Source organism: Oryctolagus cuniculus, chromosome 15 (genome assembly GCF_051225735.1).
Source record: "Oryctolagus cuniculus isolate XC-2025 breed Fujian yellow rabbit chromosome 15, ASM5122573v1, whole genome shotgun sequence".
NCBI lineage: Eukaryota > Metazoa > Chordata > Mammalia > Lagomorpha > Leporidae > Oryctolagus > Oryctolagus cuniculus.
In genome coordinates, this window is record NC_142881.1 from 34,903,945 (window position 1) to 35,048,123 (window position 144,179).

Below are 144,179 nucleotides of genomic sequence, written 5' to 3' on the forward strand. Positions count from 1 at the left end.
TTTATAAATACATATATATATATATATATAAATATACACATGTAGAATAAAAACACTAAAATATTTGAAAACTAGTCCAAACATCCCACACAAGGATCAAGATACAGGAGAAAATGCAACTTCTCAAAAGCAGCATTAACTAAAAATAAGGAAATGCCTTAAACATTGTAAGATAAATAGTTTACAAGTTAGAAACCTATAACCAGCCAACTTGTAATTAAATAAATAGCCTCAACTTTGCAACTAAATAATGATCAGGAAATGAGAAAAATTACCTCTGCTGCAATTTTGTCAGAAATAAGATTGTGTTTTCTGTCCAACAAGAGAGTACAAGAAGTAAAAGGAAAAGCTGGATCCAGAAATGGAGGGTCAACTATGAGAGTCCAAGGGAAAACCACAGATGACAGTGAAATCTTCCAAGGAGAATCAAACTCAAGGAATGAAGAACAACCAGAGAAAATGAAAATAGTGAGAAGGTTTGAAGAACTTTCCTCAAGAGGATAAAATGTGCAGAATATGTCATGTATTTCATTGTATTGTTGATTTTCACAACTCAAAGAGGATTTAGAGTGGAATCAATGAAAAGTATGTAGACTCTTCTAAAAACTAAGCTCAGTGGTGAATAGATGCTATCACATCAAGAGGAAACAAAAATATTATAAAAGATAAGGACGAGAAATCATAATCTACATGGTGTTTTAGTCCTAGCAACATGAGCACTGAATATGGCTCCAACAACTGCTGTGTGATGGCTCTCCTGGGAGGATTTTGGAATTTTGGAGGGGAGAGGAACATGCCGAGTTTCTGTGGTGAAGCACTAAGATGAAGTAAGACAGTGACTAGGAAAGCACTCTAGTAAATTGCCTGGTTTCCTCTGGCTGGTATAGCCCTCACTCCTCTCTTGCTCTAAATTTTGACCTGGCAAGATATTTAAGACTTTGTCCTGGAAGAGGCTACTCATGCAGACATCACATCAGGATACCAACACCTGCACAGCAATAGTCAAGCAGCCCCCAACAATCTTTGGAAACATGAAGTGTCCTGGACCTGGGATCATATTTCAGGACAGTTGATGGAAGGTCAAAGTGTCCTCTCCCTACACAGTATAGTGAATTCATCAGCAGGAGGAGCACCCCCTGGAGGTGGCCTGTGGGTTCTACATCAATCTCCAACCCTTACTCACTGGAAATCCACGAAGGGAGGTAATATTTTGCTTCTGAGAAATGGAATCCTCTTCTTCCTAAACATATTTCTCTGTTCCTTGAGTCTCTGTCTCACTCTTTCCACTCTGAGGTATGGATTTCTATAAAATACTCATTTAATCTCTGTCCCTCTTATGCTCATGGTCAAGTTCTCTATTTTATAATGGTTGCACATTGATTTTTAACTTGCCACACACTAGCAGTGGCCTCTCTCTTGACACATGCTGGATTTTCTATAAAAGGGTAAAAGCTAAGCAAGGGCCATGAAAATAGCAAATAGACCATAGCTTAATGTAGTGATGACTCCCAGAAATTGGGATTAAAATGAGCCTAACCACACCATGTACATAGACACACACACACACACATACACACACAAACTCACAAGTTTAATGACACACACTCTTGTGCACACATATGTACACACTTCTCATAATTACATCATCATATTTATATTCATGCATGAACATTCTTGCATGAAACCACATGTGTTTCTTCATCCACTCATACTGATGTTCAATCTTCATGGCACTGGAGGAATCCTCCCAAAGAAATTCTACTCTGTTGGGGGAGACCAGGCAACCTTGAATCAGGAGAGACTGATGTGATTGGAGTAAGCCCAGGGACAGGAATTCCATCTATGAACCTTGTTAGTAGAGAAGTCAGAAGCTTGTAAGCTCTCTTGGCTGGGGTGATGTGAGCTGGTGGAGAGGAGGTCAGGGATAGAGTTATCCTTTGTGAGGATCTGCAGTGCTGAGGTATTTCTATTGTAAATTTTCTCAATGAAAGCAATGCTCTAAATCAGTTTGTAAGGGCCTAATTGTAGGTATTTCCCCAGCAATTCATATGTTAATGTGGTAACTCCAAGGAGATGATATTAGAAGATGAATTATTTGGGTCGGAACTGTGGCTCACTAGGCTAATCCTCCACCTGTGGCACCGGTACTCCAGGCTCTAGTCCTGGTTGGGGCGTCGGTTCTGTCCTGGTTTCTCCTCTTCCAGTCCAGCTCTCTGCTGTGGCCCGGGAAGGCAGTGGAGGATGGCCCACGTGTTTGGGCCCTGCACCTGCATGGGAGACTAGGAGGAAGCACCTGGCTCCTGGCTGTAGCAGCGATTTAGAGGTGAACCAATGGAAGGAAGACCTTTCTCTCTGTCTATCTCTCTCACTGTCTAACTCTGACTGCAAAAAAAAAAAAAAAAAAAAAAAAAAAAAAAAAAAAAAAAAAAAAAAAAGAGAGAGATGGATTATTTGGCTCATGAGGTGGGTGCCCACGTAATTGAAATTTCTGACTTCTATAAGAGACCCCAGAGAATCCCTTTATCCATTCTGACATATGAAGACACAGCTAGAAGATGCCATCTACAAACCAGGAAGATTCACACCAGATAACAAATGTGCTGGAGCCTTAATCTTAGACTTCCCAGCTTACAGATGTATGAGAACTAAATTTCTGTTCTATATAAGCCACCAAGTCTATGACATTTTATACATTCCTCTGAACAGACTGAGATTAAATTCCATATGAGTGTACTTAAAGAAATTCTCATGCTGAAAAATGGTCTATCATTTAAAAGGATTCCATCTAAATTCAAATTTACTGATTGATAGACAATCTATACTGGTCGTGGGAAGATAAGTGTGCTGATCTGACTAATAAAATTAATAAAATTTCAAGTTAAAGGTGATGTTTCCTGCTCATATCATCCATATTTATATTCATCTGTTTTGTCTACACAGGATCAGGAGAACCTCATTCCTACAGATGCAACTGACAAATGACCTCAGTGTCTCTTCAAGCTCCACTGTAATCATAGACTTCTCTTGAGGTTCTAGATCCATAATTCCAAAACCTGAAGCCTATAACTCACTTCTCCTGCCTTTCTCCTCCCCTGAAAAGCTTTAGGGGGTAGGGGCAGAGACTATGGACCTGTAGGCTCAACAGTGATCTGAATTCCAGGACTGCTGAACTTCAGAAGCTGATACTGCTCAGAGAGAGGTGTGTCCTCTGCACAGCTCATTTCAAACCTGGAACCAAAGAGCCTCAAGCCTGCAGAAGCCCTAAAGAGAGGACAGCTCAAGGAAGATAGGTGGAGACAAGAACATTCATAATGAAGGTGTTCTTCCTCTTTGCCCAACCTTGACATACTGTCTTTTGCTGGTGGGTATGAAATGTTGCTGACCTGTAATAACTGATGTGCCTCTTTTCAGTAATGTGTGGTCATAAGTGCCAAGAATGTGATTCTTTTGGCGCCGCGGCTCATTACGTTAATCCTCCACCTGCAGCGCTGGTATCCCGGGTTCTAGTCCCAGTCGGGTGCCGGATTCTGACCCAGTATCTCCTCTTCCAGTCCAGCTCTCTGCTGTGGCCCAGGAATGCAGTGGAGGATGGCCCAAGTGCTTGGACCCTGCACCCTCATGGGAGACCAGGAGAAAGCACCTGGCTCCTGGCTTTGGATTGGTGCAACACGCCTGCGATAGCGGCCATTTGGGGGTGAACCAAAGGAAAGACCTTTCTCTCTGCCTCTCTCTTTCACTAACTCTGCCTGTCAAAAAAAAAAAAAAAAGAAAGAAAGAAAGAAAAAAAGAATGAAAGAAAGTGATTCTTCCTGTTGGATTTGCCGCAATCTGACCTGTACAAGGCTGTTTCATGTCTCACCATAGGGAAGCTGGAACTGAGATAAGGTGGATTTGAAGAACCTCCAGTCTGTACAATGTTTACTAATTATAATAATAGGATTTGAATCTGTGCTCACAACAAGCCCCTGTGTACACCCAATGGTCAATTTATCAGTGAACATTTGTGAAGAGAAAGGAAAAATGGTGGGTGAGTGAAAGGAAGATTAAAGAAAAGATGAAACATTAAAACACAGGGAGATTCTGAGGGCAATGGAACAAATGGAGAGACAGACAGGTGGTCAAAGCACACAAGTCAGAAATAGGAGATAGTATCTTAGTGAAAACAGGAATGCAAGCTGTGTAGCTCCTGTCCATGGCCTTAGGCCATGAGGACAAATTCCACAACCAGCCAGTACTTGTATTACTATATTTAAAGTAATGAAAATCTGAGTAGAGGCCAAGGTCAGTGTCTGAGAAGTCTGAGAAGACTAAAAAGTGGCTTTTTCCAGTTGTCTTTCTAGGTTTTGAGTTATTTTCCATGGAATTTGGAATTTTCCATGGCATTTGGCTTTGCAAACACACTGCTTCTAGAGTTGGTTTCAGACAGTCCTGTCTCTTGCCTCTAGTGAAAGTCTGCCTAGCCAGAAAGTGCCTACAACTTTCCCCTTCTGCTTTTCATGAAAATGTCATTTTATTTCCTCCACCCTCAAGTTGTTCCTAAGACTGGACATCTTTATAATGACCAGTAGGCTTTTTCTCCTGTTCTTCAGTGCATGTCACTGTGAGATGTGTTCTTGTACACTGGAATGTCTAAATGCAGACTAGACTCTGTGCCCTTCCCTGAGTGGTCAACATTCTCTGCATCTCTTGCTTCCACCACGTTTCCTGCATTCTCTTCTAGGTCTTTGAGTTTGAGCCACATCCTGAAGAGAAGTGGCCTGACTCTGCACACAGGTCCCACAGCTCACTGTGGAAATCCTGTCTTTTATCAGTTGCCCTTAATAAATTCTATTGTGTTTTGACTTCTGTGTTTTCATGAAGTGGTTTTATATTTTTATATTTACTGTCCACTCTTCCTTTCAAAAAATGATAAATAAAAGACAAATTATTCTAGAAACTGTTCAAACCTGTAGGGAAATATTGAGAGGATCAGCTAAAGTGAAGATGAACATTAAGTTTTACAATTTATGTTACATTTTTGGTCGTAATATTCTCTTTCCATTGATAAAAAAACAAATGGAAAAAGCCATAATGCTATAACTAGTACTGAAACAGTATTTTACATTTTGTTTTTCTGTGTGGGTGCAAACTGATGAAATCTTTACTTAATATATACTAAATCGATCTTCTGTATATAAAGATAATTGAAAATGAATCTTGATGTGAATGGAATGGGAGAGGGAGCGGGAGATGGGAGGGGTGTGAGTGGGAGGGAAGCTATCGGGGGGGAAAGACATTGTAATCCATAAACTGTACTTTGGAAATTTATATTTGCTAAATAAAAAAAGAAAAAGAAAAAATAATTTTTTTCAACTAAAGAAAAATAAAACTTGGAGAGCAAGCACTGTGGAGTAGCAGGTAAAGCTGCCGCCTGCAGTGCCAGCATCCCATGTGGACGCTGGTTCAAGACCTGGCTGTTTTACATATGATCTAGCTCTCTGCTACGGCCTGGGAAAGCAGTGAATGATGGCCCAAGTCCTTGCACCACTGCATCTGTGTGGGAGACCGAGAAAAGCTCCAGGCTCTTGGCTTTTATTGGTGCAGCTGCAGCCACTGTGGCCATTGGGGAGTGAACCAGCAGATGGAAGTCCTCTCTCTCTGCCTTTCCTTCTCTCTCTGTGGAACTCTGACTTTCAAATAAATAAATAAATCTTTAAAAAATAAAATTTGGAACTTCCCCTATATCTACATCTTCCCTCATCAGAAAACAAAAAATAGCAATTACCATTACTCTGCTGTTGGCCATAGGCATATTTTCTGTTACTTAATCCTTCCAGTAAATCTAGGAGACAAATAATGTTTGTGCTAGTTCCCATTACTACTATTACAAGTTACCATGAGTTGAGTGACTTAAAACAATGCAGATGATTATCTTACAGTTCCAGAGTTCCAAGTTTCAATACCAGCATCATTGAATTAGTATCAAGGTGTCAGCTGAGCTGGATCCTGAAGAAGAATTTAACAGATAATCCATTTCTCTTACTCTGCATATGTTTATATATCTGTAGTCTGCCATCACTTTTGGCCTTCAGGAGAGGTAAAATCTCCATTGATAGCCAATAGGACATATCCCTGAGTGTCATTTTTACCAATCCTTGAAAAAGTGTCTATTGCATTTACAACAAAAAACACTTGAGAGCATCTGGGGATTTGCTTGGGATGAGACATAATCAGGAGTGCATTCCTCCTCTTACCTTTACACCACTGCTTTCAGTCCCCTCCTGATCTGTTATAAAAGACCATGGTGCCCACCTTTAAGAGGTCGTCTAGATTACCCTCACGTCCTACTACAAGTCCCTGGAGTTTATCCTAATGTCTGAAACAGACTGGGTTAGGAAACTGCCTTTTAAAATCACTTGTTGGTGCTGGTACTGTGGCTTAGCAGATAAGGCTACCTTCTGCAGTCTGGCATCCCAAATGGGTGCCGGTTTGAGTCCCTGCTACTCTACTTCCAATCGAGCTCTCTGCTATGACCTAGGAAAGCAGTAGAAGCTGGTCCAAGTGCTGGGGCCCCTTACCCATGTGGGAGTCCTGGAAGAAGCTCCTGGTTCCTGGATTTGGGTCAGCACAGTTCTGGAGTGAACCAGCAGATAGAAGATATATATCTTTCTCTCTCTCTCTCTCTCTCCATGTGTGTGTAACTCTTTAAAATGAATAAATAATGAATCTTTAAAAAAATAAAATCACCTAAGCATCTACAGAGTCGGGATCTAATGGACTATATTTCTTTATAGTCTCCCTCAAACGTTCTAAGAAGGCAGGGAAATTTTTCTGTGGCTTGTGATCGATCAGGGAGAGTTTTGCACAAAGCAAGCTTGGGCGTAAAAGACCCCAACTCATTTAGGTAAAATTTTTCCTTCCTCTAGCTTGTGGTGCATCTTTTCTTTATGTTCTGGGGATTAAAGGAATCCCAATGGTATAGGAGGCATAATGCCTACTGTAGATGTTTTGTTTCCTAGTCGGAATGAGAGGATAAAGAAAGAAGTACCACCCCATCAAGAGGAAATATTGACAATTTGATGCAAGAGGATACAGATAACTAATTCAATGGAATTTAGAATATAACATGTGGCATGATTGAGAAATTCAGCAAGGAGATAGAGAATGTAAAAAAATCATTTCTTGGATTCGAATAATTCAATGCATTTCCCTTTCATGAAGACCAGTGTGATTACAGGAGGCCCACCTAGTCAAATCAGTATTATCTAACCCTGTTATGATCCCTCATACAATCACATTTGCAATGCCCCTCTTAGCATTTAAACAACATATTTAGAAGTTCATAGCTTCAAAGAATTAGGACATGAGCACCTTTGCTCAGGAGATGAGCTCTTTATTCAGATTATCCTGCTATCAATATATCCATTTAGCAGCATACCCTAAGATGATGCTTTCTATTAAATTATTCATTCAAGTTCACTCAGCTTTCAACAGGATGAGGAAGTGGTTGCAGGCCAATCTGACAGGAAAGCAGAGTTGCTAACCACTTACTGTTAACTCCTATAATGTTTAATCATTTTATTTAGTTTCCTCCAATTCAATCCATGATGAATCATCAGCCCTCATGGTTGGTGCAGGTTTGTTTATAGGTGGGGCTCAGCTCAGTAACCTCCATGGTGTGGTGTGATGCAACTAGCCATTGTGTCACATGGGTCTCTGCACCAGACTGGGACATGATGCATGGACTTCATCCTGTTGAGGATCTGCACTTGTGGGAAGGGCAGCAAATGCTGAAGACATTCAATGCAGATTCACTGGTGATAAGGGAGCATTTCTCACTGCTTCAACCATGTCCATGGTTGAAATGGAGGGTGCTGTCATGATTCAAGTATTCACCTCTCTCTGCATTAAGGCAGCATTTTTTTAGAGTGGTCATCACAGCAAGACAAAAACCTGGCATTAGCATATCAACATTAGCTGCAACATAATTGAAACCCACAATCAGTTTTCTTCAAGTTTGCAAGAAAATGAATATTCGGAAGTGTCTGCTTACATGGACAGGTCCACACCCCTGATACATCGGGTTATATGCAAGGTAGCAAAAAATCCTGGGAAAAATTCTCACTATTCAGAAAACAACAATTTGTTTCAACTTCTGCAAGAAAGATCAGGGCTCTGGATATGAAACCAGTTCCAGCAAAACACAGAAGTCAAAACACAATAGAAACTACTAAGGGCAACTGATGAAAAGCTCAGGATTTCCACAGCGAGCTGAGGGACTAGTGTGCAGAATCAGACCACTTGTCTGCAGGACAGTGGCTCAAATTCAAAGACCTAGAAGCTCCCTTGGGGGAACAGAATGCAGGAAATGTGGAAACAAGAGATGTAGAGAATGTTGACCACCCAGGGAAGGGCACAGAGCCGAGTGCACAGTTAGACATTCCAAAGTAAAAGAACAACCCAGTTGTTGGGATGCTCTTACTGCTTTGGGAGATTCCTCTGCTTGCCATCTCTTTAATCTCATGTAATTCTCATTATCAGCATGTTGGCACTCAGCGCTTTATTCCAGCTCCTTCCAGAGACAACCTCTCCAGTGAGCTCTCGGTAAACACTGTTTACCATCCAGCAGTTTGGAAGGCAGATGGATGATTTTGAGGTGCACTGACTGAAGGGGGTTTCCCACAAGAATCATGAATATTTGAAAGATCTTCATCCAAAGTAAAGGACGCCACAGTTCTTCCTTGATTCTTGGCAATCCACAGTTTCTCAGCTTCATCTCTTTCAGGTACTTGAGTCCATTGAGGTGAAAAATTTTTAGAAACCTTGACCAGACACACTCCAGTGTACTGTTTGGCTCCAGTCACATAGAATTCCCTGTGGTTGGCCCTGAGTCTATTGGAGGTGGAAGTGAGTGAACTGGAGCAGCGGCCTCAGGTTCTTGGGTGCTGTGGGGCAAGTCTCCTGAGCAAAATGTAGCCAGGGTAGAAGGTGGACTGCAAGGAGGCAGTGCTGATCACTGGCCAGGGTACTAGGAAACCTGGAAGTGAGGAATTCAGGAGGTTATGATATTAAAATATGAATTGTGTGGTCAAGGATGGTAGTGTGGAGGAATCACCATGTTCATAAATTTGTATGTATGAAATGCAGGAAATTAGTATTCCTTATATTAAAATAAGTGCTGGGAATCAATGACTTTGAACAGTCCTTGTCTTGACGGTTGAGGAGCAGTTTTTTGTTTTCCTTCATAGTATTTTGTTGAACACTTTATTCAACATAGAGTTAATCATATTTGTATAGTGTAAATTGAAAATGATATTAGTAAAATCAAGAGTTTGAATTAGAAAAAGAGGAGGAGAGCCTAGGGAGATTACTGACACCATAAACAAGAGTGTCAAATTGTTAAGTCAACAACAGGAGTCACTGTTTACGTACTCCTCATGTAGGATCTCTGGCCTTAATGTGTTGTTCAATGTGAATTAACACTATAACTAGTACTTAAACAATATTTTACACTTAATGCTCTGTGTGGGTGCAAACTGATAAAATATTAATATATACTAAATTGATCTGTATATAAAGAGAATTGAAAATGAATCTTGATGTAAATGGAATGGGAGAGGGAGCGAGAGATGGGAGGTTTGCAGGTGGGAGGGTAGTTATGGGGGGGGAAAGCCATTGTAATCCATAAACTGTACTTAAGAAATTTAGATTTGCTAAATAAAAGTTTTTTGTTTTTTTTTTTTTAAAAAAAAAGAGGAGGAAGAAGGGTGGGAGTATGGGTGGGTGGGTCAGCATTGTGGGAATATTAACTGTTGTACCTGTGAAATGCATAGTTTGCAACTGTAAAATTGTATAGTTCTGCATATATTTGCAAAAATTTACATCTAACGGTACAGTTTACAAACTTACCAGGGGATACCAAATCCCTTTAAACTCAGTGGTAAAAAAAGCATTTTAAGTGTTAAAGTCAGTATTTGATAGGATTAATTTTGTTAAACTGATCATATAGATTGGATTAAGTTTTTGGTAATACAAATGGAATTAAAAAGGAGTGAATATTCCAACATGGGAAGCAATCCACACAGCAGACTCACAGAATGGAGCATCTGGGACTTGATTTGGAGCCAATAACGATGCTGAACTGCAGGTGGTGGCTTTACGCATTATGCCACAGCACCAGTCTGGAACACTGGGATTCTAAGACAATCACTTTTACTAATGTACTGATGACACTATATATCACTGAGGTAAGAATTGCTCATTTCTGAACATCAAAATAAATTTGGGGCTGGTGCCGTGGCTCAACAGGCTAATCCTCCGCCTAGCGGCGCCGGCACCCCAGGTTCTAGTCCCAGTCAGGGCGCCAGATTCTGTCCCGGTTGCCCCTCTTCCAGGCCAGCTCTCTGCTATGGCCCGGGATTGCAGAGGAGGATGGCCCAAGTGCTTGGGCCCTGCACCCCATGGGAGACCAGGAGAAGCACCTGGCTCCTGCCTTCGGATCAGCGCGATGCGCCGGCAGCAGCGCGCCAGCCGCGGCGGCCATTGGAGGGTGAACCCACGGCAAAAACGAAAACCTTTCTCTCTGTCTCTCTCTCTCACACTGTCCAGTCTGCCTGTCAAAAGTAAATATTCCTTAAATAAAAGTTTGAAAGAAAAAAACACTAAAAAAATAAAAATAAATAAATAAATAAATAAATAAATAAATAAATTTGGAATAGTTGATCTCAGAGATCATTTTATCTTTCGATTTTATATGATCGTGGGACTAGTGTTTGGTGTAGCACTTAATGTGCCATTTGGGACTCCTGCATTCCCTAGCAGGGCCTGAGTTTCAGTCTCAGTGCTGCTCTCCATTCCATCGTCCTGAGAATGCACACACTGAGAGGAAGCAGGCTTGACTCATGTTCTTGGGGCCATGCTACCTATGTGGTTAACTTGTGTCGAGTTCTTGGCTATCAGTTTTAGTCTAACACATCAACAGATACTATGGACATTAGAGGAGTATCCCGCAGATGGGAGGTTGCTCTTTCTCATCTTTCTTTCCCAGTACATCTCTCTACTTTTCAAAAAAGATTATCCATGATTTTTATAAACAGTATGTGCATATAAACAGTCCAGGCAAGACGTCAACTCATGGGAAAGGAGGAGAAACAGAGCAGGGTCACTTATCTTCAAGGAGTAATGTGTTTGCTGTACAGAGAGTGACAGAGCTCAGAGAACACAAAATAATTGGTGTGGTTCTGTTAAGAGTTTAGAACTATGTGAATTAGGCAGAAAATTTCTTCTCTTTCTCCTGAATGTTGCATGAATCATAAGTGGAACTGTTCAAGTTCTAAACTGTATTGAACCCGATTTTGATCAATTATTGTGCTAATCATTCACTAAATTCATGTTAATTTTGAAAGTCACAGGTTAGAGTGAATCACACAATAGTGAATCAAAGCACACTCTGAAAATGTTGGTGAACCCAGTTGAACTGAATGCCTTTTTCAAAGAAGAGAACAACACATGGAACACATGGAATCAGTTCAGAAGTCGAACATCAGCAGTTTGTGTGTCTTTGATCTTGGGACTGAATCTCCAGGCCAAGTTTCTCATCCCTCAAATGGAATCATTTTACCTTTTTTAGGCAAAGTTAACAGAATCCAAATAATGTGTAGGGTGTGAAACTCTTTGTTAATTGTCAGAATCTCTCTATTCATGACCAGCAAAACATTCTCTAAGGTGTTTCAAGACAAAACTTTATTTTTGCGAATAATTTTAGAAATAATAGCACTAGCCAATTTACAGAAACATCTGATAATACTGTAAAAACATGCCTTTGTATAAGCATAGTCGTTGGTGATCTAGTAACGTTTATCTTTCAGTGAGGTTTAGATTCTCATGAACACAGTGTCACCTCCTGCTCAGGTCAACAAGTTGTGGTTCTTTGAGCTGTGGGTCCACTGAATGATTTCCCTTCCTCTTCTCCTCTATTACATCTGCAAGAGCATTCTTTCTAGTATTTCCCTGAATTGCTGCATTATTTCACTTTTCATTTCAGACCATGACAGGCCCAAACCAACAGAATCATTCTTGGCTAGAGTTGAACTTGAGGTGAGGGTAGTTTTAGTTTCCAGCAAATTCTCTGAGATTGTCTCTTCTCTTGTTGGCACCAACCAAGCTTTCCTCAACAGTGATTTAAAGTGAAGAATCCTGTCTTTTTCTATTCGTGTGAGCACATGTGATTTTTATCCTTGGAGTCAATTAAAGGAGCTCCTATTGAGTGTAAGGTCCGTTTCATTATGAACATAGTTTGTTGTTTATTGAGAGTAAATATTAGTTTACGTTTCATTTATTTGTTGAAGTTGTTCTGGAGGCTGCCTTTGTGTAGGACACAGTACACAAGATGGGCGTCAGAACTCATAGAAATCCCCCGGAATAGACACTGTGGCATAGTAGTGCAGCTGCTGCTTTTGACACAGGCATTCAATGTCAGAAACTTAGGTTTGATTCCTGGCTTCACTGTTTGAGCTGGTTTATGCTAGTGCTATACCTGCTATACCTGTGGTCAGCATATGATTTCTCAGCTCCTGGGGCCCTTGCACCCATGGGGTAAACCTGGATTGGCTTCTGGGTTTCTGATTTGACCTGTCTCAGCCTTTGCTGTCACTGGAATTTGGGGGAGTAAACAAAGATACAGGAAATGATACTCTAAGTCTGTTTACTCTTTCTCTTTTTCTCTCTATCTCTCTTTCTGCCTTCCAATAAAGAAAAATAAAGTTTTAAAAGTTATATTAAAATGTATTTAAAGCAACTATCCAGACCAAATTGAACACAAAATCTCAAATTCTCTTCTGTGATTTGTGAGCTCTTTGACCCTGGCCAAGTCCTCTGTTGTCTATGAGTCTTTATTCATTTGAAAAACAAAAATTAATATTCTCTGCTTTCTCGAGTTTTCCTTTTAAAATTTAATCATGGAAATCATGCCACTTGATTTACCTAGTGACTTGGTAATTGCTTTTGTTCAATATGTATGGTTTATGGTTACTTTCTCATGTTTAGTTATCTATAATATTAGTAGAGTATTTAAATATTTGAAGAGCTGCCATCATTGAGTACTAAGTGTTTAATTTTTGACATAGCTATAAGACACATTAACATATATATTGTATATGCATATATAATACATTGATATGCAAGTCCTAGCATACTGTGATTTCTTTAGTCATAAATTCTCCACTGGTCATTATAACACAGACATAGAATTTGGCATGATTTTGTTGTATGATAATTAATTCTGTATCATGACTGCACATTGAAACCCTTGTTTGTTTGTTTTTTTTCAATTACCAATACATTTGCACAACCTAATATAATGAAATTACAATTTCCCGAGTGGGCACAGGAAACAAATTGATGGGACTAAATAATATGTTGTTTTCATCTCTGTCATGGAGGCAAAGTCCACTCAGAAGAGAGGATAAAGTGCATCGTTGCTTGACCCATCAGAGAAGCATATTAGCAACAGTGGTATAAAAGCCTGTGTTTTCCAGCTCACAGGATCCCAGGAAGAAGAGAATGGATCCAGTTGTGGCCCTGGTGTTGGGGCTCTGCTGTTTACTTCTCCTTTCACTCTGCAAGCAGAATTCCGGGAGGCGGAAGGTCCCTCCTGGCCCCACTCCTTTCCCCATCATTGGAAATACTCTCCAGATAGATGCTAAGGACATCAGCAAATCCCTAACTAAGGTAAGTATTCATTATGCTCCCCCTGTGGCATGCTAAGGGTAAACAGATAGACTCTTTTTAAAATAAAATCTATTCTTGGATGCACAATCTTAAAATAGATGATTACATATCAAAATGCTCCCTGTAAGCTTTGATGCTTCTTCTAACAATTTCAGGAGTTGAGTAAAGAAATATTTAGGTCCTGCAGGTAGAATCAAAATAACTAAGTGACAAAAATCAGGAGTATGCTCACCTTCTTTGATTTCAGCCATTTGCCTGAACATCAGTGATAAGTGAAGAGCTTCTGATAGAAATTTCATTCAGGAAATCATCTATTGTATTATACATGTGGTTTCTTTTTTCAGAATATCCATGAATCTTAAACTTCTCGGCAGATTCAATAAAAACTGGTATCACTATGGATTCTGGAGTAGTCTAGGTGAATGAAAGAAAGAAGTAAACTTTCAGTGGCCAACTGGTGGCATCATAATTCTTTTAGATTCTGAGAAACCCTGCTGTGTGGCCCAGAATGCACAGGATGGAAGAAACTGCTCCTCCCTGCGATGCTGCATGCCATGTCCTGGTCCTTCCTCTGGTGCTGCTGTTGCTTCTTCTTCTTCCTCTTCTTCTTCTTCTTTTCCTTCTCCTTCTCTTCTTTCTCCTCCTCCTCCTGATGCTCCTCCTACTTTTCACACCACCATTTCCCTTGTCACCCCTCCCTCCTCCTCCTCCTCCTCCTCCTCCTTTTCTTCCATTTCCTCTTCTTCTCCTCCTCTGTCGTGTTCTATTCTCCTCCTCATTCTTATTCTACTTCTTCAAGATTTATTTGATTTACTCAAAAGACAGAGTGACAGAAACATTGGACAGCAAAGCAAGAGATCTGGCCAGCGTTGCAGCAAAGCCACTTGAGCCTCCTATTGTGATGCCAGCTTCTTTATTTATAAAGTAGTGCAAATAAACTTGTTCAGTGTATTATTTGAGAATTAAATTTAAACTGCATACCAACTACCTCTGCCAGTGTATGGTGCAATATAGGTCATTCAGGAGTGGAGGCATAATAGTCACTATCATATTTAGTTATAAATAAAAATATTTGAATCCAAGTCAGAATAAAGAGATTACATAGACAATGCTAATTTCCATCTGAATCAGACACACTCTGTGGCTGAAATGTACTTTCTTTGGTGATATTTGTTTCCCTTCCATTTCTCAAAACTCTATGGCCCCATGTTCACTGTGTATCTGGGCATGAAGCCCACTGTGGTGCTACATGGATATGAGGCAGTGAAGGAGACCCTGGTTGATCTTGGAGAGGAGTTTGCTGGAAGAGGCAGTGTGCCTATACTTGATAAAGTTAATAAGGGACTTGGTAAGTGTGTGTGTGCGTGTGTGTGTGTGTGAGTGTGTGTGTAACAGTGGTAATAGGGTGGAAAGGATGGAAAACAGAGACTTAAAAAGCTCCACAGAACAGCTTGGCCATCTGTGTGGCTGCCTCATGTCAGCTTCTTCCTACTTGCTGGGATCTCCCTCCCTCCTAGTTTCTATTTCTCATTCTGGCAGGAATCGTTTTCAGCAATGCAAAAACATGGAAGGAGATGTGACGCTTCTCGCTCATGACCCTGCGGAATTTCGGGATGGGGAAGAGGAGCATTGAGGACCGAGTTCAAGAGGAGGCCCGCTGCCTGGTGGAGGAGCTGAGAAAAACCAATGGTGGGTGACCCTTACCCCACATCACTGACCTCACACTGCACCCTTAATATGCTGCCCTGGGAAACCTTGCAAGGTGGGTATAGCCTTCATCCTGAGGCCTGGTTGCTGCTCCCATGGTGGGAGGGGAGGTTTGGAGCAGAGAAGTGGGGAGTTTGTGCGGATCTGTGTTGTGTGTTCAGCATGGTTCTGAGTCTATTGTGGTTAGAAAAATAAACTTAATACTCTTCTGTCCCAAGCGGTTTCTATAATTTTTTTAAAAATTTTTTGACAGCAGAGTTAGACAGAGAGAGAGAGACAGAAAGTTCTTCCCTTTCTGTTGGTTCACCCCCCAAATTGCTGCCACAGCTGGCATGCTGCACAACTCTGAAGCCAGGAGCCAGGTGCTTCCTTTGGTCTCCCATGAGGGTTTATGGCCCAAACACTTGGACCATCATCTAGTGCCTTCCTGAGCCACAGCAGAGAGCTGGACTGGAAGAGCAGCAACCGGTACAGAATACAATGCCCCAACTGGGACTAGAACCCAGGGTGCTGGTGCCACAGGCAGAGGATTAGCCTAGTGAGCTGCAGTGCCAGCCAGTTTCTATAATTTGCAATCAGAAATCATGACTATAGTTTTTGAATGCAATTTCTGAAAGTATTGAAGAGCAATATTTTCCCCATAGACTGAATGCTGCTACCTATCGCAGAACATTTCATGGTGGAAACTTGGCAAATGCATATGGTGGCAATGACCCATCAGCCTCTTAAGGGACAAGAACCGCCCCTCGTGGGCGTTCACATCTGCATGCTCAGCTTCAGTGACATGTCTGAGGTTCCCCAGGCCCGTGCTTAGTGCTGGACACCAGTGGTGCTACGTGTAGATTGTCTCCCCAGGCAATACCTAACAAAGTTCTTGTCACTTACTATGCTCTGCCATCCATATTTTTCTAAATTGCTGCCCCTTGTTGTGTCTACTTCCTTTATTGATTTAAATTTTGAGTAAATATATCCTGTAACATAATACACGTACACTCTACCATAAAATGATTTATTTAACAAGATTTCCACAGTTAAAATAGCTCTTAATTTCATTTTCCAAAGTAGAGAGTGTTTCTTTTCTACTTTGCTTTTCTCCTTCTGTTCTTTAGGATTTGAGTCAGAAATTGCGATTATAATTTTTCTACCACCACAAAGTCTACTACTCCATGATGTGTTGTTCACAATGTGCCTGATTATGAGCTCAGATAAAAATTGCCTTGTCTTATAATGCTCACTTCTAAGCAAAGTAAAAAATTAAAATTAGGTGTTTTATAAATAACACATACGTACACACACAAATACCCAGGTCTCAAGGTTTTCCAAATGATCCTCTACCTCACTGAGGTAAAATAAAATTTCATCTAAAAACTTAGATTTCTGTACACGTTAAAAAGTTTTAAAAAGTGTGATATAGAAACAACTAAATCAGGTCTCCTAATGTCCTATACTCCACCATGTATTGTGAATACCTCAATTCCAGACACACTTATTGGGGCGTACAGAGTGTATATAGCTATTTATTTGGGAGAAATTTTCATATAATGCTTGTTGATAACTTGATTATAACATTTGCATTGTACAGATCTCCCAGCTAAAATGAACACCTCTCTTGTGTTTTCATTTCTTTACCTGTAAAATAATGGCTTAACTTATGGGTAAATTTTAAATTTTATTAAAAAATCTTTTTTTATTTGTTAGCATTGTATGGAACAAAATGTTAGAATCTACTAAAAGGCAGCTTTGTTCAAGTATGTTAAATATGGAAAGCAATTAGAGATATTGGTTATTCCTTTCTTAAGAATTGATTTGTTGTTTTTCTTTAATGTTGAAACTCATTTTAAAAAGACTCCAATTTTTTTTATTTTTGGCTTCCTTTTTCTGAGACGTATGCTTGAAATAAAAAAAAAATTAAAATTGTCACTTTACTCCTTTGAGTAAACAAATCCAACTGAAACTTATTTTTCCTTATTTATTTTTCAAAGTTTTCCTTTAAAGTTAAAGTCAAACATATAGATAAACACACAGAAAGAGCTCAGAGAGAGAGAGAGAGAGAGAGATATCTCTCATCTACTAGTTCACTCCCCAGATTCCCACATAGCCAGGCCTTTAATGGAGCCAGAAGTGGGGTACTCAATTAGATCTCCCACTTGAGTGGCATGAACTCAGCTATTTGAACCATCACTTAATCTTTCCAAGAGTCTGAATTGTCAGGAAGTAGAGTTAGGAGTGGGGCCTAGTATTGAACCCAGCACTCTATCTGGAATGCATTTCGTCTTCAATTGTATCATAAGCATTAGACCAATAGCTTGCTTCTACTGTTCATTTTTTAGTTTTTTTTCTCATAGTATATGTATGCTTTGACATTTTTTCTTTAAAATACATGAATTTACCCATAAGCTATCTCTTAATTTCTTCCCTACTGGTTCAACACATCATTTTTCATTATTTGTGACTATTCATTATTTTATCTTTAAGAAGTTTCCTGACCCACACTATTTTCTGTGTACTATTTCAGTGCCTATTGTCTACAGACATTGCATAGGTAACTGATTCTAGTTTGAAAACTTGAATTATTAATTTTAAACAGTTTTCATTTTCCTTCTCAAATAGCAGATCTCTTGTGATAAAAATGTGAACATAAAAACATTAAATGTGAATTGAGTATTAGAGAAATATCATTATTTAGCCAGCTGGGATGTAATGGTCAACTTAGGCTTACAGTAAAGCGATGTTTGATTTTATGTGTGCCATTTTTTTTTCTGTCACCGGAATTTGTAGGCAATTTGTAGGACAAAAATAATGTGCTTTATTTGTATATTTTAATGGTGTTTTAAAATTGTTTTCAATCCTTCAGCCTCACCCTGTGATCCCACCTTTATCCTGGGCTGTGCTCCCTGCAATGTGATCTGCTCCATTATTTTCCATAATCGCTTTGATTATAAAGATGAGAAGTTTCTTAAACTGATGGAAAAATTAAATAAAAATGCTAGGCTTCTGAGCTCTCCATGGTTGCAGGTGAGAATGAGATCTTTTGTTCCTGAGAAACCATTTATGTTCCTTTATCTGACAGGTGGAAAGATCTACATGAACCAAGATGTGAAGAGAAAGTTCATAGTGCACAATCCCAGTAGAGCTGATGTCACAGAACACTGTGAAAGATGATGGAAACTTTTGGCCAGCGCTGTGGCTCAATAGGCTAATCCTCCACCTTACGGCACTGGCACATGGGGTTCTAGTCTGGGTCGGGGCCCGGATTCTGTCCCGTTGCCCCTCTTCCTGTCCAGCTCTCTGCTATGGCCCGGGAGTGCAGTGGAGGATGGCCCAAGTGCTTGGACCCTGCACCCCATGGGAGACCAGGAAAAGCACCTGGCTCCTGCCTTTGATCGGCACAGTGTGCCGGTCGCAGTGTGCTGGCGGCAGCGGCCATTGGAGGATGAACCAACTGCAAAAGGAAGAACTTTCTCTCTGTCTCTCTCTCTCACTGTCACAAGAAAATGAGTGTCCAAATACTGGGCTAGTGTTTGTGTTCATTATCTTCTTGTCCAGTGATTTTTCCACTAAACTCCAAGCCCTATTTCTATAAAGGCGCTTTGATGACTGGACAAAGAATGTCTTTGTCAATGAATGTATATCCACGCCCTTTTATTCTTAAAATATTTATTTATTTGAAAGTCAGGATCAAAGAAAAAGTGAGTAAGAGAAAGAGAGAGAGAGAGAGAGAGAGAGAGAGAGAAGATCTTCCATCTGCTGGTTCACCTTCTGAATGCCCAAAAAACCAGGGTTAGGCAAGGCAGCTGCGAGGAACCAGGAATATAAGTGCTTGAGCCATCACAGATTGCCGCTCAGGCCCAGTGGCAGGAAGTGGAGTAGTTAAGAATTAACGGAGTTGGCTGGCGCCACGGCTCAATAGGCTAGTCCTCCACCTAGTGGCACCGGCACACCGGGTTATAATCCCGGTCGGGGCGCTGGATTCTGTCCCGGTTGCCTCTGTTCCAGGCCAGCTCTCTGCTGTGGCCAGGGGGTGCAGTGGAGGATGGCCCAGGTGCTTGGGCCCTGCACCCCATGGGAGACCAGGAGAAGCACCTGGCTCCTGCCTTCCAATCAGCAGGCAGCCGCGGCGGCCCTTGGAGGGTGAACCGACGGCAAAAGGAAGACCTTTCTCTCTGTCTCTCTCTCTCACTATCCACTCTGCCTGTCAAAAAAAAAAAAAAAAAAAAAGGAAGTGAACCAAGAATTAACGGAGCACACAATGTGGGATGCTGGCATTCACTGCAGTGGGTTTACCTGCTGGATGACAATGCTCTGATTTCCTATTATATTTCAATTTTGTAGCAAAGCATTTATGTAAAAAAATAAAATTCATATAAAGAAGATTTTACACTATAAAAATTATATAGGAGTCTGGGAAATGACTTTCATCTTTAATTTTCTTGTCAGACTACTCTCCTTCAATATGTCTATAAGCATACAGAACTACCACACATTTACAGTAGAAGTTTTCCCATGATGATGGACACCATATTTTTATTTATTTATATATTTATTTTCTTTTTTTGATAGGCAGAGTGGACAGTGAGAGAGAGAGACAGAAAGAAAGGTCTTCCTTTGCCGTTGGTTCACCCTCCAATGGCCGCCGCGGCCGGCGCGCTGCGGCCGGCGCACTGCGCTGATCCGATGGCAGGAGCCAGGAGCCAGGTGCTTTTCCTGGTCTCCCATGGGGTGCAGGGCCCAAGCACCTGGGCCATCCTCCACTGCGCTCCCTGGCCACAGCAGAGGGCTGGCCTGGAAGAGGGGCAACCGGGACAGAATCCGGCGCCCCGACCGGGACTAGAACCCGGTGTGCCGGCGCCGCTACGCGGAGGATTAGCCTAGTGAGCCGCGGCACCGGCCGATGGACACCATATTTTGTTCATATTTATAACTATAACTCCTAAATAGGGTATATATGTATGTATAATTCAACAAATTATTGTTTTCTGTTTTAGGTCTGCAATAATTTTCCTGCTCTTATGGATTACTTCCCAGGAATTCATAAGACATTTTTAAAGAATATTGATTATACAAAAAATTTTATTATGGAGAAAGTGAAAGAACACCAAAAATCCCTGGATGTTAACAGTCCTCAGGACTTTATTGATTGTTTCTTGATCAAAATGGAGCAGGTAAATTGTTCACAGCAGTTCATTATTTTATTTCTTGTACATTTTGAGGTTCATTGAATAATTTTGTATCTACAAAGGATGTTAACATGGTCAGACTAGTTTGACAAGCACTTTACAAACCACATAAATTAACTGCAAATAGCATAAAAATATTAGAGTATTCATATAAAGTTTGTGAAAATAAAGAATTAAAAGGTAAGTTTATTTTGGTCTAAAAATGGAAGCTTGTGATTTTTTAAAATAATGTACATTTCCATAAATGTTTTGAAGACACATAATGTAAAATTAAATTGTTAAATGGTTAGAATATCTGGGACTTGCTCTTTAGATGAAAAGAATCTACCAAGGAGGAACATAATGCACATCTCAGGTGACTTGAAAACAATTACAAATAAAATCACTGACTATCATGCTGTAATATGAAGTGACATCATCACTGAGCAAGTGTAAGGGAGAGGGGCACATAGCTTAGCTTGGGAGGGTTTTGCATATCTTGCACATTGAAGGAGGTTTTAGAAATCTGCAGTGTAGGACAGGAGAGGGAATTTCAGGTGGAGTGAGTGGTGTGTGTGGCGGTGTTCAGTGTGCAGTGGGAAAGAGTAGGTGGAAGGAAGACAAAGACTTAGTTCACTGTAACACAGTAAGTTGTGCAGAGGTGGAGAGAGAGGTTGGTGTCTAGGAGGCAACTTGCAGGTGTGGGTCACGTCATCACTGCACTGTTTGTGTACAAGGCTATTTATTCCCTGTTGCATTACCTTGGCACCCTGTCCAAAGGTCAGTTGGAAATAAATCTAAGTTGGTTTATAGGCTGTCATTTCCACTACATTAACCAATTTCATTGATGAACATAGATGCAAAAATCCTCAATAAAATTCTAACCAATAGAATTCAACAATAAGCTAGAAATTTCATCTAACCAGACCAAGTAGGATTTATCCCTGGTATGCAGGGATGGTTCAGCATTCACAAATCAGTCAATGTGATACACCACATTAACAAATTGCAGAAGAAAATCTGTATGATTATTTAAATAGATGCAGAGAAAGCATTGGATAAAATACAACATGCTTTCATAATGCATCTTTTTCGCGTTAGGAATTAAGAATATACTGGCTTCGTAGGAAGGATTTGGGAGGATTCCCTCTTTTCAATTGTTTTCAATAGCTTGAGAATAATTGGCGTTAGTTCTTTTTTAAATGCCTGGTAGAATTCAGCAGTGAATCCATCGGGTCCTGGGCTTTTCTTTGTTGGGAGGGCCTTTATTACTGATTCAATTTCTGTCTCAGTTATGGGTATGAGTTTGTTAATGTGGTGTATCACATTGATTGATTTGTGAACATTGAACCATCCCTGCATACCAGGGATAAATCCCACTTGGTCTGGGTGGATGATCTTTCTGATGTGTTGTTGCATTCTATTGACCAGAATTTTATTGAGGATATTTGCTTCTATGTTCATCAGGGAAATTGGTCTGTAATTCTCTTTCAATGCTGCATCTTTTTCAGGCTTAGGGGTTAAGGTGATGCTGGCTTCATAGAAAGAATTTGGAAGGATTCCCTCTCTTTAGTTTGTTTAGAATAGCTTGAGAAGAATTGGAGTTAGTTCTTCTTTAAATGTCTGGTAGAATTCAGCAGTGAATCCATCGGGTCCTGGGCTTTTCTTTGTTGGGAGGGCCTTAATTATTGATTCAATTTCTGAGTTGGTTGTGGGTCTGTTTAGGTTATCTATGTCTTCATGGTTCAATTTAGGTAGGTTGCATGTGTCCAGGGATCTATCTAATACTGCTAGATTTCTGAAGTTGTTGGCATACAGCTCTTTGTAGTAATTTCTGATGACTCTTTTTATTTCTGTGGTGTCTGTTGTTACATAGCCTTTTTCATCTCTAATTTTATTGATTTTGTTCTTCTCTCTTCTTTTTTTGGTTGGTTGGCCAATGGTGTGTCAATTTTGTTTGTTTTTTCAAAAAACCAGCTCTTTGTTTTGAAGATCTTTCGTAATTTTTTTTTGGATTCAATTCTGTTGATTTCTTCTCTAATTTTAACTATTTCTCTTCTCCTACTAGTTTTGGATCTGGTTTGCTGTAGTTTTTATAGATCCCTGAGATGCATTGATAGCTCATTTATTTGGTGGCTTTCCAATTTCTTGATGTAGGCACCTATTGCTATAAACTTTCCTCTTAACACTGCTTTTGCTGTATCCCATAAGTTTTGATATGGTGTGTTGTTATCTTCATTTGCTTCCAGATTATTTTTGATTTCTCTTTTGATTTCTTCTGTGACCCAGTGTTCATTCATGTGCAAGTTGTTCAGTGTCCATGTGTTTGCATATGCTCTAGAGATTCCTGAGTTGCTAATTTGCAGCTTCATTCCATTGTGGTCCAAGAAGATGCATGGTATGATTTCTATTCTTTTGAATTTGCTGAGATTGCTTTATGGCCTATTATGTGTTCATAGAGTAGGCTCCATGTACTGCTGAGAAATATGTGTATTCTTCAAGTGTAGGATGAAAAGTTCTGTAGATGTAAGTTAGATCTCTTTGGGCTATAGTGTCGATTAAATTTGCTGTTTCCTTGTTGATCTTCTGTCTGGTTGATTTGTCTCTATCTAAAAATGGAATATTTAAGTCCCCCAGTACTACTGTACTGCAGTCCATGTCTCCCTTTAAGTTCCTTAACATATCTTTTAAATAACCCGGTTCCCTGTAGTTAGGTATATACGTTTATAATAGTTACATCTTCCTGTTGAATGATCCTTTAATCATTATATAGTGCCCCTCTTTATCTCTCTTAACATTTTTTGTGTTAAAGTTTATTTTGTCTGATATTAAGATGGCTATGCCAGCTCTTTTTTGGTTTCTGTGTCATAGAATATCTTTTTTCAACCTTTCACTTTCAGTCTGCATGCATCTTTGTTGGAAAGATTTGTTTCTTGTAAACAGCAAATAGATGTGTTTTGTTTTTTAATCCATTCAGCCACTCTGGGTCTTTTAACTGGACAGTTGAGGCCATTTACATTCAATGTGACTATTGATAAGTAGTGACTTTGCCCTGCCATTTTCCAAAGATATTTCTACTTTGAAGAAGATATTCATACTTTGAACTTCCTGTGATCTTTTTTTAAAAGACTTTATTCATTTTTATTTGAGAGGTAGATTTATAGACAGTGAGAGGGAGAGACAGAGAGAAAGGTCTTGCATCCATTGGTGCATTCACCAAATGGCCGCAATGGCCAGAGCTACACCCATCTGAAGCCAGGACTTCAGGACTGCCACCTCCCAGTCTCCCATGTGGGTGCAAGGACCTAAGGACATGGACCATCCTCTACTGCTTTCCCAGCCGTAGCAGAGACTGGATGGGTAGAGCATCAACCTTGACTAGAATCAGTGCCCATATGGGATCCTGGCTCTGCAGTTGGAGGATTAACCTAGTGCGCCACGGTGCCAGCTCCACTTCCTGTAATCTTTTACTGAGAGATTTTCTTCCTTTACCTTCTTTGTATTGATGGCCGTGTTTCTGTGTTTCTGTGTGTAACACATCTTTAAGCACCTTTTGCAGGACTGGATGAGTGGTGACAAATTCTTTCAATTTCTGTTTGCTATGAAAGGTCTTTGTTTCACCTTAATTCACAAATGAGAGCTTTGCAGGATATAATATTCTCGGATGACAGTTTTTTTCTCTTAGGACTTGGGCTATATCTCGCCATCCTTTTATAGACTGCAGGGTTTCTGAGAGAAGTCTGCTGTGAGTCTAATTGGAGATCCTCTGAGAGTAATCTGGCATTTCTTTCTTCCACATCTTAGAATCTTTTCTTTATGTTTCACTGCGGTGAGTTTGATTGCAATGTGTTGTGGCAAGGATCTTTTCTGGTCATGTCTATTGGGAGCTCTGTGTGCTCCCTGTACTTGGACATCTCTCTCCAAATCCAAAAATCTGCTAGTATTTCACTAAAAAGGCCTTCTAATCCTTTCTCTCTCTCCATGCCTTCAGGAACTCCCAGAATCCAAATGGTGGGTTTTATTATAGTATCCTGTATATTCCCAACAATGTTTTATAGATTTCTAATTTCCTCTTCTTGTCTTTGATTTGACTGTATACTTTCCTGTGCTCTGTCACCTTCAAATAGAAGTAATCATACTTCCTTTTTATTTTAATGTATTTATTTCTTTTTCATGTGTAATTTTTCTGGCTAGACCTTCTAGGGCTATGTTGAAAGGCAGTTGTGAAAGTACAGTTCCTTGGTGGATTTTTTCCTCCATTATTTCATAGAACAAGATTTTAAGCTTTAAGAAATTATTAAGATTCAGTTTTGTAATTTTTAATATGTCATATCAATATAAGAAAGCTTCCTTCTATTTGTAATTTTCAGAGATTTTTTTATCATGCACAGCATTTAAATTTTCAAGTCCTTTTTTAAGATTTATTTATTTATTTGAAATAGTTACAGAGAGAGAGAAGGAGAGGCAGAGAGGGAGAGAGAGAAGTCTTCCATCCACTGGTTCACTCCCCAATTGGCTGCAATGGCCAGTGCTGTGCCAATACGTAGCCAGGAACCAGGAGCCTCCTTGGGGTCTCCCACATGGATGCAGGGGCCCAAAGACTTGGTCCATCTTCTACTGCTTTCCCTGGCCATAACAGAGAGCTGAATTGGAAGTGGAGCCTGCGGGTCTAGAACTGGCACCCATATGGGATGCCGGCAGTGTAGGCTAGGGCTTTAACACACTGTGCCACAGAGCCAACCCCTCAAGGACTTTTTAAAAAAGCTGTTGAGATAATTTTTTCTCATTCTAAAAATTTTGTTTTTATATTTATTGCTTTTCTTTAAACCATCCATGCATATCTTCGGTAAATTCCACTTGATCAGGACATGTAATCCACAAAGATATTTAAATTGCACCAAAATATGCATAACAGAAAAGTTGTATTGATTATTTTTAATGTAATGTCAGCTGGCATTAAGCACATTCACTTTGTTTTGTAACTGTCACCACCATTCATGCCAGAATTATTTTATACTACAAAACAGAAACTTCATATCCATTACATAGTAATTACTTACACCCCAATCCTTGCCAACCTATCATTCTATCTCTGTCTCCTGGAATTTGGCTATTTTAGTGACTGGCTTTTCCTACTTGGCATAGTGTTATTGTTATTATACACTGTATCTTTTTATATTATATCTAGTAACACATTTGTGATTCTGCTATCATAATTTTTATTTAAAGTCACATAGAAACAAAGCACTTATATTAAAAATTTAATAATATTAGTTTTACCATTACCTGTATAGTTACTCTTACTAGGAATATTTATCTCTTAATAAGACTTTTACTTGTTGTCCTGTGTCCATTTATTTCAATGTGAAAGCTGAATCCCCGTAATATTTCTTGCATGAAATATTTACTGTGAAGAGATCCCTATAACATTGCTTTAATCTGGAAAGTCTTAATTTCTGCTTTGCTATGGAAGGTTATATCTTTCCCAAGAAATAGGATTCTTGTTTGACACTGTTTTTGTGTCAGCACCTTAAATAGATCATATCACCAATTTCTTTTTCTTAAAAAAATATTTATTGATTGATTTGAAAGACAGAGGCACAGACAGGAGAGGAAGGAGCAAAGAGAGAGAAATCCTTCATCTGTAGGTTCACTCCTAACATGGTGCAAGGCCCGAGCTGAGCCAGGCAGAAGCCAGGAGACAAGAGCTTCATCTAGGTCTCCCACGTGGGTGCAGGAGCCCAAGTACTCATGCCATCTTCCACTGCTTTCCTGGGCACATTAGCAGTGGAGCACTCACAGTGTGTGAGAACTCCATGTAATTAGACATTTAGCTCTGGCATCAGCACTACTCCTGTTCTCTCCTTCATCTGTGGGCACAGTGAACGTCTCAGGTCTGTCTTCATGACCACAGCCTCTCTTCACCTCGTACCTCCTGATTCATTCCTGTGCCTGTCCCAGTCCATCTTGCCGGTTGCCTCCCTTCTGGACACAGTGGTGCTGACCTCATCTTTTCTTGAGGAACCCATTATCATTCTAGGTTTTGCTGCCATATCTGCTTTGCACGATTTTGATTTCTTAATGAATCTGCAAGTAACATTTATTCCATATCAATTTTTGACAGGAGAAGAGAATTACAGACTCTTATTTTGGGCTTATACTACATTTCATGATGCTCCTAACATATTAATAGATTTATTCTTGAGACTGTGCTTGTGTACAATTAAGAGATAATTTCTTTTTTTTTTAACTTTTATTTAATGAATATAAATTTCCAAAGTACATCTTATGGATTACAATGGCTTCCTCCCCCATAACTTCCCTCCCACCCGCAACCCACCCCCTTCCCTCTCCCTCTCCCCTTCCATTCACATCAAGATTCATTTTCAATGTTTAATAATGGCTTAAACCACAGATTGAGTCCATTTATCTCAAATGCAAATTGTCTCAAGTTGAGCAGGCATGGCAATACTAGAATATTTTGTACATAGACTCTTATACTATTAATTAAATCTTCCTCTCCCAAGATGATGTCTGTTTCTTCTCAAAAGTGTTTTCATCACAAAGGAGAAAACAGGCTTCTGTTTGCCTTCTTTTGTGAATTATTCATGACATACCTCACTGAAGCATCTCATAATGGGATTTTTATGCAAGAACTAAGTAAGCGGGTAGTCAATGAGTTTGATGTCACCTTTTCTGTAGTCTACCATATCCAACAGCATGTCGTCTTAATATGGCACTTTCAGTTTTCCCTGTTATCTTTCTTCTTTTTTAAAAAATAATGTGAGTTATTTTGGATTTAGTGTAATAAAAATGCTGGCAAATAATTTGTTAAATTGCACCAAATCACTCTTAGGAAACCCATTTGGAGTTCACTCTGGAAAGCTTGGTAATCGCTGTGTCTGATTTGTTTGGAGCTGGGACTGAGACAACGAGCACAACGCTGAGATACTCCCTCCTGCTCCTGCTGAAGCACCCCGAAGTCGCAGGTACAACTCAGAGAGGAGCAAACTGCATTCAGGAGAGAAGCTGGGGAGCTGAGGCTACTCTCCTCCCCCTGGTTTGTGCTAGAGGAGTCTCACTGCTTAAAAACTTCTCTGCCAACAACTGTACTCTGGGCAGTGTAGTAATCAGAATAAAACAGGCCAACGTGGTACAGTGCGGGAAGAGATCAGAGAGAAGTGCAGACAGCATGGCTGGAGGAAGAGCAGTGATGTTCGGGGGCTGTGCTGGATCTCATGGGAGTGATGTGTGGTAGGCACCGCATGGCATTTTCTTTTCATAACAAAAAGACTCCATTGAGGAGTAGGTATAGTCTTGCTGCTGCCTTTCCTCATTCTGACAATTCGGTGCTCTATTGCAGGGAAAAGGACAAGGAAGCTTTTCTTACTGAAAACCAACTTGAAATTCAGTGAGACTTCCTTAGGTAACTCCAGTCTGAGTAGCTTTCTGAAAGTTTAGATGCATAATACAGTTAGAAGATGCACCCAAAATAATTGGAATAGGAGAGATCATTAATTTGAAACATCTATCTCAGCATGAGAAATAAATCTAACCATGATATAGAAAATTGTGAATTGAAAAATGGTGTTAAATTGAATCCAAGAAGGTAATAACATCCAAACACATAGAATTTTCTCACCAGGAAACTATATGTGCTCAGAATGATGAAAAAAAAAATGAATACTGATATAACCAAAATTTGTGGTCTACATATATCCTGCTAAGTGGAGTGACTACTGTGTGCCTGTCATGATGGGCATGTGTGTATATGGGATAGAGATGTAGATGAAAATTCTCATATGTCTTACGAGGAAATAATTAACTATATGTTAGAATCAGTAATAAAGAAATAGACATTTTTAAGAAACATGATGATGAATTGCAGGAATGCTCAAAATGGCTACATTTGTGAAGTAGGAGGATGATAAGAGTATCCTTCCAAATTAACACACATTCCAAAATATGCAAATACATATACACACTCCAAAAGCTAAAAATAATATGTTTTAACACACATACACAGACACACAAACACCGGATGTAATTCAATTAAAGCCCCATTGATTTTCAAAATTAGATTTGATTTTTTTTTCCCTTTTGCAAAGGCAGTGTTTTCTTGATTTAATTATATTCTGAATTTTTTGGGGGTAGCACTTAATTACTTCTATTTATGTCAGTTTCATGTGTGCCGTTTATATGGCCCTCTGTGTATTAATATATCATAATAGTAGTTTTTAGGAGGGTGCACTGTATATTTTCATATAGTAACTCATATTTCCAGGTGTATTTCTGGGCTTGTAGCTTATAATTCTTTCCACATACCTTCATTAAGATTCATGAAAGCCTAAATTGTTATGACAACTGTGCCACTTTTCTCATTTTCCCCGTTATTTCTTACTTGTGTCTTATCAGCTAAAGTGCAGGAGGAGATTGAGCGTGTGATTGGCAGACACCGGAGCCCCTGCATGCAGGACAGGAGCCACATGCCCTACACAGACGCTGTGATACATGAGATCCAGAGATTCATCGACCTCCTCCCCAATAACGTGCCCCATGCAGTGACTCGAGACATTAAATTCAGAAACTACTTTATCCCCAAGGTAATCTTGTTTCTTTTACATTGACCCTCAGTGCTCTTAAACTTCTCCCCCGCAGTGTGGTTCCAGTCCCCTGCCAACATCATGTGATTTTCTTATTCTGATGATCTTATACCCAGCACTATTCATTGTTAGCAATTTATCTGTATATTATCCTGCTATCTGGGTTAATGGTTTTTATGTGTTATTTTCCAATTCTTGTGTCTTTAACTTTTCTTAAAAAAGTATTTATTTGAAATCAGAGTGACAGAGAATGAGGGAGTGACAGAGATTTTTCCATCCATTGGAAAAATTGTACCCATCCCCAAATGGGTACAACAGCTAGATCTGGTACCAGCAACTCCAACCTGGTCTCCCATGTGGTTGGCAAGTGTCCAAGTACTTAGGCCACCTTTTGTTATCTCTTCAAGTGCATTAGCAAGAAGTTGGATTTGGAAGCTTAGGACAGCCAGGATTTGACTGACATTATGATATGGGATGCCAGGGTCACAAGTGGTGACTTAAACTGCTGAGCCACTGTCAGTCGCCTCAACTTCTCATCATTGTATTATTGCACTGGCTAGGATTCCAGAATAGCATTTATCAGAATTGTTGATAGCAGAAAACCTTGATTCATCCCAGATTTTTAGGAAAGGGTGGAGTTTTAATACCTTAGTATTGAGAATGATGTTTTAATTAGATTTTAGTAGATAATATTTATAAGATTAGAAAAGCTTGCCCTTTTCTTATTTATATAAATTTTTCTCAAGAACTAATCTATAATTATACCAAATTCAAAATGTATAATTGGCTTCATTTTCCTCATCTAATGCCTGTATTATAAGTAAATATCTGTATTATAATTGGATTTGAATTACTATACATTGTTTTGGACTACAGTATTTATATTCATAACAGACCTTGTTCTGTCATTACCTCCTTTAGAATTTTCAGATATTTTTTATAACAACATAATGGTAGCCTCATAAAATTTATGTGAGAAATATCCTTAACATGGTTCTGTTTTATTAATTTTTAAAATTTTAATTATTTTTAACAGATTCAACGTGATTTGTAGATATATTTCTTAGAACATAATGATACCCCTTCCTCCCTCTATCCCTCCTTCATGGCTTTTCCTCCCTCTCTCCTTCCTTTTCCCCTTCCTTCCTTCCTTCCTTCCTTCCTTCCTTCCTTCCTTCCTTCCTTTCTTTCTTTCTTTTGAAATAACACACTTTAAATTTACATTACAATAAAAGGCTTAATACTTTACCAAGTAAGTTTAACTAGTAAAAAGTGAAAAGACCCTGATTCAGTGGGAATAGACAATGGTTATAAAAAAATTGAAAGGGAACATGACCATTTTACCCATATAGTGTAAATTTTAGAGTCATCACAGATCATAAAACTATTGTAGTATAATAATATTGCCGCACATACCTTCCCCCGCCCCCACCTCAGCCTGCCCCAATCTTCTTGTTCTGGCCACTTAATTGTACCTTTGTAATAACAAAGTTCTGGTGGAATCAGATCTGCCTTCATCCAGAAAGAATTCTTCTCTCTAATGGTAGAGTTAGAAACATACCAGGGGACTCCAATTTAATCCCATCAAGGTAGCATGTACCAATGCCATCTCACCAGTCCAAGTGATCAATTTCAGGTCACAATTGATCATAATGAAAGGACTAAGAGTCAAAGGAAGCACATAAACAAGTCTAGTACCTACTAATACTAACTGATAGAATAAATAAAGGGGAGAGTGATCCAACATGGGAAGCGAGATACTCAGCAGACTCATAGAATGGCAGATGTCCTAAACAGCACTCTGGCCTCAGAATCAGCCCTAAAGGCATTCCGATCTGGCTGAAAAGCCCATGAAAGTATTTCAGGCATGGAAAGCCAAGACACTCTGGAAAAAAAAAAAAAACCCTAATGAAAGATCTGTGTGAGTGAGATCCCAGTGGAAAGAACAGCTCTTCAAAGAAGGAGGTACCTTTCTCTGAAGGGAGGAGAGAACCTCCACTTTAAATATGACCTTGTCTAAACAAGATAAGAGTCGGTGAACTCAAAAGGCTTCCATAGCCTTGGAAACTCGTGACTGGTGCATAGGGAGATTACTGATGCCATAAACAAGAGTGTCAATTTGTAAAGTCAACAACAGGAGTCACGGTGCACTTACTCCTCATGTAGGATCTCTGTCCTTAATGTGCTGTACATTGAGACTTAATGCTATAATGAGTACTCAAACAGTACATTTCGCTTTGTGTTTCTATGGGGGTGAAAACTGTTGAAAGCTTTACTTAATGTATACTAAGCTGATCTTCTGTATAAAAAAAAAAAAGAAGAAGAAGAAGAAATTATCAATTCCCAACTTGACTCTCACTGGGATTAAACATGACAATAGGTGATCTGATTTCATCATCATTTAAAAAATCATCTATTATTTTTCACTTTATGTTTGTGTGGGAGCAAACTGTTGAAATCTTTACTTAATGTATGCTAAACTGATCTTCTGTATATAAAGAGAATCGAAAATGAATCCTCATGTGAATGGAAGGGGAGAGGAATTGGGAAAGGGGAGGGATGCGGGTGGGAGAGACGATATGGGGGGGAAGCCATTGTAATCCATAAGCCGTACTTTGGAAATTTATATTCATTAAATAAAAGTTAAAAAAAAAAAGAATTCTTCTCTCTACTACTAGGTGGTGTGAAGGATGTAACTAACACTTCCTGCACTGATTCATAGGCCCTAAGGATATATGAACACAGTTGCAGATTGATGGTAGGTGTTAGCTGATCTTTCTATGGTTCACATATTTCTGGAATCTTGAGAGTGATTTTCATCTTAACACCTTTACAATGGCTTCTGACACCTTTTTATTTTTTGGTATATTTTTAGGCTTTGTAGCTACTATGTTACAAGCTACTCTACTTGAATTCAGCATATATAATTGTTAAAATAAAAATTTATGTAACTAAAGTTGTATTTTCATGGGGAAAATGGATGGATAAGCATGCAATTATTAATGTCATCCTGTGGAAAAGATGGAATTTCTGACTTTAGCAGGAGGTGATATGGCTTGTCATGCTGATGACAGATTTAGTATAAGGGTTAGGATTTCAGTCCACTCTGTTTCAGCAAAGGATACAGTGAAAAAAAGACTTTTGTTTCTTGCTATTGGAGGCTGAGGATAATATCATTGTGACTTGTTTCTTTCTCTTTAATGAACAAAATGGAAAGCAGAGGGAGGAATGTGTTAGGGGACCTGGTGGAGTGGATTGTTGTACTGGCTGAAAGATATCCATTCCTCAGGCTTACCCTGTGCCTGATGTCTTTAGAAGGTTTAATGCTCCAAGGGTGCTCCAAGCCCCTCATTCCCTCTGCACAGGGCACTGTGGTGTAGAAATCTGCAACACACATGGATGAGTCTAATCTCTCACAAATCAGTGCAGTGATTTATTCCACCATGGGCTAGGGCCACTGATCTCAGTGGAGGTAATGGTCTAGGATAGGAGTTAGCAAACTTCTTTTGTGATTGCCCAGATAGCAAACATGCTCTATTTTCCATGCTGTGGGGGTTCTTTGATTGCCTTTATAGAATAGTAGTCTTTGCTAGTTTAATTTCCTTTGGTAAATTCCAAGGAGTGGGATGGCTGGGTTGTATGGTAGGGTTATATTCAGGTATCTGAGGAATCTCCAGAATGACTTCCATAGTGGCTTGACCAGTTTGCATTCCCACCAACAGTGGGTAAGTGTCCCTTTTTCCACACATCCTCTCCAGCATCTGTTATTGGTAGATTTGTGAATGTGAGCCATTCTAACCGGGGTGAGGTAAAACCTCATTGTGGTTTTGATTTGCATTTCCCTGATTGCTAGTGAACTTGAACATTTTTTCATGTGTCAGTTGGCCATTTGGATTTCCTCTTTTGAAAAATGTCTATTGTGGTCCTTGGCCCATCTCTTAAGTGGGTTGTTTGATTTGATGTGTTATAGTTTCTTGATCTCTTTGTACTTTCTGGGTATTAACCCTTTAAGTGTTGCATAGTTTGCGAATATTTTTTCCCATTCTGTCGGTTGCCTCTTCACTTTCCTGACTGTTTCTTTTGAAGTACAGAAACTTCTCAATTTGATGCAATCCCAAATGTTAATTTTGGCTTTGATGCCTGTGCTTCTGGGGTCTTTTCCAAGAAGTCTTTGCCAGTACCTATATCTTGCAGGGTTTCACAAAAAAGCTGTCTGAACCTTAATGTTTATTGCAGCTCAATTCACAATAGCTAAGACCTAGAATCAACCCAAATGCCCATCAACAGTAGACTGGATAAAAAAAATTATGGGGCATGTACTCTATAGAATACTATATAGCAGTAAAAAAACATTGAAACCCAGTCATTTGCAACAAAATGAGGAATCTGGAACACATCATGCTGTGTGAAATCAGCCAGTCCAAGAGGGACAAATATCATATGTTCTCCCTTATCGGTGACAACTAACAGAGCACCAAAAATGAAACCTGGTGAAATAAAATGGACACTATGAGAAACAGTGACTTGATCGGCCCTTGTCCTGACTGTTGATGTACAACTTAATACTTTATCCCTTTTAGTATTTTTTTTTTTGCCCTAGTTAATACTATTGGTTGAACTCTGTAATTAACACAAAATTATTCTTAGGTGTTTAAATTTAACTGAAAAGTGATCCCTGTTAAATATAAGGGTGGGACAAAGAGAGGGAGGAGATGTACAATTTGGGACATGCTCAAGCTGACTTGCTCCAAATGGTGGAGATAGAATTGTGCCAGGGGATTCCAATACAATCCCTTCAAGGTGGCATGTACCAATCCCATCTCACTAGTCCAAGTGATCAATTTCAGTTCACACTTGATCATACTGATAGGTCTAAGGGTCAAAGGGATCACATAAACAAGACTAGTGTCTGCTAATACTAACTGATAGAATCAAAAAGGGAGAGAATGATCCAACATGGGAAGCGGGATACACAGGAGATTCATAGAATGGCAGATGTCCTAACAGCACTCTGGCCTTGGAATCAGCCCTTAAGGCATTTGGCTCTGGCTGAAGAGCCCATGAGAATATTTTAGGCATGGAAAACCAAGGCACTAAGGAAAAACAAACAAACTAACAAAACAACAACAACAACAACAGCAAAAACAAAATTAAATGAAAGATCTCTGTGAGTAAGTTCCCAGTAGAAAGAACAGGCCATCAAAGAAGGAAGTACCTTTCTCGGAAGGGAGGAGTGAACCTCCACTTTGACTATGACCTTGTCTAAATAAGATAGAAGTGGGCAAACTCAAAAGGCTTCCACAGCTTTGGCAACTCATGACTAGAGCCTAGGGAGATTTCTGACTCCATAAACAAGAGTGTCATTTTGTTAAGTCAACAAGAGGAGTCACTGTGCACTTACTCCTCGTGTAGGATCTCTGTCCTTAATATGTTGTTCAATGTGAATTAATGCTTAACTAGTACTCACACAGTATTTTACACTTTATGTTCTATGTGGGTGCAAGCTGTTGAAATCTTTACTTAATATATACTAAATTGATCTTTTGTATATAAAGATAATTGAAAATGAATCTTGATGTGAATGGAATGGGAGAGGGAGCAGGAGTTGGGAGGGTTGCCGGCAGGAGGGAAGTTAAGGAGGGGGAAAAGCCATTGAAATCCATAAGCTATACTTTGGAAATTTATATTTGCTAAATAAAGTTTAAAAAAAAAGAATAGTTGTCTTCGACAATGTGTAAATGAATGAGGATACTTTTTTCAATTTTTATAGAAACTGAAATTTATGTATCTTGTAGTTTTCTTGCATCAAAAGTATTATTTTGCCTCTTTTCAATTTAAACAGTCTTGGCTCTCAGACCATGGAAAAACAGGGGGAGAGACTGGACTTGGGAATGTTGTTTAGTGATGACATTACTCTCCAGTAAAACTATCTGTAGTAATGTGTGGTCTATTTGGGGATTTGCGTCCTTCTGAACAAAGTCTGCCTGTACAAGGTGTCAAAAATTTCCCCTTACCTTTCTCTAGAAGTTTTATTGCTTTAGCTCTTATGTTTAGACAAGTGGCTCCTTTCAAATTGATTCATATTTATGGTATAATGATTATGCTTCATTTTTTACTTTATAAATGTCCAATTATTTGAGTAATGTTTGTTGAAATATATTTATATTTTCATTTTTTATTTTATAAACTGTAATATATACATATATGTATGTATGTGTGTGTATATATATACATATATATATATACTTCAAAAAGTTTGTGGAAAAAGAAAGCAAAAGATAATGTACATTTTCCATGAACTTTTTGAAGACACTTGTACCTTCATCTATGACATGTTAACTTAGGACTGGTTATGACAATTCAACTTCCTAAATATCCCCCCAACAATGTTAGCTATGATTGATAATCCTTGCCTGAAATGATAATCCTGCACTGAATTGCTCCAAAATTTTGATGTTTCTAATTTCATCATCCTGAGTTAGGATTAAACTATAGTAAAGATCTCCCTCATTCTTAAATGAAGACAAACAAACTGCTCTACAATGATCAGTAGTCATGAGTTTCTACTTGCTACTGCACTTTCTTTTATTAAAGAATTGGTGATTTTTAAGCAGGTCAGATGTTTATTTACATATGTCCTCTGAACAGGTTTCTGGACCTTTCACAAACCAACCAACTTCTGTCTGAAACCACACATGTGAGATGTGTGAAAACTGGACTGAAGGACAGCAGCATGTGGCAGTAGGAACCAGAGTCCAAGCTTGATGAGGAGCACAGTCACAGGTTTTGGCACCCACCCACTCACACACTCACATCTTCAAATGCTGTCACAGGGCATTTAGCAAAATCACTGCCACTGCCATGAACTAATCTCTGCTCTTTACTTGGTCTGTGTGGCTGGGGATGTCACTGCTCTTCCTGGGACTTGAGCTTTCTCTTCTATTAATCAAAAACTCAATAGAGTAATAGTCTGGAAGATGCCACGGCTCACTAGGCTAATCCTCTGCATGCAGCGCTGGTACTCCGAGTTCTAGTCCTGGTTGGGGCACTGGATCTGATCCGGTTGCTCCTCTTCAAGTCCAGCTCTCTGCTGTGGCCCGGGAAGGCAGTGGAGGATGGCCAAGGTCCTTGGGCCCTACACCCGCATGGGAGAACAGGAGGAAGCACCGGGCTCCTGGTTTCAGATTGGCGCAGCGCGCTGCCGGCAGTGGCCAATTGTGGGGTGAACCAATGGAAGGAAGACCTTTCTCTCTCTATCTCAATCTCACTGTCCAACTCTGCCAGTCAAAAAAAAAAAAAAAAAAGATTTTCCTAAATGATTCTCACTGTTTTTTCACCCAACACAGTGACTTCTTTATACTTCGATTATTTGTGTCTGTTTTATTCAGGGCACAAACATCATAACATCACTGACATCCATGTTACATGATCAAAAAGAATTTCCTAACCCAAAGGTATTTGACCCTGGACACTTTCTGAATGAGAGTGGCAACTTTAAGAAGAGTGACTACTTCATGCCTTTCTCAGCAGGTAATAAAATTCATTTCCACGCAACTTCAGAGGAGAAGATAACTTTTTTGATTCAAACTTTTTGGCTCATATAAGTTGAACAAATTTCATGTATTCCATATGTACAGCTTTAACAGCAGAATGATACTACTCACCCTATACTCTGTCCCTCCCATACTCTCACCCTCCCTCCTCCTTCCTTGTCTTTGCATTTAATTTTTATGATGATATACTTTCAGTTTATTTCATGTTCACAAGATTAACCCTCAAGTGAACAATGAATTTAACCAGTAGTAAGTAGAAAAACCACTTTCCTCAACAGTGTTGATAAGGACCATAAACAGTAATCAAATCTCATAATGTGATTTCTGTTCATATACATTACATATTTTTTGTACTTTTTGTACACTGTTAACACAAATCAGGGAAAACATATATTTGTGTCTCTGGAATTGGCTCATTTCACTAAGCATAATGGTTTCCAGTTGCATGTATTTTGCTGCAAGTGACAGGATTTCAAGCTTTGTTATTACAGGTTGAGTAGTATTCCACAGTGTACATATATTTCATTTCCTTTATCCAGTCATTAATTGATGGAAATCTGAGTTCCGCGGAGTTTCCCCTATGTTCTCTAGTAATTTTATGGTATCAGGTCACAGATTTATGTTCTTGGCACATTTTGAGTGGATTTTTGTGTAAGGTATAACATAGGGGTCTTGTTTCATACTTCTGCATGTGGAGATCCAATGTTCTCAGGACCATTTGTTGGAGAGACTGTCTGCTCCAGGGATTGATTTTAGTGCCTTTGTCAAAGATAAGTTGGTTGCAGATTCAGGGACTTATTTTTGGAGTTTCTATTCTGTTCCATTGCTCTACGTGCCTGTTTTTGTTTTTTGTTTATTTGCTTGTTTTTGTTTTGCATTTAGCAGGCTGTTTTTTATTATAACTGCCCTGTAATATTTAATAATCTTTGAAATCTGGTATTGTGATGCCTCCAGCTTTGTTTTTTGTTGTTGTTGTTGTTTTGTGTTTTTTTTAACTCTTATTTCGTAAATATAAATTTCCAAAGTACAGTTTATGGATTACAATGGCTTCCCCCCCCATATTTTCCCTCCCACCCACAACCCTCCCATCTCCCACTCCCTCTCCCATTCCATTCACATCAAGATTCATTTTCAATTATCTTTATATACAGAAGATCAATTTAGTATATATTAAGTAAAGATTTCAACAGCTTGCACCCACACCGAACATAAAGTGTAAAATACTGTTTCAGTACTGGTTATAGCATTAATTCACATTGAACAACACATCAAGGACAGAGATCCTACATGAGGAGTAAGTACACAGTGACGCCTCTTGTTGACTTAACAAAATGACACTCTTGTTTATGGCATCAGAAATCTTCCTAGGCTTTAGTCATAAGTTGCCAAAGCTATGGAAGCCTTTTGCGTTCGCCAACTTCTATCTTTTTTTTTTTTTTTGAACAGCCAGAGTAGACAGAGAGAGAGAGAGAGACAGAGAGAAAGGTCTTCCTTTGCTGTTTGTTCACCCTCCAATGGCCACTGTGGCCCGCGTGCTGCGGCCGGCATATGGCGCTGATCTGAAGCCAGGAGCCAGCTGGTTCTCCTGGTCTCCCATGCAGGTGCAGGGCCCAAGCACTTGGACCATCTTCCACTGCACTCCCAGGCCATAGCAGAGAGCTGGCCTGGAAGAAGGGCAACTTGGACAGAATCCGGCGCCCCGACTGGGACTAGAACCTGGTGCCACAATGCCTTCCCCAAGAACTTGATAGCTATTTGGTATCAGCTGGAACTACATACTTCCTCCACTGGAGCTGATATATTTCCTCTTTGAACACAATATGGAACACCACTCCCAATGTCCAGGAACTTTCCCTGCTCATAATACATCCTCATTATTGACAAGGTTACTGGGGCTCTGGGTTGTTAACACATTTCTTTCACACTGAGAAATCTAAGTTATAGGTTGACTGATTTCTCCCTCTAGATGCATACTGGTGGCACCTAAGAGTTCTTCCTAGAAGCTAAAACTGGTTAAGAATTTCCTCACACACCATGATAGATATTTAACTCCACAACTTTATTGAAATTCTTCTATGTGGTGTCCTTCACTGTGCAGTGTCATGCATGGAGATAATAGTATAAGCAAGCACAGAACAGACTCAAAGATCTCACAGCAAATTGCAACAAGCTGAGTAAAGATAAACGGAATGCGTTATTTTTAATGCTGTGAGAGAAGGATGCATAGTCTGCAGAGGGTAGATAGGAAGTATGTGGAGAGAAAATATCTGGTTCTGGCTTTCTCAGACCCAATTGTGAGGCATGAAATGGAGTACCCAACAATCTAATAGTAAAAGTGAAATTTCATCTGCCCCAAAAGAAACAGACATAATGGACATAAGAGAATGGCAGCACAGTATTAAGGAGAATGAATAAAAGAATCAGAATTGTCACTCTAGCTGAAGGATGTTAAAACATCTGCTAAATAGCCATTGCTTTGTGGAACCAGTGGAAATTCATCATGATACTCTGAGATGATTCCAGAGCACCCTTCTAGTTTTCCAGTAATTGTCGCATGTCTTGGATGTTGGATGTATGCAACTTCAATATATGTGTTTTCTTGGCCAAGGACTCACTTTCCTTTATTCTTATGACTGTTGAGGTCTACTTTGTATATGTCACTGTAGATACCATGTTGGCAGGATACACTTTTTCAAGACTCACATGTCAGGCCAAATCAAAATGTGGCAAATTATGGTTCCTGGTGATACATACTTTAATGAAATTAAGAATATTAAGTTATGAGTCCACATAGCACAAATTTTTATCTTTAGTCATTTAAAGTGTGCAAAGTACAAAGGGAACCTGACTTTGATCCTGAATGTAATAGAAACATTTTTTTTTTTAATTTGAAAGAGCAGTATGATGCAAAACTTGAAACTTGATTATGCTTTGGAGATTGTTGAAGAATGTACATAGCTAGAACTAAGAAGAGACAGTGGAAAGGAAAGATAATGGAACATCAGATCGAGAATAGGAAAGCAAATGATGTAGTTGTCTCTAAAGAAAACTACATGGGGGTGGGGGTGGCTATCGCTATGGCACAGTGGGTTAACATCCTTGCTTGAGGTGCAGGCATCCCATGTGTGTGCTGGTTCTGGACCTTGCTGTCTTACTTCTGATCCAGCTCTCTGCTATGGCCTGGTAAAGCAGTAGAAGATGGTTCAAGTGCTTGGGCCCCTGTATTCATGTGGGAGACCCAGAAGAAGCTCCTGGCTCCTGGCTTGTGATCGTACAGTTCCAGCCATTTCGGCCAATTGGGGAATGAAATATCAGATGGGAGACCTGTCTCTCTCTCTCTCACACACACGCATCCTCTCCTTCTTTTTTCGACAGGCAGAGTTAGTGAGAGAGAGAGAAAGAGAAAAAGATCTTCCCTCCATTGGTTCAACCCCAGATGGTCGCTACAGCCGGCGCGCTGCACGGATCTGAAGCCAGAAGCCCGGTGTTTCCTCCTGGTCTCCCATGCGATTGCAAGGCCCAAGCACTTGGGCCATCATCCACTGCCTTCCTGGGCCACAGCAGAGAATTGGACTGTAAGAGGAGCAATCAGGACAGAATCCAGTGCCCCAACCTGGACTAGAACCCGGAGTACCGGTGCGCAGGCGGAGGATTAGCTTAGTAAGCCACAGCACCGGACTCTCTGCGTAACTCTGACTTTCAAATAAGTGAAAAGAATCTTTTAAAAAAAAACTTCATGGAACAGTTATAATGTGGTACTAATCAATGAAGTTGTTCTCATGGAGATGCTGCTTAATAAATATTTGTTAACGGAAATAGTTGTTAAGATCACATGTCGGTTGTGTAGCAAGTGTGTCCAACTTTTGTTCATCTTTCTGGACAATCAATTTTAATTCATCTATCCATCCATCCATTACTGTACATTCTCTTTGTACAGTTAAAAATACTGTATTTGTTACATTCACAGTTACACACTGGAAGTGATTACCCTCTCTGTTTGTTATTTTCAGGAAAACGGATATGTGTGGGAGAGGGCCTGGCCCGCATGGAGCTGTTTTTGTTCCTGACCTCCATTTTGCAGAACTTTAAACTGCAATCTCTGGTTGAGTCAAAAGACCTGGACATCACTGCAGTTGTCAATGGATTCGCTTCTGTGCCACCTTCGTTCCAGCTCTGCTTCATTCCTATTTGAAAAGGGGCAGACTGGCTTCTGCTGCACCATCATCTTCAAAGGCATTGTCCATCACCTTGCTGCATTTGAGACGTCTTCTTTAACTTTTCTCACATCTTACTGTTCCCTTAAGATCTAGTGAAAACCTAATTTCTGTGGGTGATCCCCTGAGACTGCCTGCCCTGACCATGCAGGAGGTAGAGAGGACATGGTAGTGCCATGCCTCCTGGGAGGGACCCCACAGCCTGGCTGCTGGCAGGTGGCGGGAGCCCCAGGCACATTATCCTCCACTCCTGCCGGTCAGGTAAACTGCTCCCAGGTTGGTCCAAGCCCATCAGGAAAGCTACTGTAGCCTATGTGACCTTCAAGATGATTGGAGAAGCACAGTGGTGCCAATATGGCCTCTATCCTATAGAATTGGTGCTGCCCTGAACTGGTTACACCCCTTCTGCCTGCCCTTTAGAAAGTGTGCATGCTCACTAATAAAGTGGATGTCTTTACCGAAATTTGTCTCAAGTGCTTTTTGTCGCAGAGCACCACCTCCCCATCCATGCCGACAGCATACAGGCCTTCTGAGATGAACCCTTAAACCTCCATTAAAGTAGTTTCATAGGGTCATTTTGTAAGAATATCTACTGTTACTATATTTGCAATATTTAGACTGATTCTCACATGACCCTACTATATCAATGCCAATTTACCATACGTTAATCAATATAAAACAGAAAAAAATGGTAAGAGTAGACCCATTCTCCCCTCTGCATCTTCTAAATAAAAACATTACTACTTGCAGGGTCAGTTCTCTGGATTCTCTTCTTTAATTCAGGAAGTGAAAAAGAAATGAAAGAATATGGAATCCCAAGAGGCCACACACCTCTTCATTACAAGTAGAGAGAGGGATGAAAGGGAAGAAAGCAGAAAGGATTCTTGTCCAGGTGTCACCTAGAGTTATTGGAGGTATTGCTTGAAAGACAATTATTCTGGCCAACGCTGCGGCTCAATAGGGTAATCCTCCACCTGCGGCGGCGGCACTCAGGTTCTAGTCCTGGTCAGGGTGCCGGATTCTGTCCGATTGTCCCACTTCCAGTCTGGTTCTCTGCTGTGGCCCAGGAGTGCAGTAGAGGATGGCCCAGGTCCTTGGGCCCTGCACCCGCATGGGAGACCAGGAGAGGCACCTGACTTCTGGCTTCGGATCAGTGCGGTGCGCCGGCCGCAGTGGCCATTGCGGGGTGAATCAACGGAAAAGGAAGACCTTTCTCTCTGTCTGTCACTCTCTCTCACTGTCCACTCTTCCTTTCAAAAAATAAATAAATAAAAGACAAACAATTCTAGAAACTGTTCAAACCTATAGGGAAATATTGGGAGGATCAGCTAAAGTGAAGATGAACATTAAGTTTTACAATTTATGTTACATGTTTGGTTTAATATCCTCTTCCCATTAATAAAAAAAAATATAAAAAGCTATAATGCTATAACTAGTACTGAAACCGTATTCTACACTTTGTGTTTCTGTGTGGGTGCAAACTGATGAAATCTTTACTTAATATATACTAAATCGATCTTCTATATATAAAGATAATTGAAAATGAATCTTGATGTGAATGGAATGGGAGAGAGAGCGGGAGATGGGAGGGGTGTGAGTGGGAGGGAAGCTATCGGGGGGGAAAGACATTGTAATCCATAAACTGTACTTTGGAAATTTATATTTACGAAATTAAAAAAAAGAAAAAGCAAAAATATTTTTTTTTCAACTACAGAAAAATAAAACTTGCAGAGCAAGCACTGTGGAGTAGCAGGTAAAGCTGTTGCCTGCAGTGCCAGCATCCCATGTGGACGCTGGTTCAAGGCCTGGCTGCTTTACATATGATCTAGCTCTCTGGTACAGCCTGGGAAAGCAGTGAATGATGGCCCAAGTCCTTGCACCACTGCATCTGTGTGGGAGACCGAGAAAAGCTCCAGGCTCCTGGCTTTTGATTGGTGCAGCTGCAGCCATTGTGGCCAATTGGGGAGTGAACCAGCAGATGGAAGTCCTCTCTCTCTGCCTTTCCTTCTCTCTCTGTGGAACTCTGACTTTCAAATAAATAAATAAATCTTTAAAAAAATAAAATTTGGAACCTCCCCTACATCTGCATCTTCCCTCATCAGAAAACAAAAAATAGCAATTACCTTTACTTTGCTGTTGGCCATAGGCATATTTTCTGTTACTTAATTCTTCTAATAAATCTAGGAGACAAATAATGTTTGTGTTAGTTACCATTACTACTATTATAAGTTACCATGAGTTGAGTGACTTAAAACAATGCAGATGATTATCTTACAGTTCCAGAGTTCCAAGTTCCAATACCAGCATCATTGAATTAGTATCAAGGTGTCAGCTGAGCTGGTTCCTGAAGAAGAATTTAACAGATAATCCATTTCTCTTACTCTGCATATGTATATCCATGTGTAGTCTGCCATCACTTTTGGCCTTCAGGAGAGGTAAAATCTCCATTGATAGCCAATAGGACATATCCCTGAGTGTCATTTTTACCAATCCTTGGTAAAGTGTCTATTACATTTACAGCAAAAAGACTTGGGAATGTCTGGGGGTTTGCTTGGGCTGAGACATAATCAGGAGTGTTCTCCTTCGCTTACCTTTACACCACTGCTGTTCAGTCCCCTCCTGATCTGTTATAAAAGACCATGGTGCCCACCTCTAAGAGCTTGTCTAGATTACCCTCACGTTCTACTACAAGTCCCTGGAGTTTATCCTAATGTCTGAAACAGACTGGGTTAGGAAACTGCCTTTTTAAATCACTTATCGGAGCTGGTGCTGTGGCTTAGCAGATAAGGCTGCCAACTGCAGTCTGGCATCCCAAATGGGTACCGGTTTGAGTCCCGGCTACTCCACTCCCAATCCAGCTCTCTGCTATGGCCTAGGAAAGCAGTAGAAGCTGGTCCAAGTGCTGGGGCCCCTTACCCATGTGGGAGTCCTGGAAGAAGTTCCTGGTTCCTGGATTTGGGTTGGCACAGTTCTGGAGTGAAGTAGCCGATAGAAGATACATCTCTCGCTCTCTCTCTCTCTCCATGTGTGTGTAACTCTTTCAAATAAATAAATAATGAATCTTTAAAAAAATAAAATCACCTATGCCTCTACAGAGCAGGATCTAATGGACTATATGTCTTTAAAGTCTCCCTCAAACGTTCTAAGAAGGCAGGGAAATTTTTCTGTGGCTTGTGATCGATCAGGGAGAGTTTTGCACAAAGCAAGCTTGGGCGTAAAAGACCCCAACTCATTTAGGTAAAATTTTTCCTTCCTCTAGCTTGGTGGTGCATCTTTTCTTTATGTTCTGGGGATTAAAGGAATCACAACGGTATAGGAGGCATAAAATGCCTACTGTAGATGGTTTGTTTCCTAGTCGGAATGAGAGGATAAAGAAGGAAGTCTCACTCCATCAAGAGGAAATATTGACAATTTGATGCAAGAGGATATAGATAGCCAATTCAATGGAATTTAGAATATAACATGTGGCATGATTGAGAAATTCAGCAAGGAGATAGAGAATGTAAATCATTACTTGAATTTGAATAATTCAATGAATTTCCCTTTCATGAAGACCAGTGTGATCTCAGGAGGCCCACCTAGTCAAATCAGTATTATCTAACCCTGTTATGATCCCTCATACAATCACATTTGCAATGCCCCTCTCAGCATTTAAAACGATATATTTAGAAGTTCATAGCTTCAAAGAATTAGGACATGAGCACCTTTGCTCAGGAGACGAGATCATTGTTCATATTATCCTGCTATTATTATATCCATTTAGCAGCATACCCTAAGATGATGCTTTCTATTAAATTATTCATTCAAGTTCACTCAGCTTTCAACAGGAGGAGGAAGTGGTTGCAGGCCAATCTGACAGGAAAGCAGAGTTGCTAACCACTTACTGTTAACTCCTATAATGTTTAATCATTTTATTTAGTTTCCCCCACTTCAATCCATGTTGCATGATCAGTCCTCATGGTTGGTTCAGGTTTACTTACAGGTGGGGCTCAGCTCAGTAACCTCCATGGTGTGGTGTGATGCAACTAGCCATTGTGTCACATGGGTCTCTGCACCAGACTGGGACATGATGCATGGACTTCATCCTGTTGAGGATCTGCACTTGTGGGAATGGCAGCAAATGCTGAAGACATTCAATGCAGATTCACTGGTGATAAGGGAGCATTTCTCACTGCTTCAACCATGTCCATGGTTGAAATGGAGGGTGCTGTCATGATTCAAGTATTCACCTCTCTCTGCATTAAGGCAGCATTTTTTAGAGTGGTCATCACAGCAAGACAAAAACCTGGCATTAGCATATCAACATTAGCTGCAACATAATTGAAACCCACAATCAGTTTTCTTCAAGTTTGCAAGAAAATGAATATTTAGAAGTGTCTGCTTACATGGACAGGTCCACACCCCTGATACATCGGGTTATATGCAAGGTAGCAAAAAATCCTGGGAAAAATTCTCACTATTCAGAAAACAACAATTTGTTTCAACTTCTGCAAGAAAGATCAGGGCTCTGGAATATGAAACCACTTCCAGCAAAACACAGAAGTCAAAACACAATAGAAACTACTAAGGGCAACTGATGAAAAGCTCAGGATTTCCACAGCGAGCTGAGGGACTAGTGTGCAGAATCAGTCCACTTCTCTGCTGGATCAAAGTGGAGCTACTGGGATGTGAACCGGCACCCCTATGGGACGCAGGCACTTCAGGAGGAAAGTTTTCGTGCGATGCCACACCACTGGCTGTGCTATCTGGTTTTTATGTCTAATCTTTTCTTTCCACCTCCTTCACTCAACCAACATTTTTCATTTCTCTTCACAAATGTTCACTGAAAAACAATTGACCAAGAGAAACAAAAGTACCAGTCATGTTACTGCTACAGACACAGGCGCTCAAGTGTTCAGAATCAAGGCTGAGGCTCAGTGTCACCCTGCAGGGGGCCCACCAGCCAGATCCCCAGGCACTGGCTTAATCTTTTCTTTTTTCCTCTTATACTATCCATATTCTAGCCTCAGCTCCCACATATTTTTGTGGATCCCTTTTACATTCTGAATACCAACTTCTCTCAAGGTTTCCTTCAGGTAACCCACAGGCTGTTTTGTGATGTCCACCAGGTCCCTCAGGTTGGACTACCAGTGCTTCTCAAAGGCTGAAAACAGCCTGGCTAAAACTTGCTGTCGTCAGCTCGGGCTCGTTTTCCATCTTGTTTCTCCTTTCATAGTCAATGTTGTATTGATGATTAGCAACAGGTTTGTAACTGGTTGTTACAAGTATACCCAGTTGTTGGGATGGTCTTACTGCTTTGGGAGATTCCTCTGTTTGCCATCTCTTCAATCTCATGTAATTCTCACTGGCCACATGTTGGCACTCAGCTCTTTATTCCAGCTCCTTCCTGAGACAGCCTCTCCAAGGAGCTCTCAGTAAATACCGTTTACCATCCAGCAGTTTGCCAGACACATGGATGATCTTGAGGAGCACTGACTACATCTGGTTTCGCATCAGAATCGTGAATATTTGAGAGATCTTCATCTAAAGAAAAGGACACCACAGTCCTTCCTTGATTCTTGGCAATCTGCAGTTTCTCAACTTCTCCTCTTCCAGGTGCTTTATCCCGTTGCTGTGGCAAATATTTAGAAACCTTGACCAGACACACTCCAGTGTACTGTTTGCACCAGTCACATCGAGTTCCCCATACTTGGCCATGAGTCTGTTGGGGGTGGAAGTGAGTGAACTGGAGCAGCAGCCTCAGGACCTTGGGTGCTGTGGAGCAATTATCCTGAGCAAAAGGCTAGCGCGGTGGAAGCTGGACTGCAAGGAGACAGTGCTGATCACCTGCCAAGATTATAGGAAACCTGGAACTGAGGAACACTGGAGGTTTCCATATTAAAATATGAATTTTTGGGAAAAGGAAGGTGGTGTGGAGGAATCACTATGTTCGTAAATTTGTATGTATGAAATGCATGAAGTTTGTGTTCCTTATATTAAAAAAAAAAGTGCCAGAGAAGCAATGACTTTGAACAGCCTTTGTCTTGAAGGTTGAGGAACAGTTTTTTTTTTCCTTCATACTATTTTGAACACTCTCCTCAACATAGAGATAATCATATGTGTATAAATTTAATTGAACATAGATCTTAGTAAAAATAAGAGTGGGAATAAGAGAGAGAAGAAAAAGAAGGGTGGGAGGATCAGCATGTGGGAAGAACTCACTGTTGTAACTATGAAATGTATGGAATTTATAACTGTAAATCTGTATACTTCTTCATACATTTGTATAAAGTTAATTCTAAGGGTAAAGTTTAAAAACTTGACATGGGTTTCCAAATACCTATAAGCTCAGTGGTAAAAATAGCATTTTAAGAGATAAAGTGAGCATTTGGATAGGGTTAAGTATTAAAGTGATCATATAAGTTGAATTAGCTGTTTCACAATAAAACCAGATAGAATTAAAAAGAGTAAATACTCCAACACTGGAAGCAGTCCACATGGCAAACTCACAGAATGAACAGCAGGACTTGAACCAAAGCCAATATGGATGCCCTAGTGGAGGTGGCAGCTTTACCCCCTAAGCCACAGCACTGGCCCTGGAAAACTGGGATTCTAAGACAATCTCTCTTACTGATGTATTTGTGACACTGTATGTCACTGAGGTAAGAATTGCTCATTCCTGAACATCAAAATAAATTTGGACTAGTTGATCTCAGAGATCACTTTTATTTGAATTATATATGATCATGGGACTAGTGTTTTATGTAGCACTTAATGTGCCATTTGGGACTTCTGACATTCTGAGTTTCAGTCTCAGTGCTGCTCTCCATTCCAACTTCCTGATAATGCAAACTCTTGGAGGCAGCAGGCAATGACTCACATTCTTAGGCCATGCTACCTATGTGGTTGACTTGCATTGAGTTCTCAGCTCTCAATTTTAGTTTGACAGAGCAACAGTCACTGCAGGCATTAGAGGAGTAACCAGCAGATGGGAAGTCTCTGTATCTTCTTTCCTTCTCAGTCCATCAATCTACTTTTCAAAAAAGATTATCCATGATTTTTATAAACACTATGTGTATATAAACAGTCCAGGCAGGACGTCAACTCATGGGAAAGGAGGAGAAGCAGAGTAGGGTCACTTATCTTCAAGGAGTAATGTGTTTCCTGTACAGAGAGCGACAGAGCTCATTGTACACAAAACAAATTGGTGTGGATCTGTTAAGGGTTTAGAACTATGTGAATTAGGCAGAACATTTCCTCTCTTTCTCCTGAAGATTGCATGAATCAAGAAGTGGAACTGTTCAAGTTCTAAACTGCATTGAACCCGATTTTGATCAATTATTTTGGTAATTATTCACCAAATTCATATTGACTTTGAAAGCCACAGGTTAGCGTGAATCACGCAATAGTGAATCAAAGTATACTCTAAAAATGCTGGTGAACCCAGGTAAACTGAAGGCCTTGTTTCGAGGAAGACAGCAAGACATGGGACACTCGACGTCAGTTCAGAAGTCTAACATCAGCAGTTTGTGTGCCTTCAGATATGGAACAGAATCTCCAGGACAAGTTTCCTCATCCCTCAAATTGAATGATTTTACCTTAGGAAAAGGTAACAGAATCTGAAGAATGTGTAAGGTGTGAAACTCTTTGTGAATTGTCAGAATCTCTCTATTTGTGGCCAATAAAACATTCTCTAAGTTGTTCTCGACAAGACTTAATTTTTACAAATACAGTTCAGAAATAATAGCACTAGCCAATTTACAGAAACATCTGATGATACTGTAAAAATATGCCTTTGTATAGCATAGTCATTGGTGATGTAGTAACGTTTATCTTTCATTGAGGTTTACCTTCTTGTGAACACAGTGTCTCCTCCTGTTCAGGTCAACAAGTTGTGGTTCTTTGAGCTGTGGGTCCATTGAATGATTTCCCTTCCTCTCCTCCTCTGTTTCATCTGCAAGTGCATTCTTTCTATTATTTCCCAGAATTGCTGCATTATTTCACTTTTCATTTCAGACCATGACAGACCCAAACCAACAGAATCATCCTTAGCTGGAGTTGAACATGAGGTGAGGATAATTTCACTTTCCCAAGAGTTTCCCTCACATTCTCTGGGATTCTCTCTTTCCTTAGTTTCAATGACTAAATTTTACCTCTATAGTGAATCAACAGGAAGAACTCTGTCTTTTTCTGTTCATGTGAGCACATGTGAGTTCTTTATCCTTGGAGTCAATTAAAGGAGTTCCTATTGGGTGCAATGTCTGCTTTATTATGAACATAGTGTGTTGTTTATTGAGAGTCACTAATATTTTAGGTTCCCTTTGTTTGTTGAAGTAACTCTGGAGGCTGCCTGTGTGTAGGGCATAGTACACAAGATGGGAATCAGAAGATCTCATAGAAATCCCCCAGAACAGACACTGTGGCGTAGTCATTCAGCTGCTGCTTTTGACACAGGCTTTCAATGTCAGAAACTTGGATTTGATTCCTGGTTTCAATTTTTGTGCTGGTTTATGCTAATTCTATACGGGGGGGGGTATGGGGTGGGGGCACAAGAAGATTTCTTAGCTCTTGGGCCCCTTTCACCCATGTGATAAACCTGGATTGACTTCTGGGTTTCTGATTTGACCTGTCTCAGCCTTTGCTGTCCGTGGAATTTGGGGGAGTGAAGCAAGATACAGGAAATGGTTCTCTAACCCTGTCTAATCTCTCGCTCTCTCACTCTCTCACTCTCTGCCTTCCAATAAAGACAAATAAAGTTTTCAAACCTAAATTAAATTGTATTTAAAACAACTCTCCAAAATAAATTGAACATAAAAACAGAAATTCCTTTCTGTGACTTGTGAGCCTGTGATCCTGGCCATGTCCTCTGTTTCCTATGAATATCTATTCATTTGAAAATTAAAATTAATATTCTCTGCTTTCTCAAGTTTTCCTTTTAAAATTTAATGTCAAAAATCATGCCCATTGATTTAGCTAGTGATTTGGTCATTTCTCTTCATTCAATATTTACGGTTTACGGTTACTTTCTAATGTTTAGTTATTTATAATATTAGTAGAGCGCATTCAATGTTTGAATTCTGCCATCATTGAGTACAGAGTGTCTCACTTTTTGATATAGCTTCAAGACACACTCACATATATATTGTATATGCCTGTATAATAAGTTGTAAAAGTCATAGCATACTGTGATTTCTTTTAGTCATAAATTCTCAACTGGAAATTATAACACAGACATAGAATTTGGCATGATTATGTTGTATCATAATTAATTCTCTATCATGACTGCACATGGAAAACATCTGTTTTTTTTTTTTAATCCAATTACCAATACAAGGGCACAAACCAGTACAATGAAATTTCCATTTCCCAAGTGAGCACAGGAAAGAATGCAATGCGACTAAAGAATATCTTGTTTTCATCTATGTCATGGAGGCAAAGTTCACTCAGGAGAGGGATAAAGTGCATCGTTGTTTGACCCATCAGAGAAGCATATTAGCAAGAGTGGTGTAAAGCCTGTGCTTCCCAGCTCACAGGGATCCCAGGAAGTAGAGAATGGATCCAATTGTGGTCCTGGTGTTGGAACTCTGCTGTTTACTTCTCCTTTCACTCTGGAAGCAGAATTCTGGGAGGGGGAAGCTCCCTCCTGGCCCCACTCCTTTCCCCATCATTGGAAATATTCTCCAGATAGATGCTAAGAACATCAGCAAATCCCTAACTAAGGTAAGTATTCATTAGATTGACTCTTTTTAAAATAAAATCTACTTCTGGATGCAGATTCTTATGACAGATGATTATAAATCAAAATGCTCTCTGTAAGCTTTGATGCTTCTTCTACCAATTTCAGGAGTTGAGTAGAGAAATATTTAGGTCCTGCAGATAGAATCAAAATAACTAAGTGACAAAAATCAGGAGTACTGCTGAACTTCTTTGAATTCAGCCATTTGCCTGAACATCAGTGATAGTGAAGAGCTTCTGATACAAATTTCATTCAAGAAATCCTCTATTGTATTATACATGTGGTTACTTTTTTCAGAATATCCATGAAAATTGAACGTCTCTGCAGAATCAATAAAAACTGGTATCACTATGGATTCTGGAATGGTCTAGGTGAATGAAAGAAAGAAGTAAACATTCAGTGGCCACCTGCTGGCATCAGAATTCTTTTAGATTCTGTGAAACCCTGCTGTGTGGCCCAGAATGCTACAGGATGGAAGAAGCTGCTCCTCCCTGGGATGTTGCTTGCAATGTCCTGGCCCTTCTCTGGTGCTGCTGCTTCTTGTTCTTCCTCTTCTTCTTCTACTCCTACTCCTACTGCTCCTCCTCCTTCTCACCCCCTCCTCTTCCTTCATCCCCCTCCCTCCTTCTTCTCCTCCTTTTCTTCTTCTTCCTCTTCTCCTCCTCCATCTTCTTCTCCTCCTCCTCCTCCTTCTTCTTCTTTTTGAAGATTTATTTGATTTACTCAAAAGACAAAGTGAGAGAAACTAAGGACAGACAAAGCAAGAGATCTCCTGGCCAGCACTGCAGCAAAGCACCTGGAGCCTCCTCTTGTGATCCCGGCATCTATACGGGCACCTTTTTAAGACCAGGCTGCTTCTTATCTGATCCTGCTATCTGCTAATTATCTTGGGACAGCATCAGAACATAGTGCAATTTCTTGGGACCCTGCACCCAGGTGGGAAACTACAAGAAGCTCCTGGATTCTGGAATCAGCATGGCCTATCCCTAGCGCTATGGCAATTTGGGTAGTGAAATAGCAGATTGAAGATCTCTCTCTCTCTCTCTCTCTCTCTCTCTCTTCCCCCCCCCCCCACCATCTCTCCTCCCCTTTCTGTAACTCTGCTTTAAAAAAAAAAAAACATAAAAAAGATACCCCAGGCTGGGGCTGTGGCATAGCAGGTAAAGCCACCGCCTCCAGTGCTAGCATCCCAAATGGTCTGCTATGACTTCGGAAAGCAATAGAAGATGGCCAACGTACTTGGGCCCCTTCACTGGTATGGGAGACCCAAAACAAGCTCCTGGCTTCAGAGTGGCCCAGATCCAGCCATTGCGGCCATTTGAAAAGTGAATCATTGAATGGAAGACCTCTGTCACTCTCTCTCGCTCTGCCTCTTTGACTCCTTCAAATAAATAATTAAATCTTTAAGAAGAGAGATATCCCATTTGCTGTTTGACTGCACCAAGGGCTGGAGTGATCAGGGCTGAGAAAGGTCAGAGCCTGGGTCAGAGCAAGGAGCTCTTCCTGGGTCTCCCACATGGGTGGCACATTTTTTTTACAAGATTTTTTTACGTATTTGAAAGGCAAAGTGTCAGAAAGAGACACACAGAAAAAGACATCTTGTTTGTTCTCTTTCTGTCTTTTAAATGCCAGTAGATTTCACACTGGGCTGGACATTAGACTTAGTTGTGGTGACATTTAAGGACATACAACACTAGTGACATCGGAACCTGACTGAGTCAGGATCCTCATGAGAAGGGCTTGCCATGTGATCCTGAGTAAGCTGGGTAGTGATTTCAAGCGACAGAGTTTGAATAGGCAGCAAATAGCCTCTAATTCCTGGCTGCAGGAAACTGGAGATTAATTTAGAATTCCAGTCCAGGTTTCTTTATTTATAAAATAGTGGAATTAACCTTGTTGAGTGTATTATTTGAGAATTACATGCAAACCTCATACCAACTACCTGGGCCATTTATGGCACATCATAGGTCATTCATGAGTAGCAACCATAATAATCACTATCATATTTAGTTATAAATAGAAATACTTAAATCCATGGAATTTTAAAAATATAACATCGACAATGCTAATTTCCGTCTGAATCAGACACACTATGTGACCTTCATATACTTTCTTTGGTGATATTTGTTTCTCTTCCCAGTTCTCAGAACGCTATGGCCCCGTGTTCACTGTGTATCTGGGCATGAGGCCCACTGTGGTGCTGCATGGATACGAGGCAGTGAAGGAGGCCCTGGTTGATCTTGGAGAGGAGTTTGCTGGAAGAGGCAGTTTTCCTATGGCTGAAAAAGTTAATAAAGGACTCGGTAAGTGTGTGTGTGTGTGTGTGTGTGTGTGTGTGTAACAGTGGTTATGAGATGGAGTGTTTAGAAAACAGAGACTTGAAAAGCTCCTCAGACAGAACTGGGCCATCTGTGTGGCTGCCTCATGTCAGCGTCTTCCTACTTGCTGGGATCTCCCTCCTTCCTAGTTTCTGTTTCTCATTCTGGCAGGAATCACTTTCAGCAATGCAAACACATGGAAGGAGATGCGATGCTTATCGCTCATGACCCTGCGGAATTTCGGGATGGAGAGGAGGGGCATTGAGGACCGAGTTCAAGAGGAGGCCCGCTGCCTGGTGGAGGAGCTGAGAAAAACCAATGGTGGGTGACCCTTACCCCACATCACTGACCTCCCACTGCACCCTCAATATGCTGCCCTGGGAAACCTTGCAGGGTGAGCGGAGCCTTCATCCTCAGGCATGGCTGCCTCTCCCATTGAGGGAAAAGGTGGTTTGGAGCAAGGAGTGGGGAGTTTGTGCACATCAGTGCTGTGTTTGCAGCCTCGTTCTGTGTGGTGTGGGTGTGGAAGTTCATTTAGTACCCTCCTGTCCCAAATCAGTTTCCTTTATTTTAAATCAGAAATCATGAAAGTAAGTTTTGAGTGTTATTTTTATGAAAGAAGGTTTTCCCCATAGCCTGAATGCTATTACCTATTGTAGAATGATTCATGGTGGAAACTTGGCAAAGCATATCGTGGCAATGACCCATCGCAACTTATGGGGCATAAAACGACCCTCGTGGGCGTTCACATCTGCATGCTCAGCTTCACTGACATGTCTGAGGTTCTCCAGGCCTGTGCCTAGTGCTAGACACCAGTGGTGCTGTGTGCAGTTTTGTCATCCTAGGCATATCCCAACAATGTTCCTTTCACTTACTATTCTCTGTAATCACTCTGTTTATAAAAATTGCTCTCCCTTGTTGAGTCTACTTCCTCTATGGATTTATTTGGTTTGAGTAAATACAGCCAGTAACATAATTCTGCACATACACAAACATGAAGTGATTTGTTTAACAAAATTTCAACTGTTGATAATAGCTGTTTATATTGACTTTCCTTAGCAGAATGTGGCTTTGTTTCTGCTTTGTTTTCTCTCTGTGTTTATTAGATTTTGTTTGAGAAATTGTGACATATTTTCCTCCACAACCAGGTCTACTGCTCTGAGATGTGTTGTTCACAATGTGTCTGATTATCAGTTCATTTTCCAAATTACCCTGTTTTATAATTCTCTCTTCTAAGCAAAATGAAAGATTGAAAATCAGGTTTTCTGTAGGTAACACATACATACACAGAAATACACAGTTCCCAAGGCTTTCCAAATTCTCCTCTACCTTGTTGGTGTAAAAAAAAAGTTTGTCTAAATATGTAGAGTACTATAAATGTTTAGAAAGCCTGACACAGAAGCAAGTAACTCAGGTATCCTAATGTCCTGTTCTCTACTATGTATCTGACCACTTTTAATCAAGATGTCCTTTTAGAGGGGGCTATGAGGTGTCTATAGCTATGAATTTGGGAGCTCTTTACCTATTAAGTTTATTGATCATTTGATGGTAACATTTGCACTGTACAAATCTGCCATCTAAAATGAAAACCTCTCCTGCATTTTCATTTGTTTATCTGTAAGATGAGAAACTTGACTTAACTTATGGGTAAGTTTTAAATTTTATTAAAACACATTTTGCTATTTGGTATAATTGTACAGAAGAATATGTTAGAATCAACTAAAAGACAGCTTTGCTCAAGTATGTTAAATATAGAAAGCAATTCGAAATATTGGCTGGTCATGTCTCAAGAAAGGAAATTTTTTTTTACATTGAAATTCTTTTTTTTTTTTTTTTTTTTTTTTTTTTTTTTTTGACAGGCAGAGTGGACAGTGAGAGAGAGAGACAGAGAGAGAAAGGTCTTCCTTTTGCCGTTGGTTCACCCTCCAATGGCCGCCGCTGCAGCCGGCGCACCGCGCTGATCCTGGCAGGAGCCAGGAGCCAGGTGCTTTTCCTGGTCTCCCATGGGGTGCAGGGCCCAAGCACCTGGGCCATCCTCCACTGCACTCCCTGGCCATAGCAGAGAGCTGGCCTGGAAGAGGGGCAACCGGGACAGAATCCGGCGCCCCAACCGGGACTAGAACCCGGTGTGCCGGCGCCGCAAGGTGGAGGATTAGCCTATTGAGCCACGGCGCCGGCTACATTGAAATTCTTGATAAAGAAGACTCCAATTACTTTTTGGCTTCCCCAATCTAGGATGCATGCTTGAAATAAATAAACTAAAATTCTCACTTTGTTCCATTAAGAAAACAGATCCAGAGATCCATGTTTTGTTTTTTCTTTTTGTTGTTGGTTTTTTTTTTTTTTTTTGGACAGGCAGAGTGGACAGTGAGAGAGAGAGACAGAGAGACAGGTCTTCCTTTGCCATTGGTTCACCCTCCAATGGCCGCTGGGGCCAGCGCACCGCACTGATCCAAAGGCAGGAGCCAGGTGCTTATCCTGGTCTTCAATGCAGTGCAGGGCTTCAGTATTTGGGCCATCCTCCACTACACTCCCTGGCCATAGCAGAGAGCTGGCCTGGAAGAGGGCAACTGGGACAGAATCCGGCGCCCCGACTGGGACTAGAACCGGTGTGCCGGCGCTGCAAGGCGGAGGATTAGCCTAGTGAGCCGCTGCGCTGGCACAGATCCTTCTTAAACTTATGCTTTCCTTCTTATTTTTCTAAAATTTTTCTTTAAAGGGAAAGTCAACCGTTTTGATAGACACACCACACACTCATACACACACACACACACACACACAAAGAGGTAGGGAGGGAGGCAGGGTGGGAGAGAGAGACAGAGATCTCATCTACTAGTTTACTCCCCAGATTCCCACATAGCCAGGCCTATAATTAAGCCAGAAGTGGGTACTCGATTAGGTCTCCCACTTGAGTGGCATAAACTCAGCTACTTGAACCATCACCTGTTGCTTCCAATAGTCTGAACTCTCAGGAAAATGGAGTTAGGAGTGGGGCCTAGTGTTGAACCCAGCACTCTATCTGGAATGCAAATCATCTTAGATGGTATCATAAGCTTCATAATTTAGTTTTTGGTTTTTCTCATATTATATGCATGCCTTCGGCTTTGACAATTTTTCTCATTTAAGTATGTGAATTTTCTCACAATTTGTCTCTTTTTCCCTCTCTACTGGTTCAACACTTCATTTTTCATTATTTGTGACTATTCGTTATTTTATCTATAAGACGTTTCCTGGCCCACACTATTTTCCGCCTTCCATTTCAGTGCTTTATATCTACAGACATTGTGCACATGCATGATTCTGGTTTGAAAATTGAATTATTAAAACTGTTTTCATTATCCTTCCCAAATAGCAGATCTCTTGTGATAAAAGGGTGCATAGAAAAGCAATAAATGTGATTGAGTATTCGAAATTTCATTATTTAGGCAAATTTCATTATTTAGCTATTATTTAGTCAAATCAGGCTTACAGTAAAGTGATGCTTGTTTGATTTCATTTGTGTCACTATTTTTTTACTGTCACAGGAATTTGTAGGCAAGACATTTCTTACCATTTCTAAATTAACATGGACAAAAATAACATGCTTTATATATATATTTTAATGGTGTTTTAAAATTGCTTTCAATCCTTCAGCCTCACCCTGTGATCCCACCTTTATCCTGGGCTGTGCTCCCTGCAATGTGATCTTCTCCATTATTTTCCATAATTGCTTTGATTATAAAGATGAGGATTTTCTTAAATTGATGGAAAGATTAAATGAAACTGTTAGGATTCTGAGCTCTCCATGGTTGCAGGTGAGAGCGAGATCTTTTGTTGCTGGGAAGCCATTTATGTTCCTTTATCTGACAGGTGCTAAATGCTACATGGACCAAGCTATGAAGAGAATGTTTAGACAGCACAGTCCCAGCAGAGCTGATGTCATTGAACACTGTGAAAGGTGATGGAAATTTTTTATTTACACACAGCAAAATGAGTGTCCAAATACTGGTCTAATGTTTGTGTCCATTATCTTCTGTCCAGTGATTTTTCACTAAACTCCAAGCCCTATTTCTATGAAGCCACTTCAATGACTGAACACAGAATGTCTTTGTCAATCAATGGACATCCAGGCTGTTATTTTTAAAAGATATTTATGAATATGATGGCAGGATCAGAGAGAGAGGAAGAAACAAAGGGGAGATGAGGAAGAGGAGAAGGAGAAGGAGGAGAACAAAAGAGAGAGATGCCTTCTATCTGCTGCTCATTTTCTGAACACCCACAACAAACATGGCTAGGATTCAAACCTGCACACATATGAGATGCAGACTTCACAAGTGGTAGCTTTACCTGCTGCACCACAATGCAGTCATTTCCTATTATATTTTAAGTTTATAGCAAATGATTTATGAAACAAAATGAGAATCATATAAAGAGGAGTTTATACAATAGAACAGGACAGTGCCACGGTTTGCTAGACTAATCCTCTGCCTGCAGCGCCAGTACCCTGAGTTCTAGTCCTGGTTGGGGCACTAGATCTGATCCGGTTGCTCCTCTTCCAGTCTAGCTCTCTGCTGTGGCCCGGTAGTTCAGTGGAGGATGGCCCAAGTGCTTGGGCTCTGCACCCGCAAGGGAGACCAGGAGGAAGCACCTGGCTCCTGGCTTGGGATCAGCGCAGTGTGTGGGCAGCAGCGGCCGTTGAGGGATGAACCAATGGAAAAGGAAGACCTTTCTCTCTGTCTCTCTCTCCCTGTCCATTCTGCCTGTCAAAAAAAATTATGTGTGAGTCTAGGAAATTAAATTTACCTTTGATAACCTGGTCAGACCTCTCATGCTCAAATATTTCTATAAGCATATAGAAATACCACATATTTACAGTAAAAGCATTCTTTTTAAGATGGACACTATTTTATTCCTATTAATATCTATAATTCATATTTATGGCAGGGTTTGCATGTATATATATATACATACATGCATTATCAGGTATGTATTATTGTACTCTCTTTTAGGTTTGCAATAATTTCCCCGCTCTCACTGACTATATCCCGGGGATTCATAACACCTTCGTAAAAATATTGCTTATACAAAAAATTTTGTTATGGAGAAAGTTAAAGAACACCAAAAATCTCTGGATGTTAACAACACTAGGGACTTTACTGATTGTTTTTTGATCAAAATGGAGCAGGTAAGATGTTCACAACAGCTTGTTATTTGTTTTCTTGTGTATTTTTAGATTCATTGAATAATTCTGTATATACAATGGATATTTAAATGATCAGGCTGGTTTGACAAGCAATTTACATATCTACAGAATGAGTGAACCCCCAGTATTATGAAAAATATTAGGGTACTTTATATAAATTTTGTGGAAATAAAAAATTAAAAGATGAGTTATTTCGGTGTAAGAAAACGAAAGCCAATATATATTTCCCATAATGTACATTACCATAAACATGTTGAAGACACATACTATAAAATTAAGTTGTTAAATGATTAGAATACCTCCTGCTTGTTTTTAGATAAAAATAATCCTGCAAAGGAGAAACATGGAGTGCATCTCCTGTGCAAATAAATAATTACAAACAATTAAAAAATCACAAAGTGTCATGGTGTAATGTGAAGATGACATCATCATTGCACAAGTGTGAGGGAGAGGGCAACATAGCTTAATTTGCATATCCTACACATTGAAGGAGGTCTTTATAAATTTTCAGTGCAGGACAGGAGAGGGAATTTCAGATGGAGTGTGTGGTGTGTGTGGAGGTGTTCAGTTGTATAATGGGAAAGAATAGGTAGAAGAGAGAAATGAATTTTGCTGAGTGTAACACAATAACTTGTACAGACCCACAGAGGTTGGTGTCTTGAAGGCAACCTGGGAGCATGGATCATGTCATCACTGCACTCTGTTGAAAAGGTTATTTGCTTCCCATTGAATACACTGGCACCCTGGTCATAAGTGAAATGAACATAAATATAAGTTTGTTTGTAGGCTGTCAGTTCCATTCCATTGATCTATGTGTTTGTTATCGTGCCAGCTGTACCATCTTGAAGTCTTAACGACTGTACTTTTCAGGTAGAGAAGTGTGAGATTTTTAACATTGGTTGTTCTTTCTCAAGACCATTTTGGCTATAATAGTTTCCTTGAATTTCAATAAAAATTTTAGGACAAGCTTATAAATTTCCACAAAGACACTTGTGAATATTTAGAGGGATTGCATTAAATCCATAGTTCTTTTCATTGTTGTCACGTAAAAAAATGAGGAGAAACTTACATAACATGAAATGAACCATTTTAAAGTCCACACTGGTGTTATTTAGTGTAGTCTCAATGTTGTCCAAACACCAACTCTCTACTTTCAAAACCTTTACATCACTGCACAGAAACCTATCCTCTCCATTAAATGATAACTTCCCAAACCCCTACCCTGTCAGGAAGTGAGCTTTAATCTGCGTTTTGTCTCTGTGGATTTGCATATTATAGATACATCCAGTAAAAGCATGGTATTCCATGTTATATGTACACATACCAGAATTTGTTTATCTTCTGTTGATGGATGTTTGTGTTATTTCTTCTTTTGGCTCTTGGACATAATGATTCTATGAACATCTACATGTAGGTTTCTTCATGGACACACTTTCATTTTTCTAGCGTATACCTAAATGTGAAATTTCTGGGTCATATGATAATTTATTTTCTTTATAAGTACATGGGAATGCTGTTAACATTCTAAGTCTGTAACAGTCTATTTTGAATTGATATTAACTTCAAATTGTATTCATTTATTCTTTCCCTATCTAGCTCCATGACCCTCTTTCTTTGTTATTTGTGGGTTGTATGAAAAAAAATTTATTCATGTCATCTTTAGATATAAATACATACTTCTTTTCTATGTGAATACATTTATTTCTTTTTCATATCTAATTTCTCTGGCTAGACCTTCTACAGCTATGCTGAATAGCAGTGGTGAAAGTACACATTGATTGTATTATTTTCCTCCTTTTTATTTCAGAGAATAAGATTTAGGCTTTAAAAATGTAATAAGATTCAGTTTTGTAATTTTTCAAAACCTTCTGTATAATGATAAGGAAGTTTATTTGTATTTTCTGAGTCCCTTTTTATCTTGCAAGCATTATATTATTCAAACTTCTTTGTTTCAAAATTTTATTAAGGCATTTCTTATATACAGATTTAGGAACATAGTCATTTTTCCCAACCTATCCTTCCTCCCACTTGCATTCCTAACTTCTTTTTCTCCCCCCTCCCCCTCCTCTTCCCATTCTTATTTTTTGCAAACATCTATTTTCAGTTAACTTTATTACCCTACACTAGGCTAAGAGTTCAACAAATAGTATGAGGAAAAAGAAAAAAGCTCTTCAATGGTTGAGACAAGAGCTATTCAAAACCATCACATCTAAAAGTGTCAATTACATGCCTACAGATCTTTAAGTAAGCTATTAGTTGGCACAGATCAGAAAGAATATATAGTATTTATATTTTCTGGACTGGCTTATTCCACTAAAGATAATGGTTTCCAGCTGCATCCATTTTGTTTGAAAAGACAGGATTACTGGTTTTTTAACTGATCTATAATGTTCTATAATGTGTATATATCATAATTTCTTTTTCAGGCTTCTGTTGATGGGCATCTGGGTTAATACCATACCTAAGTTATTGTGAAATTTGCTGAAATAAACAAAGGGGCACATATACTTCTTTCATATGCTGATTTCCTTTTATTTGGGTAAATTCCTAGGAGTGGAATGACTGGGTCTTATGGTAGGACTGTATTCAAATTTCTGATGTACGTCTATACTGCTCAACACAGTGACTGCACAAGTTTACATTCTCATCTACAGTGGATTATGGTGCCTTTTCCACCATATTCTCATCAGTATTTGTCGTTTGTTGAATTCTGTATGAGAACCATTCTAACTGGTGTGAGGTTAAAATTTTGTTTTTTGTTTTTTTTTTTTTTTCTTGTGAACTTTTATTTAATGAATATAAATTTCCAAAGTACAGCTTATGGATTACAATGTCTTCCCCCCCATAACGTCCCTCCCACCCGCAACCCTCCCCTTTCCCACTCCCTCTTCCTTTCCATTCACATCAAGATTCATTTTCAATTCTCTTTATATACAGAAGATCAGTTTAGCATACATTAAGTAAAGTTTGCTCCCACACAGAAACATAAAGTGAAAAATACTGTTTGAGTACTAGATATAGCAATAAATCTCAATGTACAGCACACTAAGGACAAAGATCCTACATGAGGAGTAAGTGCACAGTGACTCCTATTGTTGACTTAACAAATTGACACTCTTGTTTATGGCCTCAGTAATCACCCTAGGCTCTTGTCATGAACTGCCAAGGCTATGGAAGCCCCCTGAGTTCACTGACTCTGATCATATTTAGACAAGGCCATGGTCAAAGTGGAAGTTCTTTCCTCCCTTCAGAGAAAGGTACCTCCTTCTTTGCTGACCTGTTCTTTCCACTGGGATCTCACTAGCAGAGATCTTTCATTTAGGTTTTTTTTTCCCCCAAAGTGTCTTGGCTTTCCATGCCTGAAATAGTCTCATGGGCTTTTTAGCTGGATCCGCATGCCTTAAGGGCTGATTCTGAGGCCACAGTGCTGTTTAGGACATCTGCCATTCTATGGGTCTGCTGTGTATCTCACTTCCCATGTTGGATCGTTCTCTCCGCTTTTTATTCTATCAGCTAGTATTTGCAGACAGTATTTTTTTATGTGATCCCTTTAGTTCTTAGTCCTATCATTATGATCAATTGTGAACAGAAATTGATCACTGGGACTAGTGAGATGGCATTGGTACATGCCACCTTGATGGGATTGAATTGGAATCCCCTGGTATGTTTCTAACTCTACCATTTGAGGTAAGTCAGCTTGAGCATGCCCCGAATTGCACATCTCTTCCTTCTCTTATTCCCACTCTTACATTTAACAGTGATCACTTTTCAGTTAAGTTTCAGCAGTTAAGAAGAATTGTGTATTGATTACAGTATTCAACCAAAATATTAAGTAGAACAAACAAAAAAATACTAAGAGGGATAACATTAAGTTGCTCATCAACAGTCAGGGTGAGGGCTGATCAAGTCACTGTTTCTCATAGTGTTCATTTCACTTTAACAGGTTTCCTTTTTGGTGCTCAGTTAGTTGTCACCTGTCAAGGAGAACAAGTGGTATTTGTCCCTTTGGGATTGGCTTATTTCACTCAGCATGATGGTTTCCAAATTCCTAAAAGGGATCACTTTTCAGTTAAAATTTAAACACCTAAGAATAATTGTGTGTTAATTACAGAGTTCAACAAATGGTACTAGAACAAAAAAAAATACTAAAACAGATAAAGCATTACATTGTACATCAACAGTCAGGACAAGAGCTGATCAAGTCACTGTTTCTCATAGTGTTCATTTCACTTCATCAAATTTCCCCCTTGGTGCTCAGTTAGTAGTCGCCGATCAGGGAGAACATATGGTATTTGTCCCTTTGGGACTGGCTCAATTCACTCAGCATGATGTTTTCCAGATTCCTCCATCTTGTTGCAAATGACTGGGTTTCATTGTTTTTGACTGTTGTATAGTATTCTATAGAGTACATGTCCCATAATTTCTTTATCCAGTCTACTGTTGATGGGCATTTGGGTTGGTTCCAGGTCTTAGCTATTTTGAATTGAGCTGCAATAAACCTTAAGGTGCAGACAGGTTTTTGTTGCCAATTTAATTTCCTTTGGGTAAATTCCAAGGAGTGGGATGGCTGGGTTGAATGGTAGGGTTATCTTCAGGTTTCTGAGGAATCTCCAGACTGACTTCCATAGTGGCTTAACCAAGTTGCATTCCCACCAACAGTGGATTAGTGTCCCTTTTTCTCCACATCCTCTCCAGCATCTATTGTTGATAGATTTCTGAATGTGAGCCATTCTAACCGGGGTGAGGTGAAACCTCATTGTGGTTTTGATTTGCATTTCCCTGATTGCTAATGACCTTGAACATTTTTTCATGTGCCTGTTGGCCATTTGGATTTCCTCTTTTGAAAAATGTCTATTGAGGTCCTTGGCCCATCTCTTAATTGGGTTGTTGGTTTTGTTTTTGTGGAGTTTCTTGATCTTTTTGTAGATTCTTTTTATTAACCCTTTATCTGTTGCATAGTTTGCAAATATTTTTTCCCATTCTGTCGGTTGTCTCTTCACTCTCCTGACTGTTTCTTTTGCAGTACAGAAACTTTTCAATTTGATGCAATCCTAATAGTTGATTTTGGCTTTGACTGCCTGTGCTTCTGGGGTCTTTTCCAAGAAGTCTTTGCAGGGTTTTTCCAATGCTCTCTAATAATTTGAAGGTGTCAGGTCGTAGATTTAAGTCTTTAATCCATGTTGAGTGGATTTTTGTGTAAGGTGAATGGTAGGTGTCTTGTTTCATGATTCTGCATGCAGAAATCCAATTTTCCCAGCACCATTTATTGAATAGACTGTCTTTACTCCAGGGATTGGTTTTGGAACCTTCATCAAATATGAGTTGGCTGTAGATGTTTTGATTGGTTTCTGGTGTTTCAATTTTGTTCCATTGGTCTATCCATCTGTTTCTGTACCAGTACCATGCTGTTTTGATTACAACTGCCCTGTAGTATTTCCTGAAATCTGGTATTGTGATGCCTTCAGCTTTGTTTTTGTTGTACAAGATTGCTTTAGCTATTCAAGGTCTCCTGTGTGTCCATATGAATTTCAGCATCATTTTTTCCAGATCTGAGAAGAAGGTCTTCGGTATCTTGATTGGTATTGCATTGAATCTATAGATTGCTTTTGGGAGAATGGACATTTTGATGATATTGATTCTTCCAATCCATGAGCATGGAAGATTTTTCCATTTCTTGGTATCCTCTTCTATTTCTTTCTTTAAGCTTTTGTAATTTTCATCGTAGAGATCTTGAACGTCCTTGGTTAAGTTTATTCCAAGGTATTTGATTGTTTTTGTAGCTATTGTGAATGGGATTGATCTTAGAAGTTCTTCCTCAGCCATGGCATTGCCTGTGTATACAAAGTCTGTTGATTTTTGTGCATTGATTTTATACCCTGCTACTTTGCCAAACTCTTCTCTGAGTTCCAATAGTCTCTTAATAGAGTTCTTTGGGTCCCCTAAATAAAGAATCATATCATCTGCAAAGAGGGATAGTTTGAGTTCTTCCTTCCCAATTTGTATCCCTTTAATTTCTTTTTCTTGCCTAATAGCTCTGGCTAGGTCCTTGAGATGTGCTGAAAGCTCATTTATTTGGTACCTTTCCAATTTCTTGATATAGGCACTATTGCTATAAACTTGCCTCTCAATACTGCTTTTGCTATATCCCATAAGTTTTGATATGTTGTGCTGTTATCTTCATTTACTTCCAGAAAATTTTTGATTTCTCTTTTAATTTCTTCTATGACCCATTGTTCATTCAGGAGCATGTTGTTCAATCTCCATGTGTTTGCATATGCTCTAGGGATTCCTGAGTTGCTAATTTCCACCTTCATTCCTTTATGGCCTGAGAAGCTGTATGGTATGATTCTAATTCTTTTGAATTTGCTGAGACTTGCTTTATGGCCTAGTATGTGGTCAATCCTAGAGAAGGTTCCATGTACTGCTGAGAAGAATGTAAAGTCTTTAGATGTAGGATTGAAAGTTCTGTATATATCTGTTAGATCCATTTGGGCTATAGTGTCCTTTAAATCTACTGTATCCTTGTTGATCTTCTGTCCTGTTGATCTGTCTATTTCTGAGAGTGGAGTATTGAAGTCCCCCAGTACTATTGTATTGGGGTCTAAGTCTCACTTTAAGTCCCTTAACAAAATTTTTAAATAGACCGGTGCCCTGTAGTTAGGTGCATATACATTGATAATTGTTATATCTTCCTTTTGAATTGATCCCTTAATCATTATATAGTGTCCCTCTTTGTCTCTCTTAACAGTTTTTGTGGTAAAGTTTATGTTGTCCGATATTAAGATGGGTACACCCACTCTTTTTTCATTTCTGTTAGCATAGTATATCTTATTCCAGTCTTTCACTTTCAGTCTGTATGCATCTTTGTTGGAAAGTTTCTTGTAAGCAGCAAATAGATGGGTTTTGTTCCTTAACCCAATCAGCCAATCGGTGTCTTTTAACTGGACAGTTCAGGCCATTAATGTTCAATGTGACTAATGATAAGTGGTAACTTTGCCCTGCCATTTGCCAAACATAAGTTCTAATATATGCTTTGAATTCCCTGTGATCTTTTGCTGTGAAGTTTCCTTCCTTTACCTTCTTTCATATTGATGACCGTGTTTCTGTGTTTGTGAGGTGAAAATTTATTGTGGTTTTCATTTGCATTTCCCTTATGGTTTTTTTTTTTTTTTTTTGGACAGGCAGAGTGGACAGTGAGAGAGGGAGACAGAAAGAAAGGTCTTCCTTTGGCATTGGTCCACCCTCCAACAGCCGCTGCTGCCAGCATGCTTTCTTGCTTCTTTTTATAACATGTAATTTCTGGCGGAGCCAAGATGGCGGAATAGTGAGGGCGCGCACCGATAGTCTGGGAAAATTTAGTTTAATAAAAGGGGAGTTACGGTAGCCTCAGAAAAAAGAACCAGGAAAATATTGCAGACGAAACTCTTCTGGATCCAGTGGGCGTAAATCGGAGGACCTACTGGGAGAACAAGGTTGCCCACCGCGCGCGGAAGCCGAGCTGCGGAAGCCGAGCCGCGGAAGCCGAGCCGCGGGACTGAGCTGCGCAAGCTGCAGGGTCTGCGCGCAAGTGCTCAAAGGGGAGTGCAACAGCGGGAAGACTTGGGATGTCCAGGGCTCCGAGTCCACACATCGGCGCTGGAAGGGGAGCAGACCTGTGTGGAGAGCGTGGGAGCCCACAGTTCGGGACACCAGCGGCAGACTCAACACACCAGCGCTGGAACGCGAGGTGAGCCGAACCTCAATAACCCGAGACACCGGCAGGCAAGCGGAGAGAGGAGACTAGAGGGAACGACCCCCGGGGGGGGGGGACTTCACCAAGCTAACTGGAAGAGAGAGAGAGGGGAAAAAAAAAAAAGGTGACTGGTATGGACACGGGTTTCTCTCTCTCCGCTCACCTCTCAAGGGCGAGCAAGACAAAGAGCAGGCACCATCTTGGACATACGTCATAAGCAGAGCGACCTCAGGTCTGCACCAGCCCTGAGCCTAGCAGAAAATCCTGACTCTGGGCGGGGCGAATTAACAGGAGATTAGGACCTTGTAAATTTGTGGTGCTACTGAACTGAGAGTGTGAAAAAAGAGACGGTGGGGGAGAGAACTCACGGAATTCACGTGAGCACTCTCCAGAGACGCTACAATTCCGTAACTTTGGCAACCCAGTGGGAGACTGAAGGAGAATTTGAGCCCACTCCGAGGGCCGAACAGATTCCCTGTGTGGTCCTTGGGAAAGAGCTTCCAATCTCTGGCTCCTGTGGGTATATCATTTGCCTGCTAACTACCTCCAACTTCATTCAGCTGTGCAGAACAACTTCCCTTTTGAATCAAAAGAGAGAGAGAGGTTTACCACGCCCAACCTGGGAGTATCACCTTTGGCACAGCAAACAGAGCTCTCAGGCCACACCCATCTCAAGCCCTAAGGCTCCATCAAAAACAGATAGTCCACTTAATCTAGAGTCATAGTATAACAAGAAAAAGCACCACAGTGAAGAAACAAAATATCTCCAATATGCCAAATAACAAATGCAAAAACCAAGGTAATAAAAACAAGGAAGTCACCATGACGCCCTCAAATGAAAAAGACACCCCAATTCAAAATTATGAGGATGATGACATAGAAGAAATGCAAGAAGCAGATCTCAAAAAATTGATAAGAACATTAAGAAGTTCTCAAAAACAAATTCTTGAACTACAGAAATCCTTAATGGACAAGATAGAAAATCTCTCTCGTGAAAATGAAATATTAAGGAGGAATCAAAATGAAACGAAACAACTAGTACAACAGGAAACTGGGATAGTGACTGAAGTGAAGAATTCAATAGATCAAATGAAAAACACAATAGAGAGCCTTACAAACAGAATGGGAGAAGCAGAAGAGAGAATATCAGACTTAGAAGACAGAGAACAGGAAAGGATACAGTCAGACCAAAGAAAAGACGAGGAAATTAGGAATCTAAAACATATTGTCGGGAATCTTCAGGATACTATTAAAAAACCCAACATTCGGGTTCTAGGAGTTCCTGAAGGCATGGAGAGGGAGAAAGGATTAGAAGGCCTTTTTAGTGAGATATTAGCAGAAAATTTCCCAGGTTTGGAGAAGGACAGAGAAATCCTAGTACAGGAAGCTCACAGAACCCCTAATAAACATGACCAAAAGAGATCCTCACCACGACACGTTGCAATTAAACTCTCCACAGTGAAACATAAAGAAAAGATCCTAAAATGTGCAAGAGAGAAACGTCAGATTACTCTCAGAGGATCTCCAATCAGACTCACAGCTGACTTCTCATCAGAAACTCTACAAGCTAGGAGGGAATGGCGAGATATAGCCCAGGTACTAAGAGAGAACAACTGTCAGCCCAGAATATTATATCCTGCAAAGCTATCATTTGTGAATGAAGGTGAAATAAAGACTTTTCATAACAAACAGAAATTGAAAGAATTTGTTGCCATTCGTCCAGCCCTGCAAAAGATGCTTAAAGATGTGTTACACACAGAAACAAAGAAACACGGTCATCAATATGAAAGAAGGTAAAGGAAGGAAACCTCACAGCAAAAGATCACAGGGAATTCAAAGCATATATTAGAACTTATCTTTGGCAAATGGCAGGGCAAAGTTACCACTTATCATTAGTCACATTGAACGTGAATGGCCTGAACTGTCCAGTTAAAAGACACCGTTTGGCTGACTGGGTTAAGGAACAAAACCCATCTATTTGCTGCTTACAAGAAACACATCTTTCCAACAAAGATCCATACAGACTGAAAGTGAAAGGCTGGAAAAAGATATACCATGCCAACAGAAATGAAAAAAGAGCAGGCGTAGCCATCTTAATATCAGACACCATAAACTTTACTACAAAAACCGTTAAGAGAGACAAAGAGGGACACTACATAATGATTAAGGGATCAATTCAACAGGAAGATATAACAATTATCAATGTATATGCACCTAACTACAGGGCACCGGTCTATTTAAAAATTTTGTTAAGGGACTTAAAGTGAGACTTAGACCCCAATACAATAGTACTGGGGGACTTCAATACTCCACTCTCAGAAATAGACAGATCAACAGGACAGAAGATCAACAAGGATACAGTAATTTAAACGACACTATAGCCCAAATGGATCTAACAGATATATACAGAACTTTCAATCCTACATCTAAAGACTTTACATTCTTCTCAGCAGTACATGGAACCTTCTCTAGGATTGACCACATACTAGGCCATAAAGCAAGTCTCAGCAAATTCAAAAGAATTAGAATCATACCATGCAGCTTCTCAGACCATAAAGGAATGAAGTTGGAAATGAACAACTCAGGAATCCCTAGAGCATATGCAAACACATGGAGATTGAACAACATGCTCCTGAATGAACAATGGGTCATAGAAGAAATCAAAAGAGAAATCAAAAACTTTCTGGAAGTAAATGAGGATAACAGCACAACATACCAAAACTTATGGGACGCAGCAAAAGCAGTGTTAAGAGGAAAGTTTATATCAATAGGTGCCTACATCAAGAAATTGGAAAGGCACCAAATAGATGAGGTTTCTATTCACCTCAAGGATCTAGAAAACCTACAGCAAACCAGACCCAAATCTAGTAGGAGAAGAGAAATAATTAAAATCAGAGAAGAAATCAACAGGATTGAATCCAAAAAACATTCCAAAAAATCAGCCAAACGAGGAGCTGGTTTTTTGAAAAAATAAACAAAATTGACACCCCATTGGCCCAACTAACTAAAAAAAGAAGAGAAAAGACCCAAATCAATAAAATCAGAGATGAAAAAGGAAATGTAACAACAGACACCACAGAAATAAAAAGAATCATCAGAAATTACTACAAGGACTTGTATGCCAGCAAACAGGGAAACCTATCAGAAATGGATAGATTCCTGGACACATGCAATCTACCTAAATTGAACCAGGAAGACATCGAAAACCTAAACAGACCCATAACTGAGACAGAAATTGAAACAGTAATAAAGGCCCTCCCAACAAAGAAAAGCCCAGGACCAGATGGATTCACTGCTGAATTCTACCAGACATTTAAAGAAGAACTAACTCCAATTCTTCTCAAACTATTCAGAACAATCGAAGAAGAGGGAATCCTCCCAAATTCTTTCTATGAAGCCAGCATCACCTTAATTCCTAAGCCAGAAAAAGATGCAGCACTGAAAGAGAATTATAGACCAATATCCCTGATGAACATAGATGCAAAAATCCTCAATAAAATTCTCGCCAATAGAATGCAACAACACATCAGAAAGATCATCCACCCAGACCAAGTGGGATTTATCCCTGGTATGCAGGGATGGTTTAATGTGCACAAGACAATCAATGTGATACACCACATTAACCGACTGCAGAAGAAAAACCATATGATTATCTCAATAGATGCCGAGAAAGCATTTGATAAAATACAACACCCGTTCATGATGAAAACTCTAAGCAAACTGGGTTTGGAAGGAACATTCCTCAATACAATCAAAGCAATCTATGAAAAACCCACAGCCAACATCCTATTGAATGGGGAAAAGTTGGAAGCATTTCCACTGAGATCTGGGACCAGACAGGGATGCCCACTCTCACCATTGCTATTCAATATAGTTCTGGAGGTTCTAGCCAGAGCTATTAGGCAAGAAAAAGAAATTAAAGGGATACAAATTGGGAAGGAAGAACTCAAACTATCCCTCTTTGCAGATGACATGATTCTTTATTTAGGGGACCCAAAGAACTCTACTAAGAGACTATTGGAACTCATAGAAGAGTTTGGCAAAGTAGCAGGATATAAAATCAATGCACAAAAATTAACAGCCTTTGTATACACAGACAATGCCATGGCTGAGGAAGAACTTCTAAGATCAATCCCATTCACAATAGCTACAAAAACAATCAAATACCTTGGAATAAACTTAACCAAGGACGTTCAAGATCTCTACGATGAAAATTACAAAAGCTTAAAGAAAGAAATAGAAGAGGATACCAAGAAATGGAAAAATCTTCCATGCTCATGGATTGGAAGAATCAATATCATCAAAATGTCCATTCTCCCAAAAGTAATTTATAAATTCAATGCAATACCAATCAAGATACCGAAGACCTTCTTCTCAGATCTGGAAAAATTGGTGCTGAAATTTATATGGAGGCACAAGAGACCTCAAATAGCTAAAGCAATCTTGTACAACAAAAACAAAGCCGGAGGCATCACAATACCAGATTTCAGGAAATACTACAGGGCAGTTGTAATCAAAACAGCATGGTACTGGTAAAGAAACAGATGGATAGACCAATGGAACAGAATTGAAACACCAGAAATCAACCCAAACATCTACAGCCAACTTATATTCGATCAAGGATCTAAAACTAATTCCTGGAGCAAGGACAGTCTATTCAATAAATGGTGCTGGGAAAATTGGATTTCCACATGCAGAATCATGAAGCAAGACCCCTACCTTACACCTTACACAAAAATCCACTCAACATGGATTAAAGACCTAAATCTACGACCTGACACCATCAAGTTACTAGAGAACATTGGAGAAACCCTTCAAGATATTGGCACAGGCAAAGAGTTTCTGGAAAAGACCCGGGAGGCACAGGCAGTCAAAGCCAAAATTAACTATTGGGATTGCATCAAATTGAGAAGTTTCTGTACTGCAAAAGAAACAGTCAGGAGAGTGAAGAGACAACCGACAGAATGGGAAAAAATATTTGCAAACTATGCAACAGATAAAGGGATAATAACCAGAATCTACAAGGAGATCAAGAAACTCCACAAAAACAAAACCAACAAACCAATTAGGAGATGGGCCAAGGACCTCAATAGACATTTTTCAAAAGAGGAAATCCAAATGGCCAACAGGCACATGAAAAAATGTTCAAGGTCATTAGCAATCAGGGAAATGCAAATCAAAACCACACTGAGGTTCCACCTCACCCCGGTTAGAATGGCTCACATTCAGAAATCCACCAACAACAGATGCTGGCGAGGATGTGGGGAAAAAGGGACACTATCCCACTGTTGGTGGGAATGCAAGCTGGTCAAGCCACTATGGAAGTCAGTCTGGAGATCCCTCAGGAACCTGAAGATAACCCTACCGTTTGTCCCAGCCATCCCACTCCTTGGAATTTACCCAAAGGAATTTAAATTGGCAAACAAAAAAGCAGTCTGCACCCTAATGTTTATTGCAGCACAATTCACAATAGCTAAGACCTGGAACCAACCTAAATGCCCATCAACGGTAGACTGGATAAAGAAATTATGGGATATGTACTCTTTAGAATACTATACCGCAGTAAGAAACAACGAAATCCAGTCATTTGCAACAAAATGGAGGAATCTGGAACACATCATGCTGAGTGAAATAAGCCAGTCCCAAAGGGACAAATACCATATGTTCTCCCTGATTGGTGACAACTGACTGAACACCAAAAAGGAAACCTGTTGAAGTGGAATGGACACTATGGGAAACGGTGACTTGATCAGCATAGCCCTGACTGTTAATGAACAACTTAATACATTATCCCTCTTAGTAGTTTTTTTGTCTGTTCTACTTAATATGACTGGTTTAATTCTGTAATTAATTCAGTTATTCTTAAGTGTTGAAATTTAACTGAAATGTGATCCCTGTTAAACATAAGAGTGGGAATAAGAGAGGGAAGAGATGTATAATTTGGGACATGCTCAAGCTGACTTGCCCCAAATGGTAGAGTTAGAAACATACCAGGGTACTCCAATTTAATCCCATCAAGGTGGCATGTACCAATGCCATCTCACTAGTCCAAGTGATCAATTTCAGTTCACAATTGATCATAATGAAAGGACTAAGAGTCAAAGGGAGCACATAAGCAAGTCTAGTACCTGCTAACACTAACCGATAGAATAAATAAAGGGGAGAGTGATCCAACATGGGAAGTGAGATACTCAGCAGACTCATAGAATGGCAGATGTCCTAAATAGCACTCTGGCCTCAGAATCAGCCCTAAAGGCATTCGGATCTGGCTGAAAAGCCCATGAGAGTATTTCAGGCATGGAAAGCCAAGACACTCTGGCAAAAGATCTCTGTGAGTGAGATCTCAGTGGAAAGAACAGGTCTTCAAAGAAGGAGGTACCTTTCTCTGAAGGGAGGAGAGAACCTCCACTTTGACTATGACCTTGTCTAAACAAGATAAGAATCGGAGAACTCAGAGGGCTTCCATAGCCTTGGAAACTCATGACTGGAGCATAGGGAGATTACTGATGCCATAGACAGGAGTGTCAATTGGTAAAGTCAACAACAGGAGTCACTGTGCACTTACTCCTCATGTAGGATCTCTGTCCTTAATGTGCTGTGCATTGAAATTTAATGCTATAACGAGTACTCAAACAGTATATTTCACTTTGTGTTTCTATGGGGGTGCAAACTGTTGAAATCTTTACTTAATGCATACTAAACTGATCCTCTGTAAAAAAAAAAAAAAAAAAAAAAAAAAAAAGAAAAAACTATCAACTCCCAACTTGACTCTCACTGGGATTAAACATGACAATAGGTCTGATCTGATTTCACCATCATAAAAAAAAAATCATCTATTATTTTTCACTTTATGTTTCTGTGTGGGAGCAAACTGTTGAAATCTTTACTTAATGTATACTAAGCTGATCTTCTGTATATTATGATAATCGAAAATGAATCTTGATGTGAATGGAAGGGGAGAGGGAGTGGGAAAGGGGAGGGTTGTGGGTGGGAGGGACGGTATGGGGGGGAAGCCATTGTAATCCATTATTCGTACTTTGGAAACTTATATTCATTAAATAAATAAAAAAAAATAACATGTAATTTCTTCTTGAGAGCTGGACATGTTGTGTCAATTCTAGAAATCAGAATTTTCTGCATCGCAAAAACTGTTGTTTTTCCTTGACAAAGCCTGCAACTGCATACTTATTTAGAAATTTTTAGATTATTTTAGCAAAGGATATATTTCCTGTCATGTGACCACTCAACTCTTGTTCTGTTTTCTTTGCTACTGATTGTCGCGTCCCTCGACCAGCAAGGAAGACACGACCCGAACTCTTCTTCCAGCAGTTTATTCAGGAACCTTTTACAAACTTCTTCTTCCACCTCCTTTCCTCTCCCCTCCCTCTTATAGCCATCAGCGCACCAATCAAAAGCAGCCAAGTGGCAAGCATTGATTGGTACAGCAATGTGGAAGCCAGAAGGGAGCTCAGCCATCTCCTTATTAGGAGTTGTTTGTTTCTCGCCAGTCCTTCCAGGGGAAAGGAGCCGGCGCCATCTTTAGGGCGCAGTGCAATGGCTCCGCACAGTTCCCCCTTTTTGTTTTAGAACCAGGCATCTAAGGATTACAGGAGAAGGTAGGGGTCTGTCCCCCACTGCCAGGCATCCACCTGGAACAGCATCCTTTTTGCGAGGGTGGGATCTGGGATGCCAACCCACATGCAGACAGACTTGCCTTCCAGAGAACGTAATGGCTCATTCTCTCCGCAGTGCTTTGCCTCGCACCCTGCACCCATGCCTAGCATTCAAGGAAGGCCAGCCATGCTTGCGGTGATTGTCCAGCCTCAAGGGCATAAAAGGCTTGAGCTATCATGGCCAATTCCCGCCGATGAGCTGTCCTCATCCTGCACAAACACCACAGGCAAAATAACACAACAAGTAACAGCAACCCCGTCAAAGCTCCAAGTCCCGCCCACTCCTTCAGGCTGGAGACGGCTGTGCGGATCCAGGATGACAATCCAGATGTGAAGGAGACATCCACATGCGTGTAGTTGATGGTGACCACGGCAAGGCGCAGTTGCTTCAAGGTGTAGTCAAATTCCGCGGACCAATTCTGCAAGAGCATCTGAGACAACTGTTTAGAGTAGTTTGCTGCCTGAGTCATGTTATCATACTGAACAGAGGTCACACACAACCCTGAAAATTTCCACTCACATTTATCCGGGGAGAAAATGTAAAGTATCCTTTCTTTGCCCAAATGTTATTGCGCCCTTGACATCCCGCCACGGCAAGATACCATCCCCACGATTGCCATAGCAACGAGGGGCCCATCGTGGCTGAGAAGGAATGGTAGACCCCTGGTCCTTCTTCTCCATGGCAGGCCACCATCCTGATATCCAGGAAGCATTGGCCAATCCAGGGGTTGTTGGAAAATCTACCCAGGCTGCAGATTTATTATAGAACTTTATGCAAGAGCTATTTTCATAAGTAATATTATTACTAATCAAAAAAGATAAACTGCCTTCTAAGGTGTAATTTCCTGCAGGTGCATATTGAGAATCTGTATCCATGGGCAAGTAAGGGACTCCCAAGGTAAGATTGGTGGCAAAAAAGCAAGGGAACACTTGAGCGTTATACATCACCGGCATCGGCTTTGGGAATACTGATAGAATCCCCCATCTCTGCTCCACCTGTGTCCGCTGCATTTGAGGTAGAAGTATCAAAAGCAACAGCAGGATTCTCCTCGTGGCAGACCCGCCTGACCGCTCGCTCCGGAACCCACACCGGGTAATGTTGATCCTGTGGAAAAACACAAACAGCACCTCGTGCCCATGCCAGCACAGGATCAGGGCCACGCCACTGGCCCGTCAAGAGATCTTTCCATTTTACCAACCCTCTACTTGGGTTTCCTTGTTGCTGATGCCTGTCCGCGGCTGAGTGCCCATGCACATCCAAATTTAAAAAATTAATTGTAAATAAGACTAAGGCAATTCTCTCTCTCGGGGTGCGGCTATAGCCAACTCCCCCTTTTTGTTTTAAAAGATATTCTTTCAGTGTGCGGTGTGCTCGCTCAATTATGCCCTGGCCCTGAGGATTGTATGGCAATCCATGGACAAGTTGAACCTCCATTTTTTGGCAATAGGTGGTAAAGGTTTGAGAGGTATAGGCCGGGCCATTATCAGTTTTTAGCACCTGGGGTTTCCCCCAGGCGGCCCATGCATCCAGACAATGAGCAATCACCTGATGTGTAGATTCACCACTGAGGGGAGAGGCATACATAATGCCTGAGCACGTGTCCACTGAGACATGAACATATTTCAATTTCCCAAATTCCGATACATGGGTCACATCCATCTGCCATACTCTCCCAGGCAGTAACCCTCTAGGGTTTATGCCAACACTAGGTTGCGCACGAGTAACAGCACAGTCAGCACAATCAAGTACAATCTGTCTGGCATCTGCGCGGGAAAGATGAAATTTCTGCTGCAAAGCACGCACGTTGACATGAAAAGATTGATGGAAAGCTTTAGCAGCCTCTGCAGAAGTAGTAAAAAAGATGAATTCCTGTCTAGTACACAGGTCTACTTGCGCATTGCCTTCACATAAAGGACCAGGCATGCCTGTGTGGGCTCTAATATGCTGAGCAAAAAAGGGATTTTTCCATGACCAAAGCAACTGCTGGGCTATATGCAATAGGGATGCAATTGGGCTAGAAGGTTTAATCGGCCCTGCGGTTTCCAATATCTTTAATGCGTTCACCACATATAAGAAATCTGACAACAAATTAAAGGCAAAAGAGCACTGCTTAAGGACCTCAATAACTATTTTTAACTCCACAACTTGAGGTGAGCCTGGCTGAAACTGATGAAATACCGGGTCATTACCCTCTACCATATAAACCCCACAGCCTGTTTTTGACCCATCCGTAAATATATTTGGAGCACCTAGTAATGGCTCAGCGGCTGTAATTTTTGGAAATACTACCGGATGTTCTTTAAAAAATTGTAACAATGGACTTTTTGGTAAATGATTGTCTATAAAGCCTGGGAACCCACAGCAAAACACTGCCCAATCATCTAAAAGAGCACATAGGACGTTGACTTGTTTGGCATCATAAGGAACAATCACTTCACACAGCAATTTTCCAAAATATTGTAAACATTGTTGCAAACCTTCCAGTGCTAGCTTTGCCACCGCTGCCGGATAATACTCAATAGACTTGGCTGGAGAACTCCTTGGATGTATCCACAAAAGCGGACCTTCCTGCCATACTAGCCCTGTAGGTTGGTTAAGTGTTGGGAGAATGCATAATGACAATGGCAGATTTTCATTCATTCTGCATAAGAATGCCTCCTGTAATTTCTTTTCTACCTTCTCTAGGGCCTCCCTGGCCTCCGGAGTTAAGCACCGCGGTGAGTCCAACGCCGAATCACCGCGCAAAATGACATAAAGTGGCTTAAGTTCATAATTGGGAAGATTCAAATAACCCCTAACCCAATTTATATCTCCTAATAATCTCTGAAAATCATTTAGTCTTTAAACTATCTTTGCGCAATTCCACCTTTTGAGGAACAATTTGAGTACTAGTTATGCGGGATCCCAGATAAGTTGCAATGCTTCCTTTTTGAACCTTTTCAGGGGCAATAAATAACTTCTTACTTTCTAACAACTGAATCAAATATGCAAAGCCATCATCTAATACGAATTCGTCTTTTGCTGCTAAGAGGATGTCATCCATGTAATGGATGCATTTTAAGGAAGAAAATTTCTTACGTAAAGGCCCAATCGCTTGACCCACGAATAGCTGACACATTGTGGGGCTGTTAGCCATGCCCTGCGGAAGCACAACCCATTCATACCTCTGAATTGCACGCCGGCAAGGTAAAGGCAAACCTTTCACAATCCTTTGTATGTAGGGGTATGGAGAAGAAACAGTCTTTAATATCTATTATTATTATGGGCCATCCCTGTGGAAGTGTAGATAGAAGAGGCAGCCCACGTTGCACAGGCCCCATGACCTGCATCTGCATATTAATAGCTCTCAAGTCATGTAGCAACCGCCACTTCCCTGATTTCTTTTTTATTACAAAAATAGGAGTATTCCAAGGCGATACAGAGGGTCTAATGTGTCCTAAATTCAATTGTTCTTGAACCAATTGCTGTGCTGCGACCAATTTGTCTGAGGACAGAGGCCACTGAGGAACCCACACTGGGTCCTCGTGCTTCTAAGTAATGGGAATACCTTCCTCAGCGGCTCCTATGAAAAACCCAGCCCTTGGTGAGGAGGCCTCTGCACTACTTCAGTGGGCTCATTTCTTCCTTGTAAGAATTTTCCTATTCCATAATTCGGATGGTGTCCCATATCCTTCATCAATTTTTGAGAAACACTGGAGTATTCATTACTTAATTTATAGTTCATGTCTTTCAAAAGGTCTCGGCCCCATAAAGAGATAGGTAAATCCAAAACATAAGGTTGCACCGTGCCTGAATGTCCCTCTGCATCCTCCCAGTGCAGCATTACTGTGCTCATCTCAGGAGTTTCTGAATATCCCAGTCCCCGAAGGGATTGTGAGGATGCCTGCTTAGGCCACTTTGGAGGCCAATCCTTGGAGGCGATGATACTACGGTCTGCACCTGTGTCTAGTAGGCCAAGAATGTCCTTTCCATTTATTTTTATTTTTAATGTTGGTCTCTGGTCTAGTTCTAAAGACAAGAAGGTACAATCTACGCCTGTGGATCCAAAGCCTTCACTTCCTCGTTGTTTCTTTGATGCACTGAACTGCAAATGCTTGCTAGGAAGGATTACAAGTTGTGCAATCCTATCTCCTGGATTAATAGCTGTTATACCTCTAGGGGACTCAACCATGATTTTCACCATGCCAGTATAATCCGAATCTATGACTCCTGGATGAATTATGAGACCTTTCAAGGTAGAGGATGAACGTCCCAACAACAATCCCACTGTCCCTTCCTCTAGGGGTCCCTGAAAGTCTGACTCAATGGCTTGCACTCCCATTTTTGGTGTTAGTATGAGTCTGGCGGTGGCACAGAGGTCCAGGCCTGTGGAGCCTGCAGTGGCTCTCCGTGGTCTCTGGGATGTCTGAAGCTGGGCCACTGACTTTGCCTCCCCTGCTGCTGGTCCTGATGGGGGCCCTGATGCTGACTCTCGAATGCCCCATATATTTGTGGGCCCTGGGGACGAGGGCCCCGCTGCCCATTTTTTGGATGCACCCCACCATTGCCAGAAGCAAGGACGTTGCCGTCAATGTCCTTTACCAAGCGGCATTCATTAGCCCAGTGCTTTCCCTTCCTGCATTTTGGACAAATTCCTGGTCCTTCCTGTCTTTGTTCTTTGCCTCTTCCCCTTTGTGGACATTGCCGCTTCATATGTCCCATTTTTCCACAGCTGAAACATGCTCCAGCGTTCCCTGATCCCCTATTGCCCTTCGTGATTTGAAGGACTGCTGCAGTGAGGCCAGTGTTGGATAGCGGCCCTCCTATTTCCCTGCATTGTTTTATCCATACCTGAAGCCCATTGCTCTTCCATGGTGTTATAGCGGCTCTGCATTCCTTAGTGCACTGCTCAAAAACCAACTGTTCTATCAGCGGCATGGCGCGATCTGGATCTCCAAAAATCCTACCCGCAGCTTCCGCCATGTGCGCTACAAAGTCTGAAAACGGCTCAGTGGGTCCCTGTGTAATCTTTGTCAAATTCCCACCTACCTCTCCTCTGTTTGGTATAGACTTCCAAGCCTTGATGGCTATCTTGTTAACTTGTTCATACACTGCATGTGGGTAACCTGTCTGCTGGTTAGCGAATCTCCCTATGCCTAGCAGCATATCTCTGTCCCAATGCGGCTTCCCTGCTGCTGCATTTTCTGCCGCTTGTTCATTGGCAAAGTCAATCAGGAAAGCTCTGAAGTCTAAGTATTGTCCTAGTGACAATGCAGCACGAGCCAACCTGCTCCAGTCATTTGGAGTCATGCAGTATCTTTGAAGATTTTCTACTTGAGCCAGCGTGAAAGAGCCGCTGATGCCATAGGCTCTTACTGACTCCGCTACTGATTTGATTATCTTTATGTCGAGGGGTTCCTCGTACCTCTGCCCTTGCGGATCTTGGAAGACAGGATAGGCACTTAACAACTCCGCACCAACCTGTTTCCAGACTCCCGGACAGAAAGTCCGCCCTCTTCCTTGCACGGATAGAGGCTCATACTGAGGAGGAAAGGCTTCAGGCTCCTCCCCTAAGTTCCCCTGGAAAGTACCATGCTTAAGTTTCTTTTTTCCTTTTAGTTGCAACTTCCTCATTTGCCGATTTAATTCCCGTACTTGCTTTATATCAGACTCTTTGTTATCGCCACACTCTTCAGACTCACTGCTGCTTTCTGAGCTACTTTCTGCACTAGAACTACTTACTAAGGAGGGGCTGCGCAACTCGGAAAGATTGGGGTACAGTTTTTTCCTAGTTCTTTTCTGACTCTCCTTCAAAGTTTTCCCTTTTTCACTGGCAGCTCTCTCGGAGCACTCTTCCTGAAGCTCCTCCAAGGCAGCTTGACCGCTCAGAATAGCTTCACTACACTGCTCATCCTCGAGGCATGCTCGAGGTCTCACTCCCCCTTCAAGATTACCCTGTTCAAATGCAAAATCCAAATCCCTGCCTAGTTTGTCCCATGAAGGGATAGTAAGGCTTCCCGAAACCCCATACCAGGGTGCAATGGTATCGCAGTTACGTAAAAACCTATGCAACGTACTAGGCTTAAGTTTCAAACCGTTTTCTCGAAGCAGCGCATTCAGCGCCAGAAAAATTTGATGGGACTGTGAATTACCCATCGTCAAAAATTGTGCTCTTTCCCTGGCCACAGGTCAGAGCTCCTTCTGCTTTTGTCACAGAACTTCCTCTGCTTTAATCGCAGAACTACCCTCCCGCTATTATCGCAGGACTGCCCGCTCTTATCGCAGATCCCCACCTTATTTTCCTGGGGTACTTATCAGCACTGCCCTGACTGCAGGAAGTTCTGAGTTCGCGTTAGAGATGTTCCCCATACGGGCCACCAGTTGTCGCGTCCCTTGACCAGCAAGGAAGACACGACCCGGACTCTTCTTCCAGCAGTTTATTCAGGAACCTTTTACAAACTTCTTCTTCCGCCTCCTTTCCTCTCCCCTCCCTCTTATAGCCATCAGCACACCAATCAAAAGCAGCCAAGTGGCAAGCATTGATTGGTACAGCAATGCAGAAGCCAGAAGGGAGCTCAGCCATCTCCTTATTAGGAGTTGTTTGTTTCTCGCCAGTCCTTCCAGGGGAAAGGAGCCGGCGCCATCTTTAGGGCGTGGTGCAATGGCTCCCCACAACTGATCAGTGATGTGACACAGATTTTGTTAAAATTGGGTCCAGTAAGAATAGAAAAAAATATTAAAGTCACTCTGCTTCTTTAAATCTCTCACTTAATGCCCTGGAGAAGTTGTTGGAGCACATGGGATTGAAACAATGCCCAGCCCATCAGCAATCAAAAGGCACAACTCCTTGTTTTTAAAGGAAAATATTTCCCTTGCCCAGTCTGGGACCAGAAAGCCACACAGAAGCACAGGACACTGGCCCCAAAGTTGCCTGCCACAGAGCTGAGGTACAATGTATGTTAGCCTCTATTTATACATGAGACGCCAAAATTCCCTAAAATAGAGCAGGGAAGTTCTTCATCAAGCACTAGCCTGAAGACTGCAGGCGTCTGACGAGCATCCAGAGTCCTGAAATACTTGCCCCAGACAGATCCCTCAAGGTCAGTGATTTCCTTTTCCTGCAGGGACTGATTCCTGAACTTCCTGATCTAGCATGTTTGCGACATTGCTCCAGAATTGCCATCATAGCAGTATCACTGCTGTATGGTATGGAAAGTCTACCCCTTGGCTATTGTTTCATAGAGTCTAGCTTAATTATGACAGGTTATGTGCTAGTACCCAGTGAATCTCAAATCCACTTCCAAAGAAGGAAATGTTAGTATCGGTTTGTGAGCACATTGCTTGTCTTACTGATTCAAGAGAAATAATTGATGAACTTACCATTCTCTCTGAAGGCAAGATTACTGAGCAATCTGAGTGTCTTTGTGTAGCAACTTCATGTTTTGAGAGGATTTAGTTTATTTTCAGGGTGTTCATTATATTAAAAGGACATAATATGGATCAATTCAATATTATAAAAACATCACTAATGTAATACTGATTTAGGGACTGACCAAATGCATATGTCCTTTTCAACAGCTTACTCTCTTCTAAAGCACAGTGTGTGAGAAACTCCGTACAATTAGTCCCTTAGTCCTGGCATCAGGACTCCTGTTCTCTCCTTCGTCTGTGGCCCTGTGAATGTCTCAGATCTATCTTCATGACCACAGCATCTCTTCAGCTCGTGCCTCCTGATTCATTCCTGTGTGTGTCCCCCCGTCCATCTTGCTGGTTGCCTCCCTTCTGGACACAGTAGTGCTGACCTCATCTTTTCTTAACGAATCCATTATCATCTAGGTTTTGCTGCCATTGTTAGGGTCTAAAAAAAAAGCCCACCGCCCGAGGAACGACTCCAAGAGACTTTTTCTCTCATGCAACCAGCAAAGGGTTAAATTTATTGATCCAACATGTTGGGGCCCTCTGACAAGGACAGAGGAGCAGTGAGGAACTACAGCATAGGGTTTATAAAGGCAAAAACCGCAAAATCGGGAGGGGGGAGAGAATACACGGTTGTTAAGCTGTTGCTAAAATCTTACAATCAGCAATTATGATTTTAAGACATAGACAAATCACATCTTCATTATTAGCCCAGGTAACCCAGGTGCAACCTTTCTACTTTTAAGCTTGAGCAATCATGCTAGGGGGGTTTTGTGCGTTGCCAAGGGTGGTGTAGTGCACTGCTATTGTCCGACTATTTGAGATCATAGTTTCAGACCAGAGTCTCATGGTGGGGGGGGGGTGCTTTCCCAGAATGCAGTCTCAAGGGCTCCAAAATGGAGTCCCTACTGTCAAGGTGCTACTTTACTCTGTCTTATTTTCACAGCTGCACCAGGAAGGTTTAAACCTGTAAGCTTAAGCTTAACTTTTGACACCCGTACATATACAATTTTAACTCTTCACCATATCAGATTTCCACATATTTTACGTCTTAACAAATCAGCACATACTTTTATTCCATACCAATTTTTGACAGAAGACAAGATTAGAAGCTCTCAATTTGCACTCACAATATATTTCATGATATGCTCTGAACTTAGTCATAGATTTATTCATTAAGACTATCTTGTGGGGGCCGGCACTGTGGCATAGTGGTAAAGCCGCTGCCCGCAGTGCTGGCATCCTTTATGGCCGCCGGTTCTAGTCCCGGCTGCTCCACTTCCAATCTAGATACCTGCAGTAGCCTGGGAAAACAGGAGGAGATGGCCCAAGTCTTGGGCCCACACCCAAGTGAAAAGACCTGGAGGAAGCTCCTGTCTCCTCGCTTCAGATCAGCACAGTTCCGGCTGCTGTGCCTAATTGGAGAGTGAACCAGTGGATGGAGGACCTCTCTCTCTCTCTGCCTCTCCTTCTCTCTTGTATAACTCTGACTTTCAAATAGATAAAATGAATCTTAAAAAAAGATTTTGCTTGTGAATAAATAAAAGAAAGTGTAGTTAATACTGTCTTAAACAAACAGTGCTTCATTTACTTCAAATAAAATGTGAGTATTGTGGATTTAGTTTGATTTCCTGGCAAATAATTTGTCAAATTGCATCAAATCACTCTTAGGAAACCCATCTGGAGTTCACTCTTGAAAGCTTGGTAACCACTGTGTCTGATTTGTTTGGAGCTGGGACTGAGACAACGAGCACAACGCTGAGATACTCCCTCTTGCTCCTGCTGAAGCACCCCGAGGTCGCAGGTACGACTCAGAGAGGAGCAAACTGCATTCAGGAGAGAAGCTGGGGAGCTGAGGCTACTGTCCTCCACCTGGTTTGTGCTAGAGGAGTCTCACTGCTTAAAAACTTAAAAACTGTACTCTGTCCAGTGTAGTGATCAGAATAACACAGGAAACATTGTACAATGCAGGTGGAGATCCGAAAGAAGTGGAAACAGCATGGCAGGAGGAAGAGCAGTGATGTTCGGGGGCTGTGCTGGATCTCATGGGAGTGATGTGTGGCAGGCACAGCATTGCAATTTTTTTTCATAACAAAAAGACCCCATTGAGGAGTAGGTATAGTCTTGAGGCTACATTTCCTTGTTCTGACAACTCAGTGCTCTAATGCAGGGAAAAGGACAAGGAAGCTTTTCTTACTGAAAGCCAACATGAAATTCAGTGAGGCTTCCTTAGGTAACTCCAGTCTGAGTAGCTTTCTGAAAGTTTAGAGGCATAAGACAGCTATATCCTTTCAGTCAGAGGATGCACCCAAAATAATGTTATTACAACAGAAGTCTACTGCCCGAAAGCTTGCCTTGGATAAAACAAGATTGGGAGAGGTGGTAAAAATTATTTTATATTACTTAGAAAAATTCATTTGAAAAGTTATCTGGAAGAAGTTTAGTTTGTAGGAGGTAAGATAACACACTTTTTCCCTTGAGCAAACTCCCACTTAAAAAACAACTGAACAATTACAAATGTGAAATAGTGCTTTAAAGTAGAAGGAGGTGTGTACAGGAACTAGCTTGCAACTCTCCATTAAATGCCTGAAACTCCCAGAGCAGTTGCAGAGATGATCATTAGCTTGCAGAGAGGGAGAAGCTGTAACCCAAGTATGGTAGAGGAAGGGTTCAAGGATTAGAAGCTAATCTGTGTCCCTACATCCCCAAGGGTAAGGATTTGGAAATCCCAAGTGTCAACGAGGGTAGAACAAGAGGCTGAGACATGGGGCTGTCCTTGTCCCAGTTCCCCCCAAAATTCCTCTTCTCAGCTAAGTGCATTTCCCCTCAGGAAAAGGGAGTTCACTTTATGGGGACACCAAGCCTCAGAAGTCTTGTATTCTGGGACAGAGGAATGAGGTACAGGCTGTAAAGGGAGGTGTGGAAACTCCTGGAGTTCCCAGACCTTGAAATTCCTGAAATTCAGCAGCCCTTTCAGTGGGCAACTAGCTCCAGTGAAAACCTCCATATTTTTTTCTTCTTGATAGAATATTATTTCCAAGTGTTGGGCAAAGTAAGTGAAATAAAAACACCCACACTATACACAAGGTTATGAAGTTTCAGAACAGGAGAAAAAAAGAGAGAATCATCATCCATTTCAGAGAGAAATACAAAGTCATATTTAAAAGATTAGGACCTAGAACAGCATCAGAATTCTTAAGAATAACTATTATCTCATTAATAGAAAAAGGGTATCTTTAAACCTTCATGTTTGCAAAAAATTTACTTATCTCATTTTCTCAGAAAAACACTAGAGTAGGTTCTCCATCCAAATGTTAGAAACCACGCGTGACAAGTTGTAGGATCTAAGAATCAGAACTCCACAGGATGGTAGTGTCAGGAAGGTGCTGATACAAGGCTCCAGAGATAACTACTGCAGAGTGGACCAGGTATGTTGAGGTGGAATCGTTCTTAGAGGAGGAGCGCGGTGGGGGCAAGAGGCGCAGAGTCACCACACAGAGGCCAGGAGTCAGGTGAAAGTAGGCCTGAGGCAAGCAGCCTGCAGACTCATTTATTTCAGTTTGTATAGCAGCTTATATAGCCAAGGCAGCCAATCTGGTCAAGGGGCAGTCTATGCCCTAACCAATCACACCCTGTTGCCATGCAGTTTCCAAAGCCATCCAATCACAGCCTGTTACCAGTCAGGCTCTGTTGCCAGGCAATTTCTGAAACCATCCAATTACAGCCTGTTGTCAGTCAGGCTCCGTTGTCATGTGGTTTTGAAAACCATCCAATCACAGTCTGTTCCCAGGCAGACTCTGCTATCATGTGGTTTCTGAAACCATCCAATCACAGCCCTTTGCCAGGCAGTTTCTGTTGCCAGCAGCCATCTTGGCATGGCCTTCTCATTCCATCACACAGGTAGATTGGCATATGTGCGTGAAGACATCTAAAACAAGAATGAAGTGTCAAGTAGTTTTCAGTTTCCCAGTTACCAGAAAATTATTACTAGGAATCTTAAACAAGTCTCTGACCATCAGGAAATAAATCTTACCAGGAGATAGAAAATTGTAAATTGAAAAAATTATGACAAAATTCCATCCAAGAAAGTAACAAAAAACAAGCACAGAGAATTTTCTCACCAAGAAACTACATTTTTGTGCTCATAAATGATGAGAAAAAATGAATGTTGATATAACCAAAATGTGTGGTCTAAATATATACTGCTAAATGGAGTGACTGATGTCTGTGTCTGTTTGGTCATGTGTGTATATATGGGATAGAGATGGATATGAAAATTCTCATCTGTCTTACCAGAAAAATTTCAATATTATGTAAAAGAGAATAAGTAAGACATGCTCATTTTTAAAAATTATAAATATAATTATATATACTATAATTATAGTATATAATTATATTCCATTTATGAATGTAACTGATAACATTTGTTTAGGCTCTTTTGCACTTTCTCAGTAATGTTTTGTTTCCAGCAGAGTGGTTTGCAAATCATTTCTTAGCTTTAATCTTGGATAATTAAACTTATGTTTTTATTAGAAATATTTTAAACTTTTTTTTCCATTTTTAACATTATATATTGAAACATAACATATTTTCTTTTTTAAGATTTACTTTATTTATTTGAGAGGCATTGAGAGAGAGAGAGAACTTCTGTTTTTAGATCCACTTCCCAAGTGGCAGCAAAGCCAGGGCTGTCCAGGCTGAAGTCAGGAGCCAGGATGTTCCTCTAAGTTTCCCACGTGGGTGCAGGAGACCAGGTACCTAGGCTAATGTATATTGACTATATTTTCCTCACTAAATGTACGTATTATAAGAAAATACACATAGTTGGGTTTGAATGACTACTTATAGTTTGGGACTTCAGAACTTTTATTCATGAGATTGTGTGCTGAATAAGGATGCTATTTCAATTTTTATAGAAACTGAATTTATGTTTATACAAATGGCCTATTTTATATTGATTGTCATTTATGCTGTAATGATCAGGCTTCATTTTTTACTTTATAAATGTCCAATTGTTTGAGTAATATTTGTTGTAAATGCTACGTATATTCCCTGAACCATAGTGGTGAGCTGAGCCACACCACGAGTTAAGATTAAACTGTAATAAAGATCGCCCTCATTTTTAAAATGAAGAAAAGCAAACTGTCCAAAAATGATAAGTAGTCATGAGTTCCTACTTGCTACTGAGCTTGCTTTCACTTTAGAAGAGGTGATTTTTAAGCAGGTCAGATGTTTATTTGCATATGTCTTGTGAACAGGTTTCTGGACCTTTCACAAACCAACCAACTTCTGTCTGAAACCACACATGTGAGATGTGTGAAAACTGAACTGAAGGACATACAGCAGCATGTGGCAGTGGGAACCAGAGTCCAAGCTTGATGAGGAGCACAGTCACAGGTTTTGGCACCCACCAACCCACGTGCTCACATCAAAGATGCTGTCACAGGGCATTTAGCAAAATCACTGCCACTGCCATGAACTCATTTATGTTCTTTACTTGGTCTGTGTGGCTGGGGATGTCACTGATATTCCAGGGACTTGGGCTTCCCCTTCTGTTGATCAAAAATTGTCTTTCATGATTTCCACTGTTTATTTTTTTCCAGCTCAGTGACTTCTTTATACTTGGATTATCTGTGTCTGTGTTATCCAGGGCACAAACATCATAACATCACTGACATCCGTGTCACATGATGAAAAGGAATTTCCTAACCCAAAGGTATTTGACCCTGGACACTTTCTGGATGAGAGTGGCAATTTCAAGAAGAGTGACTACGTCATGCCTTTCTCAGCAGGTAATTAAATTCATATCCATGGAACTTCAGAGAAGAGGTATTCCATCAGTTGGTTCACTACCCAATTGGCCGCAACAGCCAGAGCTGCGCCCATCTGAAGCCAGGAGCCAAGAGGGAATCTGGCATTTTTCTCATGCACGTTTTAAAATGTCTTCTTTATGCTTTATTTTTTTTATTTATTTATTTTTTTTATTTTTATTTTTTTTTGACAGGTAGAGTGGACAGAGAGAGAGAGAGACAGAGAGAAAGGTCTTCCTTTTGCCGTTGGTTCACCCTCCAATGGCCGCCGCGGCCGGAGCGCTGTGGCCGGCGCACCGCACCGATCCGATGGCAGGAGCCAGGAGCCAGGTGCTTTTCCTGGTCTCCCATGGGGTGCAGGGCCCAAGCACCTGGGCCATCCTCCACTGCATCTCCCACAGCAGAGGGCTGGCCTGGAAGAGGGGCAACCGGGACAGAATCCGGCGCCCCGACCGGGACTAGAACCAGGTGTGCCGGCGCCGCTAGGCGGAGGATTAGCCTAGTGAGCCGCGGCGCCGGCCTATGCTTTATTTTTGAAAGCTTGTGTCCTGATTACGATCTCTTCTGATCATGTCTATTTGAGTTTTATGTGCCTTCTATACTAGTATGTCCCAATCTTTCTCCTACTTAATAAAGTTTTTTTGCTATGGGCCTTTTAATCCGTTCCCTCTTTCCACACCTTTTGGAACATTTAAGACACATATGTAAGGTTTTTTGAGAATATCCCATACATCTTGAACACTATTTTCAGTTTTTCTAATTTCTTCTTCTTGATTTTTTTGCCCCATCAAGATATTTCCAGAGACTTGTCTTCTAGCACAGAAATTGTTTCTTCTGTCCCACCAAGTCTGTTGCTAAGGTTTTCCATTGTATTTTTTATTTTTTATTTTACATATTGAATTCCTGTTTTTTCTTCAATATCTCTATCCTCTGGTAAAATTGTTCATCCATGTCAAATATGAATTTCTTTAACTCATGAATTTGCTTCTCATTGTTTTTGTGCAATCTTATGTTCATTATTTTGAATTTCTTTACAGGAATTTCATCAATCTCTTCATCTTCACATTTTAATATTGAAGTATTGTTGTGTTTTTTTCCGAGAGTCATCTCGTCTTCCTTTTTCATGTTTCTCATATTCCTGTATTTATTTTTAGGCATTTGTGGTTACACTTGTGATTTTTCTCCTCTGAGAAAAAGCAGAGTTAGAGAGAGGGAGAAATATATAGTCAGAGGGAGAGAGACAGAGAGAGAGAGAGAGAGAGAGAGAGAGAGAGAGAGAGAGATACTAATTTTCCTTTTGAATGTTCTCTTCACAATGGCCACAAAAGCCAGAAAAGGCTGGATCAGGCAGAAACCATGGGGCAGATACTCCATCTGAGGCCCCCATGTTTGTAGCAGAGCACCAAGCACTTGCATCATTTTGCCCTGCTTCCCCAAGTGCATTAGCAGGAGGCTGGATTGGAAATGGAGCAACCAGGACTCAAAGCAGCACTCATATGGGATGCCAGCATCTCAGGTAGTAGCTTACCATACAGTGTCACAATGGCTGCTCCAAGAGCCAAATAACATTCTGTTATCAGCTGGAACCACATGGTTCCTCCTCTGGAGCTGGTAATTTTCCTCTTTGTAAGTGATTAGGAGCACCACTTCCAGTGTTTATGAACTTTCCTTGCTCACTGTGTATACTCAATGTTGACAAGGTTACTGGGGCTTTGGGCTGTTGACACATTTCTCCATATTGAGAATCTTAAATTATTGGTTGATTGCATTCTTCCTATAGACACGTAATGGTGGTACCTAAGAGTTCTTCCTAGATGGTAAAAAGTGATTAAGACTTTCATCACACACCATGATAAAGATATTTAACTCCACGCCTTCATTGAAATTCTTCTATAGTTTTCCCTCACCTTGAAGTGTCATGTATAGAGATAAAGCACAGGACAGCACTCAAAGAACTCACACCAAATTGATGACTTGTTGAGTAAAGGAAGGGAGAGAGGGAGGGAGGGGGTTATTTTTAGTGCTATGAGAGATGGATGCATAGTCTGCAGGGGGTAGGGAGGAAGTATATGGAGAAAAGATATATGATTCTTGCTCTCTTATACTCAACTGTGAGGCATAGAATGGAGTATCCAACATTGTAATACCAAAAATAACTTTTCATCTGCCCCAAAAGAAGTAGACATCATGACCAGAAGAGAAAGGTAGCACAGTATTAAGGAGATATTGAATGGAAAAATCAGAATGGTCACTCTAATTGGAAGATGTTTGAAAATCTGCCAAATAACCATGAAGTTAGGGAACCAGTGGAAATTTTTCAGGATACCTGACAATGATTCCAGAGCACCCTGCTATTTTTCCAGTAATTGTCATATGTCTTGGATATTTATCCATATGTCTTCAATATATGTGCTTCCTTAATCCAGGCCTCTTGTTTCTTTATTCTTATGACCTTTGAAGTCTATTTCATATGTGGCACTGTAGATACCATGTTGACGTTAGAGACTGCTTTGATGATTCACACTTCAGTTTTCAAAAGAAAACAAAGAATTATGATTCCAGGTGATTCATGCTTCAATGAATCATAGACATGTTGTTGTGGATCCATATAGAGGGCAAGAGTTTTCAGTCTGAGCGATCATAATGCATGCAAAAAGGAAAGGGAACTTGACTTGGGTCCTGAATGTAGCATAAGGAAAACTGTTCTTATTCAGTCATTAAAAACAGTATAATGCAGGCCTGCACAGTGGCTCAATAGGCTAGTCCTCTGCCTGCGGCGCCAGCACACCCGGTTCTAGTCCCAGACGGGTACCGGATTCTGTTGCAGTTGCCCCTCTTCCAGGCCAGCTCTCTGCTGTGGCCCGGGAGTGCAGTGGAGGATGGCCCAAGTGCTTGGGCCCTGTGCCCACATGGGAGACCAGGAGCAGCACCTGGCTCCTGGCTTCAGATCAGCGCGGTGCACCAGCCACAGTGCGCCGGCCGCGGCGGCCATTGGAGGGTGAACCAACGGCAAAGGAAGACCTTTCTCTCTGTCTCTCTCTCACTATCCACTCTGCCTATCAAAAAAAATAGTATAATGCAAAACTTGAAACTTGATTGTGAATCAGAGATTGATGAAAAATGTGTATAGCTAGAGCTAAGAAGAGAGGTGGTGTGGGAATCAGATATCAGATGGGGAACAGGGAAGCAAATGATGTTTGGGTCTCTCAAAATACATGGAAATTTGAAATGTCAAATGAGCAGTGATAATTGAATTATTAATGGACTAATTCACAGTGTTGATGTTCAAAAAATATTTCTGAACTAGTGTTTGTTAATATTAGATGTTAAAATGGATATCAAGTTTGTCCAACTTTATCCTTTTGTCTATACAAACACCTTGTAAACCATCCATACATCAATCCAACCATCCATCCATCCATCCGTCCATCAATAACTGAATATTCTCTTTCTACCAGTTATAAACACAGTGTTTGCTGCATTAACAGTTACACACTGGAAGTGTTTACCTGCTGTATTTGTTATTTTCAGGAAAACGGATATGTGTGGGAGAGGGCGTGGCCCGCATGGAGCTGTTTTTGTTCCTGACCTCCATTTTGCAGAACTTTAAACTGCAATCTCTGGTTGAGCCAAAGGACCTGGACATCACTGCAGTTGTCAATGGATTCGCTTCTGTGCCACCTGCCTACCAGCTCTGTTTCAATCCTGTTTGAAAGGGGACAAACTGGCTGCCGCTGTGCTGTTGTCTGCCATCACCCTCTCCTCAGAGGTGTGTCAATCCCTTCCTTTATCAGAGGCATCCTTTCTAACTTCTCTCACATCTTACTATTCCCTCAGACCCGGTGAACACACAACCTCCATTAAAGGAATTTTGTGCGGTCATTTCACAAGAATGTCTGCTGTTCCCTATATTCTCCAACACTTACACAGATTTCCACATTAACTAATGCTATCAATACTGCTTTACCAAATATTATCACTGTAAAACAGATTTAATATTTAAATATGACAATTTAGACCTGTACTTCAGTCTCCACATTCTAAATTAAAAAAAAAATAATACTAATCCTAGGGCCAGTTCTCTGTATTCTCTTCTTTTGTGCATCAAGCAGGTAATAAATAAAAGAAAACAGAGTCCCAAGAGGTCACACCCATCTTCATGATGACAAGCAGTGAGAGGGATGAAAGGGAATGAGGTAGAAAGCTATCTTATCTGAGTATTACCAAGAGTTATTGGAGGTGTCATTTCCAAAGAGAGAAACTATTTTTATTATTTATTTATTTGTTTGAAAGTCAGAGCTACAAAGACACTGAGAGAGAGGGAAAGGGAGGGCTGAGAAAGAGAGAGTGAGAGAGAGTTCTTCCACCCACTGGCTCACTTGCCACATGGCTGCAATGGCTAGGGTTTAGCCAGACCTAAGTCAGGAGCTTCATCTGGGTCTCCCACTTGGGTGGCAATGATCCAATCACTGGAGCCCTCTTCTCTTCTTTTCATGGTCCATTAGCAGGGAGCTGGATTGAAAGTGGGACAGGAAACTGCATACAAACCAGTGTCCACATGGAATGCCAGGGTTGCAAGCAGTGGCTTTACTTGCTACACCAATTGCTGGCCCCTAAAATAAACTATTCTTAGAGCAGTTCTAACCTATAGGGAAAGTTAAGAGGATCATCTTAAAGGAAGATGAGCATTAGCTTTTACAATTCATGCTCCTTCAAGGTGCTACTGTGAGCATAAAACAATATGGAATATTATTTTATTCCTTATATACAATTTATTGTCAAGTATGCATATACACTGCTGTATTGCTAATCATATGTTCTGAGTGCTATTTTCTGGATTAAGATCAAAATCCATGGGGCCGGCGCCATGGCTCACTTGGTTAATCCTCTGTCTGCAGCAGCAGCATCCCATATGGATGCCAGTTCTAGTCCTGGTTGCCCCTCTTCCAGTCCAGCTCTCTGCTGTGGCCCGGGACGGCAGTGGAAGATGGCCCAGGTGCTTGGGCCCTGCACCCAAGTGGGAGACCAGGGAGAAGCACCTGGCTCCTGGCTTTGGATCGGCACAGCACCGGCCGTGGCGGCCATTGGAAAAGTGAACTAATGGATGGAAGACCTTTCTTTCTGTCTCTCTCTCTCACTCTCTATAACTACCTGTCAAATAAAAAAAATGCATGGAAAGCCTATCATGGATCTCTGCACAAGACAGGGGCTTTAAGCAGGGACTTCATTCTGTTGGGGATCTGTGCTTGAGAGAATTGCAGCAGAGGCTGAAGATACTCCATGTGGATTTCACTGATGATAAGGGAGCATTTCTCAGTACTTCTGGATATCCGTGGTTGAAGTAGAAGGTGCTGTGATGATTTGAGTACTCACTTCTCTCTCCGTTAAGGCAGAATTTTTTTTTCTCATTGGTCATCACAGCAAGACAAAAAGCCTGGCTTTAGCATTCCAACATTAGCTGCAGCATTATTAAAACTCACAATGAGTTTTGTTCAGGCTTACAAGGAGATGAAAATTCAGATATATCTAGTTACATGGACAGGCCCACACCCCTGCTACATCATGTTATATGTGCTGTGGCAAAAAATCATGGAAAGAATTCTCAGTTTACAGAATAACAGCAGTTAGTGTCAATTTATGCAAGAAAGCTCCATGTTCTGAAATATGAAACCACTTCCACCAAAACACAGAAGAAGTCAAAACACAATAGAATTTTTTAAGGGAAACTGATGAAAGACTCAGGATTTCCACAGTGAGCTGTGGGACCTGTGTGCAGAGTCAGGCCACTTCTCTGCAGGACGGTGGCTCAAACTCAAAGACCTAGAAGCCTCTCTAGGTGAAGAGAATGCAGGAAACGTGGTGGAAGCAAGAGATGTAGAGAATGCTGACCACCCAGGGAAGGGCACAGAGTCAAGTCTGCATTTAGACATTCCAGTGTGGAAGATCACATCTCACACTGACATGCACTGAAGAACAGGAGAAAAAGCCTACTGGTCATTATAAAAATGTCCAGTCATAGGAACAACTTGAGGAGGGAGGAAATAAAATGACAGTTTCATGAAGAGTAAAAAGGGAATATTGTAGGCACTTGCTGGCTAGGCAGACATTCACTAGAGGCCAGAGACAAGACTGTCTGAATCCAATGATTCAATAAGCACTGAGTTTGAAAAGCCAAATACAATCCCATGGAAAACAACTCAAAATCTAGAAAGACAACTGGAAAAAGCCACTTTTTAGTCTTCTCAGACTTCTCAGACACTGATCTTGGCCTCTACTCAGATTTTCACTACTCTAATACAATAATCCAAGTACTAATTGGTTGTGGAATTTGTCCCCAAGGTCTAAGGCCATGGACAAGTGCCACACAGCTTGCATTTTGTTTTCACTAAAATACTATCTCATATTTCTGACTTGTGTGCTTTGACATCTGTCTGTCTCTCCACTTGTTCCATTGCCCTCCTTGGAATCTACCCTGTGTTTTAATGTTTCATCATTTCTTTCCCCTCCTTTCACTCATCCTCCTATTTTTCCTTTCTCTTCACAAATGTTCACTGACAAGTTGACCACTGGGTGTACATACGGGCTTGAGTGAGCACAGATTCAAATCCTATTATTAGAATTAGGAAACATTGTACAGGCTGGAGGTTCTCCAAATCCCTCTTATGTCAGTTCCAGCTTCCCTATGGTGAGGCATCAAACAGCCTAGTACAGGTCAGATTGAAGCAACCCCCACAGGAAGAATCACTTTCTTGGCACTTATGACCACCACATTACCGAAAAGAGGCACATCAGTAATTATGGGTGAGCAACCTTTCACATCACCAACAGAAGACAGTATGTTCGGGTTGGACAAAGAGGAAGAACATCTTCATTATGAATGTGTCTTGTCTCCACCTATCTTCTTCCTTGAGGTATCCTCTCTAGGACTTCTGCAGTCTTGAGGCTCTTTGGTTCCTGGTTTGAAATGAGCTGTGCAGAGGTCACACCTCTCCCTGAGCAGTATCAGCTTCTGGAGTTCAACAGTCCTGGGATCTGGATCATTGTTGAGCCTACAGGTCCATAGTCCCGGCCCCTACTCCCTAAAGCTTTTCAGGGGAGGAGAAAGGCAGGATAAGTGAGGTACAGGCTTCAGGTTTTGGAGTTATGGATCTAGAACCTCAAGAGAAGTCTGTGATTACAATGGAGCTTGAAGAGACACTGAGGTCATTTGTCAGTTGCATCTGTAGGAATGAGGTTCTTCTGATCCTGTGCAGAGAAAACAGATGAATATGAATATGCATGATATGAGCGGTAGGCATCATCTTTAACTTGAAATTTTATTAATTTCATTAATCAGATCAGCCCACTTATCTTCCCACTGCCAAGATAGATTGTCTGTCAATCAGTAAATTTGAATTTAGATGGAATCCATTATTTATGATAGACAATTTTTTAGCATGAGAATTTCTTTAAGCTCACTCATACAGAATTAAGTCTCAGTCTGTTCAGACTGATGTCAGAAAATATCATAGACTTGATAGCTTTTAAAGAACAGAAAATTACTTCTCACATTTCTGGAAGCTAGGAAGTCCAAGATTAGGGCTCCAACATATTCGTTATCTGGTGATGAGCTTCCTGGTTCATAGAAGGCATCTTCTGGCTGTTTCTTCATGTGTCAGAGAGGTGAAGGAATTTCTAGGGTCTGTTATAAAAGAAAGCAATTTCAATTATGTGGGAACCAACCTCATGGCCTAAAAACCTATCAAAGAATTCATCTTCCAATATCATCACCTTGGAGTTCCATATTAACATATGGATTGTGGGGGGAATACTTACATTTAGACCAGAGCAAACTGATTAGTGCATTGCTTTTGTAATTGTTTTATTTGATTATTTTTTATTTATTTGACAGGCAGAGATATAGGCAGTGAGAGTGAGAGACAGAGAGAAAGGTCTTCCTTCCGTTGGTTCACTCCCCAAATGGCCAACACGGTTGGCGCTGCGCTGATCCGAAGCCAGGAGCCAGGTGCTTCTTCCTGGTCTCCCATGCGGGTGCAGGGTCCCAAGCACCTGGGACATCCTCCACTGCTTTTCTGGGCCACAGCATAGAGCTGGACTGGATGAGGAGCAACCGGGACTAGAACTGGCGCCCATATGGAATGCTGGCACCACAGGTGGAGGATTAACCAAGTGAGCCATTGTGTTGGCCCTGTGCATTGCTTTCATTGAGAAAATTTACAATAGAAATACCTCAGCACTGCAGATCCTCATGAAGTATAAATCTATCCCTGACCTCCTCTCTGCCAGCTCATATCACCCAGCCAAGAGAGTTTACAAGCCTCTGACTTCCCTACTTTCAAGCTTCATAGATGGAATTTGTGTCCCTGGGCTTACTCCAAACGAATCAATTTCTCCTGATTCAAGGCTGCCTGGTCTCCCCCAACACAGTAGAGTTTCTCTTGAAGGATTATTCCAGTACCATCAAAGATTGAACATCAGTGTGAGTGGATGAAGACAGAAACAGATATGGTTTCATCCGAGAATGTTCATGTATGAATATAAATATGATGATGTGATTATGAAAAGTCTGTACATATTTGTGCACAAGAGTATGTATCATTAAACTTGTGAGTTTGTGTGTGTATTTTTGTGTATGTACATAGTGTGATTAAGCTCATTTTAATCCTAGTTTCTGGGAGTCATTGCTCCATTGAATTATTTGTCTATCTTTTATTTTCATGGCCCTTTCTTAGCTGTTACCCATTTATAGAAAATCCAGCATATATCAAGAGAGAAGCCACTGCTAGGGTGTGGTGAGTTAAAAATCATTGTGCAACCATTAAAAGAGAGAACCTGACCACGAGCATAGGAGGGACATAGATTAAGTGAGTATTTTATAGAAATCTTTACTTCTTTACTCTTTGCATGTTCCTCTCCCCTCCAAAATCTTCCAGCAGAGCCATCACACGGCAGTTGTTAGATCCATATTCAGTGCTCATGTTGCTAACACTAAAACATCATGTATAGTATGATTTCTCTTCCTTATCTTTTATAATATTCTTGTTTTCTCTGGATGTGGTAGTATCTGTTCACCATTGGGCTTAGTTTTTAGAAGAATCTATATAAGTTTCTTTCTTTCCACTCTAAATCCTCCTTGAGTTGTTAAAATTAACAAAACAATGAAATACATGACATATTCTGCACATTTTATCCTCTTGAGGAAAGTTCTCCAAATCTTCTCGCTATTTCCAACTGCTCTGGTTGTTCTTCATTCCTTGAGTTTGGCTCTCTTTAGAAGATTTCAGCGTTCTGAGGTTTTCCTTTGGACTCTCATAGTTGACCTTCCATTTCTGCATCCGGCTTTTCCTTTCACTTCTTATACTCTCTTGTCAGACAGAAAGCACAATATTATTTCTGACAAAATTGCGGCAGAGGTAATTTTTCTCATTTGCTGATCATTACTTAGTTGCAAAGTTGAGGCTATTTATTTAATCACAAGTTGGCTGGTTATAGGTTTCTAACTTGTAAACAATTTATCTTACAATGTTTAAGGCATTTCCTTACTTTTACTTAATGTTGCTTTTGAGAAGTTGCATTTTCTCCTGTATCTTAATCCTTGTGTGGGCTGTTTGGACTAGTTTTCAAAAATTTCAGGTCTTTTTTTATTCTACTTTATCTCATATGTATATATATATATATATATATATTTGTATTTATAAATCATACATATTTTCAACATTACATTCTACCTTGGTTTTCAGTGTTGTCTTTTCTATAACCATCCCATTTTTTTTATTTTCAGAAAATCTTTTTTTTTTAATTCATGGGCTATGTCTCTTAGAGATATTTTGGGTTAAGCATAAACCCCAATCAGAATGTCTAGAGAGTTTTCACCCACTTTTTCCCCCAACCATAATTTCCCCTATTACTATCTTGCATGATTGAATTCATTTGATATGGTTAATTCATCTACACATTCATACCTTCCTTCTGATACAACCTTTGGCAATCACTGATATCTTTACTTACTCCATAAACCTTTCCCTAACTTTCATAGCACTGACATTTTACAGTGTGTAGTTTTGAAGTTTGACTTCTTTCCCTTAGAAAGATGCATATAATTTATGTTGGTGTATTTTCATGGTATGAATGTCCTAATATCCTCAGGAGTACTGCCTTCCATTGCTCTTTTCATAAGAAATCACTTGTCAATTTCCCATTAATAAAAGAGTGTGAATTTCCCCAACACAAGACAACTGGTTTTAATGGAAACAAAGCAAATTTTTGGGCGCTCTGCTAGGTTACAGCAAAGGCTTGTGTGCATTCCACCCCTGGATGTCTCCAGCAGCTTTGTAGATATTTCCCTTCCACCTGGCCCTTCTGGATGCAGAGGGTGGTAAAGTAGAACATGACACTATGTCAGCAAAGCCCTTTCTGGAATGTGTTTACCAGGTCCTGTGGATACTGGTCAGGCCAATTGCAGGCCCTGGGTATACTCAAGGTCCATTGCACAGCATGGCTTCTCACTGAGCTAAAAAACAGGAATTGCTCAATGATCAAGGTGGACTGTCAAAAGGACATAGAATCCATTCATTAGGAGATAACTGATGCATCAAAATTAGTAATTCTTATCAATTTAAAACTATTGAATGTGTTTGAACATTCTGTTTTAGGTTTATTTTTTCATTTGAAAGTCAGAGTTACAGAGAGAGAGAGCGAGAGAGAGAGAGAGAGAGAGAACCTTCCATCCACTGGTTCTCTCTACAGATGGCCACAACAGCAGAGTAGAAACTGATGACTCCCCCACACCTACTTCAAGGAACACAATGCTCTGAGATGCAAATAAACTCACATTATCTAAAGGATCTGTATTGCAACTGGCAGTGCAATTTCACAACTCATGCATTCTAGGCCATTAAGGCACTCACAGACATGGGTGCTTACACTGTGGATCAAGAGGTTATATCACTGCTTATGACGCAAACATTCAAAATGATTGTCATTCAAATCTTGGCTGCTTTTCTTCTGATCCATTTCCCTGCTAATGCACCTGGGAAAGCAACAGAAGATGGCCCAAGTGCTTGGGCCCTTGTCAACCATGTGGGAGACCAAAATGGAGTTCTAAACAACTGGTTTTGCCTTGCCCAGTCCTGGTCATTGTGACCATTGAAAAGTGAACCAGTGGGTGGAAGATCTCTCTCTCTCTCTCTCTCTCTCTCTCTCTCTTTCCCTCTCTCTCTAAGTGTGTCTCTAAATACATAAAAATATATCTTTTTAGAAACTGAAACCCTCAGTTATTGCCCATAATGATTACAACTAGGACAGATGTTGGGACTTAGTAGGTTCAACTCCTCTTGAAGCACAGACATCCCACATTGAAGTGCCAGTTCAGGTCTTAGATGCAATACTTCTGATCCAATGTTTTTGTTGATGCACCTGGGAAGCTAGCAAAAGATGGCCCAATTACTTGCATCATTGGTACCCATGTGGGAGACCCAGAAGGAGGTCAGGGTTCTTGGATTCCTTGTCACCTTTCGCTGTCTGAAGCATCTGTGCAGATCAGAGTATTGAAATCAAGACAAACTACCCGATTCTGTTTGCAAGGACTCAATCTGAGATAGGGGATGTGGAGTTAAAGGGGAAGTGGGTTTCCTTAATTTAAGTTCAAGGATGCAGTGGGGAAGCTAATCTTTCTGGTAGTGTTGGGATAAGTGCATCACTCTCACTAAAGAGTGCAGTGAGACGCCACCCCAATGTAAGTTTACTCATGAAGAACTCTGTCCCTTCCATAGATTGGTTCCAAGAAGACTAGAGAGCCAGATTCAAGGTTTTTGGGAAATGAGGGCCCTCTTTTTTTTTTAATTTAAGACTAGCCCCTATGGACCTTGGGTACACATAGATTTGGAAATGAATTTGGAGAACACTATGGAAGATATTGTTAAATTCTGAAATGAGAAGTGAGGTGTCCTCCTAGCTCAGGAGAAGCAGTGTACTGTGCCCAGAGAGTAGGTAACAAATGCTCCCTAATGCATGTTCCATTGGAAGCAACTGTGTGTGAATTCATATCTGGAAACTGGAATTGAATCACCTTTGATTCATATCTGCACCTCCTCTCTCTAGATGATGAAGTTTCATTTTGTTTCCTAATCCCACAACCATTGTTCCCGAGCTTTCTAGTTACTCAGCCATAATCAAATGCTGAGAATGAAAGAGCAGACATTCCTCTAAGCCACAGGCATAGTTCAGAGATAAATGCCATCAAGGGAAATACTCAACAATCATCTCCACGAATTCCTAAAAATAACACAGAAACTCATGAAACAACAAAAAGGAAGGGAACATGAACCTTACCCTCAAAGGAACACAACAACATTTCAATAATAGAAAGTGAAGATGAAGTGATGGAATGTCTGAAAAATTTGAAGATTAATCACAATATTACTCAGAAGCAATCAGAAGAAAAAATCATAAATTAAAGAAATTCATTCATGACATGAATAAAAATGTTTCCCACAAATTGAGATTTTAAAGAGAAATCAAAATGAAATATTAGAGATGAAGAATTCAAGATCAAATAAAAATGTTTTGGAAAATTTTAAAACAGACATGGTCAGCCGGCGCCACGGCTCAATAGGCAAATCCTCCACCTGCAGCGCCAGCACAGCGGGTTCTAGTCCTGGTCGGGGCACCGGATTCTGTCCCAGTTGCTCCTCATCCAGTCTAGCTCTCTGCTGTGGCCAGGGAGTACAGTGGAGGATGGCCCAAGTGCTTGGGCCCTACACCCTCATGGGAGACCAGGAGAAGCACCTGGCTCGTGGCTTCAGATTAGTGCAGTGCGCTGGCCACAGTGTGCTGGCCGCAGCAGCCACTGTGGGGCGAACCAACAGAAAAGGAAGACCTTTCTCTCTGTCTGTCTCTCTCTCTCACTGTCCTCTCTGCCTGAAAAAAAAAAAAAAGACACTGTGAGGCAATAGAATCTATGAGCTAGAAGATAAATCTATGAAATTTTTCAGTCAGACCCCAAAATTGAAGAAGAAAATAGAAAATTTAAGAATGTTGTTGATTTATGGGATATTACTAAATGAGCCAACATATGGGTTTTAGGAGTTCTTGAAGGTATGGATAGAAAGAATGGATTAGAAGACCTATTCAGTGAAATAATTATACATAATCCCCCCAACTTGGAAAAGGGACATCTAAGTACAGGAAGCACATAGAACTTCTAATAGACAAGACCAGAAAAACTTTTCACCACAACACATTGTTGTCAAACTTTCAACAGGAAACATGAAAAAGAGAATCTAAAATGTGCAAGAGAGAAATGCCAGATTTATTTTAATTGATCTTCAATTAGACTCACAGCTGATATCACATCAAAAACTCTACAGGCTAGGAGAGAATGGAGAGACATAGTCCAAGTCTTAAGAAAAAAAAAAAAAACTGCAAACCAAGAACATTGTACCCTGCCAAGTTTTCACTTATTGGTGAAGGTGTAATAAAGACCTTCCATAGCAAAAAGAAACTGAAATAATCTGTCACCCTTCATCCAAGCTTACAAAAGATGCTTAAGAATGTGCCACACACAGAAACACAACAAAATATTCATATTTATAAAGGAAGGTAAAGGCAGAAAATGTTCCAGTAAAAATACAAAAGAAATACAAAGTAAAAAATAAGAATATTAGTGGAAAAATGGCAAGGCCAAGTCATTACTTATCAGTAGTAATCTTATATGTAAATAGCCTCAACACTCCCGTTAAAAGATACAGACTGGCTGAATGGATTAAAGAACAAGACCCATCAATTTGCTGCCTATAAGAAACACACCTCAAGAACAAAGACACATGAGAATCTAAGTGAAAGGATGGACAAAGATACTAACAGAAAGCTAAAGAAAAGAGCTGCTATAGCCTTTTTAATATCAGAAAAAGGCTTTAATACAAAAACTGTTACAAGAGACAGATAACGGCACTATATAATTATTAAGGGTTCAATTCTAAAGGAAGATGTGTCTATAATAAATGTATATGCACCCAATCACAGGGCACCTTGCTGTTTAAAATAAATGTTAACAGATCTAAAGGAAGACATAGACTCTCAAACAATAGTAATGGGGGACTTTTATCAATGGACAGATAATCAGACAGAAAATCAATAAAGAAACAACAGATAATCAACACTATGGAACAGATGAACCTCACTGATGTTTACAAAACTCTTCATCCCACAGTTTCAGAATACACCTTCTTCTCATCAGTGCATGGAATGTTCTGTAGGATAGACTACGTGCTAGGCCATAAAACAAGACTTAGCAAATTCAAAAAACTGAAATCATGCCATGCATCATCACTGACAAGAATGGAATAAAGCTGGGAATCAACAACTCAAGAATCTCTAGATCATTTACAGACACCTGGATACTGAACAACATGCCCTGAATGAGCAGTGAGCACTAGAAGAAATCAAAATATTTCTGGAAATGAAAGAGTGAGACAATAAAACATCAAAAATTATGGGATATAGCAAAAGCAGTTTTAAAAGGGGAATTAATAGCAATTTGGTGCCTATGGTATGTGTGTGTGTGTACACACTATGATATACTATACTACACAGTGGTAAAAAAAAAGGAAATCATGTTTTATGCAACAGAATGGATGCAACAGAAAATCATTAAATTTAGTGAAATAAGCCAGTACCAAAAAGACAATTGTCACATTTTTTCTGATCTGTAGTTACTAATAGAGTACCCTGAAGGTAATCTACAGAAGTGGAATTGATTCTGTGCAATATGATGGTTTTGAACAGTCCTTGACTTGACAGTTAAATAACAGTGTATTTTTTAATCTTCATACTATTTATTGAACTCTGAATTTATTGTAGACTTAATCTTATGAATTAACTGAAAATAGATGTTTGTAAAAAATAAGAATGGGATTAAGAGAGGGAGGAAGTACATGAATGAGAATGCAGGTGGTAGGAAGAGTAGAGTGGAAAGAATCATTATGTTCCTAAATTTGCACATATGAAATGCTTGACATTTTTATTACTTTCATAAAAAAGCACAAATAAAAATATAAAATTAAATATTTGTTTATTAAAAAGAAAATTAATAAATGCACTCCATTACCAACTTACTTCAGAGATGTCACATTTGGTAAAATCATTTGATAAAATCCAACACACATTCGTGGAGAAACTTCTCAGCAAACTAGGAATAGATGGAGGACATTCTCAGTTCAGTAAAGAGAGACAGCAAATACCCACAACAAATGTGATATTAATGGTGAGAAATTTGAAGCTTTCTGGCTGAGGTCATGAACAAGCCAGCATTCTCCTCTTGCCACTCCTATTTGCCATCCTACTAAACATTACGTCTAAGGTAATAACAAGAAAAGGAAATAAAATATGCTGAAATGGAATTGATAAATAAAATTGGCATTGTTTGCTGATCATATGACTATGTAGAAAATTTCAAAGATTTTTTTTAAAAAAGAAATTGAAAGGATACAAATTGGGAAGGAAAAACTCAAACTATTCCTCTTTGCAGAAGACATGATTCTTTATTTAGGGGATCCAAAGAACTCTACTAAGAGACTATTGGAACTCATAGAAGAGTTTGGCAAAGTAGCAAGATATAAAATCAATTCAAAAAATCAACTGCCTTTGTATACACAGTCAAAGCCATGGCTGAGGAAGAACTTCTAAGATCAATCCCATTCATAATAGCTACAAAAACAATCAAATACCTTGGAATAAACTTAACCAAGGTCGTTGAAGATCTCTACAATGAAAATTACAAAACCTTAAATAAATAGAAGAGGATACCAAAAAATAGAAAAATTTTCCATGCTCATGGATGGAAGAATCAATATCATCAAAATTTCCATTCTCCCAAAAGCAATTTATACATTCAATGTGATACCAATCAAAATACCGAGACATTCTTCTCAGATCAGGAAAAACATGATGCTGAAATTCACCTGGAGACACAGGAGACCTCGAATAGCTAAAGCAATCTTGTACAACAAAAACAAAGCTGGAAGCATCACAATACCAGATTTCAGGACATACTACAGGGCAGTTGTAATCAAAACAGCTTGGTACTGGTACAGAAACAGATGGCTAGACCAATGGAACAAAATTGAAACACCAGAAATCAATCCAAACATCTACAGCCAACTCATATTTGATCAAGGATCCAAAAGCAATCCCTGGTGTAAGGACAGTCTATTCAATAAATGGTGCTGGGAAAATTGGATTTCCATGTGCAGAATCATGAAGCTAGACCCCTATCTTTCACCTTACACAAAAATCCACTCAACATGGATTAAAGACTTAAATCTACGACCCAAGACCATTAAATTATTAGAGAACATTGGAGAAACCCTTCAAGATATAGGTACCTGCAAAGACTTCTTGGAAAATACCCCAGAAGCACAGGCAGTCAAAGCCAAAATTAACATTTGAGACTGCATCAAATTGAGAAGTTTCTGTACTGCAAAAGAAACAGTCAGGAAAGTGAAGAGACAACCAACAGAATGGGAAAAAATATTTGCAAACTATGCAACAGATAAAGGGTTGATAACCAGAATCTACAAAGAGATCAAGAAACTCCACAACATCAAAACAAACAATCCACTTAAGAGATGGGCCAAGGATCTAAATAGACATTTTTCAAAAGAGGAAATCCAAATGGCCAACAGACACATGAAAAAATGTTCAAGATCACTAGCCATCAGGGAAATGCAAATCAAAACCATAATGAGGTTTCACCTCACCCCGGTTAGAATGGATCACATTCAGAAATCTACCAACAACAGATGCTGGAGAGGATGTGGGGAAAAAGGGACACTAACCCACTGTTGGTGGGAATGCAACTTGGTTAAGCCACTATGGAAGTCAGTCTGGAGATTCCTCAGAAACCTGAATATAATCCTACCATACAACCCAGCCATCCCACTCCTTGGAATTTACCCAAAGGAAATTAAATTGGCAAACAAACAAGCTGTCTGCACATTAATGTTTATTGCAGCTCAATTCACAATAGCTAAGACCTGGAATCAACGCAAATGCCCATCAACAGTAGACTGGATAAAGAAATTATGGGACATGTACTCTATAGAATACTATACAGCAGTCAAAAACAATGAAATCCGGTCATTTGCAGAAAAATGGAGGAATCTGGAAAACATTATGCTGAGTGAATTAACCCAGTCCCTAAGGGACAAATATCATATGCTCCCCCTGTTCGACGACAACTAACTGAGCACCAAAGGGGAAACCTGTAGAAGTGAGATGGACACTATGAGAAACAGTGACTTGATCAGCTCTTGTCCTGTCTTGATGTACAATGTAATACTTTACCCCTTTTAGTATTTTTTTTTTGTTCTAGTACTATTGGTTAAACTCTGTGATTAACACAGAATTATTCTTAGGTGTTTAAATTTTAACTGAAAAGTAATCCCTGTGAAATATAAGAGTGGGAATAAGAGAGGGAAGAGATGTTCAATTTGGGACATGCTCAATCAGACTTGCCCCAAATGGTGGAGTTAGAATCGTCCCAGGGGATTCCAATTCAATCCCATCAAGGTTTCATGTACCAATGCCATCTCACTAGTCCAAGTGATCAATTTCAGTTCACAATTGATCCCACTGATAGGTCTAAGAGTCAAAGGGATCACACAAGCAAGACTAGTGTCTGCGAATACTAACTGATAGAATCAAAAAGGGAGAGAACAATCCAACATGGGAAGCAGGATACATAGCCGACTCATAGAATGGCAGATGTCCTAAGTAGCGCTCTGGCCTCAGAATCAGCCCTTAAGTCATGTGGATCTGGCTGAAAAGCCCATGAGAGTATTTCAGGCATGGAAAGCCAAGACACCCTGGGAAAAAAAAGAAACAGACCTAAATGAAAGATCTCTGTGAGTGAGATCCCAGTGGAAAGATCTTGGCCATCAAAGAAGGAGGCACCTTTCTCTGAAGGGAGGAGAGAACTTCCACTTTGACTGTGACCCTGTCTGAATAAGATTGAAGTCAGTGAACTCAAAAGGCTTCCATAGTCTTGGCAACTCATGACTAGAGCCTAGGGAGATTACTGACACCATAAACAAGAGTGTCAAATTGTTAAGTCAGTAACAGGAGTCACTGTGAACTTACTTCTCATGTGGGATCTGTCTTTAATGTGTTTTCCAATGTGAATTAATGCTATAAAACTAGAACTGAAACAATATTTTACACTTTGTGTTTCTGTGTGGTGGCAAACTGATTATATCTTTACTTAATATATACTAAATCGTTCTTCTGTATATAAAGATAATTGAAAATGAATCTTGATGTGAATGGAATGGGAGAGGGAGCGAGAGATGGGAGGGGTATGAGTGGGAGGGAAGTTATGGGGGGAAAGCCATTGTAATCCATACAGTGTACTTTGGAAATTTATATTTACTAAATAAATGTTAAAAAAAAGAAAGATGAAAATGAGAAAAAATAAAAAGTTAAAAGCCAGAAAATCAAAATTGAAAAAGAAAGTAACCAAAAAATCTCCCAGATCTAATAAGTAATTCTAGTAATGTTTCAGAGTGCAAGTTTAATAAGAAGAATTCAGTTATTTTATGTTTAGTAGCAATGAACCTTTGAGTTTTGGAGTGTAAAACATAGTATCATTTATATTTATTATCAACAAATATAAAATACTTGTGGGTAAGTCTGACAAAATATGCAATATTGTTTGAAGAAAATCGCAAATGGATTAAAAAAACATAAATGAAGATATAGTCCATGTACATGAATATGAAGACTCGTTTTAAAACGCCAGTCTTCTTAATTTGATCTATAGCCACCCACACAAATCCAGTCAAAACATAGGAACATTCTTTTTTTTTAGATATTCAACAGTGTGAGTGTAAAGTGTATATGGAGAGCTTAAAAAACTTCATAGCCAATACTGAAGGAACAAGTTAGATAACTGACCATACTTTCCCTGCCTTCAAGCATTTTTATAAATCTACAGTTTTTTAAACAGTGTGGTATTAGTGTAAAAAGGGACAAATAAATTACTGGAGCAAAATGGATAGTCAGTAATAGATCCAGACAAATATATTCAATTTCTTTTTGCAAAAGAGTAAAGGCAGCTCCGTGCAGAAAGTATAGCCAATTCAAAATTCAAAAGTGCTCCTGGGGATGGCCCAATTGCTTGGGTCCCTGCACCTCTGTGGGGGACCAGGAGGAAGCACCTGGCTCCTGGCTTCGGATCAGTGCAGCACACCCGCCTTAGTGGCCATTTGGGGGGTGAACCAAAGGAATACCTTTCTCTCTGTCTCGCTCTCTCTCACTGTCTAACTCTATCTGTTAACTAAAGGAAAAAAAAAGTGCTCCTTGAACAGCTAAGGACTCATAGGCCAAAAAAAAAAAAAAAAAAAAAAAAAAAAAAAAAAAGGAAAAAAAAGCAAATTATACAAACATTGACCTTTCCCTTCACAAAGTTAATTCAAAATGGGTCACAAAAATAATGTAAAAAACAAATATAATACTATTAGACATAACAGAAAAAAATCTAGGTGACTTGGTCTGCTAATAGTTTTCTAATACAATACCAAAAGTACCTTCTAGGAAAAGAAGAATTGTGTAACTGAACTTCATGAAAATGAAAAATTTTTACTTTGCAAAGGAGAATATCAAGTAATGAGGAGAAAAATCATGGAGAAATATTTACAAAAAATCTGATAAAAGACTTAATTAAAATATTCAAAGAACTCTTAAAACAGCATTGTGAAATGTATAGCATAATTTAAAAGGGAGTAAAATATTTGAACAGAAACTTCATGCAAAAAAACAAATGGCAACTCAAGAGTGAATGTTACGTAAAATATGAACTTCTGCTCATGTTGGTTCAAGGCATGTAAGAAACCTTACAAATGAGAATTATTAATTGTAGGAAAGCCTGAGTGAGAGTGTGGAAAGGTTTTGTGGCTACTGTTTATATTTTCTACTTAGTTTTTCTGTGAAACTTAAGCTGCATTTTAGAAATAAATTCTAGAAATGAAATTCTTGTTCTGACACTTCTAGGGAAGCTGAGTTTGTATTATTAAAGTATTATAGCATATTCTACTATCATAGGTTTAACAGTGTTAATCACCTGAATATTCGAACTGAGATCAGAATTCTGTGGAATAGGATGTGTGAAGTCACTGAACTGAAGGTTGGAAAACAGGGATTCTAAGACAAGGTCTTTTACTGATGTATTGGTGACACTATCTTTCAGTGAGGTATCCAATGTTCATTTCTGAACATCAAAACAAATTTGGGCTAGCTGATCTCAGAGATCCCTTTTATCTTGGATAATATATGATCTTGGGGTTAGTGTTTGGTGTAGTACTTACTACACCATTTGGGACTCCTGCATTCTCTGGCAGGGCCTGAGTTTCAGTCTCAGTGCTGCTCTCCATTTCATCATCCTGAAAATACAAACTCTAGGATGCAGCAGGCCATGACTCACATTCTTGGGGCCATGTAACCCATGTGGTTGACTTGCATTGAGTTTCTAGCTCTCAGTTTTAGTCTGACCAAGCACCAGTCAATGTGGGCAACAGAGGAGTGAACCAGCAGATGGGAGGTCTCTCTGTCTCATCTTTATTTCCCAGTCCATCTCTCTACTTTTCAAAAAAAATTACACAGGGTATTTTTTAAAACACTATTTGTATATAAAAGGTAAAGCCAGGACCGCAGCTCAAAGGAAAGGAGGAGAAGCAGAGCAGGGTCACTTATCTTCAAGGAGTAATGTGATTGATGTAAAGAGACTGACAGAGCTCATTGAACCCAAAACAAATCGGTGTGGTTCTGTTAGGAGTTTAGAACTGTGTGAATTAGGCAGAAAATTTCTTCTCTTTTCCCTGGATGTAGCATTCACCAAGAAGTGGAATTGTTCAAGATCTAAACTTTTCTGACCCTGATTTTTAATCAATTGTTGTGGTAATCATTAAATAAATCGTGTTTGTTTTTCAAGTGACTGATTAGAGTGAGTCACGCAATAGAGAATCACAGCACACTCTGAAAATGTTCCTGAACCCGAGTGAAAGGAAAGTCTTGCTTGAGGAAGAGAGGAAGACATGGGACACACGGGGTCAGTTCAGAAGCCTAACATCAGCAGTTTGTGTGTCTTTGGCCTTGGGACTGAATCTCACAGGCCAAGTTTCCTTATCCCTCTAATTGAATGATTTTACCTTAGGCAAAGGGAACAGAATCCAAAGAATGTGCAGGGTGTGAAACTCCGTTAAGTGTCAGAATCTCTCTATACTTGACCAATAAAACCTTCTCTAAGTTGGTCCCCACAAGACTTAATTTTTAAAAATACAGTTTAGACAAGAGTGTCAATTGTTAAGGCAACAACTGGATTCACTGTGCACTTACTCCCCATGTAGGATCTTTGTCCTTGATGTGTTGTACAATGTAAATTAATGCTATAACTAGTACTCAAACAGCACTTTACAGTTTGTGTTTCTGTGTGGGTACAAACTGTTGAAATCTTTACTTAATATATACCAGATTGATCTATATATAAAGATAATTGAAAATGAATCTTGATGTGAATGGAATGGGAGAGGGAGCAGGAGGTGGGAGTGTTTTGGGTGGGACGGAAGTTATAAGGGGGGGAAGTCACTGTAATCCAAAAGCTGTGCTTTGGAAATTTATATTTATTAAATAAAAGTTAAAAAATACAGTTTAGAAATAATAGCACTAGCCAATTTACAGAAACATCTGATGATACTGTAAAAATATGCCTTTGTATAAGCATAGTCATCAGTGATCTAGAAACATTTATCTTTCAGTGAGATTTAGAGTCTCATCAACACAGTGTCACCTCCTGTTCAGGTCAACAAGTTGTGGTTCTTTGAGCTGTGGGTCCATTGAATGACTTCCCTTCCTCTTCTCCTCTAATGCAACTGCCAGAGCATTCTTTATTATTTCCCTGAATTGCTGCATTATTTCACTTTTCATTTCAGACCATGACAGACCCAAACTAACAGAATCATCCTTGGCTGGAGCTGAACATGAGGTGAGGGTAGTTTTAGTTTCCCAAGGGTTTTCCCCAAATTTTCTGAGATTGTCTCTTTCCTTAGTCACACTGACTAAATTTTACCTCTACAGTGAATCAACTGGAAGAACTCTGTGTTTTTTCTGTTCGGTGAGCACATGTAGTTTTTATCCATGGAGTCAATTAAAGGAGTTCCTATTGGGTGTTACGTCTGTTTCATTATGAACATAGTGTGTTGTTGATTGAGAGTCACGAATAGTTTAGGTTTCGTTGTTGAAGTTGCTCTGGAGACTGCCTGTGTGTAGGACATAGTACACAAAATGGACATCAGATCTCATAAAAATCCCCCAGAATAGACACTGTGTCGTGGTAGTTCAGCTGCTGCTTTTGACACAGGCATTCAATGTCAGAAGCTTGAGTTTGATTCCTGGCTTCACAGTTTGAGCCAGTGTATGCTAATCCTATACGTGGGAGCAAGAGATGGTTTCTCAGCTCTTGGGCCTCTTTCACCCATGTGGTAAACCTGGATTGACTTCTGAGTTTCTGATTTGAACTTTTTCTGTTGTTGAAATTGCAAGGAATGAACCAAGATACAGGAAATGGATCTCTTTATAACTCTCTCTCTCTCTGCCTTATTTTCAATTACCTATACATAGGAGCAACCCAGTACAACGAAATTTCCATTTCCCAAGTGGGCACAGGAAAGAATGCAATGCGACTAAAGAATATCTTGTTTTCATCTATGTCATGGAGGCAAAGTCCACTCAGGAGAGAGGATAAAGTACATCGTTGCTTGACCCGTCAGAGAAGCATATTACCAAGAGTGGTATAAAAGCCTGTGCTTCCCAGCTCACAGGATCCCAGGAAGAAGAGAATGGATCCAGTTGCGGGCCTGGTGTTGGGGCTCTGCTGTTTACTTCTCCTTTCACTCTGGAAGCAGAATTCCGGGAGGGGGAAGCTCCCTCCTGGCCCCACTCCTTTCCCCATCATTGGAAATATTCTCCAGATAGATGTTAAGGACATCAGCAAATCCCTAACTAAGGTAAGTATTCATTATGCTCCCCCTGTGGCATGCTAAGGGTAAACAGATTGACTTTTTTTTTTTTTTAATAAAATCTATTCCTGGATGCACACTCTTAAAACAGATGATTATAAATCAAAATGCTCTCTGTAAGCTTTGATGCTTCTTCTACCAATTTCAGGAGTTGAATAGAGAAATATTAGGTACCTGTAGATTGAATCAAAATAATTAAGTGACAAAAATAGGGAGTACTTCTGACCGTCTTTGAGTTTCAGCCATTTGTCTTCAGGTAAGAGATAATGAAGAGCTTCTGATACAAATTTCATTCAAGAAGTCATCTACTGTATTTTACAAGTTTTTTTTTTTCAGAATATCCATGAAAATTGAATTTCTCTGCAGTATCATTCAAAACTGGTATTAAGGCCGGCGCCGTGGCTCACTAGGCTAATCCTCCGCCTTGCGGCGCCGGCACACTGGTTTCTAGTCCCAGTCGGGGCACCAGATTCTTTCCCGGTTGCCCCTCCTCCAGGCCAGCTCTCTGCTGTGGCCCGGGAGTGCAGTGGAGGATGGCCCAAGTACTTGGGCCCTGCACCCCATGGGAAACCAGGAGAAGTACCTGGCTCCTGCCATCGGATCAGTGCGGTGCGCTGGCCGCAGCATGCCGGCCGCGGCAGCCATTGGAGGATGAACCAACGGCAAAAGGAAGACCTTTGTCTCTGTCTCTCTCTCTCACTGTCCACTCTGCCTGTCAAAAAAATAAAAAAAAATTAAAACAAACAAACAAACAAACAAAAACTGGTATTAAGCTATGGGTTCTGCAGTGGTCTAGGTGAATGAAAGAAAGAAGTAAACATTCAGTGGCCACCTGGTGGCATCAGAATTCTTTTAGATTCTGTGAAACCCTGCTGTGTGGCCCAGAATGCTACAGGATGGAAGAAGCTGCTCCTCCCTGAGATGCTGCTTTGCAATGTCCTGGCCTGCCTCTGGGGCTTGTTTTCCTTCCCTCCCCCAACCACCTCCCACCTTCTTTCTCTGCTTCTGATTTTCTAATTCTTCTTCTTCCTACTCCTGCTCTTCCTCCTCTTCCACCTCTCCTCCTTCTTTTTCCTCTTCCTCCTCCTTCTCCTTCTTCTTCTTCCTCTTCTTGTTTTTCTTCCCCTTCCTCCTCTTCTTTCTTCTTCTGATTTGTTTTCTTGACTCAGAAGGCTGAGCGATAGAAACAGAGGGAAAACAGACAGTGAGAGATCTCCTGGTCAGTCTTGTAGCATAACATGTTAAGTCTCTACTTCTGACACTTGCATCCCATATGGGTGCCTGTTCAAGGCCAGGCTGCTCCACTTCCCATCCTGCTGCCTGCCAATGTACCTGGGAAAGCAACAGAGGAACATGCAATTCCTTGGGCCCCTGCGCCTACGTGGGAGATCCAGAAGAAGCACCTGGCTTCTGGCATCAGCCTGGCCCAGACCTAGCTGTTTTTCTCATTTGGGGAGTGACCCAGCAGTTGGAGGATCTTTCCCTCTCTGTCTCTCCTCCTCTTTGTAAATCTGCAATTTATTAAACAAACATAAAAAAGAGATCCCATCTGTTCTTTGCACAAAGGACTACAATGATCAGAGCTGAGCCATGCCAACCAAGAGCCAGGAACTCTTCCTTGGTCTCCCATGTGGGTGGCAGATTTTCTTTCAAGATTTACTTGATTTCTTTGAAAGGCAAAGTAACAGAAAGAGAGAGACACAGATAGAAAGCTTGCTTGCTCTCTTTCTGCCTTATTAATAGCAACAAATTTCAAACTTGACTGGGCCAGTTACTTGGCGTGATTTCTAAGTATATACATCACTAGTGTCATCATGGGCCTATTGAGTCAGGACGCTCATAAGATGACCTTACCATGTGATCCTGAATTTGGCTGGGTATTGATTTCAAGCCACAATAATTGAATAAGCAGTACATAAGTTTCTTTACTGGCTACAGGAAATTGGTAATAAATTTGGAATTCTCAAATGCTAGTTTATTTATAAAATAGTGCAAAAAACCTTGCTGAGTAGATTGAGAATTAAATGTAAACTGCATACCAACTAATGGACCATTGTATAGCACATCACTATCATATTTAAGTATAAATAGAAATATTTGAATCCATGGCAGAATAAAGAGAAAGCATGTGGGTCATCACTGACTCAAGCAGGTCAAAGTCATGGCCTAAAGTGCCTGAATCCCATATGGGCGCCGGTACTAGTCCTACCTGCTCCTCTTCTAATCCAGCTCTCTGCTATATCCTGGGAAAGCATAGCAGATGGCCCAAGTCCTTGGGCCCCTGCACCCACGTGGGAGACTGGAAGAAGCTCCTGCCTCCTGATTAGCACAGCTCCTGCCATTACGGCCATCTGGGGAGTGAACCAGCAGATGAAAGACCTCTCTCTCTCTGTCTCTACCTCTCTGTGTAACTCTGTCTTTCAAATACATTAAAAAAAATCTTAAAAACAGAGATAACATAGACAATGCTATTTTCTGTCTGAATCAGACACACTCTGTGGCTGACATGTGCTTTCTTTGGTGATATTGGTTTCTCTTCCCAGTTCTCAGAACGCTATGGCCCTGTGTTCACTGTGTATCTGGGCATGAAGCCCACTGTGGTGCTGCATGGATACAAGGCAGTGAAGGAGGCCCTGGTTGATCTTGGAGAGGAGTTTGCTGGAAGAGGCCATTTTCCTATAGCTGAAAAAGTTAATAAAGGCCTTGGTAAGTGTGTGTGTGTGTGTAATAGTGGTAATGGGATGGAGTGGTTATAAACCAGAGACTTAAAAGCTCCTGAGACAGAACTTGGTCATCTGTGTGGCTGCCTCATGTCAGCTTCTTCCTACTTGCTGGATCTCCCTCCTTCCTAGTTTCTGTTTCTCATTCTGGCAGGAATTGTTTTCACCAATGCAAACACATGGAAGGAGATGCGGCGCTTCTCGCTCATGACCCTGCGTAATTTTGGGATGGGGAAGAGGAGCATTGAGGACCGAGTTCAAGAGGAGGCCCGCTGCCTGGTGGAGGAGCTGAGAAAAACCAATGGTGGGTGACCCTTACCCCACATCACTCACCTCACAGTGCTCTCCTGAATATGCTGCCCTGGGAAACCTGGAAGGGTGGGCAGAGCCTTCATCCTGAGGCCTGGTTGCCACTCTCATGGTGGGAGGGGCAGTTTGAAGCAGAGAAGTGGGGAGTTGTTTGGATCTGTGCTGTGTTTCCAGCCTGGTTCTGTGTCTTGTGCGGGTGTAAAAGTTCATTTAATACTCTTCTGTCCCAAGTCAGTTTCTATAATTTCTAATCAGAAATCATGAATATAAGTTTTGAGTGTAATTTCTGAAAAAATTTAAAGATGAATATTTTCCTCATAGCCTGAATGCTGCTACCTATCGCAGAACATTTCATGGTGGAAACATGGCAAATGCATATGGTGGCAATGACCCATCAGCCTCTTATGGGACAAGAACCGCCCCTCGTGGGCGTTCACATCTGCATGCTCAGCTTCACTGACATGTCTGAGGTTCCCCAGGCCCGTGCCTAGTGCTGGACACCAGTGGTGCTGTGTGTAGTTTTGTCTCTCTAGGTAATTCCTAACAAAGTTCCTGAACTTACAATTCTCTGTAATCACACTGTTTATAAAAATTGCTCTCACTTGTTGAGTCTACTTCTTCTACTGATTAATTTGAGTAAATGTATCCTGTAACATAATTCTCCACATATACAAGCACTGTTTTGTGAAATGATTTACTTAACAAAATTTCAACTGTTAATAGTAGCTGTTTATATTGGCTTTCCTTTGCAAAGTGTGGCCCTCTTTTCTGCTTTGCTTTCTCTCTGTGTTTATTAGATTTTGTTTGAGAAATTGTGACATATTTCCTCCCACCATCAGGTCTAGTGCTCCGAGATATGTTACTCAAAATGTGTCTGATTATCAGTCAATTTCCAAATTACCTTGTTTTTAATTATCTCTTCTAAGCAAAGAAAAGACTGAATATCAGGTTTTCTGTAGATAACACACACATATACACAAATACACAGTTCCCAAGGCTTTCCAAATTATCCTCTACCTCATTGGGGTAAAATAAAATTTTTAAAAAATGTTTTTATTTATTTTTTTTGACAGGCAGAGTGGACAGTGAGAGAGAGAGAAAGAGAGAGAGAGAGAAAGGTCTTCCTTTGCCGTTGGTTCACCCTCCAATGGCTGCCACGGCCAGCGTGCTGCGGCTGGTGAACCGCGCTGATCCCAAGGCAGGAGCCAGGTGCTTTTTTCCTGGTCTCCCATGGGGTGCAGGGCCCAAGCACTTGGACCATCCTCCACTGCACTCCCTGGTCACAGTAGAGAGCTGGTCTGGAAGAGGGGCAACCAGGACAGAATCTGGTGCCCCGACCAGGACTAGAACCCGGTGTGCCGGCTCCGTAAGGCGGAGGATTAGCTTATTGAGCTGCGGCGCTGGCATAAAATAAAATTTTGTCTGAAAACGTAGAGTAACATAAATGTTAAGAAAGCCTGACATATGTGCAAGTAATTCAGGTATCCTAATGGCCTGTATTCTACCATGCATTCGGAACAATTTTAATTAAGATGCCCTTATTGAGGTAGCTATGAATTTATGAGCTCTTTACCTATAAAGTTCAAGTTGATCATCTGACTCTAGCATTTGCACCATACAAATCTGCCAATTAAAGTGAAAATCTGTCCTGGATTTTCATTTGTTTATCTGTAAAATGAGAGACTTGGCTTAACCTCTGGGTAAATTTTAAATTTTATTAAAACATCTTTTGATATTTGGTATAGTTGTAGAGAACAATATCCTGGGATCTACTAAAGGTCAGCTTTGCTCAAGTATGTTAAATATGTAAAGCAGTTACAGATATTGGCTGTCCACTTCTCAAGGAAATTGACTGTTTTCATTTAACATTAAAACTCATGATAAAGAAGACGCCAATTATTTTTTGCTTCATCTAACTAGGATGTATGCTTGAAATAAAATAATATAACTCTCATTCTACTCCTTTACGCAAACGAATCCTTCCTAAACTTATTATTTCTTTACTTATTTTTCAATGTTTTTCTTATAAAATGAAAATTATATAGACACACACACATACATACATGCACACACACATACATACATGCACATACACAAACACAGACACAGAGAGAGAGAGAGAGAGATCTCATCTACTAGTACACTCCCCAGATTCCCACATAGCCAGGCCTATAATTGAGCCAGATGTGGGTACTCACTAGGTCTCCCACTTGAGTTTCATGAACTCAGCCATCACCTGCTGCCTCCAAGAGTCTGAAATATCAGGAAGTGGAGTTAGGAGTGGGGGCTAGTGTTGAACCCAGCACTCCTCTATCTGGAATGCAAATCATCTTAAGGGCATCATAAGCAGTAGGCCAATGACTTGCTTCATTTTCTCATTTTTGTATTTTCTCATATTGCATGGATGCCTTCAGCTTTTAAAATGTTTTTTTTTTTTTAATTCGTGAATTTACCCACAATTTGTCTCTATAGTTCCTCAATACTGGTTCAGCACAGCATTTTCATTGTGACTATTCTATTCATTATTTTATCTATAAGAAGTTTCCTGGCCCACATTATTTTCTGCTTGCCATTTCAGTGCTTTATTGTCTACAGACATTGCACAGGTAACTGACTCTAGTTTGAAAACGTGAATGACTAAGTTTAAAGAAGTTTTTATTTTCTTTACAAATAGCAGATCTCTGTGTAACAACAGTGCTATAAAAACAGTGAATGTGCCAGCTAGGTTGTAATGGTCAGCTCAGGCTTACAGTAAAGTGATGTGTTGATTGCATGTGTGTCACTTATTTTTACTGTCAAAGGAATTTGTAGGGAAGACATTGCTTAAAATTTCTAAATTACCATGGACAAAAGTAACAAGGTTCATATCTATATTTTAATGGTGTTTTAAAATTGTTTTCAATTCTTCAGCCTTACCCTGTGATCCCACCTTTATCCTGGGCTGTGCTCCCTGCAATGTGATCTGCTCCGTTATTTTCCATAATCGCTTTGATTATAAAGATGAGGAGTTTCTTAAACTGATGGAAAGATTAAATGAAAATATTAGGATTCTGAGCTCTCCATGGTTGCAGGTGAGAGTGAGATCTTTTGTTCCTGAGAAACCATTTATGCTCCTTTATCTGACAGGTGCAAATTTCCACATGGACCAAGATGTGAAGAGAATGTTCAGACAGCACAGTCCAAAGCACAGCTGAAGTCACTGAACACTGTGAAAGATGATGGAAACTTGGGCTGGTGCTGTGGCATAGCGGGTAACGCCACTGCCTGCAGTGCCGGCATCCCATATGGGCGCCAGTTCAGGTCCTGGTTGCTCTGCTTCCAATCCAGCTCTCTGCTATTGCCTGGGAGAGGATGGCCCATGTTCTTGGGCTCCTGCACCCTGGTGTGAGACCAAGAGGAAGCTCCCGGCTCCTGGCTTAGGATCAGCGCCGCTAGGACCCTTGCAGCCAGCTGTTGGAGTGAACCAGTGGATAGAAGACCTTTCTGTCTCTGCCTCTCCTTCTCTCTCTGAGTAACTCTGACTTTCAAATAAATAAATAAATCTTTTTTTTTAAAAAAAGAAAGATAATTGAAACTTTTATTTACACACAGGAAAATGAGTGTCCAAATATTGGGCTGGTGGTTATGTCCATTATCTTCTTGTCCAGTGATTTTTCCACTAAACTCCAAGCCCTATTTCTATGGAGCCACTTCGATGACTAGACAAAGGATGTCTTTGTCAATCAATGGACATCCATGTCATTTTTTTCTTATAATATTTATTTATTTGAAAGGCAGGATTACAGAGAAAGTGAGAGAGAGAGAGAGAGAGAGAAACAGAGAGAGAGAGAGAGAGAGAGAGATAATTCTTCCATCTGCTGGTTCACGTTCTGAATGCCCCAAAAACCAGGGTTAGCCCAGGCAGCTGCGAGGAACCAGGAACTTACATGCTTGAGCCATCAGAGGTTGTCTCTCAGGCCCAGTAGCAAGAAGTGGAGTAGCTGTGACTCGACGGAGCACACAATGTAGGTCGCTGGCATTCCAAGCAGTGCTTTACCTGCTGGACCACAATGCCCTGATTTTCTATTATATTTCAAATTTTTTATCTAAAGATTTATGGAAAAAATGAGATTGATAACAGGCAGATATTACACTATAAAATTATGTGTGCCACTAGGAAATGACTTTCATCTTTGATTTTGAATTCTCTCCCCAAATATTTCTATAAGCATATGGAACTACCATATATTTAAATAAAAGTTTCTCCCTGAAAATGGCAACCATATTTTATTCATATTTATAGCTGTAATTCCTAAGTAGGGGTGCAAATATATATATATATATATGTGTATATATAAATGTATATATAATTCAACAAATTATTGTTTTCTGTTTTAGGTCTACAATAATTTCCCTGCTCTCCTTGATTATTTCCCAGGAATTCATAAGACCTTACTAAAAAATGCTGATTATACAAAAAATTTTATTATGGAGAAAGTGAAAGAACATCAAAAACTCCTGGATGTTAACAATCCTCGGGATTTTATTGATTGTTTCTTGATCAAAATGGAGAAGGTAAATTGTTCACAACAGTTCATTATTTGATTTCTTTTGTATTTTGAGGTTCAGCCAAATATTCTGTATAAACAATGGACGTTAAAATGGTCAGGCTATTTTGACAAGCACTTAAATATCTATTGTAGGAATGAGCTTTTAGTATCCTGAAAAATATTAAGGGATTTCACATAAAGTTTGCAGAAATAAAGAATTAAAAGATAAGTTTGCTTTAGTCTATAAAATGAAGCTTCTGGTTTTTAAAAATAATATACATTTCCAAAAATGTTTTTAAAGACACAGAATATAAAATTAAATTGTTAAATGGTTAGAATACCTGGGCCTTGTTCTTTAAATGAAAATAATCTACCCAAGGAGAAATATAATGCACATCTCAGGTGAATTACAAAGAATTAAAAATCACTGACTATCATGCTGTAATGTGAAGTGACATCATCACTGAGCAAGTGTCAGGGAGAGGGGCTTAGCCTGGGTGGGATTTGCGCATATCCTGCACATTGAAGGAGGTCTTTTGAAGTTCGCAGTTCAGGACAGGAGAGAGAATTTCAGGTGGAGTGAGTGGTGTGTGTGGAGGTGTTCAGTGTGCAGTGGGAAAGAGTACGTGGAAGGAAGACAAAGACTTAGCTCCCTGTAACACAGTAAGTTGTACATATGTGGAGAATAGATTGGTGTCTATGTGGCAACCTGTAGGTGTGAATCACCTTGTCACTGCACTGTTTGTTGACAATGTCCCCTATCGCATTACCTTGGCACCCTGGCCAAAGGTCAGTTGGACATAAATCTAAGTTTGTTTGTGGGCTGTCAACTCCACTGCATTGACCTTTGGGTCTGTCATCATACCTGAGTACCAACTTGAAGTCTGAATTACTGTAGTTTTCAAGTAAAGAAGTGTGAGACCTTTAAGGTAGTTGTTCTTCAAAACTAATTTGGCTATCTTATGTTCCTTGAATTTCTATATAAATTTAGGGTAGACTTGTAAATTTCTATTAAGACTCAGTGAATATTTGGTGGGATTGCATTAAATCCATAGATCTTTTCAATTATTTTATATAAAACTTGAGGGAAAATTCACATGAATATATGTTCATCAGGGATATTGGTCTATAGTTATTTTTCCTGTTGTATCTTTTTCTAGTTTAATAGTCAAGATGATGTTGGCTTCATAGATGAATTTTGGGAAGATTCCCTAACTTTCAATAGTTTTGAATAGCTTGAGAGAATTGGAATTAGTTCATCTTTAAATGTCTAGTAGAATTCAGCAGTGTATCCATCCAGTCCTAGGCTTTTCTTTGCTTGGGAGGGTCTTTATTACTGATTCAATCTCTGCTGTGGCCACTGGCATTTTTAGGTTTTCCATATCTTCATGGCTCAATTTTGATGGATTGTATGTCTCCAGGAATCTACCCATTCCTTATAGGTTTCCTGATTTGTAAGCATGCAGCTCTTTTTAGTAACTACTGATTATTCTTTTTATTTCCTTTGTCATCTCTGATTTTGTTATTTGAGTTATTTTTTTTGATTAGTTGAACCAATTGCATATGAATTTTATTTCTTCATAAAATAGGTTCTTCATTTCACTGATCTTTAGAATTTTATTTTGGATCATTTTATTTGTTTCTTATCTAATATTAATTTGCTCTTTCCTCCTACTAATTTGGGGTTTAGTTTGTTGCTATTTTGTTAGGTTCTTGTTATGTATTGATAGCTCATGTACTTGGGGCCTTTCCAATTTCTTGATGTAGGCACCAATTGCTATAAACTTTCCTCTTAATAGTACTTTGCTGTACCCCGTAGTTTTGATATGTTGTATTTTCTTCTTCATTCATTTCCAGAAATTTTTTAAATTTCTATGTGATTTCTTCTATGACGCCCTGCTCATTTAGGAGCATGTCATTCAGTCTCCATGTGTTTGCATAAGCTCTTGAGATTCTTGTGTTGTTCATTTCCAGCTTCATTCCATTTGAGGTCAGAGATGATGTATGGCATGATTTCAAAATTTTCTGACACTTGCTTTATGGCCTAGCATGTTGTCTATCCTAGAGAAGGTTCAGTGCACTGGAGAGAAGAATGTGCATTCTCGAGCTGTGGGATGAAAAGTTCTGTAAATATCAGTTAGTTCCATTTGGTTCCTGGTTTCCCATGGGGTGCAGCGCCCAAGCACTTGGGCCATCCTCCACTCCCCTCCTGGGCTACAACAGAGAGCTGGACTGGAAGAGGGGCAACTGGGACAGAATCTGGCGCCCCAACCGGGACTAGAACCTGGTGTGCCGGCACCTCAAGGCAGAGGATTAGCCTATTAGGCTGCAGCACCAGCCCTGAATTGATCCTTTAATCCTTACCTAGTGCTCTTCTGTCCCTTTAACAGTTTTTATGTTAAAGTCTATTTTTCTGATATTAGAGTGGGTACCCCGGCTTTTTTTTTTTTTTTTTTTGCTTTCCATTAACATGGTATATATTTTTCCATCCTTTCACTTGCAGTCTGCATGTGTCTTTGTTATTGAGGTGTGTTTCTGGTAGGCAGCAAATAGATTGGTCTTGTTATTTAATCCATTCAGCCCATCTGTATCTTTTAACTGGAGTGCTGAGGCCATTAATATTCAAGTTACTACTGAGAAGTAATGTCTTGGCCCTGCCGTTTTTCCATCAATACTCCTGTTGTTTACGTGAATTTCCTTCTTAGTTTTACTGGGACATTTTCTCCTTCACATTCCTTCATAAATATGGCTATTTTTCTGTGTTTCTCTGCATAGCTCATCCTTAAGCATCTTTTGTATATTCAAAATGACACTCACACTCTCTCAACCAGTCAGGCGATGTTGTGGGGTATATTGGGAGGGAGGAAGAAATGTGCACCCTTTTGTTCTGCTACATTAGCAGGTATTGTGTTCATGACAGGCCACTGGGCCAGACTCACACCAGACTGTATCTCCACAGTTGTATGGTCAGAAGCTTGGGCTGCTGCAGTCTGATCTCACCTCACGTTCCAAAGCTGTCGTTTTTCTAGGCTCACAGCTGCTGAGGTCCTGTGTTATGTCCATGCCCGTGCTATGTGTCCGTGCCCTCCACGTAGATCTATGTGTCCATCTTTTATCTGCAGACTTTTCTACAACAGTTTTCTTCCTAACTCTGCCCTGGAACGTAGTACCTTCACTTTTTTTTTCAACTATTTTTCCATCTTTCCCTAGAATAGTGCCCTAAGCTCCCTTTCTATTCTGCCAACTTGAGCTTTACTGCAAATGCTTTTTAAAAAATCTGTTGAGATGATTTTTTTCACATTCTTATAATGTGTTTTTCAACATTCATTGCTTTTCTTTAAACCACCTGTGCATTTCTTGGGTAAAATCAATTTGATCAGAATGTGCAATCCATAAAGAGATAAAGTGTGGTAATGAACTAATTATTTTAAGAGCAGCAACATTTGGTGGCATTAAGCACAATCAGTTTGTTTTGTAACTATCACCACCATACATACCAGAATTATTTTATTCTGCAAAACAGAAACTTCATATCTATTAAATAATGAGTTCCTGCTCCCCATTCCCTGCCAAACACCATATTACCTACTTTCTTTAAAAGATTTATTTATTTTACGTGAAAGTCAGAGTTACAGAGAGAGAAGGAGAGGCAGAGAGATAAAGAGGTTTTCCATCCACTGGTTCACTCCCCAACTGGCCATAATGGCCAGAGCTACGCTGATCCAAAGCCAGGAACCAGGAGCTTCTTCTGTGTCTCCATGCTGGAGATGGCTTGGGCTATCTTCTGCTGCTTTCCCGGGCCATCGCAGAGAGCTGGATAAGAAGTGGAACAGCCAGGACTCAAACAGGTGCCCATATGGGATGCTGGTACTGCAGGTGGTGCCTTTACCCACTACGCCACAGCGCTGGCCTCTTTTTTTTTTTTTTTTTTTTTAAGACAGTCTACTTTCTGTCTCCTGGAATTTGCTGTTCTAAGTACCTGTAACTGGAAACACACAATGTTTCTCCTGCTGTGACTGGCTTTTCCTACTTGGCATGATGTTGTTGTTATTACACATCTTTTTTTTTTTTTGTATTATAACCAGTAACACATATTTATAATTCTTCTATAAGAATTTTTATTTAAAATCACATAGAAACTAAAACACTTATATTAAAACATAAAATATTAATATTTACCATTATCTGTATAGTTGTTCTTTTTAAATTTATTTTTTAAATATTGATCTATTTATTTGAAAGGCAGAGTTACAGACAGAGAGAGGCAGAGACACACAGAGAGAGAGAGAGAGAGAGAGATCTTCCATCTGCTGGCTCAATTCCCAAATGACTGTAATATTCAGAGCTGGGCCAATCCAAAGCAGGGAGTCAGGAGCTTCTTCTGGGACTCAAAAAGGGACAGGGGCACAAGCACATGTGCCAACTTCCATACTTTCCCACGTGCATTAGTTGGGAGCTGGATCAGCACCCGCGTGGAGACCTGGAAGAAGCTCCTGGTTCCCGGCTTCCGATCAGTTCAGCTCTGGTCATTGCGGCCAATTGGGGAGTGAACCAGTGGATGGAAGACCTCTCTCTCTCTGCCTCTGCTCCTCTCTCTGTATAACTCTGATTTTCTAGTAAAAATAAATGAATCTTGTAGGTTCCTTTCCATCAGGCTCACGTACAGCCCCACAGTGCTGCATTGCAGTTAACACACAATTATTCTTAGGTGTTTAAATTTTAACTGAAAAGTGATCCCTGTTAGGAATTTGGAAAACATCATGCTGAGTGAAATAAGCCAATCCCAAAGGGACAAATACCACTTGTTCTCCCTGATAGGGGACAACTTACTGAGCACCAAAAAGGAAACCTGTTAAAGTGAAATGAACACTATGAGAAACGGTGACTTGATCAGCCCTTGCCCTGACTGTTGATGAACAACTTAATATGTTATCCCTCTTAGTATTTTTTTTTTGTTTGCTCTACTTAATACTTTTGGTTGATTACTGTAATCAATACACAATTCTTCTTAAGTGCTGAAACTTAACTGAAAAGTGATCACTGTTAAATATAAGAGTGGGAATAAGAGAGGGAAGAGATGTACAATTTGGGACATGCTCAAGCTGACTTACCTCAAACGGTAGAGTTAGAAACATCCCAGGGGATTCCAATTCAATCCCATCAAGGTGGCATGTACCAATGCCATCTCACTAGTCCCAGTGATCAATTTCTGTTCACAACTGATCATAATGAAAGGACTAAGAGTCAAAGGGATCACATGAAGAAGTCTAGTAACTGCTAATACTAACTGATGGAATAAATAAAGGGGAGAGTGATCCAACATGGGAAGCGAGATACACAGCAGACTCATAGAATGGCAGATGTCCTAAACAGCACTCTGGCCTCAGAATCAGCCCTTAAGGCATGCAGATCTGGCTGAAAAGCCCATGAGAGTATTTCAGGCATGGAAAGCCAAGATACTGTGGAAAAAAAAAAAATACCTAAATGAAAGATCTCCGCGGGTGAGATCCCAGTGGAAAGAACGGGTCATCAAAGAAGGAGGTACCTTTCTCTGAAGGGAGGAGAGAACTTCCACTTTGACCATGGCCTTGTCTAAATATGATCAGAGTCAGTGAACTCAGGGGGCTTCCATAGCCTTGGCAGCTCATGACAAGAGCCTAGGGTGATTACTGATGCCATAAACAAGAGTGTCAATTTGTTAAGTCAACAACAGGAGTCACTGTGCAATACTCCTCATGTAGGATCTTTGTCCTTAGTGTGCTGTACATTGAGATTTAATGCTATAACTAGTACTCAAACAGTATTTTTACTTTATGTTTCTGTGTGGGAGCAAACTGTTGAAATCTTTACTTGATGTATGCTAAACTGATTTTCTGTATATAAAGAGAATTGAAAATGAATCTTGATGTGAATGTAAGGGGAGAGGGAGTGGAAAAGGGGAGGGTTGCGGGTGGGAGGGACGTTATGGGGGGAAGCCATTGTAATCCATAAGCTGTACTTTGGAAATTTATATTCATTAAATAAAAGTTAAAAAAATAAAAAAAATGAATCTTTAAAAAAAACAGAAGTGGAGCAGCCGATACAAGAACAGGTGCCCATATGTGATGCCCCTGCAAGCAGTGGCTTACCTGCTGCACCACAGCCAACCCAGTTAAGTAAACTCCTAACAGGAATACCCATAACTTAATGTGCCTTTTACTTCAGAGGTTCTCTTTGTTTTTCCACCTGTATTTTCTTCCTCATATTTGGTACATTCTACTTTTTCACACATATTTTTGAACTGTATTTCATTCTTTGTATATAATTTTCTTCAGCTCTTTGAACTTAGTAAAATTTATCTTAATGATTTCATCATAAGTCCAAAGTCTTTGTTTCCTCAGGAATGACTTCTGTAAAATCATTTAAAAATTATAATGGACAATATTTTTTGCTTCTTTGTGTCCATGTAGTTTTTTGTTGAAAATGGACATTTAATAAATCATAACGTGACAAATCTGGAAATGAGACTTTCTGCCTTGCACAAATTGTCATTTGTCCTTGAGAAAGCCTTCAGCTATCTGCTTATTTAGAATTTTTTATAAATTGCGTTAGCAAGGTTATAGTTCCTGTCATGTGATCACTTGACTCTTGTTCTATTTTCTCTGCTATCAGTCAGTGATGAGACACAGACTTCGTTAAAATCTTGGGTCTAGTAAGAATAGAAAAAATGATAAGTCATTCGCTTCTTTAAATTCCTCACTTAATGCCCTGGAGAAGTTGTTGGACCACATGGGATTGAAATTCCCCTTGCCCAGTCTGGGACCAGAAAACCACACAGCAGCACAGGACACTGGCCCCAAAGTTGCCTGCCACAGAGCTGAGGTACAACGTATGTTAGCCTCTATTTATACATGAGACACCAAAGTTCCCTGAAACTGAGCAGACAAGTTCTTCATCAAGCACTAGCCTGAAGGCTGCAAGTGTCTGACGAGCATCCAGAGTCCTGAAATACTTGCCCCAGACAGATTCTTCAAGGTCAGTGATTTCCTTTTCCTGCAGGGACTGATTCCTGAACTTCCTGATCTAGCATGATTGCGACATTGCTCCAGAATTGCCATCATAGCAGTATCACTGCTGTATGGTATGGAAAGTCTACCCCTTGGCTATTGTTTCATGGAGTGTAGCTTAATTATGACAGGTTATGTGCTAGTACCCAGTGAATCTCAAATCCACTTATAAAGGAGGAAATGTTAGTGGTGGTTTGTGAGCACACTGCTTGTCTTACTGATTCAAGAGAAATTATAACTTGATGAACTTAGCAATCCCTCTGAAGGTGGGATTAGCAATCGATGTGAGTGTCTGTGTGTAGCAACTTCATGTTTTGAGAGGATTTAGTTAATTTTCTGGGTGTTGATTATATAACCCTGACATGCACAGGTCATTTCGATATTATCAAAACTTCATTACTATAATGCCTATTTAGGGACTGGTTAGAAAACTATAAATGCAAACATAAATGATCTCTTGTCCTCAATATTTAAAATTTTGTCCTTCTTGTCAGTTCTCTGTCACGCAATCTTTTTGGTCCTTACCAAATGCACATGTCCTTTTCAATGGCTTACTCCCTCCTAACTCACAGTGTGTGAGAACTCCATGTAATTAGTCCCTTAGCTCTGGCATCAGCACAACTTCTGATCTCTCCTTCGTCCGTGGGCACAGTGAACTCTCAGATCTGACTTCTTGACCGCAGCATCTCTTCACCTTGTACCTCCAATTCATTCCTGCGCGTATCCCCAGTCCTTCTTGCTGGTTGCCTCCCTTCTGGACACAGTGGTGCTGACCTCATCTTTTCTTGAGGAACCCAATGTCATCTAGGTTTTGCAGCCCTACCAGCTTTGCACAATTTTAACTTCTTCATGAACCTGCATGTATAATTGATTCCATGTCAAGTTTTGGCAGAAGACCACATTGTGAACTCTTTATTGGGCATGTAATACATTTCATGGTATGCTCCTAACTTACTAATAGATTTATGTATTATTGACTACATTTTCTTATGTATAACCAAAAGAAAATGTAGTTAATACTGCTTAGCAAATGGTTCATTTACATCGAATACAAGGTGACTAAATTCAGCCAATCTGGCCATAATAGATCACTAAGCATTAGAGTAGGGTGACCTCCATTTTCCTTGCCATATTTAGCACATAGACCCTCATTTTCATGATTAAATCCTCCTCTTCCAAGATGATGCCATTTTGCAACAATGTTTCAAGTAAGAAGAAGGAAATAGAGGCTGTGGTATCACTAGGCTTCTGCTGATATTCTTTTGTGAAAGAAATATTCATGACACCTCACTCAAGAGTCTCATAATGGAATGTTTAGGCAGATGAGAAGTTATGGTATAGTCTGAAGTTTGGGGGCACCGTATCCATAGAGTCCACATATCCTGCAGAATTTTTCTAATATTGCACTTTCAGTTTTCCCTGTTAGCTATCTTTTAAAATAATTGTGTTATTTTGGATTTTGTGTAATAATATATGCTGGCAAGTAATTTATCAAATTGCATCAAATCACTCCTAGGAAAATAATTTGGAGTTCACTCTTGGAAGCTTGGTAATCGCTGTGTTTGATTTGTTTGGAGCTGGGACTGAGACAACGAGCACAACGCTGAGATACTCCCTCCTGCTCCTGCTGAAGCACCCCGAGGTCGCAGGTATGACTCAGGGAGGAGCAAACTGCATTCAGGAGAAAAGCTTGGGAGCCATGGCTACTGTCCTCTGCCTTGTTTGTGCTAGAGGAGTCTCACTGTTTAAAAACTTCTGTGCCAACAACTGTACTCTGTGCAGTGTAGTGATCAGAATAAAACAGGCCAACGTTGTACAATGCAGGAGGAGATCCTAGAGCAGTGAAGACAGCCTGGCATGAGGAAGAGCAGTGATGTTCGGGGGCTGTGCTGGATCTCATGGGAGTGATGTGTGGCAGGCACAGCATGGCATTTTCTTTCATAACAAAAAGACCCCATTGAGGAGTAGGTATAGTCTTGCTGCTACCTTTCCTCATTCTGACAATTCAGTGCTCTGATGCAGAGAAAAGGACAAGGAAGCTTTTCTTACTGAAAACCAACTTGAAATTCAGTGAGGCTTCATGAGGTAACTCCAGTCTGGGAGGTATTCAAAAAGTTTAGATGCATAAGACAGGTGTTTGTGGGAAGCAGACCGGACTAGACTGAGTTACTGGAATTAAGACTTATTCTATGCATCTGCTCTCCCACAATATGGCGCTGGGAGAGAAGTAAACAGCTTCCGCACAGCTGCCTCCAGTTCAACCAATAAACTGTAGGACTTGTTCCTGATTGGAGGAGAGCAGCGTATTCGGCGTGTGGGCAGCCGAGTTGGGATTGGCGGAGGAGGACTATAAAGGAGGAGAGAGACGGCATGCACCAGGAACATCTATGGGGAACATCTAAGGGAACCCGTGCAGCCCCCGAGAAGAGCCGGCCGGCGGTGTGCCGCTCCCCTGCGGAAGTGGGGAATGCGGCCAGGGGGAACTGCCCTTCCACGGAGGTGGAAGGGATAGTAGCCAACCCGGGAAGAACCAGCAGCAAACCCGGGGAGGGCCGAGCAGACGAAAGAACAGCGCAGGGTCCTGTGTCGTTCCTCCACGAAGAGGGGGAGTGACAGTGTTTCCTTTCAGTCAGAAGATGCACCCAAAGTAATGTTATTACAACAGAAGTCTATTGCCATAAAGCTAGCATTGGATAAAACAAGAAATTGGAGAAGTGGTATAAATAATTTTATATTTTTTGGACAAATGTATTTAGAACGTTAGCTGGAAGAAGTTTAGTTTTGTAGAAGTACTAATAATCTGAAGTTTCCCAATGACCAGAGAATTATTACTAGGTATTTGAAAAATCTATCTGAGTATCAGGAAATACTTCTTACCAGGAGATAGAAAATTGTGAAGTAAAAAATGATGACAAAGTTAATAATGTCAAAGAAAGTAATAAAAGCTAAAGATGAAGAATTGCCTTACTAGGAAACTATGCTTATGTGCTCAGAACGATGAAAAAATGAATGTTGATATAATCAAAATGTCTGATATAAATATATCCTGCTAAATGGAGGGACTGCTGTGTGTGCCTGTCATTGTGGGCATGTGTGTATGTGGGCTAGAGATGCAGATGAAAATTCTCATCTGTCTTACAAGGAAATAATTAAATAAGTGTTAAAAATGGTAATAAAGAAATAGACATTTAAAGAAACATGATTATAAATTGCAGGGATGCTCAAAATGGCTACTTTGGGGGAGTAGGAAGATGGTAAGATTAACATTGCAAATGAACACATATTCCAAAACCTGCAAATACATTTAGAGACTCACAAAAGATAAAATAACACATTTCCAAACACACCCTCCCTTCACACATCTGTTTTAACATGATTTAAGTCCCATGCATTTTCAAATTTAGATTTGATTTCTATTTTCCTTTCTGCCAGGACAGTGTTTTCTTGATTTAACTATGTTCTGATTTTTGAGAGAATTTTATTACTTCTATTTACGCTAATTTCATCTGTGAATTTTTATGGCCTGTATATACCAATATATCATAATGTTAGATGTAGGAGAGTACACTGTATCTTTTTGTGGTAACTCATTTTATATTTCGAGGTGTCTTTCTTGGCCTGTAGCTTATAATTCTGTTGTGACATCTTCAATAAGGTTCATGAAACCCTAAATTGTTATGACAGCTGTGCCAATTTTCTCATTTCCCCCGTTATTTCTTACTTATGTCTTATCAGCTAGGGTCCAGGAGGAGATTGAGCGTGTGATTGGCAGACACCGGAGCCCCTGCATGCAGGACAGGAGCCACATGCCCTACACGGATGCTGTGATACATGAGATCCAGAGATTCATTGACCTCCTTCCCACTAACCTGCCCCATGCAGTGACCCGAGATGTTAGATTCAGAAACTACTTTATCCCTAAGGTAATCTTGTTTCTTTTACATTGACCCTCAGTGCTCTTAAGCTTCTTACCCACAGTGTGGTTCCAGCCCTGCCCATTTTTAAGCTAAATATGCTTAAACTGAAACAATACAGAAGAATATTTTTGATGCATGAAAATTACATGAAACATAAATTTTGACTTCAATAAAAACTGGAACAAGAATCCTCATTCATTTACACATTGTCTATGACTGTTTCCATTCTCTAAGGGCAGAAAGAGAAAGCCATGGCCTGGAAAGTTGGACAGATTTGCTTTTTGGTTCTAGTCCCTGTCGGGGCGCCAGATTCTGTCCCGGTTGCTCCTCTTCTAGTCCAGCTCTCTGCTGTGGCCCGGGAATGCGGTGGAGGATGGGCCAGGTCCTTGGGCCCTGCACCCCATGGGAGACCAGGAGGAAGCACCTGGCTCCTGGAGCCTGGCTCCAGCACTTTGGCTTTAGTGGCCATTTGGGAGCTGAACCAACGGAAGGAAGACCTTTCTCTCTCTCTCTATCTCTCTCTCACTAACTCTGCTGGTCAAAAAGAAAGAAAGAAACTACTGGAAAGTCCCTGTGTGTGGCATCTTGATGGACTCAGTGCTGTTTCCCTCAGATCTTGGTGTGTGGCAGTGGGTGTCTGCCAATTGTTTTGGCTCCTCCTAGGTGGTTACATTTCCAAATGAATGTTAAAGGTGTCAGTTTGTCAATTTCCCTGTTTTTCAGGGAAAGCAAGTAAGTGCTTGGTGTATTCTCTGAAACTTAGGTGAGGTAGGGGAATACCCTGAGTTAGGATTAAACTGTAGTAAAGATCTCCCTCATTTTAAACATGAGCACAAACAAACTGCCACAATGAGAAATGGTCAGAGGTTTTATACTTGCTACTGAACCCACGTGCTCACATGGTCAAAAGCTGTCACAGGGCATTTTAGCAAAATCACTGCCACCGCTCATCTCTGCTTATTACTTGGTCTGTGTGGCTGGGGATGTCACTGCTCTTCCTGAGACTTGGGCTTCCTCTTTTATTGATCAAAAATTGTCCTAAGTGATTTCCACTTTTTTGTTTTTTACCCAGCACAGTGACTTCTTCATACTTGGATTATCTGTTTCTGTTTTATCCAGGGTACAGACATCATAACATCACTGACATCCGTGCTACATGATGAAAAAGCATTTCCTAACCCAAAGGTATTTGACCCTGGGCACTTTCTGGATGAGAGTGGCAACTTTAAGAAGAGTGACTACTTCATGCCTTTCTCAGCAGGTAAAAAATTTGTTTCCATGGAATTTCAGAGACGATAACTCTTTTAATTCAAATTTTTGTTATATAGAGTGAACAAATTTCATGTATTCCACATGTACAGATGTAAGAGCATAATACTATCCACCATACACTGCATCCCTCCCACACTCCCACCCTCCCTCCTCTTTCCTTCTTTTTTCTTTTCCTTTGTACACTGATATACTTTCAGTTTGTTTTATGTTCACAAGTATAACCCTCAAATAAATAAAGAATTCAACCAGTGGTAAGTAGAAAAACCTTGCTTCCTCAAGAGTATTGATAAGGGCATTAACCATAATCAAATCTTAAATGTGATTTTGTTCATATACATTACATTTTTTTGAACTCTGTCAACACCTATCAGGGAAAACATATGATATTTGTCTTTTTGGGACTGGCCTATTTCACCAAGCATAAGGTTTCTAGCTGTAAAAGACAGGATTTTTGTTGATGTGTATTCCACTGTGTGTATATAATCACAGTTTCTTCATCCAGTCATTAGGTGATGGATAGATGAGTTCAGTCTATAACATCCACTATGAATCAAGGTAAAATAAACAATGGGAATTTCTTATGTTTCCATATGAATTTTAGCTTCATTTTTTCCTAGATCTGAAAAGAATGCATTGTTATTTTGCAAAATGTTTGGGATAGTATGCACATTTATGATATTACACCTTACAATAGAAGAAAATGAAAGATTTTTTCATTTGTTGTGTCTTTTTCTATTTTTACTTAATTTTTAAAATTTTCATTATAGAGATCTTTCATACCCCTGGTTACATTTACTCCAAGATATTTAATTTTTTCTAGCTATTGTCAGTGATGGTAATCTTACAATTTCTTTCTTAACCATGGCATTGTCTTTGTATCCAAATATTACTAATTTTCATGTGTTGATTTTATATCCTGCAAACTCTCTTATGAGTTCCAGTAGTCCCTTAGTTCCCTTAATTATAGGATCATGACATCTGCAAACAGGGAGAATTTGACTTCCTGCTTTCTGATTTGTATCTCTTTGATTTCTTTATTGCCCAATAGCTATGACAAAATTTCAGCAACTGTATTGAATAGTAATGGTAAAAGTAGACATCCTTGTCTGGTTCCACATTTTAATGGAAATGCTTCCAATTTTTCCCCATTCAGTATGATGCTGGCTGTAGGTTCGTCATTATATTTATACAAATGAATGACCCTTCTATACACATTTTGTTTAAAGTTTTGATCATGAAATGGGGCTGTATATTATCAAAGGATTGCACCTATTGAGTTAATCATATGGTTTTTATTCTACAATTGTTAATATGATGCATTACATTTATTGAATTGCATATATTGAACTATGTCTGCACACCAGAGTACAATCTCACTTGGTTCAGTTGAATACTATTTCTAAAATGTTGTTGGATTTGATTAACTGGTATTCGGCTGAGAATTCTTGTTGAATGCTCATTTTGGTGTCTAGTTCTCAATCTTTGCTGTATCTTTCGCTGGTTTTGGAACTAGCTAACTTTCTGGTATCATGGTACCTTCTCTGGAATTGGTAAATTCCTCTTTGTACAGGATCAGGAGCACCACTCCCAATGTCCATGAACTTTCTCTGCTCACAATACATCCTCATTATTGACAAGGTTCCTGAGGCTCTGGGTTGTTGACACATTCCTTCCACCCTGAGAAATCTAAACTATAGGTTGATTGAATTCTTCCTCTAGATGCAGTCTCATGGTTCCTAAGATCTCTACCTAGAAGGTAAAACTGAGAAGAGTTTCATCACACACCACGATAAACACGTTAACTCCACAACTTCACTGAAATTCTTCTATGTGGTGTCTCTCACCCTGCAGAGAGTTGTCTGGAAATGAAAGTATGAGCAAGCACAGAACAGCACTCAAAGACCTCACCCAAATTAGCGACTAGTTGAGTAAAGACCATCAGATTCCACTTTTTTTTTTTTTTTTTTTTTTTAGTTCTGTGGAGAGGGATGCATATTCTGCAGGGGAGATGGAGGAAGCACGTGGAGAGAATGTATCTGATTCTTCCTCTCTCATGCCCAGTGTAAGGCACGGCATGTAGTACCCAACATTCTAAAAGTAAATATGGCCAGCACCACGGCTCAATATGATAATCCTCCGCTTGCAGCAATTGCACCCCAGGTTCTAGTCCCAGTTGGGGCACCAGATTTTGTCCTGGTTGCCCCTCTTCCAGGCCAGCTCTCTGCTATGGCCCGGGAGTGCAGTGGAGGATGGCCCAAGTGCTTGGCCCTGCACCCACATGGGAGACCAGGAAAAGCACCTGGCTCCTGGCTTCGGATCAGCACAGCACGCCGATGGCGACAGCCATTGGAGGGTGAACCAACGGTAAAGGAAGACCTTTCTCTCTGTCTCTCTCTCTCTCACTGTCCACTCTGCCTATCAAAAAATTTTGTAAATATGACATGTGATCTGTCTCAAAAGAACATAATGGACAGAAGAGAAAAGCAGCACAGTATTAAATAGATATTGAATGAAAGAATCAGAACACTGTTTTCTTCAGTCAGAAAGAACAGTAGAATGCAAAACCTGAAACCTGATTGTGCATCAGAAGTTGCTGAAAAATGTATGGTTGGATGGCGCTGTGGCTCAATATGGTAATCCTCCGCTTGCGGCACTTGCACCCCAGGTTCTAGTCCCGGTTGGGGCACCAGATTTTGTCCCGGTTGCCCCTCTTCCAGGCCAGCTCTCTGCTATGGCCCGGGAGTGCAGTGGAGGATGGCCCAAGTGCTTGGCCCTGCACCCACATGGGAGACCAGGAAAAACACCTGGCTCCTGGCTTCAGATCAGCGTGGTGCGCCAGCCGTAGCGCACTGGCTGCGGTGGCTATTGGAGGGTGAACCAACAGCAAAAAAAAAGGAAGACCTTTCTCTCTGTCTCTCTCTCTCTCTCTCACTGTCCACTCTGTGGGGAGCAACTGGGAGCAACTCGGACTAGACTGTTACTGGAATTAAGACTTATTCTATGCATCTGCTCTCCCACAATATGGCGCTGGGAGAGGAGGAAACAGCTTCTACACAGCTGCCTCCAGTTCAACCAATAAACAGCAGGACCTGCTCCTGATTGGAGGAGAGCAGCGTACTCGGCGTGTGGGCAGCCGAGTTGGGATTGGCGGAGGAGGACTATAAAGGAGGAGAGAGACGGCATGCACCAGGAACATCTAAGGGGAACATCTATCTGAAGGAACACCTGTGCAGCCCCCGAGAGAGCCGGCTGGCAGTGTGCCGCTCCCCCGCGGAAGTGGGGAAAGTGGCAGGGGGAACCACCCTTCCACGGAGGTGGAGGGACTGCAGCCAACCCGGGAAGAACCAGCAGCAAACCCGGGGAGGGCCGAGCAGACAAAAGAACAGCGCAGGGTCCTGTGTCGTTCCTCCACGAAGACGGGGAATGACATAATGGTGCCGTGACTCGGATATGAAGCCTAGGCAGGGTTTAGTGTCGTTCCTCCACGAAGAGGTGGAGTGACATAATGGTGCCGTGACTCGGATGAGAAACCTAGGAGGGAAGAAGTGGGAAGAAGTGGGAAAATACCAGAGAGAGAGACTAGCAAAGAGCCTAGGGAAAAGCCGGACAGAAAAGGTGCCGGAAGAAGCTATTGAAAGCCTAGGCATAGACTCGGATACGGACTGTGGGAAAGAAGTTAGGATTGAAAGCTAGGATTTAAAGTGAAAGCAAGAAGAAACTTAGACTCAGATACAGACTGCAGGTCGAAAGCGAAAGTGAAACCTAGAAGAAACTTGGACTTGGATGCGGACTGTGGCGAGAGGCCAGGAGAAATGAGAGGGGAATACTGTTGGAAGAAAAGTTAGGAAACATACCGGGTAGAAAAAAATGTTAGGGAGGATGAAGCCGCGTGGGCAGGCTGAGGCGGAGACGGAAGCCAGCTTGGGATTCGTCAAGTCAGCCCGGGGAGCAAAAGGTGAAAAGCTAGACGCGTAAGCTAGGTTGGAATCCATCAGATTATCCCGGGGAGCAAAAGACGGGAAGCCAAACCGTAAGGCGGAAACGTAGGTTAGGTTGAATTCGCCAGGTTAGCCTGGGGAACTTAGACTGAATACCGGTGATGGAAACGTGAGCTAGGCTGTGTGATTCGCGGAAGCTGCCGTGCGCAGAGAGAGCGCGTGGGGCACAAGTGGGGAGAGCGCAGGGGGCGCGAATAGATAGGAGAAATAGGGCTAGTGCGAAGGCCGTGGTGCGGGCGCGAAGGGGCGCGGAGACCGCAGAGTGCGCACGAAGCCAGTAAGCTGCGCAGAGCCGGTAAGCCGCTGCGGGGTGAGGCGCCGAGAAGCAGCCTCGGGGCGGGCGCCAGGAAGCCGCGGGGATAAGAAACAGAAGTTTAGAAGTAAAATGAGAGAAATAGGAATGCTGGCAGATAGAAGTAAAATAGGAGAAATAGGAATGCCCGGAGATAGAGAAATAGAGAAAAATAAGGCCTCCCCACAACATGGCAATGAGAGAGCTTGGATTCGGTCTGCCTGATTAGTGAGGTGATGAGCACCTGCGGGCAGCTAGCAGCTTATCCGCTGCAGGTCACCGAAGACAGGCACGTTATCAACACCAATAAGTCTCCCCACAATACGGCAATGAGAAGGCTCGGATTCGGTCTGCCTGATTAGGGAGGTGGTGAGCACCTGTGGGCGGCTAGCAGCTTTTGCGCCGCAGGTCACCGAAGACAGGCACGAATTAACATCAATAAGTCTCCCCACAATACCGCAATGAGAAGGCTTGGATTCGGTCTGCCTGATTAGTAAGACGATAAGTACCTGTTGGCGGCTAGCAGCTTACCCGCTGCAGGTCACCGAAGACAGGCACATCATCAACACCAATAAGTCTCCCCACAATACAGCAATGAGAAGGCTTGAATTCGGTTTGCCTGATTGGTAGGGCTTGTAAGCACCTGCAGGCAGTTCTAGCAGAGCAGAGCATGCGTTGCAGGGCACCGAACACAGGCATGCATCAGCGCCTAAAAACCTCCTCACAACATGACGAAGAGAGGACCCGGATTCGGTTTTCCTGATTGATAGGGCTTGTAAGCACCTGTGGGCAACTCTAGCAAGCAGAGCAGAGTGTGTGCCACAGGGCACCGAAGACAGGCGCGTATCAACGCCAAAAATAAAAAGAAAGGGGGATCTGTGGGGAGCAACTGGGAGCAACTCGGACTAGACTGTTACTGGAATTAAGACTTATTCTATGCATCTGCTCTCCCACAATATGGCGCTGGGAGAGGAGGAAACAGCTTCTACACAGCTGCCTCCAGTTCAACCAATAAACAGCAGGACCTGCTCCTGATTGGAGGAGAGCAGCGTACTTGGCGTGTGGGTAGCAGAGTTAGGATTGGTGGAAGAGGACTATAAAGGAGGAGAGAGATGACATGCACCAGGAACATCTATCTGAAGGAACACCTGTGCAGCCCCCGAGAGAGCCGGCTGGCGGTGTGCCGCTCCCCCGCGGAAGTGGGGAAAGTGGCAGGGGGAACCGCCCTTCCACGGAGGTGGAGGGACGGCAGCCAACCCGGGAAGAACCAGCAGCAAACCCGGGGAGGGCCGAGCAGACAAAAGAACAGCTCAGGGTCCTGTGTCATTCCTCCACGAAGACGGGGAACGACACACTCTGCCTGTCAAAAAAAAAAATGTATGGCTAGGGCTAAGAGGAGAGAGAATGTGCCAGACCCTATACATTTGTCTATACAAACCTTTCCAAACTTCCATCCATCCATCAATTACTGTCTGTTTTCTTTCTACCAGTTACTAACACAGTGTTTGTTACATTCACAGTTACACACAGCAAGTGATTACCCTCTCTGTTTGTTATTTTCAGGAAAACGGATGTGTGTGGGAGAGGGCCTGGCCCGCATGGAGCTGTTTTTGTTCCTGACCTCCATTTTGCAGAACTTTAAACTGCAATCTCTGGTTGAGCCAAAGGACCTGGACATCACTGCAGTTGTCAATGGATTTGTTTCTGTGCCACCTTCGTTCCAGCTCTGCTTCATTCCTATTTGAAAGAGAACAAACTCTCTGCCTCTGTGCTGTTGTCTGCAACTCCTTCTCTTCAGAGGCATTGTCTATCCCTTCCTCTATCAGAGACACCCTCCATGACTTCTCTCACATCTTACTATTCCATCAGATCCACCAGATCCAGTGAACACACAACCACAATTAAAGGAGTTTAGTGGGATCTTATCGCAGGGATATCTGCTGTTTCCTACATTCTGCAACACCTATGCTGAATTCCACATTTGATAATTCATATCAATGCTGCTTTACCGAGTCTTATCACTATAAAACAGAAATAAATATTAAAATATGACAATTTAGACCCATACTTCAGTCTCCGTGTTATAAATAAAAAGAAAATAATAATCCTAGTGTCAGTTCTCTGTATTCTCTTCGATTGTGCATCAAGCAGATAAGAAATAAAAGAAAACGGAGTCCCAATATGTCACACCAGTGTTCATAATGACAAGCAGATAGAGGGATGAAAGGGAAGATGGTAGAAAGCAGTCTTGTCTCAATGTCAACTAGAATTATTGGATTTGTAGTTTCAGAAGAGAGAAACAAAGCTTTTAAAGATTTATTTATTTATTTATTTGAAAGTCAGAGTTATAGAGATGGGGGAGAGAGAGAATAGGAGGGTGGAGGGAGAAGTAGCGGGACGGAAAGAGAGCAAGAGCAAGAGCGAGAGGGATAGAGAGAGAGAGAGAGAGAGAGAGATCGTTCTTCCACTAAATGGTTTCTTTACAAAAAGCTGTAATGGCTAGGGCTTAGCCAGAAAAGTTAGGAGCTTCATGACCTAAAACTCTATCAAATAATTCATCTTCTAATATCATCTCATTGGAAGTTATGATTTCGTTTCTTTCTATTTATTTATTTATTTTAAAGTCAAGCTACAGAGAAGGAAAGATCGATCTTCCCATCAGCTGGTTCACTCCCTAGATGGCTACCTTGGCCTGCACTTGGGCAGGCAGAAGCCCGGAGCTAGGAACTTCTTCTAGGTCTCTTATGTGGGTAGCATGGGCCTATTACTGGTCCATTTTGGGTGCTTTCCTCAGGCCATTAGCAGGCAGATGGACTGGAAGTAGAGCAGCCAGGCCTTGAACAGGCACCAGTATGGGAAGTCTGCATTGCAGGAGGCAGCTTTACCTGCTCTGCCAAAGGCTGGCTCCAAGAAGTCCTAACTGAGCAAGTTTTTGTTCATTTCTCATATCAATATCATTGAGTACAATGAACTGAGGATGAAAACTGACATTTCACTATAAACTTATATGCTCTCCTTTTATTAATGTGCGTTTGGACATGAAACACGGGCACCTCTCCCTCCATTTTTTTAAACAGATGGTTCTTCAGGAATTTTTGAAGGATGTAACTTTGGCTTTTCATTCTTAACAGTTTCTGTAGCTAACTTTCCCCTCTTGGAATCCACATTACCTCTGCTCCTCAAGAGACAGAGCAAGACAAAGTCTTAATCTAGAAAACAAATTCCTCACTTTACATTTAGAAGGTAATCATAAAGAAAAACCCTTTTAATCCCCTAACCCTATCCTATTCATGGATAGTCTGGTTTGATACAAGTCTATAACTCAATTTCTTTTTTCTCAAAAAACATTTATGAAACTTTGTAAGAATAACCGTTTTAAACAATTGACAAAGAGAAACAACAGTACCAGCCATGTGACTACTACAGGCCCATGCACTCAAGTGTCCAGAATCAAGGCTGAGGCTCAGTGTCACCCTGCAGGGGTTCCACCAACCAGCTCCACAGGCACTGGCTTAATCTTTCCTTACTTCCTCTTATACTGTCCTTATTCTGGCCTGAGCTCCCACATATTTTTGTGGATCTCTTTTACATTCTGAATACCAACTTCTCTCAAGGTTTCCTTCAGGTAACCCACAGGCTGTTTTGTGATGTCCACCAGGTCCCTCAGGTTGGAATACTAGTGCTTCTCAAAGGCTGAAAACAGCCTGGCTAAAACTTGCTGTCATCAGCTCGGGCTCATTTTCCATCTTGTTTCTCCTTTCATAGTCAATGTTGTATTGATGATTAGCAACAGGTTTGTAATTGGTTGTTACAACTGTACCCAGTTGTTGGGTTGGTCTTACTGCTTTGGGGGAGTCCTCTGTTTGCCATCTCTTCAATCTCATGTAATTCTCACTGGCCACATGTTGGCACTCAGCTCTTTATTCCAGCTGCTTCCTGAGACAGCCTCTACAAGGAGCTCTCAGTAAATACTGTTTACCATCCAGCAGTTTCCAGACACACGGATGATCTTGAGGAGCACTGACTACATCTGGTTTCACACCAGAATCATGAATATTTGAGAGATCTTCATCCAAAGAAAAGGACACCACAGTCCTTCCTTGATTCTTGACAATCCACAGTTTATCAACTTCACCTCTTTCAGGAGTTTAGCCCATTGCTGTGGCAAATATTTAGAAACCTTGACCAGACACACTCCAGTGTACTGTTTGCGCCAGTCACATGGAGTTCCCCGTACTTGGCCATGAGTCTTTTGGGGGTGGAAGTGAGTGAACTGGAGCAGCGGCCTCAGGACCTTGGGTGCTGTGGAGCAATTATCCTGAGCAAAAGGCTAGCGTGGTGGAAGCTGGACTGCAAGCAGGTGTTGCTGATCACCTGCCAAGATAATAGGAAACCTGGAACTGAGGAACACTGGAGGTTTCCATATTAAAATATGAATTGTGGGGGGGGAGGACCGTAGTGTAGAAAACCACTAGTTCTTAAATTTGTGTGTATGAAATGCATGAAGTTTTTATTCCTTATATTAAAGTATATTGGTAAAAATAGACAAATAAATTCTGGAACATAATAGACAGAAATAAATCCAGACAAATATATTCAATAATTTTTGAAAAAGAGCAAAGGCAGCTCTAAGTAGAAAGTATAGTGATTTGTGGGCAGAGGCCTCAGAGCAGTGGGTGGGGTAGGGGTAGTTGTGAGAGATGAATAAACAGAGAACAGAGGGTTTTGGGGTAGTGAATTTATTCTGTACGATACCACAATTGTGCACATATCTCAATAACATTGGTCAATTTGATAGAATTAACAAGGCAGGAATGAATGTTATGTAAAATATGAACTCCTGGTGATGTTGGTTCAATGTATGGAAGAAAGCTTACACATGAGAGTTTTTAATTGTAGGAAAGTCTGAGTGTGCGTGTGGAGTGGACATAGTTTTTCTGTGTAACTTAAGCTGTATTGTGGAAATAAATTCTAGAAATGGACAACAAAATTCTTATTCTAACTGACAGTTCTAGGGAAGCTGAGTTTGTATTATTCTACTATTGTTGTGGTTTAACAGTGTTCATCTCCTGAATATTTGAACTGAGATCAGAATTCCGTACGATGGGATGTGAGAATTCACTGAACTGAAGGATGGAAAACTTGGATTCTAAGACAAGTTATTTATTTATTTATATATTTATTTATTTATTCATTTTATATTTGACAGGTAGAGTTCCACACAGTGAGAGAGAGAGACAGAGAGAAAGGTCTTCCTTCCGTTGGTTCACTCCCCAAATGGCCGTTATAGCTGTAGCTGCACTGATCTGAAGCCAGGTGCCGGGTGCTTCCTCCTGATCTCCTATGCGGGTGCAGGGCTCAAGCACTTGAGCCATCCTCCACTGCACTCCCTGGCCACAGCAGAGAGCTGGACTGGAAGAGGAGCAACTGGGGTTAGAACCCGGTGCCCATTGGGGTGCCGGTGCCGCAGGTGGAGGATTAAACAAGAGAGCCATGGCGCCGGCCCCAACAAGTTCTTTTATTGCTGTATTGGTGACACTATATTTCACTGAGGTACCAATTGCTCATCCTTAAACATCAAAACAAATTTGGATTAGCTGATCTCAGAGATCCCTTTTATCTTATGATTATATGACCGTGGGGCTAGTGTTTCGTGGAATACTTAATATGCCATTTGGGATTACTGCATTTTCTAACAGGACCTGAGTTTGAGTCTCAGTGATGCTCTCCATTCCATGTTAATGATAATGCACACCCTGACAGACAGCAGGGAATGACTCATGTTCTTGGGGCCATGCTACGTATGTGCTTGGCTTGCATTGAGTTTCTGGCACTCAGTTTTAGTCTGACCAAGCACCAGTCATTGTGGGGCTTAGAGGAGTGAAACTGCGGATGGGAGGTCCCTCTGTCTCATCTTTCTTTCCCTGTCCATCTCTCTACTTTGTTTTCTTATTTTTTTTTCAATTAATTAATTAATTAATTTTTTTTTGTCATATGCGTTTTTTAAACTTTTATTTAATGAATATAAATTTCCAAAGTACAGCCTATGGATTACAATGGCTTCCCCCCCATAACGTCCCTCCCACCCGCAACCCTCCCCTTTTCCACTCCCTCTCCCCTTCCATTCACATCAAGATTCATTTTCAATTCTCTTTATATACAGAAGATCAGTTTAGCATACATTAAGTAAAGATTTCAACAGTTTTCTCCCACACAGAAACATAAAGTGAAAAATACTGTTTGAGTACTAGTTACAGCATTAAATCACAATGTACAGCACACTAAGGACAAAGATCCTACATGAGGAGTAAGTGCGCAGTGACTCCTGTTGTTGACTTAACAAATCGACAGTCTTGTTTATGGCATCAGTAATCACCCTAGGCTCTTGTCATGAGCTGCCAAGGCTATGGAAGTCCCTTGAGTTCATTGACTCTGATCTTATTTAGACAAGGCCATGGTCAAAGTGGAGGTTCTCTCCTCCCTTCAGAGAAGGGTATTTTTTTTTTTTTTTGCCAGAGTGTCTTGGCTTTCCATGCCTGAAATACTCTCATGGGCTTTTCAGCCTGATCCGCATGCCTCAAGGGCTGATTCTGAGGCCAGAGTGCTGTTTAGGACATCTGCCATTCTATGGGTCTGCTGTGTATCTCGCTTCCCATGTTGGATCGTTCTCTCCCTTTTTTATTCTATCAGCTAGTATTTGCAGACACTAGTCTTGTTTATGTGATCCCTTTGGTTCTTAGTCCTATCATTATGATCAATTGTGAACAGAAATTGATCACTTGGAATAGTGAGATGGCATTGGTACATGCCACCTCGATGGGATTGAATTGGAATCCCCTGGTATGTTTCTAACTCTACCATTTGAGGTAAGTCAGCTTGAGCATGTCCTGAATTGCACATCTCTTCCCACTCTTATTCCCACTCTTATATTTAACAGCGATCACTTTTCAGTTAAGTTTCAGCACTTAAGAATAATTGTGTATTGATTACAGTATTCAACCCAAAAGTATTAAGTAGAGCAAACAAAAAAAATACTAAGAGGGATAACATATTAAGTTGTTCATCAACAGTCAGGCTGAGGACTGATCAAGTCACCATTTCTCCTAGTGTTCATTTCACTTTAACAGGTTTCCTTTTTGGTGCTCAGTTAGTTGTCACCTATCAAGGAGAACAAATGGTATTTGTCCCTTTGGGATTGGCTTATTTCACTCAACATAATGTTTTCCAAATTCCTAACAGAGATCAGTTTTCAGTTAAAGTTTAAACACCTAAGAATAATTGTGTGTTAATTACAGAGTTCAACCAATGGTACTAGAACAGAAAAATACTAAAATGGATAAAGTATTACATTGTACATCAACCATCAGGATAATAGCTGATCAAGTCACTGTTTCTCATAGTGTCCATGTCACTTCAACAAGTTTCCCCTTTGGTGCTCAGTTAGTTGTCACCGATCAGGGAGAACATATGATATTTGTCCTTTTGGGACTGGCTTAATTCACTCAGCATGATGTTATCCAAATTCCTCCATCTTGTTGCAAATGACCGGGTTTCATTGTCTTTGACTGCTGTATAGTATAATATAGAGTACATGTCCCATAATTTCTTTATCCAGTCTACTGTTGATGGGCATTTGGGTTGGTTCCAGGTATTAGCTATTGTGAATTGAGCTGCAATAAACCTTAAGGTGCAGACAGCTTTTTTGTTTGCCAATTTAATTTCCTTTGGGTAAATTCCAAGGAGTGGGATGGCTGTGTTGAATGGTAGAGTTATATTCAGGTTTCTAAGGAATCTCCAGACTGACTTCCATAGTGGCTTAACCAAGTTGCATTCCCACCAACAGTGGGTTAGTGTCCCTTTTTTCCCACATCCTCTCCAGCATCTATTGTTGATAGATTTCCAAATGTGAGTCATTCTAACTGGGGTGAGGTGGAACCTCATTGTGGTTTTAATTTGCATTTCCGATGCTAATGATCTTGAACATTTTTTCATGTGTCTGTTGGCCATTTGGATTTCCTCTTTTGAAAAATGGCTATTGAGGTCCTTGGCCCATCTCTTAAGTGGGTTGTTTGTTTTGATGTTGTGGAGTTTCTTGATCTCTTTGTTGATTCTGGTTATTAACCCTTTATCTGTTGCATAGTTTGCAAATATTTTTTCCCATTCCCTTTTTCCGGCTTAGGAATTAAGGTGATGCTGGCTTCATAGAAAGAATTTGGGAGGACTCCCTCTTTTTTGATTGTTCTGAATAGTTTGAGAAGAATTGGAGTCAGTTCTTCTTTAAGTGTCTGGTAGAATTCAGCAGTGAATCCATCTGGTCCTGGGCTTTTCTTTGTTGGGAGGGCCTTTATTACTGTTTTAATTTCTGTCTCCATTATGGGTCTGTTTAGGTTATCGATGTCTTACTGGTTCAATTTAGGTAGGTTGCATATGTCCAGGAATGTATCCATTTCTGATAGGTTTCCCTGTTTGCTGGCATACAAGTCCTTGTAGTAATTTCTGATGATTCTTTTTATTTCTGTGGTGTCTGTTGTTATGTTTCCTTTTTCATCTCTGATTTTATTGATTTGGGTCTTTTCTCTTCTTTTTTTAGTTAGTTGGGCCAATGGGGTGTCAATTTTGTTTATTTTTTCAAAAAACCAGCTCCTCGTTTGGCTGATTTTTTGTAATGTTTTTTGGATTCAATCCTGTTGATTTCTTCTCTGATTTTAATTATTTCTCTTCTCCTACTAGATTTGGGTCTGGTTTGCTGTAGGTTTTCTAGATCCTTGAGGTGAATTGAAAGCTCATCTATTTCTTGCCTTTCCAATTTCTTGATGTAGGCACCTATTGATATAAACTTTCCTCTTAAAACTGCTTTTGCTGTATCCCATAAGTTTGGTATGTTGTGCTGGTATCCTCATTTACTTCCAGAAAGATTTTGATTTCTCTTTTAATTTCTTCTATGACCCATTGTTCATTCAGGAGCATGTTGTTCAATCTCCATGTGTTTGCGTATGCTCTAGGGATTCCTGAGTTGCTAATTTCCAGCTTCATTCTGCTGTGGTCTGAGAAGCTGCATGGTATGATTCTAATTCTTTTGAATTTGCTGAGACTTGCTTTATGACCTAGTATGTGGCCAATCCTAGAGAAGGTTCCATGTACTGCTGAGAAGAATGTAAAGTCTTTAGATACAGGATTGAAAGTTCTGTAGATATCTGTTAGATCCATTTGGGCAATAGTGTCGATTAAATCTGCTGTTTCCTTGTTGATCTTCTGTCCAGATGATTTGTCTATTTCTGAGAGCGGAGTATTGAAGTCCCCCAGTACTATTGTATTGGGGTCTATGTCTCCCTTTAAGTCCCTTAACAAATCTTTTAGATAAACCGGTGCCCTGTAGTTAGGTGCATATACATTGATAATTGTTATATCTTCCTGTTGAATTGATCCCTTAATCATTATATAGTGTCCCTCTTTGTCTCTCTTAACAGTTTTTGTGGTAGTTTAGGTTGTCCAATATTAATATGGCTACGCCCGCTCTTTTTTCATTTCTGTTGGCATGGTATATCTTTTTCCAGCCTTTCACTTTCAGTCTCTATGCATCTTTGTTGGAAAGATGTGTTTCTTGTAAGCAGCAAATAGATGGGTTTTGTTCCTTAACCCAATCAGCCAATCTGTGTCTTTTAACGGGACAGTTCCGGCCATTAATGTTTAATGTGACTAATGATAAGTGGTAAATTTGCCCTGCCATTTGACAAAGATAAGTTCTAATATATGCTTTGAATTCCCTGTGATCTTTTGCTGTGAGCTTTCCTTCCTTTACCTTCTTTCATATTGATGACCGTGTTTCTGTGTTTCTGTATGTAACACATCTTTAAGCATCTTTTGCAGGGCTGGACGAGTGGCAACAAATTCTTTCAATTTCTGTTTGCTATGAAAAGTCTTTATTTCACCTTCATTCACAAATGATAGCTTTGCATGATATAATATTCTGGGCTGGCAGTTTTTCTCTCTTAGTACCTGGGCTATATCTCGCCATTCCCTCCTAGCTTGTAGAGTTTCTGATGAGAAGTCAGCTGTGAGTCTGATTGGAGATCCTCTGAGAGTAATCTGACGTTTCTCTCTTGCACATTTTAGGATCTTTTCTTATGTTTCACTGTGGAGAGTTTAATTACAAGGTGTCGTGGTGAGGATCTCTTTTGGTCATGTTTATTAGGGGTTCTATGAGCTTCCTGTACTAGGATGTCTCTGTCCTTCTCCAAACCTGGGAAATTTTCTGCTAATATCT

General features: G+C 40.6%; 2 protein-coding genes and 4 pseudogenes across 3 annotated transcripts; 4 read left to right on the forward strand and 2 right to left on the reverse strand.

Moving 5' to 3' along the window:
• Positions 1–13,539: 13,539 nt before the first annotated feature.
• On the forward strand, positions 13,540–19,640 carry LOC149121958 (cytochrome P450 2C5-like; annotated as a pseudogene).
• Positions 19,641–20,403: 763 nt separating this feature from the next.
• On the forward strand, positions 20,404–40,918 carry LOC138845497 (cytochrome P450 2C5-like). The gene is made up of 5 exons (XM_070058332.2): positions 20,404–20,576; positions 27,427–27,559; positions 28,986–29,173; positions 36,562–36,703; positions 40,737–40,918. Exons 1-5 carry the CDS (start codon positions 20,424–20,426, stop codon positions 40,916–40,918), a joined length of 798 nt encoding a protein of 265 aa, XP_069914433.2. The 5' UTR covers positions 20,404–20,423.
• A 4,941-nt stretch (positions 40,919–45,859) lies between these two features.
• Positions 45,860–46,637, reverse strand: LOC100351690 (general transcription factor IIF subunit 2 pseudogene; annotated as a pseudogene).
• Positions 46,638–50,420: 3,783 nt separating this feature from the next.
• On the forward strand, positions 50,421–90,840 carry LOC138845335 (cytochrome P450 2C5-like; annotated as a pseudogene). Its single transcript, XR_016222089.1, has 10 exons — positions 50,421–50,639; positions 52,796–52,958; positions 53,145–53,294; positions 56,607–56,767; positions 57,962–58,137; positions 82,628–82,887; positions 83,334–83,354; positions 86,036–86,042; positions 86,607–86,748; positions 90,298–90,840. The product of XR_016222089.1 is annotated as a cytochrome P450 2C5-like (transcript).
• Positions 90,841–109,609: 18,769 nt separating this feature from the next.
• Positions 109,610–135,980, forward strand: CYP2C4 (cytochrome P450 2C4). Its single transcript, NM_001190431.1, is given in 9 exon segments — positions 109,610–109,820; positions 112,376–112,538; positions 112,707–112,856; positions 115,772–115,932; positions 117,239–117,415; positions 125,953–126,085; positions 128,172–128,359; positions 129,473–129,614; positions 135,479–135,980. Coding segments are annotated over 9 exon segments (1,464 nt in total). The 5' UTR covers positions 109,610–109,652; the 3' UTR covers positions 135,661–135,980.
• A 1,479-nt stretch (positions 135,981–137,459) lies between these two features.
• LOC100349180 (general transcription factor IIF subunit 2 pseudogene) lies at positions 137,460–138,160 on the reverse strand (annotated as a pseudogene).
• Positions 138,161–144,179: the final 6,019 nt, after the last annotated feature.

Coding starts and splice junctions, on each gene's coding strand:
- LOC138845497 (XM_070058332.2), top strand. CDS start 20,424: ATGGATTACTTCCCAGGAATTCATAAGACATTTTTAAAGAATATTGAT. Junction 27,560..28,985: donor GAAGCACCCCGAAGTCGCAG/GTACAACTCAGA, acceptor GTGTCTTATCAG/CTAAAGTGCAGGAGGAGATT. Junction 29,174..36,561: donor GAAACTACTTTATCCCCAAG/GTAATCTTGTTT, acceptor TGTTTTATTCAG/GGCACAAACATCATAACATC.